The sequence below is a fragment of the Oncorhynchus mykiss genome, chromosome 5 (assembly GCF_013265735.2).
Source record: "Oncorhynchus mykiss isolate Arlee chromosome 5, USDA_OmykA_1.1, whole genome shotgun sequence".
In the NCBI taxonomy this organism is placed as follows: Eukaryota; Metazoa; Chordata; class Actinopteri; order Salmoniformes; family Salmonidae; genus Oncorhynchus; species Oncorhynchus mykiss.
Genome location: NC_048569.1, coordinates 11,697,841 through 11,831,681, shown reverse-complemented (window position 1 = coordinate 11,831,681; position 133,841 = coordinate 11,697,841). Strand labels below are relative to the sequence as shown.

The window sequence follows — 133,841 nt, the reverse complement described above, 5'->3', positions numbered from 1 at the left end:
TCTCATCTGTAAAAGACACATTGGTCTCAGTATGACTCCCTGATAAAATAAGGTTCAATTTTTAAAAATTAAGATTACAATTATGACATAACACTCGATAACAAACAAAAGCTTTGATTACAAAATAAAATTAAAAGATAAATGTATGAACAAATATATTTGATGATGATAGCATTTTATAAAGCAAATCCTGACAGGCCTCTAAAAGGTTTTGGTCAGAGAGGCCAAGATGGACTTTGCAGACACCCTCTTTTGACTGAAACCAGTTGGAGGTGTGAGCACATTATTTGACACGATGTAATGCAACTTACTTTCCTTTTACAGGCTGACCTTCACCTCTCCTTGTGATGCCTATCTCTCCTAAACAGATTCAAGGCATCAATCAATCAAATGCTATTTTGTCACATGCTTTTTAAACAACAGGTTTAGACTAACAGTGAAATGCTTACTTATGGGTCCTTTTCCAACAATACAGAGTAAAATATATATATTTTTTAAATAGAAATAGTGAAACAAGGAATAAATACACAGTGAATGAGTAAAAAATAACATGGCTATATACAGGGTTTTCCAGTACCGAGTCGATGTGCAGGGGTAAAAGGTCATTGAGGTAGCTATAGACATATAGGTACGGGTAAAGTGACTAGGCAACAAGATATATAATAGCAGTAACAGCAGTGCATGTAGGGAGTGTAAAAGTTGTTGTGAGTGTGTGTGAGGGGTCCGTATGCATGTGTGCGCATGTTATATGTGTGTGGACATATGTCTTTTGTGTGTGTGTGTGTTGGGGTGTCAGTGTAAGTATGTGTGAGTTTGTGGGTAGAGTCTAGTGTGTGTGCATAGAGTCCATGCAAGAGAGTTAGTACAAAAAAGGGTCAATGCAGGTAAGCAATTTGATTAGCTATTTAGCAGTCTTACGGCTTGGGGGTAGAAGCTGTTCAGGGCCCTGTTGGTTCCAGACTTGGTATACTCACACGCTTCCCGTGTGGTACCAGAGAGAACAGTCTATGACTTGGGTGGCTGGAGTCTTAGAATTATTTTAAGGCCTTCCTCTGACACCGCCTGGTATAGAGTTCCTGGATGTCAGTGAGCTCAACTCCAGGGATGTACTGCGCCGTACTCACCACCCTCTGTAGCGCATTGAGGTCAGGTGCCTTGCAGTTGCCATACCAAGCGGTGATGCAGCCAGTCAAGATGCTATCAATGGTGCAGCTGTAGACCTTTTTGAGAATTTGAGGGACCATGACAAATTTTATCAGCCTCCTCAGGGGAAGAGGCGCTGTCATGCCCTCTTCACAACTGTGTGGGTGTGTGTGGACCATGTTAATTCCTTAGTGATGTGGACACAGGAACTCAAAGCTTTCGACCTGCTCCACTACCGCTCAATCGATGTGGATGGGGGTGTGCTCGCCCCTCCGTTTTCTGTAGGCTGCCTCATCATCATTGGCGATTAGTCCTACCACCATTGTGTTGTCAGCAAACTTGATGATGGTGTTGGAGTCATGCGCGGCCACACAGTCTAGGATGAACAGGGATTACATTAGAGGATTAACTACACACCCCTGAGGGTCCTGAGCTTGGTGATGAGCTTGGAGGGGTGTTGAATTCTGAGCTGTAGTCAATGAACAGCATTCTTAAATAGGTATTCCTTTCGTCCAGGTGTGTGAGGGCAGTGTGGAGTGCAATAGAGATTGCGTCATCTGTGGATCTGTTGGGGCAGTATGCAAATTGGAGTGGGTCCAAAGTGTCTGGGATGATGGTGTTGATGTGAGCCATGACCAGCCTTTCAAAGCATTTTATGGCTATGTATGTGAGTGCTATGGGGCGATAGTCATTTAGGGCAGGTTACCTCAGCGTTCTTGGGTAGGGGAGACTGGTGGTCTGCTTGAAACAAGTTGATATTACAGACCGGGTCGGGGATAGGTTGAAAATGTCAGTAAAGGCACTTGTCAGCTGGTCAGCGCATGCTCCGAGTACGAGTCTTGGTATTCCATCTTGCCTTGCGGCCTTGCGAATGTTAACCTGTTTAAAGATATTATTCGCATTAGCTCCGGAACAGCTCGTGCTCTTATGCATGGTTCAGTGTTATTTGCCTCTAAGCGAGCATAGAAGGCATTTATCTCGTCTGGCAGGCTTGCACGGATGGGCAGCTCGTGGCTGGGTGTCCCTTTGTAATCCGTGATAGTTTGCAAGCTTTGCCACGGGCGTCAGAGCCAGTGTAGTAGGATTCCATATTTGTCCTGTATTGGCATTCTGCCTGTTTGATGCCTGTTTATGTTTAGGCATGAACAAATCCACATATTTTCAGAAATGTATCATATCTGTAGTTACCTGATCATTTATGTATAAAACATTTTTTTATGTAAAATGTCAATAAATATCCTAACATGGTATGTAATATTCATCCTCATATGTATGAAAGAAAATAGGCAAAATCTGACTCATGAAATGCCCAACGCCCAAATAATTTTACCTTTTCAGGCACCGAAAATCATAGTGCTTCTTCACATGAAGGTGATATATCTGAGCATACATTTGCACCACATTCAGTAGTAGGCTATACAAGGCACAGAAAGGCAAACATCGTCATATTTAATCCAAGTTGCTATTTCCAAAGCACATCTCTGCTATTTCTGTTTAAAAGATGCAGCATAGGAAATCCAGAACTCCAATCACAACACATGTTTTCTGTAAAGATGCAAACGTAGGCCAATCTTTGCTAAAAAAAACGTGTTTTATTCACACCCTAAATCTCTCTGCTTGCCCTATTTGTGATGGACGATGGATGCAGATTGGGTCATCAGCGGCGGTCCCTCACAGTCCAGACCCAATGTGGTGGTAGTGTTGGTCTGTGATCCACTCCAAACTGTAAATGCATAAATAATTAATACAAATTGTGTCAATATTGCACAAAAATAATGTAATTTCACATATTACCACAAGGTAGCTACTCTACCTGCTTCATTCATAATGAGAAAACTAACTGGAACAAGCTAACATTAGCGAGCTAAGTTGCTAGTTACCTAGCTAGCTAAGTTAGTTAACCTGCTATCTAATATTAACTAGTAATACAAAATATGCCTAAACGCATTAAAACGTTAGCTGTCACCTTGAGCCTTGATAGGGTGTTAAACAAAATTGTTTATGGGAAGGCAATTTTGTTATTAGTTAGCTAGCTATCCCTACTGGTTGCTGGCCAAATTAGCTACAATTTTTGATTCTAGTTACTAAGATAAATAAAACGTCTCAAATTAGCTATTCACTTTAGCGTGAACGTCTTTGTGGTATTTTCTGAACAGCTTCTCACTTCTTTGTTTCCCCAGTCGTCAGTTCGAGCACACACCGTTTACACACTCATTTGTGGCGCCAAAATGTAAAAATTACAGTTTGAACTCCACAGTAGATGTGATTCTTGTTGCTAGGCTACAAGTTACTGTGGTTTTAACTTATGGTTTGAGCGTGTTTATCCAGAGGAAATACAAAAATTATAGCTAGTGTCAGAAAGAATGATACTCAATAAATATTTGTCAAATTATTGAGCCATATCCTCAAAATTCAAATTAGCATAAAAAAAATGTGTCCTTAATAAGCATATCAAAATGCATATAATAATCCTGATATGGTCCTCAGTCAAGAGCATGTGCATTGTATATGCTGAGAAAACATACTATGTAGGCCTACTGTCTGTATTTGTCAACATGAAAATAGCATGTCACATACTTCAAGATATTGAATGAGCCCATATCCGGCCATAGGAAATGTCAATGTGTGATATTCGGAGTCATCCCTATATCAAATGTTGAAAAGACACATACAGATTCAGAATTTGTCAGGATATGGTGCATATCCACAAAACTCAAATATTCATTGGAAATGGTCTATATTCTGTAGAATATCAAAAATGTGTCATGTAAAGATATCCCCTGAAATGGAAACTTTTTAACCAGTGAATGTTATCGGATGATGCAGTCTGTGCTAGCGAAACAGTCCTGTAGCTTATCATCCACTTCATTGGACCACTTCAGAATTTAGCGTGTCACTGGTACTTCCTGTTTGAGTTTTTGCTTGTAAGGAGGAAGCAGAAGGATAGAGTTATGGTTTGATTTGCTAAAAGGAGGATGAGCGAGGGCTTTGTGTGCATTTCTGTGTGTGGAGTGAAGGCAGGGTTGGGTAGGTTACTTTCTAAATGTAATCAGTTACAGTTACAAGTTACCTCTCCAAAACTGTAATCTGTAATGTAATTTTTGGATTACCCAAACTCAGTAACGCAATCTGATTACATTCCGTTACTTTTAGATTACTTTCCCCTTAATTAAGGGGCATTAGAAGAAGACAAAAATGTATGTTACCAATTGAATGACATCTATTGCAGGAAAATCAACGTCAAAGTTTATATAGCTGGCCATATATGGATGTTACATTTAACTTTATGGGTTGGTTATGTAGACTTCTTCTAACCCATCAGCTTTCTACTACATATGATTCAATTATATCTTTACATTAAAATCCAAAGTCTATCTGAATTCCAGTCATTCCAATAAATGTTATACCCCTTGATCTTCAAGAATAGGACTTGGAAATATGAAAGTATAGATAAGCCAAATTGTTTTACCTGTGTCACACCCTGATCTGTTTCACCTGTTCCTGTGATTGTCTCCACCCCCTCCAGGTGTCGCTTATTTTCCCCAGTGTATTTATCCCTGTGTTTCCTGTCTCTCTGAGCCAGTTCGTCTTGTATGTTAGTCAAGTCAACCAGCGTGGTTTTCCCTGGTCTCCTTTCGATATTCTCTTTATGATAGTCTTCCTGGTTTTGACCCGTGCCTGACGCTGGACAACTTTCCCGCCTGTCTGATCATCCTGCCTTCCCTGACCTTGATTCTGCCTGCCCTTCGGTATCTTTTGGACTCTGAACTGGTTTTAACCCGTTTTCCTGTCCACGACCATTCTCTTGCCTTACCCTATTGGATTAATAAATATTGTAAGACTCCAACCATCAGCCTCCTGGGTCTCGTCTTGTGTCATGATAACCTGAGCATAACACCAAAACTAAGGACTTACTAGCCAACCCTACTCTGTTGTTTATGATTTTGTTGTCATGGAGGACTGATTGGGTTCATTGATTCAAGTTGAAAAATAAATGCTGCACTCATGGAACGGCATACTTTGAGCACTGCTGAAAAGTGCTATTTACATGTGAAAAATGAATACCTTATGCTGCATTTGCTATAGGCCTATTGTTTACCGTTTTGTTGGTAACACTATGATATATTGATAATATGCAGATGTTTAAATTGAAAATCCACAGATGAAACTATAACAAAACAGTCACCCCGCCTCTGTTTTGGTACAAAGCTGAGGCATGGGCCGGTAAAAATTTAACCACTCTCAGATAAATAGACAGAGTTATGGATGCAAGGACTGACCATCCATGATATCAAATGTATGTTTTAACTGTGTTTTGAGGCTATACAGTGTCAGTTCACATTTACAAACACTGGAGAAAGACAAGTTCATATTTTGGGTTCTCATGGAGTGTGACAGTTGAACTAAGCACATGAGGCATTTATAAACTACATTCTCCAACAATAAATGGATATATATATATATATATATATATATATATATATATAATTTATAGGTCCAAAAATTGATGTAGTAACTACAGAAGCCCCTTTATGTCTATCAAAAGTGTACGTTTGAGCATGTGTCCATTACGCCTATGGATTAAAAATAATTATCACCAGGAATTTGATTGAGCAATAAAAGCCCCACTTTTATTCCATAGGCTGGGATCCGCACTATGCAGCAGTTGAAGAGTGCATTTTTCACTGGCTTTCCGCTAGTTTAAAAAACAATGATTGACAGGCAGTTTAAACTTCTTGAATTCAACCATTATTGTGTTCAAATAATATTTAGATTTGTTAACAGCCATCCACAGCAACCAAAATCCGTAAGGCGCACATAGCTAAATGAGAGAGCAGCAGTGTGATTCACATCAATGCGCTATGCAGATATAAATAATAATGATATCCGCATCGCCATCGTTTACACCACTGCTGTCATCCTTACCTCCAAGCGTTTATTCAAGTTGGATAATCTTTGGATGCCAATAGCAGCCACACCATTGGAAGACATAGCTTGGACTGTAGCCTACAAAAGCCTATTCCTGCTCTTTGCCCACGATCTAACAAACACGTGGTGCGTCATCATAGTGGTCTTTGACTTGTGGTTAGACTCGTTCAGGTGGAACAAACTTAAACGTGCACCTTTTTTCAATGCTGATTTGAATGTCGTTGAGAAAACAGAGAAGTGTCAAAGATTTTTTTCGCAAACATCCATCATGACGTTGTTCTGGGGGTAGGTTTATGACAGTCATAAATACCTCTTCCCCTCTTTTTCCTCTCTCTACCCTACTGATGTTACATTTGCAAACCCCTTTGGTTAATATAGAGATTCTAGGAACATCAGAAGGTGGGGGGAAATGAACTATATTCTGGTAATCTGACCAATTGAACATATGCGGTGGTACTTAATGAATATGATGTCAGTTCGGTTGTCATCTGAGACATTCTCATCAATGATAAGATGACAAACTCTAAAGTGGAAAGTCTACACATCAGAGTTATCGGATTCACATGGAATTGTTGTTCAATTTAAATGTTTGAATATGAAATTATTCATGATGGGATGAAATGTGATTTTAACTTCTAAAATGTGAGATTTGGGTTATCATAAGGTAGGGCTCTGCTCAATCAGTGGCCCGCCCCTGTGAATGGACATGGGCTATATAACGTTTCAAACACACCCTCCTCCCCCTTCCTATATAAAGCCTTGATGACAATATAACCTCCTGTTCCGAGGACGTGAGGACGACGGTCCGATGTCAGAATGGTTCAGATAATAACTACAGTACAAAGCCAACATCAGCGTGAGCTTTGGTTGCGAATGGTATGAACATTGAACTCTTATTCACTACAGAAGTGATACCTCCTAGCCGTTGAGTTAGCAACAGCAGCTGCAAACGAGGGTTAGGAAAGAACAGACAGAGTATCCCGTCTACCACACAATGACGTTACTACAACGTATTCAATTTACCAACAGAGACATTCTTCAAAGGACAAAGGACTCGGTTGGGCAACACGGCCTTCCATCTACCACCAACCTACCAAAGCGCAGCTCAGAGTAAATATTTATTGCATTTTCTTTTTCCAAATGGGCGGTAATTTAGAATGCATAAGATACTGTATTTACGATAGCACAGCTTCGCCCTTTGTTCCTCAGTCTTCCCGCTCTTTCACTCAAACCCAGCCCCTTTTCTTTTGTGTAACCAGCTGTCATATCTGTTCCGCCCGCTAGGGACATTTTCCTTTATGACGTAATTTGTAATCAAGTTATGATTTAAATATGTGTATGTGTAATTCTGTGTGATTAGTTAGGTATTTAGTAAAGAAATAATTCAACCCAATTTTGTATTGCTGATTCAACTTGTTAGCCAGGGTTTGTGCAGATAACCAAGAATTTATGACATTCAGATGAGACTGAATTAAGATGACGATTAATATTGACTGCTATTGATGTAAAATATTACTAGGTCTTTAAGAGCTTATTCGGAAGATAACAGCTCTAGAATATTATTTCGTGGTGCCCGGCTCTCTAGTTAATTACATTTACATGATTAGCTCAATCAGGTAATATTAATTACGGAGAAATTATTTTATAGAATAGCATGTCATATCACTTAATCCGGCATAGCCAAAGACACGACACACTCCTTCTCCCCAGCATTACACACTCCTGCCACCATCAGTACGCACACCTGCCTTTCCCCGTCACGTGCATCAGAGTATTATTGGACTCACCTGGACTCAATCTCCTGTTTATTATCTCCCCTATATTTGTCTGTTCCCCGCGGCTGCATTGATTGTCGAATGTCGTTGTGTTGCCCGTGTGCTGACGCTGTGCGCGTCTTGTTTCCTGTCTGTTCCTTATTAAATGTTGACTCCCCGTACCTGCTTCTCATCTCCGGAGTCGGTCCTTACAGAATGCAGCAGCTAACAAATGAAGCATCCGGGAGTGCTGGCTTTCCGGTTGGTGGTGACGTCAGGTTCGGGGGCCGCCACCGATGGAACAGGGGGTGCCTAAACCAGCTCGTCAGGCAGTCAAGCTCTAGCTGGCTTGAGAGGTTTTTTGCCCCGGTTGGCTCGGAGGAGCCCATCCCATGTCAGGCTTCAGCTGGATCATCAGGTTTTTACACCCGGCCGGCTCATCAGGCTGCTACACCTCCTCCGGATCATCGGACTCCCACGCCTCAGCAAGATTGACAGGCCTTCATGCCTCAGCTGGATCGTCGGGCACCTATGCCTCAGCCGGCTTGCCAGGCTCTCACGCCTCTGCCGGTTCTTTGGGATTTCACACCCAGCTGGCTTGTCCAGTAACCGTGCCTCGGTTGGCCCGTCAGGCTCACCCAGGGGGATGCCGGGTGGCGCCCCTAGAGGGAGGGTACTGTCACTCCCGCTCCCGCTCGCTCTCCCTGGCACTCGAAAGCGCCAAGGCTCCCCAGCATTACACACTCTTGCCACCATCAGTACGCACACCTGCCTTTCCCCGTCATGCCCATCAGCGTATTATTGGACTCACTTGGACTCAATCCCCTGTTTATTACCTCTCCTATATTTGTCAGTTCCCCATCTCTGTTCCCCGCGGCTGAATTGCTTGTCGAATATCGTTGTGTTGCACGTGTGCCGACGCTGTGCCTGTCTTATTTTATGCCTGTTCCTTATTAAATGTTGACTCCCCGTACCTGCTTCTCGTCTCCGGCGTCGGTCCTTACACATCCTTTCTGAATTTAAAAATAATCCTCAAAGTAATCATCAAGTTTTTCAAAAGTATCTGCAATCAGATTGCAATATTTTTGCTGGTAACATAATCCCTTTAATATAAAAAAAATATGCCTCCTAGACTGTTCTCTCTGCTACCGCATGGCAGGCAGTACTGGAGCACCAAGTCTACATTGATGATGGCGCCGACAGAGATGGTCACCTCGCTTTGAGTTCTTAGGAAATTACACAGTATTTAGTTTATTAATGTATTATTTCTGACTTTGTTACCCCAGGAAATCTTAAGTCTTATTACATACTGCCGGGAAGAACTATTGGATGTAAGAGCAACGTCAATTTACCAACATTATGACCAGGAATATGACTTTCCCGAAGAGGATCCTCTGTTCAGACCACCACCCAGGACAATGGATCTAATTCCAGTAGTTGACCCAAAACAACGGCGCCGCAGAAGGGGCAGACGAAGAGGCCACCAGGTCAGGCTCCGTGGACGTGCACATCGCCCACCACTCCCGAGTACACTACTATCCAATGTCCAGTCTCTTGACAAGGTCAATTAAATTCGAGCAAGGGTCTGTTTCACGGAAACATGGCTCTCTCGGGATATGTTGTCGGAATCGGTTCAGCCACTGGGCTTCTCCATGCATCGCGGGTGTATGCTTCATGATTAACAACTCATGGTGTAATCATAATAATAACACACAGGAACTCAAGTCCTTCTGCTCACCTGACCTAGAATTCCTTTCAATCAAATGCCAGCCACTTTACCTACAGTACCAAGAGAATTCTCGTCAGTTATAGTCACAGCTGTGTACATTCCCCCTCAAGCAGACACCAAGACAGCCATCAAAGAACTTCACTGGACTATATGCAAACTGGAAACCATATATCATGAGGCTGCATTTATTGTAGCTGGGAATTTTAACAAAGCAAATCTGTGAACAAGGCTACCTAAATTCTACCAGCATATTGATTGCGCTACGCACATGGGCAATACCCTCGACCACTGCTACGCTAACTTCCGCAATGCATACAAAGCCCTCCCCTAGGCAAATCTGACCACGACACCATCTTGCTTCTACCATCTTATCAGCAGAAACTCAAACAGGATGTACCAGTGACGAGAACCATTCAATGCTGGTCCGACCAATCAGAATTCAATCGCTCCCTATCCTAGTCTGTTGTCCCCACATGCTTCAAGATGGTTACCATTGTTCCTGTACCCAAGAAGGCAAAGATAACTGGACTAAATTACTAAAACTCCGTAGCACTCACTTCGGTCATCATGAAGTGCTTTGAGAGGCTAGACAAAGATCATATCACCTCCACCTTACTGACCACCCTAGACCCACTTCAGTTTGCATACCGCCCCAACAGGTCCACAGACGACACAATCGCCATCACACTGCACACTGCCCTATCCCACCTGGACAAAAGGATTACCTATGAAAGAACGCTGTTCATTGACTACAGCTCAGCATTCAACACCATAGTACCCTCCAAGCTCATCATCAAGCTGGAGGCCCTGGGTCTCAACCCGGCCCTGTGCAGTTGGGTCCTGGACTTTCTGACGGACCGCCCCCAGGTGGTGACGGTAGAAAACAACATCTCCACTTCACTGGCCCTCAACACTGGGGCCCCACAAGGGTGCGTGCTCAGCCCCCTCCTGTACTTCCTGTTCACTCTCCATGACACCTACAGCACCCAATGTCAGAGGACGGCCAAAAAGATCATCATGGACATCAACCACCCGAGCCACTGCCTATTCACATCGCTACCATCCAGAAGGCGAGGTCAGTACAGATGCATCAAAGCTGGGATGAGAGACTGAAAAACAGCTTCCATCTCAAGGCCATCAGACTGCTAAACAGCAATCACTAACTCAGAGAGGCTGCTGCCTACATTGAGAACCAGTCATTGGCCACTATAATAAATGGATCACTAGTCACTTTATACAATGCCACTCAATAATGCCACTTTAACAATGTTTACATATCTTACATTACTCATATCACATGTATATGTTGTATTTTATTCTCACATTCGTTATAAAGATGAGACCAAGGCACAGCGTGGTATGGGTACATTCTTATTTACTTAAAGAATGAACACCTAACAAAATAACAAAACGAAACATGACTCTTTACAAACGAGTGCTGTCAGGCAACTACACATAGACAAGATCCCACAAACACCAAAGGGAAATGGCTACCTAAATATGATCCCCAATCAGAGACAACGATAAACAGCTGTCTCTGATTGGGAACCATATCAGGCCAACATAAAATTACAAAAAACCCTAGACCTACAAAACTCTAGACATACAAAAACCCTAGACAATACAAAACTAGCGTACCCACCCTAGTCACACCCTGACCTAACCAAAATATAAAGAAAACAGAGATATCTCAGGTCAGGGCATGACATTTATACCATCTATTGCACCTTGCCTATGCCGCTCAGCCATCGCTCATCCATATACTTACATGTATATGTATATGAATTGGTCCACTCACACAGACAGCATCGTGAAGAAGGCGCAGCAGCGCCTCTTCAACCTCAGGAGGCTGAAGAAATTCGGCTTGTCACCAAAAGCACTCACAAACTTCTACAGATGCACAATCGAGAGCATCCTGGCGGGCTGTATCACCGCCTGGTATGGCAACTGCACCGCCCTCAACCGTAAGGCTCTCCAGAGGGTAGTGAGGTCTGCACAACGCATCACCGGGGGCAAACTACCTGCCCTCCAGGACACCTACACCACCCGATGTCACAGGAAGGCCATAAAGATCATCAAGGACATCAACCACCCGAGCCACTGCCTGTTCACCCCGCTATCATCCAGAAGGCGAGGTCAGTACAGGTGCATCAAAGCTGGGACCGAGAGACTGAAAAACAGCTTCTATCTCAAGGCCATCAGACTGTTAAACAGCCACCACTAACACTGAGTGGCTGCTGCCAACACACTGACACTGACTCAACTCCAGCCACTTTAATAATGGGAATTGATGGGAAATTATGTAAATATATCACTAGCCACTTTAAACAATGCTACCTTATATAAATGTTACTTACCCTACATTATTCATCTCATATGCATACGTATATACTGTACTCTATATCATCGACGGTATCCTTATGTAATACATGTATCACTAGCCACTTTATACTATACTATGCCACTTTGTTTACATACTCATCTCATTTGTACATACTGTACCCGATACCATCTACTGTATCTTGCCTATGCTGCTCGGTACCATCACTTATTCATATATCCTTATGTACATATTCTTTATCCCCTTACACTGTGTACAAGACAGTAGTTTTGGAATTGTTAGTTAGATTACTTGTTATTACTGCATTGTCGGAACTAGAAGCACAAGCATTTCGCTACACTCGCATTAACATCTGCTAACCATGTGTATGTGACAAATAAAATTTGATTTGATTTGATTTGATTTGATTTGATGTACATATTCTCATTCACCCCTTTAGATCTGTGTGTATTAGGTAGTTGTTGGGGAATTGTTAGATTCCTTGTTAGATATGACCGCACTGTCGGAACTAGAAGCATAAGCATTTCGCTACACTTGCATTAACATCTGCTAACCATGTGTATGTGACAAATCTAATTTGATCTGATTTGACTGTAGGTCCAAGAGGCTCCTTAACAGCTTCTACCCCCAAGCCATAAGACTGCTGAACAGTTCATCAAATGGCTCCACTGATTATTTGCATTAACCCCCCCTCCCTTTTTTTAAGCTGCTGCTGCTCATTGTTTATTATCTATCCATAGTCACCTTACTCCTACCTACATGTACATATTACCTCAATTACCTCGACTGACCTGTACCCCTGCACATTAACTTGGTACTGATACCGCCTGTATATAGCCTAGTTATTGTTATTTTATTGTGTACTTTATTGTGTACTTTATTGTACTTTTATTTAGTAAATATTTTCTTAACTCTTATTTTTCTTAAAGCTGCATTATTGGGCTTGTAAGTAAGCATTTTTACACCTGTTGTATTCGGGACATTTGACCACAAAAAATATAGATTAAAACTATTTTGGTAAATAGTTTGGTCTGCAGCTTATCATGAGTTATTCTAACTCAGACGAGCAAAAACTAAAGATCGCACACCAGCTGTTGTTAACAAAGAGACACACCCCTCCTCCCTTTATATTACCTGAGTGTGCTGTACGGTTTTGACAGTGCATTAAAAAAACAGCGAGTTATATATCCATGTCCTCGTTTAGTCCCGACTCTGATAAATATAGGATATTACAGTTTTTCAGGTCCTTTTGATAGGATAGTTTGAGCTCATCCAATTTGTTCTCCAGTGACTGTACCTTGGCCAATAGAACTGAGGGCAATGACGGTCTATTTGCTCGAGGACGTAGTCTTGTCAGGTTCCTGCCTCACCTGTCTCTCTTTCACCCCCACTTCCTCTTTCAAGTCTCTGGATTCGGGCCTAGTCCGGAGTAAGCAGAACGTCCTGAGCTGCCTACTCGTTGAAGTAGACATTTTCTTCTAAATCGAGGTTAGTGATCGCTGTTCTGATGTCCAGAAACCATTTTAGATCAATGGCAGAGACATTATGTATATATTTATTTTAGATAACTGTAAAAAAAAAAAAAAAAACACAAATTGGTCAGGAGCTCATAAAATAGCTTCTATCCACTGTAGTCGCCATCTTACATTTGACTGACAATTAGGCCTACCTCTATAATGACAATTAGGCCTACCTCTATAATGACAATTAGGCCTATCTCTCTAATGACAATTAGGCCTACCTCTGTAATGACAATTAGGCCTACCTCTATAATGACAATTAGGCCTATCTCTATAATGACAATTAGGCCTACCTCTATAATGACAATTAGCCCTACCTCTATAATGACAATTAGGCCTACCTCTATAATGACAATTAGGCCTACCTCTATAATGACTATTAGGCCTACCTCTATAATGACAATTTGGCCTACCTCTATTTGTTCGCAGATCCAAGAGGACCAAACAGTAGATTAGTAATGATTCTACTTTTGATTAATAACATCAATTTAAGTAGTGATCCTGATTAATACATTATGTAATTGCACAGTGGGCCTTCTTGGATGAGACAAAATACTGTAACTGTATAGAATAAGAATAACTGTAACGATGTGCGCTGAGAGTCTGGAAGCAAGTTCAGGGAGTGAGTGTTTTAATAAATAACCACAACATAATACAACATAAGAACCACAAACAACACACAGACATGACACAGGAACAGAAACAATAACGCCTTGGGAAGGAACCAAAGGGAGTGAAATATAGGGAAGGTAATCAGGGAAGTGATGGAGTCCAGATGAGTCTGATGACACGCAGGTGTGCATAACGATGGTGACAGGTGTGCGCCACAACAAGCAGGCTGGTGACCTAGATGCCAGAGAGGGAGCACACGTGACAATAACATAGAATGTGCGGTGTTTGCTTTTAGGCATTACTTGCATCCTAAAGCTTTGCGATTATGAAATTACAGAATAAGATATAGGAATTCCTGATAAATGTCCTCTGCCTTATCACCAACTTTGTGAACAGAGTGGGATAAAACAGAGGCTAGTCCGCGAGACCAGTTCCCTTCAAAGAAGGGAATATCTCATTGAGCATTCCCTGAAAGCTCCCTGATAATGCCAAATATCTAATCTCAAGCTGAAGTATCATGTCGTTTGTTCTCCTATTCCAAGACAAGCCCCCCTTGGCCCTGGCCAAGGAGAAGGGAGTGTGTTGGCTACATACCAGTCAATCCTCACAAATGAATCACATTTATTTGTCACATGAGCAGAATACAACAGGTTACAGGTCACCAGGTCACCTTACAGTGAAATGCTTACGAATTGGGAATTCTATAGTGTTTTGCACATTGCAATTGTTTTGCCTAAATTGTTTGACCATCTCCCATGAACTGCCAGCTCCCTGAACTACTTTATAGGTGAAAGAAGACATTAACCATTTCAGACAACAAAATGAGCTGCTAACGCAGGAGAGGTTAGAAGGTGTGACATGTTGTAGGTTTACATTGACCTTAGGCTAAAGTTGTCCTGAACACTTCACCCCTCAATTCCTCAAGTATCACCTTTAAAGTTATACATTAACTTCCTCAATTATCTTGTCAGCAGAACAACGGTTTTGGAATTTCTAGTGTGTTTAGATATTCAAAGCGAAACATACCTTACTATGAGGTGCTATGCCAAAATTACATTATGTAAACCGAATCCCATCCACTGAACACAACAGGTTAAATTGTGTTATTTTACAAATTTCTCAAAGCTATAGTTTGCAACTATACTGAACAAAATTATAAATGCAACATGTAAAGTGTTGGTCCTATGTTTCATGAGCAGAAATAAAAGATCCCAGAAATGTTCCATATGCACAAAAAGCTTATTTCTCTAAAATTGTACGCAGAAGTTAGTTTATATCCCTCTTAGTGAGAATTTCTTCTTTACCAAGATAAACCATTCAGCTGACAGGTGTGGCATAACAAGAAGCCGATTAAACAGCATGATCATTACACAGGTGCACCTTGTGCTGGGGACAATAAAAGGCCACTCTAAAATGTGCAGTTTTGTCACACAACACAATGCCACAGATGTCTCAAGTTTTGAGGGAGCGTGCAATTGGCCAACTGACTGCAGGAATGTCCAACGGAGCTGTTGCCAGAGACTTGAATGTTAATTTCTCTAAACTGCCTACAATGTCGTTTTAGAGAATTTGGCGTCCAACTGGCCTCACAACCGCATACCACGTGTAACTACGCTAGCCCAGGGCCTACACATCAAGCTTCTTCACCTGTGGGATGGTCTGAGACCAGCCACCCGGACAGCTGATGAAACTGTAGGTATGCACAACCAAAGAATTTCTGCACAAACTGTCAGAAGCCGTCTCAGGGAACGTCATCTGCGTGCTCGTCATCCTCACCAGCGTCATAACCTGACTGCAGTTCAGCATCATAACTGACTTTAGTGGGCAAATGCTCACCTTCACTGGCCACTGTCATGCTGGAGAAGTGTGCTCTTCACGGTTGAATCGCAGTTTCAACTGTACCGGGCAGATGGCAGACAGTGTGTATGGCGTCATGTGGGCAAGTGGTTCACTGATATCAGCGTTGTGAACAGAGTGCCCCATGGTGTCGGTGGGGTTATGGTATGGGCAGGTATAAGCTATGGACAATGAACACAATTAGATTTTTATCGATGGCAATTTAAGTGCACGGAGAAACCGTGACGAGATCCTGAGGCCCATTGTCGTGACATTCATTAGCCACCATCACCTCATGTTTCCACATGATCCATGTCGCAAGGATCTGTACATAATTCCTGGAAGCTGAAAATGTCCAGTTCTTCCATGGCCTGTATACTCACCAGACATGTCACCTATTGAGCATGTTTGAGATGCTCTGGATCGACGTGTACGACAGTGTGTTCCAGGTCCAGACAATATCCAGCAACTTCGCACAGCCATTGATGACAGGCTTTCGACTCTGTCAATCACCGTATTGACTGTCAATCACCGTATTCTTATCGGCAGACTCAGTAGCCTCGGTTTTTCGGATGACTGCCTTGCCTGGTTCACCAATTACTTTGCAGACAGAGTTCAGTGTGTCAAATCGGAGGGCATGCTGTCCGGTCCTCTGGCAGTCTCTATGGGGGTGCCACAGGGTTCAATTCTCGGGCCGACTCTTTTCTCTGTATATATCAATGATGTTTCTCATGCTGCGGGCGATTCCCTGATCCACCTCTACGCAGACGACACCATTCTATATACTTCCGGCCCGTCCTTGGACACTGTGCTATCTAACCTCCAAACGAGCTTCAATGCCATACAGCACTCCTTCCGTGGCCTCCAACTGCTGTTAAACGCTAGTAAAACCAAATGCATGCTTTTCAACCGTTCGCTGCCTGCACCCGCACGCCTGACCAGCATCACCACCCTGGATGGTTCCGACCTTGAATATGTGGACATCTATAAGTACCTAGGTGTCTGGCTAGACTCTAAACTCTCCTTCCAGACCCATATCAAACATCTCCAATCGAAAATCAAATCAAGAGTCGGCTTTCTATTCCGCAACAAAGCCTCCTTCACTCACGCCGCCAAACTTACCCTAGTAAAACTGACTATCCTACCGATCCTCGACTTCGGCGATGTCATCTACAAAATTGCTTCCAACACTCTACTCAGCAAACTGGATGCAGTTTATCACAGTGCCATCCGTTTTGTCACTAAAGCACCTTATACCACCCACCACTGCGACTTGTATGCTCTAGTCGGCTGGCCCTCGCTACATATTCGTCGCCAGACCCACTGGCTCCAGGTCATCTACAAGTCCATGCTAGGTAAAGCTCCGCCTTATCTCAGTTCACTGGTTACGATGGCAACACCCCTCCGTAGCACGCGCTCCAGCAGGTGTATCTCACTGATCATCCCTAAAGCCAACACCTCATTTGGCCGCCTTTCGTTCCAGTTCTCTGCTGCCTGTGATTGGAACGAATTGCAAAAATCGCTGAAGTTGGAGACTTTTATCTCCCTCACCAACTTCAAACATCTGCTATCTGAGCAGCTAACCGATCGCTGCAGCTGTACATAGTCTATTGGTAAATAGCCCACCCATTTTCACCTACCTCATCCCCATACTGTTTTTATTTATTTATTTTTCTGCTCTTTTGCACACCAATATCTCTATCTCTACCTTTACATAACCATCTGATCATTTATCACTCCAGTGTTAATCTGCATAATTGTAATTATTTGCCTACCTTCTCATGCCTTTTGCACACAATGTATATATAGACTCCCCTTTTTTCTACTGTGTTATTGACTTGTTAATTGTTTACTCCATGTGTAACTCTGTGTTGTCTGTTCACACTGCTATGCCTTATCTTGGCCAGGTCGCAGTTGCAAATGAGAACTTGTTCTCAACTAGCCTACCTGGTTAAATAAAGGTGAAATAAAAAAATTAAAAAAAATGAGGAGTGGGACAACATTCCACAGACCACAATCAACAGCCTGATCAAGTCTATGTGAAGGAGATGTGTCGCACTGCATGAAGCTAATGTTGGTCCCACCAGATACTGACTGGTTTTCTGATCCACACCTCTACCTTTTTTTAAAGGTATCTGTGACCAACAGATGTATATCTGTATTCCCAGTCATCAATCCATAGATTAGGGCCTAATTTATTTCAATTGACTGATTTCCTTATATGAACTGTAACTCAGTAAAATCTTCGAATTTTTTGCATGTTGCTTTTATATTTTTGTTCAGTGTTTATAACAACTATATAACTTTTATACTTGCAAAGTTTGCGTCTGTAAACATCTGAAAGCTTAATGCCTCTTAAGTTTATGAAGTAACTTAATTAAGTGCATGTACTGTCTGTAACTACTGAGAAACAACAATTAATTTTGAACTTCCTAAAAAATCTGACCATAGCTTCGACGGTATCAAAGCTCCAACTTGCCAACTAAGCATGTCTGACAAAGTCCTTGCTGGCTGCAGGACAGAGACCTCTGTTCTGTCGGCTTGCAGTTTAGAGTTGGTGATTTGTAGATAAGCCAGTGTGTTCTACTAAACCCACCATTATAGCACGCTTGTGCCGCCTGTGCTGTAATTTACTGTGAACAAACTGTTAGGAGGAGACCCCAGAGCCTGTAATTCTACTGTTTGTCCTCTTCAGAGGGGCTGGAGGACAGATTACTTCTGAATTTCAGTCGGTTTTGGTGGGTTGGAGTTTTGGCCTGCCTGGTGACATCAACAGGTGGTAAATTAGTTAATAGACCAATAAAGAGACTTCCAAAGCTCTATGCAAATAACAGCTCATTGTCAGTGTTCCCTTCCCCACTCAGACCACTCCCAGACAGTCCTAGCAACATTCTTACTTGAGAAATTGCTCTTTGTTATGAAGCTATTTTCGTTTATTTTTGAAAATTTTAATTGAACTGTTTGCAATGATGTTAGGCTGATGTATTTTTGTGGCGTCATGTTTGTTTAAAAAAATTATAGGGCTCCTGAGTGGCGCAGCGGTCTAAGGCACTGCATCTCAGTGCTAGAGGCGTCACTGGTTTGATCTTGGGCTGTATCACATCCGGCCGTGATTGGGAGTCCCATCGGGCAGAGCACAATTGGCCCAGCGTCGTTAGGGTTTGGCCAGGGAAGGCCGTCATTGTAAATAAGAGTTTGTTCTTAACTGACTTGCCTAGTTAAATAAAGGTTAAATAAAATGTAAAAATAACCAGGTTGTATACTGTTAATAAACATATGTGTTTCATTTTGCTACACATGGATGGAGAGAGAGATATGAAGGACAGAGGTTTGAGTCCCCCTGCTGGACATCAGATGCTGTCATGTTTTCCAGCTGCTTGTCAACAGTAAAAGAAGGACAAGTGCATAATGAAGAGTTGAATTAACTCAAGGTTGAGTTAACAGGTTTAGTTAACAGGCTAACTCAAGACAATGAATAAGTGAAAAGTGATTATGAAATAATCATAACAATGATAGCAAAAAACACAAGGATACTAGAAATGATTTGGGTGTTATTCTTGTTCCAATAGTGCTGTATGGTATTTTATATTAATAAAGCTTTATATAATAAGTATCAGCACATGATATAGTTATTTATATATGGTCTGTGCTATCTGGGATCCTTGGGACATCCCTATCCCATTGAAGTTGACATTTTATATGGTAAAGTTTAGGGTTAAGGTTAGGTTCAGGTAAGGGCTGTGGTTAAGGTTAAGGTAGGGATTACAGTTAGGGTAAGAGTTTAGGGTATGGACGTCCCAAGGACCCCAGATAGCACTGACTATTTATATATGGTGTGGGATAATGTCTGTATGGAAAGGATAATAAAATGCCTACTTGTACAATAACAATGTTGCTTATGGCATTGTCATTCAGTTTTCTTTACTCTCTTTTGCTTTTATGTAAAAAACATATATTTACAGTACTGTATAATACCATAGGTCTAATTATATGTGTATATCAAGGTGATGACAGAAAGCAACAAAAAAACATAAATACCGGTTGCCAAATTGAAGCAATCTAAATGATCTCAAAATCTGAAGAGAGTGGCGACCAACCCTCAAATACATTTTGGTACATATGGAGCTGCTGAAAATGATAACATACCGTTACATTTCATGGGTGTTATTATACCCATCTATGGCCGTTCCTGAGATCATTTGTCTGGTATAACTTTTCTCTTGTTTCTTTTATTTCAAGAACATCCGTTTCTTTATGACCAAGTTGTGCCTCCTTGGGAAAGGTTTGAATTGTTGCAATAACGTCAGACGGAAGCAATATCCTTTTTTGGTGATATCCTGTTAAGAGTTATTTTGAATGGCTCGTCAGACAATTGAAAAGTGTAGCCTATTTTGAGACCACACAAACTCGAGAGCTGCTTCGTGATGACAGCCCCCGCAGTCTCCACTTGACCGGTGCGGCTCGAGACTATAAATTGGCTCGCAATGGTCATGGGGAGGACATGAACACCTGTATCTGCAAGTAGATTGTAGTTGAGGAAATTTGACTTATCTCGTCAGAGAAGCTTTTCGAAAGCAAGAAGAAAAGTCTAATGTTCAGGAGGACCAGGGACGGAGAGCAGAAATGGAGAGCCCCATAATTGAAGACAGGCAAGTCATATTATCTATGAATTTATGTTGTTTTAATTTGTCTACAAGTTAACAAATTAAAAGGTATGTCTGGTCATTGAATGGCTTAAATTGAATGCACAATCTGGGATATCAATGAATGACATTGACTCTTGAAGAATATAGGCCTATGCCTTATGATCCTATTCGTTGTATAACTGTCATGCCCAGAATAACCAATACTCCATGGTGTTATGGTTATTTGAGTCTTGGTAAACAGATTCCAGAATGTGGTTTTAATTTAACAAAATATAGGAAATTATGCATTTAAATACTGTTATCATACAGTATGGTAATTGTGGTCTGAAAGATGTTTTTTTTTTTACATGATTTCTCTTAGATTTATCTGCCAACCTTTTTACAAGGAAAATTATAAAGACATGGAGTTGGATGATTGGTCACCTCCAGATGCTGATCTTACACAGAAGATGGTGACCCAAATTGAACACTATCTTTCCGATGAAAATCTAGCAAAAGATGCATTCCTTTTAAAACATGTGAAAAGAAACAAAATGGGTTATGTGAACATAAAGCTGCTGACATCTTTTAAAAAGGTGAGATACTTTTATTTTCCCTAATATTCCAACTAATGCAATTGAAAAAAAATATCCTGTTTTAAATATGTTGACTTCAATTTTGTTATAACACGTTTTTATATCAAGGCATTGAGATATTAACTTGACATTTACATCCATGTTCTATTAGATGAAGCCTCTGACCAAAGATTGGCGAGTCACAGCCTACGCCCTAAATTACTCCTCCAAACTAGAAGTCAACAAGGAGGGCAACAAGGTCCGTCGCAAAGACCCAGTACCAGAGTCCCTCTTGGTTCAGGTGCCCAGCAGACTTCTGTTTATGTGGAACATCTCTGCTGAGCTGACGTCGAGTGGCGATGGTGGTGATGAAGACGTCCCTGCACCCCAGAGGAGCACTATGGAAACGGCCATCACTCTCCTGGAGCCCTTTGGAAGCATCTGCACAGTGAGGGTGTTCCGACCGGGGAAGGAGCTCCCACAGGAAGTCCAGAGGTTCGCCAACAGGTACCCTGAGCTGTGCTCCCAGGAAAGTGTTCTGGTAGAGTATGAGGACTTGGAAGGCGCCGGCAGAGCCTACCACCAGCTATCCCAGTCCGAGGACTTTGTGAGAGTCGTCCTGATCGGGATGACATCGAAAAAGAAAGCAGGGAATAAGTTGGGAGGCTGCGTTGAGAACAGAGGTGCCGGTAAAGGTGTATCAATCGCCAACCGCTGCTTGGAGCAGCTCCAGGTCCGAGGGGAAGACTCTTCTGCGTGGAGTTCGTCCGGCGAATCCGAGATGGCCTCTCCGATGCACATGCCTAGGTTCTCCTCAGGCCAGGTATGCAGGAGCCCCTGGGACAGCCCTCGCTCTAGCCCCTACCACAGCCCCAGGGTCCTCCGGGCACCTCTGCCCACCCTTCCGCGGGTCTCCCCGCTCCTGGCCTCCGAGATGTGGAGGAGCCCCGACACCAGCCCGGATCTCAGTCGACGCAACTACGAGAACCCGGCCGATAGCAGCAGTCTCTGGTTCCAGAGGCGTAAACTGACTGCGGTGCAAACCTCCTCCCTGGAAGACAGCAGCAGCAGTAAGCAGGGTCGTCTGGGTATTAAGAGGGTCCTAATGGGGGATTCCCTGCCCCCCGGGGTCATCCGGTTCCCCTACGGGCCAGATGGGACAAGAGGATTTCCCAGCTCCTTCGTAGGAAGAACACTTCAGTACACCCTCAAGACATGACCTCAGACCAATGCTGTTCATGTTGTTTGTTATGTTTTAGGAAGTAATCTACTGAATTGTATAGATTTTATTTTATAGTCTCGTATAGACCTGTGTGCAGGAAAAATTGTAACAAGCATCTTGAAGGTGAATTCTAGAAATAACATTTAGGGACGGTATCCCGAAAATGCGTAGTTCTGGACTAAGATGTACTTACAATGGAGTATCTCCATTGAACTTGCTATAAGGACTAGGACTTCTGTTATGCTGTTAAATCCTGTGGCTAACATCTCAACATCTACCCACACAGTGACTATATCTTAACTTCCTATCTTTCCTCATTCTATGAGTCAGCTACAGTTATTAATATTCTTAAAAGGCCCAGTGCAGTCAAAAACGCTCGTGTTCTTGTGTTTTATATTTCGACACTGAGGTTGGAATAATAATGTGGTAATGGCCTGTTAGTCTAAGAGCTGTTTGAAAAAGCCACCTGAAAGTTCTGCCTGTTTAGGTGGGAAGTTTGGTGACATCACCAGGCAGTATATTAGTTAATAGACCAATAAGAGTTCCAAACCGCTCTGCCAATAACAGCTAGTTTTCCCCTCTCCACTCAGACCACTCCCAGACATGCCTAGCAAAATTCTTGCTTGAAAAATTGCTCTTTGCTTAGAAGCTTTGTTTCTTTTTGACAATGTTTAATTGAAAGCAATCATAGTAAGGTAATTGTTACCCAGAAATGATTTGAAACAGCTGCTGTTTTGACTGAGTGCAGGTCAACATTGCACTGTGCTCTAGTGAAGAAAAGCTATTTGTATAGCCCAGTTAGAATATAGCCTGAAAATAAACTTTAGTATGTCGATTTGAATGAGAAACTGCCCATATGAATGTTGCCATGACAACATGAGAAACTGTCTGAGCCCTCTAGTACTGTGTCAAGTCCCTGCACCACAGCAAAGGGCTTCTATTCTGATTCAAAAAGCCGACAAAGGGGTTTGACAATGACGAAAATGATGCCTCATAAGAGCTCTTGTGTTGCCAAATTCGGCGTGTCAATTAAAACGTACGACGGGAAGTCTCTTGAATGGCTGAGGAGTGTTTACATGATTACTGTGAACTCCCCCCCCAATCATAAACTCACATTAGTATGAAAAGTAGGGGACCAAAAAAAAAAAAGCATAATTTCCCATCCCATATCTGTTACTGGCCAATCAATGACCACCACAGGGCAAGATAACACAGCAGCCTGAATCGTGTACACTACCCATTCAGATGTGAAGAAATAAGACAAATCAAAATACAATTGATTACATCATACTGTATTAAAGCAAAGGGTGGACAATGAATGAGTTTAATAATATTTTATGTAAGGAATGTGTTAAAACACAGAAAATGTATTTTTCCGAGATGTCTTGTCCAGAGACAGGGGGGAGGGGCAGCAATGGGTTAGGAAACTGGAACAATTTAGTGCTTTATCTCACAACGCAACATAATCCGAACCCATCTCTACATAAACAAATTAAAAACAGACCATGGGTCCTCTGAAGATGCATGCATTTTTCACAACACTCAAAATCACTGGCGTGTGATCAAATTCTCTCTTAAAAGGGGTCGAACAAACAAACTTTATTTAAAGAAAAATCTCAAACCGGATTTGATCTTACTTCTAAGGATTGGTCTTTGTGCAGTTCCCCTGTACATGACAAACACTCAGATCCCGTTCAATCCAACTAGCTCACAAACAAATACTCCCTATAAACATATACAGTAGATAGTAAGTACTGTAGCTGGCATACTGATTTTGCCATTCCTTTGGAGTGGTGACACATTTCTTGCCTTATATTTTTACTTTACATTTGAAATTGTGGACAAACAGAGCATTAGTAAAAAAGCCATACTAAATCTTATGCTTTCCAGGATGCAAATAGATGAGGGGTTGGTATCCATTTATGGAGAAAAATATTTTCTGTTGTTGAAATTATCAGTCAGGTGGTATCTGTGGTTAGTAACTAGCTGCTCTGTAAGCACGTTACTAATGCAAGCTTTGGTCTTCAACTGATTGATAAAGAAGACAACTTAATTTGTTAGACAAACATGAGGATGAAGGTCTAGTATTACATAGCGCTGTCGTGGACAGTAACTTACAGTGCATTCACCATTTTGTATCTGAGCAGCGTCCACCTGTCACAGTGGATGCCACAGCCTCATGGGACGTCCTCATTGGGACGTGCATAAGTTCAGACACTGGGCAGCCATTTTGGATCAAAAGACCTCCAGGTCGGCAGCATTGTAGACTACGGGTGTGTCCTCAGTGCCCATGGCAGGTTCTGGTTCCGGTTCCTGTTGGCCCTCCTCTTCGGCAACCACCTCGAGAGACTCCAAGGCCTCGTTGGTGTCGCTTGCGAACGTTTCTCTGGAGACGTCGTCGTGTTCCTGCAGGTTCAGTGTGTTGATGGCCTGCTTCATCTTCTTGGCAACCACGTGTCGCCTTCGCTTCTGCGCTGACTTCTTGCCCTTGTACTCCTTCTGGGTTTCGTCGTAAAATATTTCCTATTTAAAAATGAAATGTTTACAGAAATGTGATTAGTAAATGTAGTGTGTGCATATAGGGAGTACAGAAAAAAAAGATAAGCCAACATTGATTCAGTGGACAGGATTAGAGAAGTGCATGAAAAGCCACTTAATTTTACAGTCTCAAAAGTGTCATACCTTAAGGTGCTCACTAGAGATACTGGGAGTGTTCTTCAGCAAGTTGAGATACACCCCTCCAGGAGTCCGTCGCCTGCTGCCATCCTACAGTGAGGTGAACATATCAAATCATTTCACACAGACTTAACAAATGGTTACAGAACAATCTAGCATAAGGGTACCAATTCAAATATGTTTTAGAAAGGCATGCAGTTACACAAGTGATGATTCATTGCGATGAGAATTGGGACATTATGGATATCATATAACAGGAGTTGTCAATTAACTCAGCTGTATCTCTCACATAAACTGAAACAAGAACAGATGCATACCATAATGTACACACCACCAGTTTCCTCAAGTGTGGCGGTCTCTCCAAGCAGTTCTATTGCTTTCTTCTTCCCAATGACTCTCACAATTCGCTCAATCAATTCCTTTTTGGGCTCTTGTAGCCTTGAGGGGAGAAAATGGATCCGCAAGTTAGTATGAGGTTATTGTACGACTGTGTGATATTGTTGACACTGTGGAAAGAAGAAAATAATGACATTTTATTTAGCCCGCATGGCAAGCCAAACATTTCACATGGCCAAATATGAAATAGCCGAGACATTCCAACCAACCAGCTCACCTGTGGGCTATCTCTTCAATCACCCTGTCGTCTGGGTCTTCCTCTGTGATCTCATACCGACCCTCGATGTCCATCTCAGCCCTGGGGCCCAGCCTCTCTTTGGCCGATCGCTTCCTCTTAAAATGGCCGCCTCCATTCTCTTCGGCGGCCGGCCCGCCACGCTTCATGTACTCATCCAGCTGAGTGTCCAACATGGCTACCTCACCCGGCTCCTGTTCCTCCCTCTCCTTCTCCATGAGCTTGCGGGCCAGGACGTAGTTGTAGGTCTCCACCTGCCTGCTGGCCATGCTAATGGCACCATCCACACCAAGGAAATCCAGCTCAGCTTCCACTGCCTGCTGGGTCTGCTCCTGAACCACAGAGCCCCAGATGTTGTTGACTTTGCGGCCGCCTGGGTTAGCCTGGGGGGCTCCGAAGTGGGGAGTGGGGACCGGGGCAGGTTGGGGAGCGTTGGAGCACTTCTGCCGCTTCCGCCTCCACACTGCTGCGTCCTCATCCGAGTCTGGTTCGCTATCGCTGGAGTCCGCGGTTCTCATTGTGCTACGGTAGCTTGTGGCTGACGTGGCTGTCTGTGGAAGGGCCCTACTCTGGAAAGACTGGCCACTGAAAACAGGAGCTGCTGCAGGCATCTAGTTGGTAAGAGAAGAGAAGACTGTCAGATCATTTTCAGATTTAATTATACAAGGCCATTTAAAAGTCTGGTACGCCTGACTGAGCGGTTCTGGACTGATTCCCACCTACGTGTGTGTGTGTGTGTGTGTGTATATATATACAGGGCGCTCTGTGAATGGGCAAAATAAATAGTTGTGCACTCCGTGGATGGTCTCTTGGTCCCACTTCACATGCCATTCTCCTCTCTCATCTGACATGCAGTATGTAAAATCTGACACTTCACTTGCGTAAGGAGTGACATGTTACATTTTCTGGCCTATCCAGACAAAGGATCGATTTCCTTCGCCTGTGATACTCGCAGCTCCGCTTACAATACTGGATATGAAACAGGAGACCCTAGAGATGGCAGCAAAATCAGTTTAATCTCACTGTGATATTCTCAGATGGATTTAGAGCTCTCAACATGAAAAATACCGAATAATTTTGTAGAATTGACACAAGACCACTTTCCCTTCGTCACAAAGGGATGAATCGGTGCTTAAAGCCGATGGTGTAATGAGTCAGCAGGCATTTGAATGGCGTCTCTGCTTCGCTCAGAGGACGCTGGGCAGAAAATGCTCTGTTGTAAGTTATATGAAATGGTGCTATATTTGTATTTTACAGTTATAAGGTGAAATATTATAGTAAGTCCTATTTAGAAAGCATTTCAAGCCCTATTCCCCCCACTTTATAATAGGAAAACAATGTGCGATTTTTCATTTTTGTATATTCATATTTGTACTGTGTACTGGAGTCCTGAAAAGTGATTACCTCAGCAATTTATAGCTATTCATACCAGAAAGGTGTGATTTTAATATTTTTGGCAGTATAACTAGGTATTGTTTATGGCCCTCATGATAAATAATTACTTTTGGGTATTTACATTTTTACATAAAATTGTACAGGTTAATACCAAAGTAGTAGGCTCCGCTCATTACCGGTAGTTGACATGTAACAGTTAATTTACCGTGGACAGATTCGTGTGAAGTGACACTTTTGCAATAATTGTACTTCTAGATAACCGAGATTAGTCATTAGTTTAGTCATTGCCTAGTTAAAATGCAGCAGCATAAATTAGCTTGAGTGGCCACACCATAGCAACGCAAGCTAGCTAGCTAAATGTAGCACACACTTTCGATGCACTGGGACCAATGAGACCTGCAAAAAATATAGCAATCTTTGTGGACAACGTGCTCCTCTAGCAAACTGTAACTAAAGACTGTTCTTCAATTTGTGCTGTAGCTACGTTGCAAAGCTAGCGTCGCGAACGTAGCTAGCTTTAGCTAACGTTTGCTTCCATTCCCACGTTTGCAGAATCAAACAATCCATATTGCTAATGTTTAAGAAGGTCTGATTTAATTATTTTCTTACCTGGGGTTTAACGTCAACTGTGGTTCCCATTTCTGAATCAGAGTTTGATCCAGAAATCTCTCCATCCTCCAAATCATCCATTGTATCTCTGTTAACACCCGCCATTTCTACAGTCTTACTCGGAAGTAAATAAAAGTACCCACATCTACGTCACAACTTTTTTCCTCTTGATAAATTATATTTAAATTGTTATAGTTTGTGATTCAAAAGCAAGACATGAACAATACCCGTGTAATTATAGATTGTAGGTATTTATATTTATTTAACTACAGTTTGCTGGTATGTTACTATACAAATGAAAATTGAAAAATAGTAACCTCTAGGTTATGGGCCCAGCACGCTTCAGGTCAAATGTTATTTGTCACATGCTCAGAATACAACAGGTGTAGTAGACCTTACAGTGAAATACTTACTTACAAGCCCGTAACCAACAATGCAGTTTTAAGAAAATACAAAAAGTAAGATAAGAATAACAAATGATTAAAGAGCAGCAGTAAATAACAATAGCGGGGCTATATACCAGGGGTACCGGTACAGTGTGCGGGGACACCATGTCGAGGTAATTGAGGTAATATGTACATGTAGGTAGAGTTATTAAAGTGACTATGCATAGATAATAACTGAGAGTAGCAGCAGCGTTCCATTGAGGGGGCAATGCAAATAGTCTGGGTAGCCATTTGATTAGCTGTTCAGGAGTCTTACGGCTTGGGGGTAGAAGCTATTTAGGAGCCTCTTGGACCTAGACTTGGCGCTCCGGTACCGCTTGCCATGCGGGAGCAGAGAGAACAGTCTATGACTAGGGTTGCTGGAGTCTTTGACAATTTTTACAGCCAACCTTTGACACCGCCCCTGGTATAGAGGTCCTGGATGGCAGGAAGCTTGGCCCCAGTGATGTACTGGGCCATACGCACTACCCCCTGTAGTGCCTTGCGGTTGGAGGCCGAGCAGTTGCGACACCAGGCAGTGATGCAACCCGTCAGGATGTTTTCGATGGTGCAGCTGTTAAACTTTTGAGGATCTGAGGACCTATGCCAAATATTTTCAGTCTCCTGTGGGGGAATAGGTTTTGTCGTGCCCTCTTCACGACTGTCTTGGTGTGCTTGGACAATGTTAGTTTGTTGGTGATGTGGACGCCAAGGAACTTTAAGCTCTCAACCTGCTCCACTACAGCCCTGTCGATGAGAATGGGAGTGTGCTTGGTCCTCCTTCTCCTGTAGTCCACAATCATCTCCTTTGTCTTGATCACGTTGAGGGAGAGGTTGTTGTCCTTGCACCACACGGTCAGGTCTCTGACCTCCTCCCTATAGGCTGCCTCATCGTTGTCGGTGATCAGGCCTACCACTGTTCTGTCATCAGCAAACTTTATGATGGTGTTGGAGTCGTGCCTGGCCGTGCAGTCATGAGTTAACAAGGAGTACAGGAAGGGACTGAGCACACACCCCTGAGGGGCCCCCGTGTTGAGGATCAGAGTGGCGGATGTGTTGTTACCTACCCTTACCACCTGGGGGCGGTCCATCCGAAAGTCCAGAATCCAGTTGCAGAGGGAGGTGCTTAGTCCCAGGGTCTTTAGCTTAGTGATGAGCTTTGAGGGCACTATGGTGTTGAACGCTGAGCTGTAGTCAATTAATAGCATTCTCACATAGGTGTTCCTTTTGTCCAGGTGTGAAAGGTCAGTGTGGAGTGCAATAGAGATTGCATCATCTGTGGATCTGTTGGTGCGATATGCAAATTGGAGTGGGTCTAGGGTATCTGGGATAATGGTGTTGATGTGGGCCATGACCAGCCTTTCAAAGCATTTCATGGCTACAGACGTGAGTGCTACAGGTCGGTAGTCATTTAGGCAGGTTACCTTAGTGTTCTTGGGCACAGGGACTATGGTGGTCTGCTTGAAACATGTTGGTATTACAGACTCAGACAGGGAGAGGTTGAAAATGTCAGTGAAGACACTTGCCCGTTGGTCAGCACACGTTCGGAGTACACGTCCTGGTAATCCGTCTGGCCCTGCTGCCTTGTGAATGTTGACCTGTTTAAAGGTTTTTCTCAGATCGGCTGCGGAGATCGTGATCACACAGTCGTCCAGAACAGCTGATGCTCTCATGCATGTTTCAGTGTTACTTGCCTCGAAGCGAGTTTGGAAGTTATTTAGCTCGTCTGGTAGGCTCGTGTCACTGGGCAGCTCTTGGCTGTGCTTCCCTTTGTAGTCTGTAATAGTTTGCAGGCCCTGCCACATCCGACGAGCGTTGGAGCCGGTGTAGTACTATTCGATCTTAGTCCTGTATCGATGCTTTGCCTGTTTGATGGTTCGTCGGAGGGCATAGCGGGATTTCTTATAAAGTCTAACATTGTATCAATTTACAGTCCGTCCCACTGTAACAAAGTGCTTATATCCTTCAATAAACGTTTTTGAAGGTATCCCCTTTCTCTAATCACAGTATGTTTTATTTTTTTTACTGTTATTGTTGATGTCATTATCGGACTTCGATAGTGTCTTTGTCATTCATGCTAATAAAGCTTAAATTAATCTGAATCTCCCATCACAGAGCATCAATACAGTTATGATGTTTACAATAAATCAAACTGAACTGTTTAGTTGACATTTTATTTCTACTGTCATCATTAGTTACATTGTCACTAACTTCAGAGAAACAGATTTGAATGTATTCAGATGAGATTGTTTCAGTAAATTAAATTCCAATTCAAGAATTCATGGTGCACGCATTTTCACAGTACTAGCTAAATATTTACCATCTATATGCCAAAAGCCTGGGCCTCTGATAGAGACTGTAGAAGTGTCATCAACGCATGCTTCAGTATTCCCCCTTCTCTCTAAGGGCATTTGTGTGCCCAGGCCCCATAGGCGTGTCAAAAGGATCCCACCCTGGTCAGCAATGTAGCTGACCGATGTAGAGAGAGACAAGTGCCTTAGCAAAATGCAATCTAAAGCATGTGTGGTCCAAAGATGAGAACTACCATCTTTGGCAAAAGCCTGGGCTCCAGATATGGACAATAGAATTCTCCCCACTGCATGTTACAACAGTAAAATAATATGTTTTTCACCTCGTCAAACTGATTCTATATTTAATGTAGTCTTTGAGATGCTCAAACAAGCATGTGTGTATCTGTAGTTGGTGTTCTTCAAATGTAAAATGCACTAGACTGTGCTAGACAGAATCCACAAAGAAAAGAGAACAGGCAAATGCATATGTGGTCCCACTGTCTAAATAGGGATGGCAGGGCTAGTTCAAATTGCAGTAGGATAATTCTCCTCACAGTTTAGTGAATCAGCCCATGCCTGGTGAATAGCACTTGGTTGATCTCAGGGAGTGGGACACAGGAGAGCTGAATAGATCATGTGAGACAAAAGTGAGAGACATGAAGGAATAAAATAAATAATCACAGAAAAGGAATGTAGTTTGTGAGCTAGAAAATAAACATCCTGAGTCTGAGGCAGGGTGCCCTGCAATCCTACTCCAACTATTGACAGGGATAATATGGCATTTCTAGTTTGTCAGTATGAATGAAATGAGTGGGTCCTGCATTGATGACTGTCTTAGATTTACACTACTTGTCCTATCAATTGTTGCAGTGTTAAATTATTACTTGGAATAAACTGATAGCTAAAATGCTCCTTGTCCTGGTATGGTGAGATAACTTGATCCCGCGTTGGAATATGGTGATACGAGCGATTATTTCAAAGACCGCTACCGTAAACCACGCCCCCGTGGGCAGATCTAGGCATGTTGCACTGGGACGTGAAGAAAATTCTCTTACTTTACAATTGGTCCGCAGTGGTTCTATGTAGCCTAGTTATGCTAATATATTTGAGACGAGTGTATTTCAGTTAAATTCATCTTTGATTTAATAAGTCAAATATCTTTGAGTAGTAAACAGGGAAACAACAACGAGTCCCAGACAGTTCGCAACAGAACATACCAGAGGGGAGCATTGTTTTCTAGGCTACCTAAATTATTGGGATCAGTGTTTGCAGTGGTGTAAAGTACTTAAGTAAAAATACTTTAAAGTACTATTTAAGTCGTTTTGGGGGGGTATCTGTACTTTACTATTTATATTTTTGACTACTTTTACATTTACTTCACTACATTCATAAATAAAATGTACTTCTTACTCCATACATTTTCCCTGACACCCAAAAGTAGTCATTACATTTTGAATGCTTAGCAGGACAGGAAAATGGTCAAATTCATGCACTTATCTTGAGAATATCCCTGGTCATCCCTACTGCCTGGCGGACTCACTAAACACACGTGCTTAGTTTGTAAATCAAATCAAATTCAAATAAAATGTATTTATATAGCCCTTCGTACATCAGCTAATATCTCAAAGTGCTGTACAGAAACCCAACCTAAAACTCCAAACAGCAAGCAATGCAGGTGTTGAAGCACGTTGGCTAGGAAAAACTCCCTAGAAAGGCCAAAACCTAAGAAGATACCTAGAGAGGAACCAGGCTATTTTTTATTTTATTTTTTAACCTTTATTTAACTAGGCAAGTCAGTTAAGAAAAAAATCTTATTTTCAATGACGGCCTAGGAACCGTGGTTTAACTGCCTGTTCAGGGGCAGAACAACAGATTTGTACCTTGTCAGCTCAGTGAATTGAACTTGCAACCTATCGGTTACTAGTGCAACCTATCAGTTACTAGTCCAATGCTCTAACCACTAGGCTACCCTGCTGCCTTATGAGTGGTGGCCAGTCCTCTTCTGGCTGTGCCGGGTGGAGATTATAACAGCACAAGACAATAGGTCTGGGACAGGTAGCACGTCTGGTGAACAGGTCAGGATTCCATAGCCGCAGGCAGAACAGTTGAAACTGGAGCAGCAGCACGGCCAGGTGGACTGGAGACAGCAAGGAGTCATCATGCCAGGTAGTCCTGAGGCATGGTCCTACGGCTCAGGTCCTCCGAGAGAGAGAGAGAAAGAGAGAATTAGAGAGAGCATACTTAAATTCACACAGGACACCGGATAAGACAGGAGAAGTACTCCAGATATAACAAACTGACCCTAGCCCCCCGACACAAACTACTGCAGCATAAATACTGGAGGCTGAGAGAGGAGGGGTCAGGAGACACTGTGGCCCCATCCGATGATACCCATGGACAGGGCCAAACAGGAAGGATATAACCCCACCCACTTTGCCAAAGCACAGCCCCCACACCACTAGAGGGATGTCTGAATGATGTCTGAATGTTGGAGTGTGCCCCTGGCAATACATAAATGACAAAAACAGGAAAATTGTGCTTTTGCTTGTTTGCTTAATATAAGGAATTTGACATTATTTGTACTTTTACATTTACTTTTGATACTTAAGTATACACTAAGTATACACTACTAAGCACTATTATGACTTTTACTCTAGTAGTATTTTACTGGGTGACTTTCAATTTTACTTGAGTCATTTTCTATTAAAGTATCTTTACTTTTACTCAAGTATGACAGTACTTTTTCTCCCACTGAGTGTTTGGAATACATTGAGCTCATTGACCAAACAGACCATGGGACTCCTTTTCACATGGAGATGTATTTGTCAAAGGTGGGTGTGCTGCAGCCTTTTGGGGGCCCTTAGCGAGATTTGGTTGATGAGTGACTGTAGATGACTGACTGGGGCTCTAAGCGACTGCTTATGTCTCTTATGTCCTGATTATAGTATTTATAAGTAGCAGCCATATCAGCCAGGGAAACAAATTGTTCTCACTTTTGGATAGAACGATTTTTCTGCCTGACTGTTAGGCTCGTTACCTGAATTGTTTGGATTTTCTTGTGATCACAACAAAACTACTTATTTTGCTCAAATAAAGATTTAATTAAATTGTGTTTTCTTTGAAAAGATGGGCCTGACTGAGAATATAACATTTCGTTTTCTGCCTGAGTGTGGCGCTGTTGGGCGCAATTGCTGCATTACCTTGTGACCAGAACAAAACTACTGATTTTACTCAACTAGAGATTGAAATAAATGGTGTTTCTTTAAAAAAAAATGGGCCTGGCTGACCTGGACTGTTTCATCACCTCATTATTATTATTATTACTTGGGGTGTCAGGGTAGCCTAGTGGTTAGTGCATTGGACTAGTAACCGAAAGGTTGCAAGTTCAAATCCCTGAGCTGACAAGGTACCTCTGAACAGGCAGTTAACCTGCTGTCATTGTTGTGAGTATTATTATCACACAGTTAAAAATCACTTTCTGTTTGAGTGTAATGTAATGCCATATAAAGGTGTTGAATCAATGGCTCATACATTTGGGTAATGAAAAAAAAACAGCTGTTTTTATAGAATTTGTCTCCTCGGGTGTTCTGACCAGGTGTGGAGAGTCTTTGACCTTTGACCTGAGAGTCTTTGACCTGGTTGCACTTATAATGAAGATCTCCATCTGTTGAAAGTAGATATTTGATAGGTTTCCTGAACATCCGTGGGTAATATCCACACAAAGTATGTTTATGGATATTACTGGGCATGGCTAGCAAATGATCTTACCCTTCATCTCGAAGGTTTAAAATCCACAATTAACCTCTGGAACCACTGTCTTACGTACTACTGCAACACGTGATTAGGAGTCCCATAGGCCGGCGCACAATTAGCCCAGCATCATCAGGGTTTGGCCGAGGTAGGCCGTCATTGTAAATAAGAATTTGTTCTTAACTGACTTGCCTAGTTAAATAAAGGTTCAATAAAGAAGGGGAGAGACTAATTGATGTAGTAGATCACGTTTCCTGTCAATGACTTTATTTCAATAAATTTGTTTTTTGTACGTGTGTCCCTTTTTGAATATTTAATAAAACCTTGATTCAACCAAGAAATCCTTATTTACATTGATGGAATTTTCAACAGACTGAACAGTCATGTACCAATGAGTAGAGGTAGGAAAAGTACTTAAAAAATCATACTTGAGTAAAAGTAAAGATACTTTAACATAAAACGACTCAAGTAAAAGTGACAGACAGGGCCATACTCCAACACTCCAACATAATTTACAAAGGAAGCATTTATGTTTAGTGGGTCCACCAGATGTGAGGCAGTAGGAATGACCAGGGACGTTCTCATTAAGTGTGTGAATTTGACCTTTTCCTGTACTGCTAAGCATTCAAATTGTAAGTAATACTTTTGGGTGTCCGGCAAAATGTGTGGAGTAAAAAGTACATAATTTTCATTTGGAATGTAGTGAAGTAAAAGTAGTGAAAAATATAAATAGTAAAGGTACCCCAAAAAAACGACTTAAGTAATACTTTAAAGTATTTTTACTTAAATACTTTACACTACTGCCAATGAGATGAATTAGTTGCATTGCAGTTGTGTGTGGTGTTGTTGCCATTCAGCCTCATCTAGCCTTGGTATGGAATAACTGATAACTGACAAAATAGCTCAGCCGTAGGAAATCATTCGGGAAAGAAGTCACAATTGCAGTTTGCATGACATCTAACAATGTCTTCATTATGTCTTAATTTAAAAATGAAAGCATAGTCTTCCTTTTTTCACCATTTCATTAAGGAAAGAGCAATACCAGTATTAATGGCCAGCAGGCTGTGACAATATCCATAATGACTATAGAGAGAGTACTAACACTTCAAGACCCTATGGTCTGACGGCTTTTCATAAAGCAACAGGTAGAGGGGGGCCAGCTGGGATTGTGCCAGGCACGTCCAGGTGTCAGGGCAGAGTGTCCTCAGACACAGTCCAAGAGCCTCAGAGAAAGAGAAGACAGAGAAAGAGAAAAGACAAGGGTTAGTGACACCATGGCTAAAACCATAGTACACCACATTCACTGGGGGTAGAGAATAATCAATAGTATTGCTGTGGACACTGGATAACCTGACTAACACACACCTGTTTGACCTCGCTGTGATACTGTAGGCCTACTTCTGTTACTTTTCTGAGTCAATTAAGTTAGCACTCAATGTCCTGTGTTAGTGTTAACCATGGTAGCCAGCATTGTAAATAAAGACATGTGCAGAAAGGTAATCAGCCTCTGTGTCTGTGGATCCTTGTTTTCATGTCAGCCAGGCCAATCTTTTTAAAGAAACACCATTTATTTCAATCTCTAGTTGAGTAAATAAAACAAGTTGTTTTGTTATGGCCACAAGATAATGTAGAAAATGCACCCAACAGGGCCACACTCAGGTAGAAAATTGAATGTTATATTCTCAGCCAGGCCCATCTTTGAAAGAAAACACTATTTAATTCAATCTTTATTTGAGCAAAATAAGTAGTTTTGTAGTGATCACAAGTAAATCCTAACAATTCCGGTAACAAAAATATGAATGTTCTATCATAAAGTGTAAACAATTAGTTTCCCTGGCTGATATTTTTATTTCACCTTTATTTAACCAGGTAGGCCAGTTGAGAACAAGTTCTCATTTACAACTGCGACCTGGCCAAGATAAAGCAAAACAGTGAGACAAAAACAACACAGAGTTACACATAAACAAACGTACAGTCAATAACACAATAGAAAAATCTATGTACAGTGTGTGCAAATGTAGAAGAGTAGGGAGGTAAGGCAATAAATAGGCCATAGAGGTGAAATAATTACAATTTAGCATTAACACTGGAGTGATAGATGTGCCGATGATGTGCAAGTAGAGATACTGGGGTGCAAAAGAGCAAGAGGATAAATAACAATATGGGGATGAGGTAGTAGGGTGGGCTATTTACAGATTGGCTGTGTGCAGGTACAGTGGTTGGTAAGCTGCTCTGACAGCTGATGCTTAAAGTTAGTGAGAGAGATATGAGTCACGGCCATTAGACATGGGAACATGTTGAGAATTGCAAGACAATTTGCTTCAAAAGGTCAACATTTTCTTTGCAACCCATGACAAAATATGTAGAATTGCAGCATATAAGCTAAATTCTCTCCACCAAGAAGAGGGGTGTTTGTGTCATGAATAGGGAGGGAGGGAGGGAGGGAGGGGGTATGGGGGGGTCCTTGCAGTCTAGAGTCCTAGGGACATCCTTCCCCCCATTGAAGTTGAAATGTAAAATGGTTAAGGTAAGGGGGGTGGTGGAAAAAGTACCCAATTGTCATACTTTTGTCAAATTAAAGTATAGATACCTTAATAGAAAACTTACTCAACTGAAAGTGAAAGTCACCCAGTAAAATAATACTTGAGTAAAAGTCTAAAAGTATTTGGATTTAAATATACTTAAGTATCAAAAGTAAATGTAATTGCTAAAAGTATTAAAAGTAAAAGTATGAATAATTTAAAATGTCTTATACTAAGAAAACCAGATGCAAATATTTTCTTGTTTGTTATTTATTCACGGATAGCTAGGGGCATTCTCCAACACTCAAACATAATTTACAAATGAAGCATTTGTGTTTAGTGAGTCAGTCAAATCAGAGGCAGTAGGGATGACCTCTTGATAAGTGCGTGAATTGGACCATTTTCCTGTCCTGCTAAGAATTCAAAATGTCATGACTACTTTTGGGTGTCAGGGAAAATGTATAGTGTGAACATTTCATTATTTTCTTTAGGAATGTAGTGAAGTAAAACTAAACGTTGTCAAAATTATAAATAGTAAAGTGAAGTACAGATACCCTCAAAAACGTAGTACTTTGAAGTATTTTTTACTTAAGTACTTTACACTACTGGGTTAGGGTAAGATAAGAGGTTTAGAGTTGGAACGCCCCAAGGATCCCGGATAGTACTAACAAATTATGTCTGAAGGAGGTGCCGCGCGTGGACCAATCACTGGCGAATGTCACGAGGCCCAAGTGGAACTGGTGGAGCACGCCGTTTATTGCACCGGATATCCAACCATGCAGCGCTGCTTCACATTAACCATTGTACGGCACTGGGCCCTTCGAAAGAAACTTTTCACTATCAGCTACCAACAATCAGCAGCCATGTCTACACTTCTGATAAACCAGCCCAAATATGCCTGGTTGAAAGAATTAGGCCTGAGTGAGGATAATGACGGTGTTTACAACGGGAACTGGGGAGGCAAAGGAGAGGTAAAACATGCAAGGGGATTAGCTAGCTACACGTTATGTGGGTCCTGAATTCTAAATATAAACCCAGACATTATCGGCAAGCTAACTAGGCCACATAGTAGACTTTGCTTAGTACGTTAAGCTAAAAGCCCAAGTTTGACAATTGAGACAGATCAAAATGTTACGCAAACTTGTCCGAATAGTTTGTTGCTTTGACTTTTAAGTTTCTTAATTCATTGACACATTTGATAGGTTATATACAATGTAGCGTTAGTAATCAAATTCAACCAATTTCAGTAGCTATGTGAATATGTCTCCACTGTACTTGGTTAGCATAGCAAACTAAGTTAGCTAGGTAGCTGGTTTACTTTGCTACCGAGACACGTCGTCGAGTTTCTTGAGACTACAGGAACCTACTTTACGCGGTCTAGCTGGCTAGCATAACGTTACCTAGCTAGCACATGGTCTCTACAGGTAACAAAAAGCCGTGCGACAGATTTACAGCTGTCAAACTATTACATGACACTTACAGACATACAGTACTTAACGAGGCAGTTATGAAGTCACTGTAAATGTAAAAAGAACTTCCTACAGTTTTCTTTTATCGTTTATATATTTTTTTGCGCACTGCACATGTCTTACCCTACAGTGACACCTATCGGCCAGATATGATAGAAGGTTGAATTTGATTAAATTGTACTGAAAACGTAGTAATTTTAATTTACTCACTAACCCCCAATGCAATTGTCAGGCAGTATCATGGTATAACCCATCGACACCATTCCCTTTTACTGTATTCTTTATAGACTAACGTATGAAGAGTAAGCTACATAATGTCAAGTATAAGTAGTGGACAGTGTGTGTTGAAAAGTGCACTGCTATCTCAGTGGCTTCAGATAGCAATGAAGTATCCAATTCAAAGGCTGTGAACTGTATACAGTAATCATTTCCCTGCTCCTGTGGTGGGGTGTTCTAATCAGTGTTCTTTCTTCAAGGTCATCACCTCATATTGCCCTGCCAACAATGAGCCCATCGCCAGAGTACGCCAGGTAATGACAATAAGGTCTCACAGTTCTAAGAGTATACCACGGTCACCATTTTTAAAAATATAAACCACTGCTACCATTTTGCAATTTAACATAGAAATTGTGCATGGCCCCAATTGTGGTTTTCTGTTCAATTCTGCTCACCCAAATGTCAACATTGTTTGTTTAAATTGGCTGACTATCTCATTCTCCAAAAGCTTCTGAATGGCCTTGTCTTCAAGGCGTCAGTTGCTAATTGTTCGAGCCAAACCAGGTTTATATTCATAATGATCCCTAAAGATCAAGAGTCCAATATTAATAATCTGACCTGGATTCAAAGTTACTTTATACACTTTTTTTTTAAAGTCTCTCTTAAAGGAGCCTTACTGACCCCAATGCAAAACGTTAATGTAGTGAAGTTACTGGATACTGTTTCCTTTGTTCAGGCAACCATGGCAGAATATGAAGAAACTGTGCAGAAATTGAGGGATGCCTGGAAGGTGTGGGCAGATGTAAGTATGGTGGCTTAACCAAGAATGTGTCTTCATTGCTCATTTCATTTCACCTTTTGAACACGCCAACACTAAAAATCACATTTTCTCGTCAAATCTAGATTCCGGCCCCGAAAAGAGGAGAGATTGTGCGTCAGATTGGTGACGCACTGAGGAAAAAGATCAAAGTCCTGGGCAGTTTGGTAAGACCTATCACAAATGTGACCGCTGTAGTCTTGGCTGCAAACACACAGTAAAAGGGCAACATAACTACGATGATGAGATTCATAGCAGCTCCGTAGACTTTGACACTACCATGCTAGAGCTTGTCTCTTTTGGTGTTTCAGGGGAGAGGACAGAGCCATGCTAATAAGGGATGCGGTACTCAAAATGGACCAGTGCTCAAAAGGGAAACTGTTTTCTGTTTGTAGGTGTCCCTGGAGATGGGAAAGATCTATGTTGAGGGAGTCGGCGAGGTGCAGGAATACGTTGACGTCTGTGACTACGCTGTTGGCTTGTCTCGCATGATCGGCGGTCCAGTTCTCCCCTCTGAAAGTAAGTCTGCAGTTAACAATCCATTAAATGTTGTCTTATTTACCGAAGGGTGGTTGTTGGTTTAAGAAAAGTGTGCAGGCTTTTTGTGCCATTTCTGCTCGAACACACACGATCCTGTTCATCAGTTGCTCACCACGAACTTGTGAACAGGGCCACATATCTAGCATCTGTCCCTGTAGTCTTATTCATTATAATCTAAAAAGGCTAAACTGACCCTAGATCTGCACTCTGAGATGCTTTGTGGATACGGGCCCACGGGTGGCAGGGTAGCCTAGTGGTTAGAGCATTGGACTAGTAACCAGAAGGTTGCAAGTTCAAACCCCCGAGCTGACAAGGTACAAATCTGTCGTTCTGCCCCTGAACAGGCAGTTAACCCACTGTTCCTAGGCCGTCATTGAAAATAAGAATTTGTTCTTAACTGACTTGCCTAGTTAAATAAAGGTACTTTTTTTTTTTTTAAGACTGGAAGACAAGCCTGCACACCCAATACTTTTCCAGGACCGTAGTTGGATGTTAGAGAATCTTGGGATAGGAAATGGTGGTGTTAAATACAATTTGGTCAATTTGAAGTAATGTGATGTCTCTTTAGGACCGGGCCACGCGCTGATTGAGATGTGGAACCCTGTCGGTCTGGTGGGCATCATCACAGCCTTCAACTTCCCTGTGGCCGTCTACGGCTGGAACAACGCCATCGCCCTCATCTGTGGCAACGTCTGCCTCTGGTGAGTGCCTAAAGGTTCACACTGTTAACTGTTCTACATCATTGAGATGATATTGTGTATCAGTCTTTCTCTGCCAGTTTCATTTTAGTGATGTCTTTTAATGTTTACACCATGTCGCAAATAATTTCTGCAAGGGGACAAAGTCTAAGCTATAAGGACTCAAACCTGTTTAAAGGGAATCAGGTTCACATTATGGCAATGTACACAGCTCCTATTCCAGTTCTGAAATGTTTGTTGATTTTCCTCTAGGAAAGGAGCTCCCACCACCCCTCTAACCAGTGTAGCTGTAACCAAGTAGGTGTTTTGGGGTATTTTATCAGAGATTGAAGAGTTAATGCAAATTCTCTTATTTTAGTTACTGTCACGTTGAAGAGCGAATGTAGACTACATTTACTCATACTCCAAAATAGACGAGGCTCAATTAGACCACCAAACCATTTTTCAGCAACACACAGATGTGTAGGATTTAGTTGGATTGTGCTCAGTTGTGTCCGTGCGTGTTCCAACAGAATCGTGGCTGAGGTGTTGGAGCAAAACAACCTGCCAGGTGCCATCTGCTCCATGACATGCGGTGGCGCTGACATCGGGTGAGTCCTCTCCCCTAGTGACGGTCTTCTGTCCTTTCTCCTGGTACACTACTCCCTAGAAATACAAAAGGATTTTATTGGATGTAGGCAAGAGGGAGTGTCCAACATATTTCTTACACTAGTCTTTCCCTTTCGACCCCACAGCACAGCAATGTCGAAGGACGAGCGCGTCGACCTGGTCTCATTCACTGGCAGCACCCACGTGGGCAAGATGGTGGCCATGTTGGTGCAGGAGAGGTTTGGTGAGTCGGCACCTTTTTCACCTCTCAACCAAACTTGACCACATTTGGGACGCATTGCTTTATTTATTTTTTTAAAGATGACTTAATAGTGTTGATTTTGTACAGGTCGTAATTTGCTGGAGCTTGGCGGGAACAACGCCATCATAGGTAAGGGCGTGAAGACACTAGCCTTGTTGATTATTGTCATGATACTGCGACGTTATACATGCATGAGCAGACATATTATGAATTGCCTCAGAGTAGCTAGCACGAAATGGTATGATAATTACGACTGAGAATAATAGCCTGTCCATTTAATTTCTCAGGAAGTGTGTATATACGGTTATGTTTCTCAGTTGGCAATATGTGTGTCTTCAGTGTTTGAGGATGCTGATCTGAACCTTGTGGTGCCTTCTGCCGTCTTTGCTTCTGTGGGAACTGCTGGACAGCGCTGCACCACCACCAGGAGGCTGGTAAGTTGACGGCAACATATAGACTACTATGCTCATATCTGAGCAATGAAACGCACACATGCAGCAGTCACACTCTGAACTACAATCCAAGGCCCTGTTTAAATTATTTTATACGGATTACTTTGTTTTAGATGCTGCACGGAAGCATCCATGACGTAGTGGTGGAGAGGGTAGCCAAAGCCTACAAACAAGTCCGCATTGGAGACCCCTGGGACCGTAAGTGCTTCTGTAAAATGGATCAGCAAATTCTGTTCAACTTCCATACTAAGGTGGTTGAACATGTGACCACAATACAAGTGTGAATAACATGGTGCATGTTTTTAATATAGACGCCCCCCTTTTCCCCTACAGCGAGCACTATGTACGGCCCGCTCCACACCAAGCAGGCTGTGGACCAGTACCTGGCAGCCATCGAACAGGCCAAGCAACAGGGTGGCACTGTAGTGTGTGGAGGAAAGGTACTGTGCTCCTGCTGTGTACATAGAGCACCTCTGTGTGATGTGGGCTGTTATGTAGTCTAAAGGTCTCTCTTTAAAAATCTATTTTATCTCAATGAGAAAAACCTGTTTAAATAAAAGTAATGTTTATATGCCATTATAAGAGGACACACCTTAAGTTGAAAAATGACACTTGCACTACACAATCCTTTACTCTTTTAGCTCTAGCACAAATGATCAATGGATCAATTTGGAACCCAGTAGAAACCGTAAATAAGACCACAAACCGTTATCTGCTAATGTACGCAATAGCTGTCAAATAAAAGCTGAAAAGTGGGAATATCAGAGTTTGTTTTGGTTGCCAGGTGATGGATCGTCCTGGAAACTACGTGGAGCCCACCATCATCACAGGGCTGGCTCACGATGCGCCCATCGTTCACACAGAGACATTCGTCCCCATCCTCTATGTCCTCAAGTTCCAGGTAGGGCATCCATTACCTTCTGTCTCAGGAGCCTGGTTAAAGGAGACGTAACACTGCACTTAGTCTGGTTCAACCAGGTAAACTGTACCCTGTGCAATGTTGAAAACCAGAGAAGGTGGCTACTGGCTCATTTTGATTCTTGGTTATTCGGGGAGGGGGGGGGGGGGTTTAAATCCCTGCTAACTCTTATCTGTTGTCCACTCAGACTGAGGAGGAGGCGTTTGCCTGGAACAATGAGGTCAAGCAGGGCCTCTCCAGCAGCATCTTCACCAAGGACATGGGCCGAGTCTTCCGCTGGCTAGGGTAAGAGCTGGGTGTTGTGTATGAAGAAGTCCTTCTGAGGCGACGTGGTTCCTGAATGTTAGTGGGATTTGGGTTGTGGCTGAGGACTGGGTCTTAGCTTGAAAACAGGTTTGATCCACTTGATGGACAACAAGAATACGGTCTCAGGTGGACCACAGTACACAACGCTGTGTGTACGGTGCAATATAGCATCTAGTCTAAGTGATATAGTAGACATTGGAAAGTGGAGGTAGGCCTATTCATTGGAAAGATGCTTTCTTCCTCTAGACCTAAAGGATCGGACTGCGGCATCGTGAACGTCAACATTCCTACCAGCGGAGCTGAGATTGGAGGAGCCTTTGGTGCGTTGGCTATCTGTCTTTCTGTCTGTAGGCTTCCCTGTTTGCATTAGGCTAACTGCTGACGTGTGTGTGTTTGTTTCCAGGTGGGGAGAAACACACAGGAGGTGGACGGGAGTCAGGCAGCGACTCTTGGAAGCAGTACATGAGAAGGTCCACATGGTGAGTGAATAAAATAAATGCTCTCTGCCAGATCACACCCCACAGGAATATTTCAGTTTGTTCCACATCTCATCTTTATGGCAGACCCTCTATCACAGTTGGAACACTGCCATGTAAATTCTTTAACGCATAAGCCCCAAATTCACCGCACTATAAACCATGGTTTTACCTGGGTCTCCCGTCTGTATATTTGGGTTATCATGCTCCTTTTATAGAGGGTTGTAACGACTACAGACTATGTAATTGAGCATTTGGGGGGTGGAATGGATACTTGATAGACACAGTTTTCCTATTCTAACTGTTCTTCTCCCCCTTCAGTACTATCAACTACAGCAAGGATCTTCCTCTAGCTCAAGGAATCAAATTTGAGTGAAGCGGGCACACAAGGAACCCGGACCCAGTCAACCTTGATGAATCTACAAGGGAAACTAAAACACTAACTAACCATTTGGACTTTGCATAGTTTATTCTCCAAAATGCTAAACTTCTGTCCTAGCAACTTTTACAATCAGAAGAATAATTGGACTTGGCCAAGTGGGGCAACCGGGTGCGTTTTGGGTTGGTCATGGTGGTGGAATGCGGTTCAAGTATATATATTTGTTGTGACTTTAGGGGGTTGGTTGGAAATGGAATATTAATACTCCCATTGTTCTATTGTAAAGATGTTTATATTTGGCTGAAGCAGTCATAGAACTAACCACCCTAGTTGTGTGCAATTTGTTTGTGGCACTTAACTGTAGTACTTGACTCTGCTTTCTAATACTGTACCAGGTGCTTTGTACAAATAAATCATGCCTTTGTTTTGGGAAGATGTTTATTTATTTTATCAGATTTTTATTGGGGACAGCAAAACAATTTGACAAGCACTATATTGGTGTGTGGCACATGTGTGCAAATGTTGAATCACATCACTTCCCATTTCACATGATTCATTAAGGGGTGTAAAAGTGCATGTAGCCTAATATGGTCAATTTGTTACATAATGCAAAACAAACGACATGCCTGCCAACAAGTGTTAGTACTGTACAGTGTGTACTCGCCATATATTGGCTCCACTAGGGGCACCATTGAGCCTGAAATAAAGGTTTATCCAACTCCTCTTCTTGATGTTCTGCAGTTGTCGTCGGGATGATGAAGGATAGCAGCCAGCTAGGGAAATGGCTCTTATTGCTTTCAAATGAATGATTCCCAGATTTCTTGCATAAACCATTGGGCTGGGATGGTTTGTTCGGTGGCTGACTGTCAGGTAATTTAACGAATTCATGATAAAACACAGGTCGAGAAGACGAGGATGTGACATAGCTATGTTGTGACGGATAGCTAGGCTAGTTAGCTATGTTAGCCTCGGCAGAATTGAATACCAATGAACGTGGGCAGTCTTGACACGTAGCAGTTAACACGGGCAGAAGACAGTGGATAAAATCCAGGATATGCACGAATGTAAATCGGGCTGTCGTAGTACGCACTCGGCAGGTTGTTTGTGGAATGTTTTATTGCATATTTAGGTAACTAGTTAACTAGCTTACAACGTTATACAGCTGGCTAGATGTCAGCTCAGGCTCTGATGTGACACGTGTGAGAAAGGGTGCACAGAATGATAAGCGCTGTATAGCCCATGGATGAAACGTGTCAGCGAATGCAATAATTAATAGAAACCTCGTTATTCCTCTAAAATTATTAGTTAATTCTGCTCTACTGAATTCATAACACTTCTAGCTACCTGACAACTTCAGATGGGCTAGGACGTGTATAAGAGCTCCACAGTGGAGTTCTCATAATACCCATAACATCTGTCAAACGGGGAAAGTGTCCCAATTGTTTTTCCACCATAAATATGTCCCACAGGGCATTTTAGAAACACTTAAAAATAAGGGCTGTGTTTCATGTAGGCTTACACTGGCGTGATATTTTGATAACCATGCGAATCTCTCTCGGACAAGGTGACTTATTAATATATTCTGCCCCATTCACTCTCAGATTCGAAAATGTTAATTAGCATCAAAGTAGACCTCATGCAAAACTACAAATCCCAGCAAGTCATTTCTAGCTGACATCTTTGCTAACAGGTATTGTTTCAATTTAAAACTTGCACAAGACAGTTAACAGAATTGTCCATTTTAAATACAGTTAGCCAATTTATTAATTACTACATTTAGCTAACATTAGATAGTTAATCCAGAGATTCTTACCTTTGCCTCAATTCATCAGTCTCTTTCAGATCATCGCATTTGTAATTCTTTAAGATAGCCACATTTAGCATTTCGTTTTTGGGGGGTAAATACAGGTGTACATATTGATAAATCTCCTTGTCCTAGAGACATTGACACAGTTATCAAAATGTCACACCAAAGTGAGTAGCCTACACAAAACACAGCCCTTATTTCAAGTGTTTCTATAATTCCTTATGGGAAAAATGAATGGTGGAAAAACAATTGGAACCATTTCCCTGTTTGACCTCCAGGTTCTATGGGTATTATGACTCATACTGTGGTACTCTGTAAACAACATGGGATTTGATTCATTAAACCATCTGATATGGCATACTTACCAGGTACTGCTTTATTTCTCCCTGTATGAACATGTGGGTGAAGTTTTAAAAAATCCATGAATGTTCTTACATTTTCTGTCTCTCTTTTGCAGATATCTACTTGATGGATTCCATTGAACATTATTATTAGAATGCAACCAACTGCCTCAATCACTGAAGACTGTTTGACAAAGTATCACCTTGCTTGACAGAACAGGTGCTTCTTGTGAAGGAGACCTCCAAACTGTCCTCGATTTACTGAACTGGAAAGCAAAATGAAGACATCCCAGACCATAAATCATGACTCTGGTTTACCTGTCGATTTTTGACAGACGTATAAAATAATCACTTGATGTTTCGGTGTGTGTCTGCAGGATACTGACTCTTTCTTTCTCTCTCTCTCTCTCTCTCACACACACACACACACACACACACACACACACACTAAAGGACAACTTCTTGTATCAATCCAGAGTTCCCAAAGAGGACCGTCAAAATGTTTTCGGCTCTTAAGAAGCTGGTGGGCACCGAGCCTGGCCAGCTAGGAAACAAAAGCATTCCAGCTGGTTTGCAGTCAATGAACCAGAGCCTACAGAGAAGGTTTGCCAAGGGAGTACAGTATAACAGTAAGTAATTCAGCTCTTGAAAGTGATATCAAGAAGACCTGAAGCCCGGGATGTTGTCTTAAAGCAATTGTCCAGTGGAAATCTCACTTTCATATTCTGTTCATATTCTGTTAACTCACAACCAAATAATGTTGTTGACTCGTTCTACACTCGTCTTTATGGCCAATGCATAAATAGGAGAAAAAGAAAACACTTGAAAAACCCTTAAAAAAAGCTTGCTATGTCCTCATATGACTTCATGTTACCTAATTTTATAAACAGTTAGACTTTTTCATACTCTGTGCTCACACAGAGCTCTGTTAGTACAGTGTTGTAGGACTACATTAGAGAAGATAATTAAAAATGAATCATGGCTATCTGATCACCTTACCCAATGGTCTATTTTTCTATGGGGTCGAAACAAGTATTGTTTGTTTAGGCCTTGTCTTTTGAATGTCAATAACATTGACATGTTCCATACCTGCAGCAGGATGCCTGCAGCCATTCATTTGGAAGGAATATTATGTTTTATGTAAGCTATGTGCCTGACTGTTTCTGCACTCAACAACGTTGTCTTATCTGACTACTAAAGCAGAAACATACTGGCACACAGGCTGTTTCACATTAAAGGGTTAGTTCACCCAAAATACAAATCAACAACATTTTATGAAGAGGCCTACCTAGAATGTAGTGTATGGACCTGGAGAGTTAGCCACCCAAGATTTGGGTTTGTTTATTTAGCTACAGAATTAGCATTGTCTGCTCAAATCAATAGGAGTGATAGGGTCCCAGTTAGCATACTCCAGTTAGCATACTCCAGTCTGCATACCTAAGCCTAATTTCCTCAGGAAGAGTTCAAGCACTTCCTTGATTTCTGTTATTGTTGCATTCTCTCCATGAGGGTCTTAAATAATATCACAAAAATGTCTCCCTGCTTTCCCCCTCTCTCTCTGTCTCGTTTAGTGAAGATCATCATCCGTGGAGACCGGAACACCGGAAAGAGTGCCCTATGGCACCGACTACAGGGGAAGAAGTTTCTGGAAGAGTACATCCCCACACAAGAAATCCAGGTCTCCAGCATCCACTGGAACTATAAAAGTAAGATGCCGTGTGTTTGTCTGACACACTAGTGGTCCTCTGTATCTCAGTTGGTGGAGCATGGCACTTGCCACGTCAGGACAGTGAGTTCGACTCCTGGCATCACCCATACGTCAAATGTATGCACACATGACTGTAAGTTGCTTTGAATAAAAGCGCCAGCTAAATGGCATATACTATAATGTTATTTATACATGCCGTCAAGTCTATTAGCTATCATGTGTATTGTATGGAGAAAACAACTGCCCAAGCCTTTCAAAAGCACTTCCACAGAGGGAATTTCATCGTAGTATAGACCTATGTACTGAGATGTGACTTTTAAACAACATCGAAAGATTAAACAAACCTTCAGTTTTTAACCATAGGAATGTTGAAAGCTGTAGTCAAATGTTCCCAAACTGTTGATTCAGAATTGTCTGACTTGTTACAGTTTTCTTATTATCAAAGGCATTTTAGTGATTGCAGATTGTGTTTTTTCCCTCTTAGCGACAGACGACGTTGTCAAGGTGGAAGTTTGGGACGTGGTGGACAAAGGTGAGCCTACAGTGTTGCTCAATGTGATTTGCTGTAAAGCAAAAGTGACCAATGTCATCTGCGGTAGATAGGAATGGGTGCAGGCTTTTGTTCCAGCCAAATAGTATTTTCATTTAAGATTAATTTAATCTGGTGTTACTGCATTGTTTGGTTAAAACAAAAGCCTCTACCAGCATTGCGTCTCTGCAGAAGTGTGTTTACGTTTGGCCAACCGCTTCTTTAAAGAAAGCTTACTGAAGTGTTCCTGTTGAATGTAAAACACACGTTCAACAAAATGAGGTATTCATTAAAAAAACTGTGTACAATCTGTAGTTTTGTTCGCATTGAATTCCATGGAATGTTAGTTGACAGTCAATCTGTTACAAATACACTGACCTAATTTAAGCTATAACACTGCCACATTGTTCTACCTCTGTCTGTCTGTCTGACTGTCTGTCTTGATTAATCAGTAATTTCAACTAACTAAAAAACATTTCCTGATTTTATTTTTGCCATTCGTGTTGGTGTTTTCTCATGCATTTTTTACCTCCTGTCACCTCTGTAGGCCAAAAGCCTCCTCCTGAGGGCTTAGGTGAGAGGTAGCCTAGCCTGTGGTATTGTGAACTAGTCTAGACTGCCTGTGCAGCTAGGACTGAGTCCTAACCTGAGATCTACAACAAAACTTCCACGTCTGTGGAAATCTCCCATTTATGTCAATCTGTTATTGATATCAATGTGTGATTCATTTAGTTGCACTTGTGTATCTCAAGTAGGAATCAGCCCTTGGACTGACTTTGACATCTTATCCTGTGTGCTGTGCTTTCTGGAAACATATTCTGGGCTTTACATGGAGTGCTGTGTGGCCATGGTCAATGGTTTTGTTCTATTGTAAAATAATAATAATAATAAACTTGAGTGGTTTGGTGATAAGTAGCCTAAATGAAGATGACTGCACCATGAAGGGACTCTGAAGGGTTGGGATTATAAGGCCTATGTGGCAGAATAGTGGTGATAACATTAAAGTTAGACCAAGAGATATGACAATATCACTGTACATAGCAGGGCAACTTCCTGCTTACAGAAATGAACAACAACCAAATCTATTGTCTCAACGGAGGGCATCAATTGAATAGATAAGACTTGGCAGATTTAAATGACGTGGTTGTTGATAAATTCATCAGGAAGACACCCCGCGGTGAATGATGTCATGTTGCTGAGTTTACCTTTAATGTAGACTGTTGATGGAATAGCGTGCATAATAATTCTATTGAAATAGCGCTGCAGGTAGATGAATGCCTTGGTTTTGACATTTCTCCTCCTTAAATGACAGGTAGTGAACACCGTGGAGAGCTGAATATGTTAGGTGCCATTTTGAAACCGTGACTTGCTTTTCTGTCATCTTGATTATAAATACGATACAATACGATATACTTTATTGCCCAGTTACATGGACATTCATTTCGTGAAGTCAGCGTACAAACACAGAAACACAACACACTATAAATAGACTTTATGATTCGGGTGGGACAGCCTCTTTCTGCCAAACAGAATGTCAGCTGAATGAAAAACATAAGAAACTATTTTAAGTTTCTCTGGATCACAATAAACCTGGAGAAAAATATAACTTGCTTGCCTATATGTGTTGTGGTTGAGCAAATACCCATATTGATAAATTATCAATATGTTAGACACATGGAATTGATTTGCACCTAAGCCTACATATGTTAGCATAGTTACCCACTGCTACTTCAAGTGTGTGTTGTCTTTCCTCTTATGCATTTTGGTATGCTATACGTCCTCTGTGTGAAACCACGGTAAGTGCCTTTCCTTAATTGCTTTTCTGCCTCGCTAATTGTAATCTCCTGTTTTCCCAACCACTGCAGGGAAAGGCAAGAAGCGAGGAGAAATGCTGAAAACGGAGAATGAACCCCTGGAGGTAAGTGCCATATGATTGTTAATCATCAATAACAAATTACTTTCATTTCTTACCATGTCTTTTAAAATACAACCAAAAGAGAATCCCACTGCTTTGAACAGCGCTCATAACAGAGCTTGAAGTCTCCTTAGCCATGTCATGTGTAATATGTCCAATTATAGCACGGCTAAGGGCTGTTCTTACGCACGACGCAATGCGGAGTGCCTGGATACAGCCCTTAGCTTTGGTATATTGGCCATATATCACAAACCCCCAAGGTGTCTTATTGCTATTATAAACTTGTTACCAACGTAAGTAGAGCAGTAGAAATGAATGAATACTTGTGATATACGGTCTGATATACCACGGCTGTCAGCCAATCAGCATTCAAGGCTCGAACCACACAGTTTATAATTAGCTATATGACATATTTTAGTAATTGCAATGACAAGAAAGGACTTCAAGATTCTGTTGGTTGAAGGATGGTTTTTATATAACCATTTTAGTATCAACCTTCCATGTAAATGAGTTGGATATAAATTATATTTCATAAATCATACACTGCTCAAAAAAATAAAGGGAACACTAAAATAACACATCCTAGATCTGAATGAATGAAATATTCTTATTAAATACTTTTTTCTTTACATAGTTGAATGTGCTGACAAAAAAATCACACAAAAATTATCAATGGAAATCAAATTTATCAACCCATGGAGGTCTGGATTTGGAGTCACACTCAAAATTAAAGTGGAAAACCACACTACAGGCTGATCCAATGATGTAATGTCCTTAAAACAAGTCAAAATGAGGCTCAGTAGTGTGTGTGGCCTGTGTGACCCCCCTACAACGCCTGGGCATGCTACTGATGAGGTGGCGGATGGTCTCCTGAGGGATCTCCTCCCAGACCTGGACTAAAGCATCCGCCAACTCCTGGACAGTCTGTGGTGCCACGTGGCGTTGGTGGATGTAGCGAGACATGATGTCCCAGATGTGCTCAATTGGATTCAGATCTGGGGAACGGGCGGGCTAGTCCATATCATCAATGCCTTCCTCTTGCAGGAACTGCTGACACACTCCAGCCACATGGGGTCTAGCATTGTCTTGCATTAGGAGGAACCGCACCAGCATATGGTCTCACAAGGGGTCTGAGGATCTCATCTCGGTACCTAATGGCAGTCAGGCTACCTCTGGCGAGCACATGGAGGGCTGTGCGGCCCCCCAAAGAAATGCCACCACACACCATGACTGACCCACCGCCAAACCGGTCATGCCGGAGGATGTTGCAGGCAGCAGAACGTTCTCCACGGCGTCTCCAGACTCTGTCACGTCTGTCACGTGCTCAGTGTGAACCTGCTTTCATCTGTGAAGAGCACAGGGCGCCAGTGGCAAATTTGCCAATCCTGGTGTTCTCTGGGTAAATGCCAAACATCCTGCATGGTGTTGGGCTGTAAGCACAACCCCCACCTGTGGACGTCAGGCCCTCATACCACCCTCATGGAGTCTGTTTCTGACCGTTTGAGCAGACACATGCACATTTGTGGCCTGCTGGAGGTCATTTTGCAGGGCTCTGGCAGTGCTCCTCCTGCTCCTTCTTGCACAAAGGCGGAGGTAGCGGTCCTGCTGCTGGGTTGTTGCCCTCCTACGGCCTCCTCCACGTCTCCTGATGTACTGGCCTGTCTCCTGGTACCTCCTCCATGCTCTGGACACTACGCTGACAGACACAGCAAACCTTCTTGCCACAGCTCGCATTGATGTGCCACCCTGGATGAGCTGCACTACCTGAGCCACTTGTGTGGGTTGTAGACTCTCATGCTACCACTAGAGTGAAAGCACCGCCAGCATTCAAAAGTGACCAAAACATCAGCCAGGAAGCATAGGAACTGGAAGTGGTCTGTGGTTATCACCTGCAGAACCACTCCTTTATTGGGGGTGTCTTGCTAATTGCCTATAATTTCCACCTGTTGTCTATTCCATTTGCACAACAACATGTGAAATTTATTGTCAATCAGTGTTGCTTCCTAAGTGGACAGTTTGATTTCACAGAAGTGTGATTGACTTGGAGTTACATTGTGTTGTTTAAGTGTTCCCTTTATTTTTTTGAGCAGTGTTTATAGGCCTTTATTTATTGAGATATATATATATATATATATATATATATACACACACACACACACACACACACACACACAGTAGGTTTTTAGAAGTACCTTATTTTTAGAAATACCTTATTTACAGAAGTATTCAGACCCTTTCCTATGAGACTCGAAATTGAGGTCTGGTGCATCCTGTTTCCAGGATACACCTACAGTGCCTTGCGAAAGTATTCGGCCCCCTTGAACTTTGCGACCTTTTGCCACATTTCAGGCTTCAAACATAAAGATATAAAACTGTATTATTTTGTGAAGAATCAACAACAAGTGGGACACAATCATGAAGTGGAACGACATTTATTGGATATTTCAAACTTTTTTAACAAATCAAAAACTGAAAAATTGGGCGTGCAAAATTATTCAGCCCCCTTAAGTTAATACTTTGTAGCTCCACCTTTTGCTGCGATTACAGCTGTAAGTCGCTTGGGGTATGTCTCTATCAGTTTTGCACATCGAGAGACTGAAATGTTTTCCCATTCCTCCTTGCAAAACAGCTCGAGCTCAGTGAGGTTGGATGGAGAGCATTTGTGAACAGCAGTTTTCAGTTCTTTCCACAGATTCTCGATTGGATTCAGGTCTGGACTTTGACTTGGCCATTCTAACGTTGTTTATTTTTGAACCATTCCATTGTAGATTTTGCTTTATGTTTTGGATCATTGTCTTGTTGGAAGACAAATCTCCGTCCCAGTCTCAGGTCTTTTGCAGACTCCATCAGGTTTTCTTCCAGAATGGTCCTGTATTTGGCTCCATCCATCTTCCCATCAATTTGAACCATCTTCCCTGTCCCTGCTGAAGAAAAGCAGGCCCAAACCATGATGCTGCCACCAACATGTTTGACAGTGGGGATGGTGTGTTCAGCTGTGTTGCTTTTACGCCAAACATAACGTTTGCATTGTTGCCAGAAAGTTCAATTTTGGTTTCATCTGACCAGAGCACCTTCTTCCACATGTTTGGTGTGTCTCCCAGGTGGCTTGTGGCAAACTTTAAACGACACTTTTAAATTTCTTTAAGAAATGGCTTTCTTCTTGCCACTCTTCCGTAAAGGCCAGATTTGTGCAATATACGACTGATTGTTGTCCTATGGACAGAGTCTCCCACCTCAGCTGTAGATCTCTGCAGTTCATCCAGAGTGATCATGGGCCTCTTGGCTGCATCTCTGATCAGTCTTCTCCTTGTATGAGCTGAAAGTTTAGAGGGACGGCCAGGTCTTGGTAGATTTGCAGTGGTCTGATACTCCTTCCATTTCAATATTATCGCTTGCACAGTGCTCCTTGGGATGTTTAAAGCTTGGGAAATATTTTTGTATCCAAATCCGGCTTTAAACATCTTCACAACAGTATCTCGGACCTGCCTGATGTGTTCCTTGTTCTTCATGATGCTCTCTGCGCTTTTGACGGACCTCTGAGACAATCACAGTGCAGGTGCATTTATACGGAGACTTGATTACACACAGGTGGATTGTATTTATCATCATTAGTAATTTAGGTCAACATTGGATCATTCAGAGATCCTCACTGAACTTTTGGAGAGAGTTTGCTGCACTGAAAGTAAAGGGGCTGAATAATTTTGCACGCCCAATTTTTCAGTTTTTGATTTGTTAAATATTTTGAAATATCCAATAAATGTCGTTCCACTTCATGATTGTGTCCCACTTGTTGTTGATTCTTCACAAAAAAATACAGTTTTATATCTTTATGTTTGAAGCCTGAAATGTGGCAAAAGGTCGCAAAGTTCAAGGAGGCCGAATACTTTCGCAAGGCACTGTATTTCCAGATATTTCTACAATTTGATTGGAGTCCACCTGTGATAAATTCAATTGATTGGACATGATTTGGAAAGGCACACACCATGATCATAAGTTCACACAGTTGACAGTGCATGTCAGAGCAAAACCCAAGTCATGATGTTGAAGGAATTGTCCGTAGAGCTCTGAGACAGGATTGTGTCAGGGCACGTGTATGGGGAAGGGTACCAATTCTGCAGCATTGAAGGTCCCAAAGAACACAGTGGCCTCCATCATTCTTAAATGGAACCACCAAGACTCTTCCTAGAGCTGGCCGCCCAGCCAAACTGCGCAAAAGGGGGAGAAGGGCCTTGGATCAGGGAGGTGAGCAAGAACCTGATGGTCACTCTGACAGACCTCTAGAGTTCGTCTGTGGAGGTGGGAGAACCATCCAGAAGGACAACCATCGCTGCAGCACTCCACCAATCAGGCCTTTATGGTAGAGTGGCCAGATGGAAGCCACTCCTCAGTAAAAGGCACATGACAGCCCGCTTGGAGTTTGCGAAAAAGGCACCTAAAGGACTCTGACCATGAGAAACAAGAGCCTCTGGTCTGATGAAACCAAGATTGAACTCTTTGGCCTGAATACCAAGTGTCATGTCTGGAGGAAACCTGGCACCATCCCTACGGTGAAGCATGGTGGTGGCAGCATTATGCTGTAGGGATGTTTTGAGTAGCAGGAACTGAGAGACTTGTCAGGATCGAGGGAAAGATGAACAGAGCAAAGTACAGAGAGATCCTTGATGAAAAACTGCTCCAGAGCGCTCAGGACCTCAGACTGGGGCGAAGGTTCACCTTCCAATAGGACAACAACCCTAAGCACATAGCCAAGACAACGCAGGAGTGGCTTCGGGACAAGTCTGTGAATGTCCTTCAGTGTCCCAGCCAGAGCCCGAACTTGAACCCGATCGAACATCTCTGGAGAGACCTGAAAATAACTGTGCAGCGACGCTCCCCGTCCAACCTGACTGAGTTTGAGAGGATCTTCAGAGAAGAATGGGAGAAACTCCCCAAGTACAGGTGTGCCAAGCTTGTAGCGTCATACCCAAGAAGACTTGAGGCTGGTGTCGCTGGCAAAGGTGCTTCAAAAAAGTACTGAGTAAAGGGTCTGAATACTTAGGTAAACGTGATATTTCATTATTTCATTATTTTTTATAAATGTTCAACATTTTGGAAAACCTGTTTTTGCTTTTCATTATGAGGTATTGTGTGTAGATATAATTTTGGAATATGGCTGTAACTTAACAAAATGTGGAAAAAGTCAAGGGGTCTGAATACTTTCCGAATGCGCTGTATGTTGCTCTGAATATCAATGAATGAAGGCCTAATGGAGAATGGTTTTCTCGTCTGTTGCGTTACTAGAATGAGACTGAGATGGCTCTGGATGCAGAGTTTCTGGACGTGTACAAGAACTGCAATGGAGTCATCATGATGTTCGACATCACCAAACAATGGTGAGCCTCTCTGTCTTTCTCTTTATCCCTCTTTCTTTTTTATAGATCACTCTCTTTCTCCCTGTCTGGCTTTCTTTCTGTTTCTCCTTCCCTGCCCCCAACACACATCATGTAAAGTGACTTGGGCTACAGGGCAACTAGACAGTCAAGAATCCAATTATATCTTGGTCGATGTGTGACTGCCAGTGATACGACTATCTGACCCAGGTCAGTGTGTGACTGCCAGTGATACGACTATCTGACCCAGGTCCGTGTGTGACAGCCAGTGATACGACTATCTGACCCAGGTCGGTGTGTGACAGCCAGTGATACGACTATCTGACCCAGGTCGGTGTGTGACAGCCAGTGATACGACTATCTGACCCAGGTCGATGTGTGACAGCCAGTGATACGACTATCTGACCCAGGTCAGTGTGTGACAGCCAGTGATACGACTATCTGACCCAGGTCGGTGTGTGACAGCCAGTGATACAACTATCTGACCCAGGTCACTGTGTGACAGCCAGTGATACGACTATCTGACCCAGGTCACAAAGATGTGCACAGAACTGGAAAAAAAAGTATCTCTGATTATTAGTGTCTGTTTGAAGAGCCATAACTTGATAACCCACCTCTAGTTGACTCTCTTTGTGAATGACTTAAACCAAGGCTTATTTTAGAAATTGTTGTTCAGCTAGCTTTCAAATCAAATCACATTTTATTGGCCACATACACGTGTTTAGCAGATGTTATTGCGGGTGTAGCGAAATGCTTGTGTTTCTAGCTCCAACAGTGCAGTTAGTGGTTTGACAAGATATTGTATTTCAGTTCACTAATTTACTTTCTGTTGCTCTTGATAAGATAAATACAAGGTTCCCAGCTTTGCATCTCTAGATATCCCAGCTTTACTAGTATAATTTGCATATTGAAGAACCACACAAGATTGACAGTACATTATTACAGTATTATTGAGACACAACCACCCTCTTCCTATGCATTTTTATTCATCTCAAGTCGGGAGTGTTTTTGAGTCCCTCCTTAATTTGTATATTTCATTCTTCCCACTAGCTTATATTTTGCGCTCAAGTCATGGGTCTATTTCACAGGACATTTGACTACATCGTGCGGGAGCTGCCCAAAGTGCCTACCCACGTGCCTGTCTGTGTGTTGGGCAACCAGAGGGACATGGGCGAACACCGGGTCATCCTACCCGACGACACCCGAGAGTTCCTCTGTCACCTCAACAGGTAGGGGGTGCCACAACTGCCGCGGGGTACATTCAGTTGACTCATTCTGTTACTCTCAAGGAGTTATGATGGTCAATGCTTTGCAGGAGTGTATCACTTCAGTGTTTTCTTCTCCAATGGTAAAAGTGTGCAAAACTCTCTACCCTCCACTATCTATTACAGAGTGCTACACCACTCACCTAGTCCTTCACATGCAGAAATATCTGTCTCGAAGGGACACTTTTAAGGGAGTGTTGCGCTGTAACCCCTGAACTAATCATATTGAAATCTCTAGCTTTGTTAGTCTTTGTCAATAGATTTCATGAAACACATTCCTGATCAGTGATGTAGTGGTGAAAAAATATGTGGCTATACTGACTCCCTATACTTACAATGCATTTTTCTGCAAAAGGTGGGTGAACTGCGTTACTTTCGTTTACCCTCCGCTACACCACTGGTCCTGATATGTCCTCTACTTGCTTTGCGTTTGCAGGCCTCCAGGTTCTTCTTACATCCACTACGCTGAATCTTCAATGAAGAATGGCTTTGGCCTCAAGTACCTGCACCGCTTCTTCAATATCCCCTTCTTACAGCTGCAGGTCAGTCCAAATAAAATGGCTGCTTCTTCAACATTCCTATGAAATATGTGGAAAAGGCCCCCTTTTTCTCCTAGATTGGTCCTTTGAGCTGCGTATATACGAGTTGCCCCTAATTACTGATACAGGGTCAGATTGTCCCGTTTGGCTCAGTTGTTAGGGCATGACGCTTGCAATGCCAGGATTGTGTGTTCGATTCCCATCGGGGACCAGTATGGGGGGGGAAGTATGAAAATGTAGGCACTCACTATTGTAAGTCGCTCTGTATAAGAGAATCTGCTAAATGACAAAGATGTAAAAAAAATAATAATAATTATCCCCTTAAAATCTCTTAAGTATTCACCCCTTTTTTTCCCAATTTTCGCCTAAAATGACATACCCAAATCTAACTGCCTGTAGCTCAGGACCTAAAATGACATACCCAAATCTAACTGCCTGTAGCTCAGGACCTAAAATGACATACCCAAATCTAACTGCCTGTAGCTCAGGACCTGAAACAAGGATATGCATATTCTTGACACCATTTGAAAGGAAACACTTTGAAGTTTGTTGAAATGTGAAATGAATGTAGGAGAATATAACACATTAGATCTGGTAAAAGATAATACAAAGAAAAAAAACGTGTTTTTTGTACCATCATCTTTTAAATGGAAGAGAAAGGCCATAATGTATTATTCCAGCCTAGGTGCAATTTTGATTTTGGCCGCAGTGTATGTGCAAAGTCTTAGACTGATCCAATGAACCATTGCATTTCTGTTAAAAAATTTGTGTCAAGACTGCCCAAATGTGCCTAATTGGTTTATTAATAACTTCAAGTTCATAACTGTGCACTCTCCTCAAACAATAGCATGGTATTCGTTCACTGTAATAGCTACTGTAAATTGAACAGTGCAGTTAGCTTAAATTCTTGTTAATCTTTCTGCCAATATCAGATATGTCTATGTCCTGGGTTACTTACAACCTCATGCTAATTGCATTAGCCTACATTAGCTCAACCGTCCCGAGGGGGACCCACCAATCCTGTATAGGTTTTAATGGTTTACGGATAGGTGAAGGGAAGGGTTGTCTAATCTTAGACCTACAACTTCTACCTCGAGCTTCCTTCAGATGCAGTTTAGTCAAAACAAAATGTCCACCATCAAGGCCCAATTGGTCATATATGGCATCCCCTCTAACCATGAGCCCTCTTTCTATTCATGATTACTTCATCAATGAGTAACACAAGGAAAGAGAAGCCAATACTCTTTTTAAGTGAATGATGAACTACCACCCCAGTACAATGTCAGAGATGATCAGACTATTTTAGACATGGCTTCGGTGTTGTGCATCGATGTCTTGAGAGTAGGGTATAAATATGCAGCACACACTGGCTCGCTATAAGGTTCAACACTGTAACTTTACTCTTACGAACACTGCCCTGTCCACGGTTGGTGTTAAAAATTTACAGAGTCATTGTTCATTCAGTGGTGTTACATTATTCAAGGCGAAAATGACACGGGGCACGGAGTCCTGTATCCTCTTCTCTTCTGTCGTTTGAATTTTGGTGCAAGATACATGCGTATGTGCAAGATACATACGTTATACACTGTCCAATGAAATGCTCACTTGCAGGTTCCTTCTCGACAATGCAACAACAATAAGAAATAATATAGGAATACGATCATGAAGTTAACAGCTCAGTAGAATAGAATAAAATGTTTAGCATAAGTATAGTACAGGAAGGTACAATTTAGTATAGATATGGACCAACTTTTCCTGATTACCTGACGTCTTTAGCTTTCCCCCCCCTTTCTTGTTCTTTCTGAAATGTATGGTTGAACACCTGGGCTGAATCTCATGAATGTTTCAGTGTAGGGTAGTATGGCTTCTCACCTCCCTTCTTCACAGATCTATTTCTCCGTAAGTTCAGAGGGAGGTGAAACAAATTAGAGACTGGAGTGGAGGATGAGGGGAGGAGGGGATCAGAGAGAAAAGGGAGGAGTGGAGGATGAGGGGAGGAGGGGATCAGAGAGAAAAGGGAGGAGTGGAGGATTAGGGGAGGAGGGGATCAGAGAGAAAAGGGAGGAGTGGAGGATGAGGGGAGGAGGGGATCAGAGAGAAAAGGGAGGAGTGGAGGATGAGGGAGGAGGGGATCAGAGATAAAAGGGAGGAGTGGAGAATGAGGGGAGGAGGGGATCAGAGAGAAAAGGGAGGAGTGGAGGATGAGGGGAGGAGGGGATCAGAGAGAAAAGGGAGGAGTGGAGGATGAGGGAAGAGGGGATCAGAGAGAAAAGGGAGGAGTGGAGGATGAAAGGATAAGAGGGTGGAAGGGAAAAGTTGCCTCTTGACTTTTGAAAAACTCAGATAATTGCCTATACTAGCGTAGAACAACGCTACATCTTACCGTTACCGGAAGAACCAGATTTTGCATGGAAATAAAAGGTTGTTCCAATATTTATGATGATGTATGACAAATGAGGACCCTAGAATGTGACATTGGCATACTACAGATCTCAAATCAAATCAAATTTTATTTGTCACATACACATGGTTAGCAGATGTTAATGCGAGTGTAGCGAAATGCTTGTGCTTCTAGTTCCGACAATGCAGTAATAACAAGTAATCTAACTAGCAATTCCAAAACTACTGTCTTGTACACAGTGTAAGGGGATAAAGAATATGTACATAAGGATATATGAATGAGTGATGGTACAGAGCAGCATAGGCAAGATACAGTAGATGGTATCGAGTACAGTATGTACAAATGAGATGAGTATGTAAACAAAGTGGCATAGTTTAAAGTGGCTAGTGATACATGTATTACATAAGGATACAGTCGATGATATAGAGTACAGTATATACGTATGCATATGAGATGAATAATGTAGGGTAAGTAACATTATATAAGGTAGCATTGTTTAAAGTGGCTAGTGATATATTTACATCATTTCCCATCAATTCCCATTATTAAAGTGGCTCATGTGGCTTAAAGATCTCATGTATACATCAGAAGAGGAGATTTCACAGTTGTTTCAGGACTTTCTATCTTTCTCTCAAGGGATTGAATTTCTCGACTGCTAACTACAGATATAGGCCTAGCTCAGGCGTCGGCATGTGAAACCCTTGACTGCTAACTACAGATATAGGCCTAGCTCAGGCGTCGGCATGTGAAACCCTTGACTGCTAACTACAGATATAGGCCTAGCTCAGGCGTCGGGCATGTGAAACCCTTGACTGCTAACTACAGATATAGGCCTAGCTCAGGCGTCGGCATGTGAAACCCTTGACTGCTAACTACAGATATAGGCCTAGCTCAGGCGTCGGCATGTGAAACCCTTGACTGCTAACTACAGATATAGGCCTAGCTCAGGCGTCGGCATGTGAAACCCTTGACTGCTAACTACAGATATAGGCCTAGCTCAGGCGTCGGAATGTGAAACCCTTGACTGCTAACTACAGATATAGGCCTAGCTCAGGCGTCGGCATGTGAAACCCTTGACTGCGAACTACAGATATAGGCCTAGCTCAGGCGTCGGCATGTGAAACCCTTGACTGCGAACTACAGATATAGGCCTAGCTCAGGCGTCGGCATGTGAAACCCTTGACTGCTAACTACAGATATAGGCCTAGCTCAGGCGTCGGCATGTGAAACCCTTGACTGCTAACTACAGATATAGGCCTAGCTCAGGCGTCGGCATGTGAAACCCTTGACTGCTAACTACAGATATAGGCCTAGCTCAGGCGTCGGCATGTGAAACCCTTGACTGCTAACTACAGATATAGGCCTAGCTCAGGCGTCGGAATGTGAAACCCTTGACTGCGAACTACAGATATAGGCCTAGCTCAGGCGTCGGCATGTGAAACCCTTGACTGCTAACTACAGATATAGGCCTAGCTCAGGCGTCGGAATGTGAAACCCTTCTGGATGGAAACTCTTAAGAGCTTGAGTGCCTCTGCTTCATTTCCCACATAACAACACATCCCCGATACGTGCCATGTCCCACGACAGTGGTTTGAGGTTTTGCTCACATGAAAGCCTTTCAGTGTTTTCCACAAGTAACCTGGAGTAGCCAGCCTTAATAGAAAATGTAGCCAGCCAAGCCTCCCTGGGCTTGTCCTCTTGGGTTCGGAAACTTTTACTGAACAACCTACATTTTGGTTGTTTCTTGTACATTCTAATGCCTTGATTCCATCAGAAATACACAGCTAAATGAATATACCTTCCAAATTGGAAAAAGTAGTTGTGGTATTATGTAGAAGGACATGACTTTACAATTAATATGGATGAAAATGGATGAATTCAGTGTATTGTTAGTGGTTTTGCATATTGTCTAGGCTTATATGATCAGGATTATTTTCTAAGTAAAATAATATTAAACATTTTTGAACATTTAACCTGTCTTCTCTTGAGATTAAGGTCTTATTTACATGTTTACTGCAAGATTGAATTGCCACAATGGTGTTGGTTCTTGCCACAATGGTGTTGGTTCTTGCCACAATGGTGTTGGTTCTTGCCACAATGGTGTTGGTTCTTGCCACAATGGTGTTGGTTCTTGCCACAATGGTGTTGGTTCTTGCCACAGTGGTGTTGGTTCTTGCCACAATGGTGTTGGTTCTTGCCACAATGGTGTTGGTTCTTGCCACAATGGTGTTGGTTCTTGCCACAATGGTGTTGGTTCTTGCCACAATGGTGTTGGTTCTTGCCACAATGGTGTTGGTTCTTGCCACAGTGGTGTTGGTTCTTGCCACAGTGGTGTTGGTTCTTGCCACAGTGGTGTTGGTTCTTGCCACAGTGGTGTTGGTTCTTGCCACAGTGGTGTTGGTTCTTGCCACAGTGGTGTTGGTTCTTGCCACAATGGTGTTGGTTCTTGCCACAGTGAAATGTGGCTGCTATATGAAACACACAAAAGAAAATAGATGAAAGTGCCGGAAAACAGAAATATGACCAAGTGGATTTTAGAAGGAGCACAAAGAAATGTAGTTGCACAATGAAAGTATTTGAGGAAGAGTGTTTTTGTGATAAGAAATGACTAAAAGTTAATGAATTAAAGGTTTTTGGGGAGTGTTCAATGCTCAATAAAATACAATGTATTCTAAAATATTTCAATCACTTGGGTGAGACAACATGTTTAAGGGGCGGGTGGGCCTTTGCCGTGGTAGAGGTAGGATTCCCATGTTTGTCTGAGAGATGAGGTTCTCTGACATCCCTTTACTAGTAGCAGGCACTGTTGCTGCGCGTGAGGTGGGATATATATTATTATATATATATATTATATATTATTATAATTTTTTATTTTTTATTCACCTTTATCCAGTTAAGCTAGTTGAGAACAAGTTCTCATTTACAACTGCGACCTGGCCAAGATAAAGCAAAGTAGTGAGACACAAACAACAACACAGAGTTACACATGGAATAAACAAAACGTACAGTCAATAACACAATAGGGAAAAAAAGAAAGTCTATATACAGTGTGTGCAAATGGCTTGAGGAGGTAAGGCAATAATTAGGCCATAGTAGCGAAGTAATTACAATTTAGCGAATTAACACTGGAGTGATGGATGAGCAGATGGTTATGTGCAAGTAGAAATGCTGGTGTGCAAAAGAGCAGAAAATTAAATAAAAACAATATGGGAATGAGGTAGATTGGTTGGGCTATTTACAGATGTGCTATGTACAGCTGCAGCGATCGGTTAGCAGCTCAGATAGATGATGTTTAAAATTAGTGAGGGAAATATAAGTCTCCAGCTTCAGCGATTTTTGCAATTCGTTCCAGTCATTGGCAGCAGAGAACTGGAAGGAAAGGTGGCCGAAGTAGGTGTTGGCTTTGAGGATGACCAGTGAGATATACCTACTGGAGCGCGTGCTACAGGTGGGTGTTGTTATCGTGACCAGTGAGCCTCAGCTCAGGCGGAGCTTTACCTAGCATAGACTTATAGATGACCTGGAGCCAATGGGTCGAGCGACGAATATGTAGAGAGGGCCAGCCGACTAGAACATACAGGTCGCAGTTGTGGGTGGTATAAGGGGCTTTGGTGACAAAACGGATGGCACTGTGATAGACTGCATCCAGTTTGCTGAGTAGAGTATTGGAAGCTATTTTCTAAATGACATCGCCGAAGTCGAGGATCGGTAGAATGGTTAGTTTTACGAGGGTATGTTTGGCGGCGCGAGTGAAGGAGGCTTTGTTGCGAAATAGGAAGACGATTCTAGATTTAATTTTGGATTGGAGATGTTTAAGATGAGTCTGGAAGGAGAGTTTACAGTCTAGCCAGACACCTAGGTATTTGTAAGAATATGTGGAATATAACATGTCAGGACCATACAGAGTAGTGATGCTAGTCGGGCGGGTGCGGGCAGCGAACGGTTGAAGAGCATGCATTTGGTTTTACTTGTATTTAAGAGCAGTTGGAGGCTATGGAAGGAGTGTTGTATGGCATTGAAGCTCGTTTGGAGGTTAGTTAACACAGTGTCCAAAGAAGGGTCAGATGTATACAGAATGGTGTCGTCTACGTAGAGGTGGATCAGGGAATCACCCGCCGCAGAGCGACATAGAAACTTCCAGAGGTCCGGACAACAGCCCCTCGATTTGACACACTGAACTCTGTCTGAGAAGTAATTGGTGAACCAGGCGAGGCAGTCATTTGAGAAAGCAAGGCTATTGAGTCTGCCGATAAGAATGCGGTGATTGACAGAGTTGAAAGCCTTGGCCAGGTCGATGAACACGGCTGCACAGTAATGTCTCTTATCGATGGCGGTTATGATGTTGTTTAGAACCTTGAGCGTGGCTGAGGTGCACCCATGACCAGCTCGGAAACCGGATATGGGACTATACGTAGTTCTTTACATAGAAATAAGAAATAATTCTTATTTCTACAGTTATGTGTGTGATTTAACTACAACCTATGAAACAAAATGACAGAATTGTGTGTGGTCATTCTTACATTTTTCAGGTCGCACACATCTATTTTTAGGCGCATATTCAAGTAAAGTAAACCACAACGCGATTGACTGCAACCAACCACAGCGCACACAAATCACGCAGGCCACAGGTACCGGGAGGCAGGACAGACAGCAGACTGTCAAACCAGCAGTGTTTCCCTGTCATCACTCGCTTTGTGACTGACAGGCACCTGTTCTATCAATAGATCGCTAGAAGAGGACTTGTCTGAATTTTTTTGACTAGCGAATTGATAAGTAGCCTAGTTAAAGCTGCAATATGTACATAGAAATATGAGTTATAGATCTGTCATTCTTATTGAAAGTCTAAGAAGCGGTAGATCTGTTATTCTATGTCCGCCTTTTCTATGCTTCCCGGTCTTACTTTCGGTTTTGTATACTAGCTTCAAACGGTTGAAAATACAATATTTTTTGTTATGTAAAATATATTTCACAGCGGTTTAGATGGTACAATGATTCTCTACACTATACTTGCTTATTTTGGCACTAACACAGAAATTAGGTGAACTAGTAGAATTTTAGCAACCGGGAAATAGCGGAGCGATATCTGCATAGTGCACCTTTTAATTTAAGTGGATAAAGTAGGCGCTAGTGGAAAACACAGGATATCTAGTTGATGCGTCCAGAATGCTTGCTGCATTTTATCAAATTGCCTGGGCCAAATGAATGACTATAATTATATGACATTTGCATCATTATTTTGTGCTTTGTAGGATAATAAAGTCAACAGTACATGCACATAAACCTTCTTCAGGCCTCATGCAATTAAAACCAATATTTATTTAGTTTCTTCAGGTGTGCTCTAGCAGGGCTGGATCAAAAACCTGCAGACCAGGTAGGAGGGTTGGCCACCTCTCTGCTAAACCGTTGGTTTTGTGGTGTCCACTGTCCACAGCTAGCCTTGACTGATAGACTTGCCTCTATCTCGTTCTCTTTCTCTGCAGAGGGAGACCCTGCTGAGACAACTGGAGACCAACCAGCTGGACATAGACGCTACTCTGGAGGAGCTCAATGTTCAGCAGGAGACTGAGGACCAGAACTATGGCATGTGCGTATTTGCTAACATGCAGGCAGGCTTACACACACACACACACACACACGCACACAGAGAGAGGAAGAGAGAAAAACGTTGAACACACAGACAAACACAGATGCCAATAACCCATCTGTTTCTCGCGATCAGCTACTGCAAATGTATAAGAGCATTATAAAGGTTAATATGATCATTAAAATCACTGTATATTTCCTTGTAAATACTTTGTAAACAAAATGTTGATTTAAATTATATGTTATTATTCATGATCAAATCTGCTGTTTTGACCTCTCCAGTTTCCTGGAGATGATGGAAGCCAGAAACAAAGCTGGCTTCAGCTCCCCGGGGGGCCCTTCCAACGGCCAGAGCCCCTCCTCAGGCTCCCAGTCCCCCATCGTCCCGCAGAGCGGGCCCTCTACTCCTGGGGCCTGTCCCAGCCCCTGCACCCCCCAGCAACCCCCTCTCCCACCCCAGCCCCTAACTATATCCAACCCTATCCCCAGGTCAGTTCAGGGTCCCCCCTCCTACACCAACCCTAACCTTAACCCCTGTCCCCCTCTCCAGAACACTGCACTCCCTAGGGGTCCAGGTTACCCACAGCAGCCCCCGGCCCCCCAGCCGCTGCCCCCAACCCCTCAGGGGCTCCACCATGGGGGAACCACACCTGTCCTGACCCCCCAGTCACCAAGTGTCACCCAGGCCCCCCCTGCCCAGAAGAGAGGCTTCATGTCGCGCCTCTTTGGATCAGCCACCTCTGAGGCTCCTGCTGGTGAGTGTTGGAACCACACTGAACAATGATATAAACGCAACATGCAACAATTTCAAAGATTTTCCAGAGTTACAGTTCATATCAGGAAATCAGCCAATTAAAATAAATAAATTAGGCTCTAATCTATGGATTTCACATGACTTGGCCAAGGTTTCCATCATCAAGCTAGGTTTCCATCCATCATCAAGCTAGGTTTCCATCCATTATCAAGCTAGGTTTCCATCCATCATCAAGCTAGGTTTCCATCATCAAGCTAGGTTTCCATCATCAAGCTAGGTTTCCATCATCAAGCTAGGTTTCCATCATCAAGCTAGGTTTCCATCACCAAGCTAGGTATCCATCATCAAGCTAGGTTTCCATCATCAAGCAAGGTATCCATCATCAAGCTAGGTTTCCATCATCAAGCTAGGTTTCCATCATCAAGCTAGGTTTCCATCACCAAGCTAGGTATCCATCATCAAGCTAGGTTTCCATCATCAAGCTAGGTATCCATCATCAAGCTAGGTTTCCATCATCAAGCTAGGTTTCCATCATCAAGCTAGGTTTCCATCACCAAGCTAGGTATCCATCACCAAGCTAGGTATCCATCATCAAGCTAGGTTTCCATCATCAAGCTAGGTTTCCATCCATCACCAAGCTAGGTTTCCATCCATCATCAAGCTAGGTATCCATCATCAAGCTAGGTATCCATCATCAAGCTAGGTTTCCAACCATCATCAAGCTAGGTTTCCATCCATCATCAAGCTAGGTTTCCATCCATCATCAAGCTAGGTTTCCATCCATCATCAAGCTAGGTTTCCATCATCAAGCTAGGTATCCATCATCAAGCTAGGTTTCCAACATCAAGCTAGGTATCCATCATCAAGCTAGGTTTCCATCATCAAGCTAGGTTTCCATCCATCATCAAGCTAGGTTTCCATCATCAAGCTAGGTATCCATCATCAAGCTAGGTATCCATCATCAAGCTAGGTATCCATCATCAAGCTAGGTATCCATCATCAAGCTAGGTATCCATCATCAAGCTAGGTATCCATCATCAAGCTAGGTTTCCATCATCAAGCTAGGTATCCATCATCAAGCTAGGTTTCCATCATCAAGCTAGGTTTCCATCATCAAGCTAGGTTTCCATCACCAAGCTAGGTATCCATCATCAAGCTAGGTATCAATCATCAAGCTAGGTTTCCATCATCAAGCTAGGTTTCCATCATCAAGCTAGGTTTCCATCATCAAGCTAGGTTTCCATCATCAAGCTAGGTATCCATCATCAAGCTAGGTTTCCAACATCAAGCTAGGTTTCCAACATCAAGCTAGGTTTCCATCATCAAGCTAGGTTTCCATCATCAAGCTAGGTATCCATCATCAAGCTAGGTATCCATCATCAAGCTAGGTTTCCATCATCAAGCTAGGTTTCCATCATCAAGCTAGGTATCCATCATCAAGCTAGGTATCCATCATCAAGCTAGGTTTCCAACATCAAGCTAGGTTTCCATCATCAAGCTAGGTTTCCATCATCAAGCTAGGTATCCATCATCAAGCTAGGTATCCATCATCAAGCTAGGTTTCCAACATCAAGCTAGGTTTCCATCATCAAGCTAGGTTTCCATCATCATGCTAGGTTTCCATCATCAAGCTAGGTATCCATCATTTAGCTAGGTTTCCATCACTACCTAGGTTTCCATCACTACCTAGGTTTCCATCACTACCTAGGTTTCCATCACTAGCTAGGTTTCCATCACTAGCTAGGTTTCCATCCAATTGGTTACAGATTTTAATGTGAATATTCTAAAATCCACTTAACTATTTGAGCATTTTCCTACCAGAGATATTTCTTATTGCGTATAAACGGCTGTGCGTGATGACGTAGTGCACATAAAAATAACTTTTAAATTCCCATGTAACGAATAACATTTTTAAATTAAGTTAAATGGGTTTCCATTGCATTTTCAACTCTAATGATGGTTTTGTCACAAATGTGTTGTGTTATATAGCGAATGTGCCCTCCATGGTATTGGCATGTGCTCTTTAGCCAACAGTTCACAGATACAGTGCGGGTATATGCTGGCCTCACGTGCGCATGGGAAATAGGAAACTGGGACCTAGGAAGTGGTAATTCCTGCATGATTTGTGTTCAAGTGATTTTGAAGTCGGAACAATCCTTCAACCAAAATGATTTTACCTAGCTTGATACGCTTGCAAACATTGCTTGTAATAAAGTTAGTTAGCTTGCTTAACATTGACAATATGGTTTGAATAGCTACATTATCCATATTGACAAGGTTGTAATTATAAAACATTTACTTGTTTAAAACTTTTAGTTGAGAAGGTCAGTGGTGAAACGTCACAACTCGGGCAACAACATTTTCTCTGAGTTTCCCACTTGTAATTACGACTTGGAGGGTCATTAAAGTGACATTTCCAACTGGGTACTAGGAGCTTCAGATAACTCCGATAGCATGTGAATGTGGCAGTAGCCGACCTACTTGATGAGATTATTATAGACAAAAGAGCAATATTAGTGGGATAGGAATTGAGCATTTCTGGCACAGTTCATATTACTGACACAAGAACATCCCACCATGTCTAGCGTAATTTCTTTTGTCGACATTTGAAAAGTTTACCGGGAAAAAACGTGCCTTTCCATCAGGCCTGTTGTGTACTTCACTCGCATAAAAAGGTTGGAGTGTAACCTGGTTAATGTCTATAAACTCAAAATAGCAACCAGTCTACTAATGAATAATGCCTACCAAAGGTAAGAGGAAGCCATTTCAGAAGTGATCACTTCGTCATAATGTGATTGAATCAACAGTCATACACATTAACTGGCGTGAAATGCTTTGGGATAGAGGAGGATCTTTTTGATTTCCATTTTGGTTTATTAATTTAAAATGACATGCTTGAAATAACGTGGCAGCTGCACGAGGCAGCAGCACGAGGCAGCAGCACGAGGCAGCAGCACGAGGCAGCAGCACGAGACAGGCAGCTAGAGACAGGCAGCTAGAGACAGGCAGCTAGAGACAGGCAGCTAGAGACAGGCAGCTAGAGACAGGCAGCTAGAGACAGGCAGCTAGAGACAGGCAGCTTGAGACAGCAGAAAGATGGTTTTCCATTGAATTCTCATTCACATCACAAACTAGCACTATGCCAATCAAGCGCAGAAAACAAATACTGTTTGAAGCCAGGTCTGGTATCCGTACCACCCATTATCATCACCACCATGTTGAGGCGGTAGGTAGCCCAGTGGTTAGAGCATTGAACTAGTAACTGAAAGGTTGCAAGATTGAATCCCCAAGCTGACAAGGTAAAAGAAATCTGTCGTTCTGCCCCTGAACAAGGCAGTTAACCCACTGTTTCTAGGCCGTCATTGAAAATAAGAATGTGTTTTTAGCTGACTTGGTTAAAATAAATAAAATGTTCATCCTTCCTCTCCCACTCTTCTCTCCTCAGATGGCACAGACGAGAAGGTGCGGAATGTGGATGACTTTGTTCCCGATGTGGGCACGGCCCGTAGCTTCCCGGAGGCTGCTGCCAAAGCCAAGGAGAAAGCTGGAAGAGCAGGCAACATGGACAGTGACAGGTAGGTCCTCACTCCCTAATCATCTCCATGATCTTCTATGACCTATGTCCAGGCTTGTGGCTTTGGATAGGTATACAAGTAAGTGTGGAAATAAGGACTTTTTCAATATTTGGACTACTTTGATAGGCTGGCCAATCCTCCACCTGGAGAGCAACTGGAACAAGATTAAACTCTCCCTGTGTACTAGAACACGTTTCTAATGATCATTGTTTAGTGAAGAAGATCTACCGATGCTGTGCAGTTCAGACACCCACAGTCAATATGTTCTTCAATATAGTGGAGGTGAATGTATTTCAGCTCTATCTTAAAGGGGCATTTCAAACATGTTCATCCTCTCTAGCACATCTCTAGCACCAACCCAGCATCAACATATGTGAAAAAAGATAAAGGGAAGATAATGGTTGCGTCATGTGATTTTTAACCAATTATGAGTAGGCTTTGCCTATTAAGACATTTTCCTTTAATGTGCTTGGTGGGAGGAGGATGAGGGGAGGAGACGTCGCGGAGGAAAGGGGTGAGGGGAGGAGACGTCGCAGAGGAAAGGGGTGAGGGGAGGAGACGTCGCGGAGGAAAGGGGTGAGGGGAGGAGACGTCGCGGAGGAAAGGGGTGAGGGGTGAGGGGAGGAGACGTCGCGGAGGAAAGGGGTGAGGGGTGAGGGGAGGAGACGTCGCGGAGGAAAGGGGTGAGGGGAGGAGACGTCGCGGAGGAAAGGGGTGAGGGGTGAGGGGAGGAGACGTCGCGGAGGAAAGGGGTGAGGGGTGAGGGGAGGAGACGTCGTGGAGGAAAGGGGTGAGGGGAGGAGACGTCGCGGAGGAAAGGGGTGAGGGGTGAGGTTTTTGTTTCCGTCAGGTCTCCTCTGCTCAGAATCTAGGTCATTCATCACTCATTTCCTAGAGAGAGAGAGAGAAAGAGGGAGGGGTGAGAGAGAAGGCACTTTATTTTATTGGATAAGGCTTAAAGGGGCGATCTGCAGTTGCTACGTCCATTTTTTGGACATAAATTGTTATCTGTATCTATTCATTCTTGAAGAGTATTACCTTATGAATGCCTCATCACTTCCCATCAGAACCCAAAATGTAAGCTTGTTTTCCTCCAATGGTTGTAAACAAAGTAATTGTAAACAAACACTGTATAGCTTCAATACATGGTTAAAATGATCATTTTGATGGTCAGTTCTTGCATGCATAGCTCTTTCTATGAATTTGAGTGTGGTTACATTTCTCTAGCCCCATCCCTTAGCTTTTGTCGGGAAAAGTTCTTTGTTAATGTACATCTAAACTGCGGATTTCCCCTTAATACAGTCTTACGTTATAGAAATATGAAAAATCGGTCAGATTCCTGCGTTGTATAATGAAGGGAATCAACTTGAGCTTGAATTTGAAGGAGAGGATTGTCCTACAAGGGCCGTTTGCTATTTTGGAAAATGAGAAATGAGGCTTGAAGTGCTTTGATGTTAGAAGATTAACTTAAAATGATGAAGTTAAAAGGAGAAGTGGAGAGTGGATGTGAGACACACACACACACACACACACACGATAGCTTAGTGCTAATAATAAACAACTCTCTTTCACTGAATCAGTCTTCAGGGCTGACTTTTTGAACTGTCATTCTGGTTAAGATTTGAATGGAGCGTAGCATCAGATTATCAAGTAAGTGTGTAGATAATGGCAAAATAAGTTATTAATGTAATGACTTTTCGATAACATCCCAGTAGGCTATAACTGGATGATGTAATAATATATGAACAGATAATGCAAATAATGTTCAAATCAAATGTATTTGTCACATTCACATGGTTAGCAGATGTTATTTGTCACATACACATGGTTAGCAGATGTTATTTGTCACATTCACATGGTTAGCAGATGTTATTTGTCACATACACATGGTTAGCAGATGTTATTTGTCACATTCACATGGTTAGCAGATGTTATTTGTCACATACACATGGTTAGCAGATGTTATTTGTCACATTCACATGGTTAGCAGATGTTATTGGTCGCATACACATGGTTAGCAGATGTTATTTGTCACATACACATGGTTAGCAGATGTTATTGGTCACATTCACATGGTTAGCAGATGTTATTGGTCACATACACATGGTTAGCAGATGTTATTTGTCACATTCACATGGTTAGCAGATGTTATTTGTCACATTCACATGGTTAGCAGATGTTATTGGTCACATTCACATGGTTAGCAGATGTTATTGGTCACATTCACATGGTTAGCAGATGTTAATGCGAGTGTAGCGAAATGCTTGTGATTTAGTCACTGTTCATTTCATTAACTGTAAGTAAAACGATAGTAGTGGGGCTCCTGTAGTTGAACCTTTTGTCCTAGCGCAGCTGAAATACTGACATTAGCAACGTTACAGACGTTAACCATGTTATAAGCCTACATGTTATCCAGCTCATGTGCTACATTTCTTAACATAATTCTAACAGAAGGTTTAAAGAACAATTCTACAGGTGTCACAAACAACATTAATACAACTTTTTTGTTGTTTGTTAAATGGTTAGAACATCAGACTAAACAAGAGGAGCTTCAAAGTCCTGCATTTGGAAATACATTTAAAACGGTGTGACTTTTCCAGCAGGTGTTGCTTAATGGGGTATCATTACTCAGACGCATACTGATTTAAAAAAATTATAATCATTTAAAGTATTTTTTGTGTTGCTTGGCCCATCATATTGCTCAAATGTGTTGGTTATTCTTACATCAGGACATCAGAACTTACCACGTCTCTCTCTGTCCATGTTTTACAGTGACGGTGAGGGCCGAGGGGGGAACCCCATGGTGTCAGGGTTCCAGGACGATTTTGCCCCAGATGAGCTGTGCCAGTCTGTGCCCAAATCTGTGCCCAAGGCAGCCACCGTCCCCAGCATGGGCATCACCCTGACCAGCGATGAAGAAGATGAGGGGACGAAGGCACTTAACGTCGTCCAGGACGGTGGATCGGACAGAAGGAGGTATGGGTGGGAAGAGAACTTGAATTGCATAACCTCAGGTTTTTCCTTAAGATGCTAGTATTATACAGTATGTAGATAGAGATTGATGTAGTTATTGGTCAATAGAGATTGATGTAGTCATTGGTCAATAGAGATTGGGTGGTAGAGATTGATGTAGTCATTGGTCAATAGAGATTGGGTGGTAGAGATTGATGTAGTCATTGATCGGTAGAGATTGATGTAGTCATTGGGCGATAGAGATTGGTGTAGTTATTGGTCAATAGAGATTGATGTAGTCATTGGTCAATAGAGATTGGGTGGTAGAGATTGATGTAGTCATTGGTCGGTAGAGATTGATGTAGTCATTGGGCGATAGAGATTGGGTGGTAGAGATTGATGTAGTCATTGGTCGGTAGAGATTGATGTAGTCATTGGGCGACAGAGATTGGTGTAGTCATTGGTCAATAGAGATTGATGTAGTCATTGGGCGGTAGAGATTGATGTAGTCATTGGGCGATAGAGATTGATGTAGTCATTGGTCAATAGAGATTGGGTGGTAGAGATTGATGTAGTCATTGGGCGGTAGAGATTGATGTAGTCATTGGGCGGTAGAGATTGATGTAGTCATTGGTCAATAGAGATTGGGTGGTAGAGATTGATGTAGTCATTGGGCGGTAGAGATTGATGTAGTCATTGGGCGGTAGAGATTGATGTAGTCATTGGTCAATAGAGATTGGGTGGTAGAGATTGATGTAGTCATTGGGCGGTAGAGATTGATGTAGTCATTGGGCGGTAGAGATTGATGTAGTCATTGGGCGGTAGAGATTGATGTAGTCATTGGGCGATAGAGATTGATGTAGTCATTGGACGGTAGAGATTGATGTAGTCATTGGGCGGTAGAGATTGATGTAGTCATTGGGCGATAGAGATTGATGTAGTCATTGGGCGATAGAGATTGATGTAGTCATTGGGCGGTAGAGATTGATGTAGTCATTGGGCGATAGAGATTGATGTAGTCATTGGGCGGTAGAGATTGATGTAGTCATTGGGCGATAGAGATTGATGTAGTCATTGGGCGATAGAGATTGATGTAGTCATTGGGCGGTAGAGATTGATGTAGTCATTGGTCAATAGAGATTGGGTGGTAGAGATTGATGTAGTCATTGGGCGGTAGAGATTGATGTAGTCATTGGGCTATAGAGATTGATGTAGTCATTGGGCGACAGAGATTGATGTAGTCATTGGGCGACAGAGATTGATGTAGTCATTGGTCAATAGAGATTGGGCGGTAGAGATTGATGTAGTCATTGGGCGGTAGAGATTGATGTAGTGATTGGGCTATAGAGATTGATGTAGTCATTGGGCGACAGAGATTGATGTAGTCATTGGTCAATAGAGATTGGGCGGTAGAGATTGATGTAGTCATTGGGCGGTAGAGATTGATGTAGTGATTGGGCTATAGAGATTGATGTAGTCATTGGGCGACAGAGATTGATGTAGTCATTGGGCGATAGAGATTGGTGTAGTCATTGGGCGATAGAGATTGGTGTAGTCATTGGGCGATAGAGATTGATGTAGTCATTGGGCTATAGAGATTGATGTAGTCATTGGGCGACAGAGATTGATGTAGTCATTGGGCGATAGAGATTGGTGTAGTCATTGGGCGATAGAGATTGATGTAGTCATTGGGCGGTAGAGATTGATGTAGTCATTGGGCGATAGAGATTGATGTAGTCATTGGGCGATAGAGATTGATGTAGTCATTGGGCGGTAGAGATTGATGTAGTCATTGGGCGATAGAGATTGATGTAGTCATTGGGCGATAGAGATTGATGTAGTCATTGGGCGGTAGAGATTGATGTAGTCATTGGGCGATAGAGATTGATGTAGTCATTGGGCGATAGAGATTGATGTAGTCATTGGGCGGTAGAGATTGATGTAGTCATTGGGCGATAGAGATTGATGTAGTCATTGGGCGATAGAGATTGATGTAGTCATTGGGCGGTAGAGATTGATGTAGTCATTGGGCGATAGAGATTGATGTAGTCATTGGGCCATTTTTACATCAGCAGTTGTCACAAAGTGCATATACAGAAACCCAGCCTAAAACACCTAAAAAACCCAAAGAGCAAGCAATGCAGATGTAGAAGCACAGTGGGTAGGAAAAACTCAGGAACCTATGAAGAAACCTAGAACCAGGCTCTGAGGGGTGGCCAGTCCTCTTCTGGCTGTGCCGGGTGGAGATTATAAAGGTACAAGGCCATTAAGGCCAGATTGTTCTTCAAGATATTCAAACGTTCATAGATGACCAGCAGAGTCAAATAAGAATCAGTGGTTATAGAGGTTGCAACAGGTCAGCACCTCAGGAGTACATTTCAGTTGGTTTTTCATAGCCGAGCATTCAGATGTTGAGACAGCAAGTACAGTAGAGCGAGGAGGAAATTGAGAGAGAGAGAAACCGCATGTCTGGGACAAGGTAGCATGTCTGGTGAACAGGTCAGGGTTTATTTATTGATGTTATCATGCATCTTTTCATATTTAGATCTGTATTGTGCTTTCTGATCAGATCCTCCAACGCTTTGAAGACTCTCAACAAGACCGGAGAAGCCAAGAAACCAGCGGGCTTAAAGATGTCGTCCGAGCCCGTCTCATTCCTGAACCCGACCCTAGCCCCGGTGCAGTCCATGCAGGCAGGCAAGAAGAAGGGAGGGGAGGAATCCTCCCACTCAGACCAAGAAGCTCCAGGGGACGATCAGATGCTCTCCTTCGTCATGGATGAACCAGATTATGAGGACGAGGAGTTTGAGAAGCCCAAGAAAAAGAAGGTGCCGTTACAGTAGACTGCTCTGTTACAGTAGACTGCTCTGTTACAGTAGACTGCTCTGTTACAGTAGACTGCTCCGTTACAGTAGACTGCTCTGTGCTCCGTTACAGTAGTCTGCTCTGTTACAGTAGACTGCTCTGTGCTCTGTTACAGTAGACTGCTCTGTTACAGTAGACTGCTCTGTTACAGTAGACTGCTCTGTGCTCTGTTACAGTAGTCTGCTCTGTTACAGTAGACTGCTCTGTTACAGTAGACTGCTCTGTTACAGTAGACTGCTCTGTGCTCTGTTACAGTAGACTGCTCTGTGCTCTGTTACAGTAGACTGCTCTGTTACAGTAGACTGCTCTGTGCTCTGTTACAGTAGACTGCTCTGTTACAGTAGACTGCTCTGTTACAGTAGACTGCTCTGTTACAGTAGACTGCTCTGTGCTCTGTTACAGTAGACTGCTCTGTGCTCTGTTACAGTAGACTGCTCTGTTACAGTAGACTGCTCTGTTACAGTGGACTGCTCTGTTACAGTGGACTGCTCTGTTACAGTAGACTGCTCTGTTACAGTAGACTGCTCTGTTACAGTAGACTGCTCTGTTACAGTGGACTGCTCTGTTACAGTAGACTGCTCTGTTACAGTAGACTGCTCTGTTACAGTAGACTGCTCTGTTACAGTAGACTGCTCTGTGCTCTGTTACAGTAGACTGCTCTGTTACAGTAGACTGCTCTATTACAGTAGACTGCTCTGTTACAGTAGACTGCTCTGTTCTCTGTTACAGTAGACTGCTCTGTGCTCTGTTACAGTAGACTGCTCTGTGCTCTGTTACAGTAGACTGCTCTGTTACAGTAGACTGCTCTGTTACAGTAGACTGCTCTGTTACAGTGGACTGCTCTGTTACAGTAGACTGCTCTGTTACAGTAGACTGCTCTGTTACAGTAGACTGCTCTGTGCTCTGTTACAGTAGACTGCTCTGTTACAGTAGACTGCTCTGTTACAGTAGACTGCTCTGTTACAGTAGACTGCTCCGTTACAGTAGACTGCTCTGTGCTCCGTTACAGTAGTCTGCTCTGTTACAGTAGACTGCTCTGTGCTCTGTTACAGTAGACTGCTCTGTTACAGTAGACTGCTCTGTTACAGTAGACTGCTCTGTGCTCTGTTACAGTAGTCTGCTCTGTTACAGTAGACTGCTCTGTTACAGTAGACTGCTCTGTTACAGTAGACTGCTCTGTGCTCTGTTACAGTAGACTGCTCTGTGCTCTGTTACAGTAGACTGCTCTGTTACAGTAGACTGCTCTGTGCTCTGTTACAGTAGACTGCTCTGTTACAGTAGACTGCTCTGTTACAGTAGACTGCTCTGTTACAGTAGACTGCTCTGTGCTCTGTTACAGTAGACTGCTCTGTGCTCTGTTACAGTAGACTGCTCTGTTACAGTAGACTGCTCTGTTACAGTGGACTGCTCTGTTACAGTAGACTGCTCTGTTACAGTAGACTGCTCTGTTACAGTAGACTGCTCTGTTACAGTAGACTGCTCTGTTACAGTGGACTGCTCTGTTACAGTAGACTGCTCTGTTACAGTAGACTGCTCTGTTACAGTAGACTGCTCTGTTACAGTAGACTGCTCTGTGCTCTGTTACAGTAGACTGCTCTGTTACAGTAGACTGCTCTATTACAGTAGACTGCTCTGTTACAGTAGACTGCTCTGTTCTCTGTTACAGTAGACTGCTCTGTGCTCTGTTACAGTAGACTGCTCTGTGCTCTGTTACAGTAGACTGCTCTGTTACAGTAGACTGCTCTGTTACAGTAGACTGCTCTGTTACAGTGGACTGCTCTGTTACAGTAGACTGCTCTGTTACAGTAGACTGCTCTGTTACAGTAGACTGCTCTGTGCTCTGTTACAGTAGACTGCTCTGTTACAGTAGACTGCTCTGTGCTCTGTTACAGTAGACTGCTCTGTGCTTTGTTACAGTAGACTGCTCTGTTACAGTAGACTGCTCTGTTACAGTAGACTGCTCTGTGCTCTGTTACAGTAGACTGCTCTGTGCTCTGTTACAGAAGACTGCTCAGTTACAGTAGACTGCTCTGTGCTCTGTTACAGTAGACTGCTCTGTTACAGTAGACTGCTCTGTTACAGTAGACTGCTCTGTGCTCTGTTACAGTAGACTGCTCTGTTACAGTAGACTGCTCTATTACAGTAGACTGCTCTGTGCTCTGTTACAGTAGACTGCTCTGTGCTCTGTTACAGTAGACTGCTCTGTGCTCTGTTACAGTAGACTGCTCTGTTACAGTAGACTGCTCTGTTACAGTAGACTGCTCTGTGCTCTGTTACAGTAGACTGCTCTGTGCTCTGTTACAGTAGACTGCTCTGTTACAGTAGACTGCTCTGTTACAGTAGACTGCTCAATCCTCTCATCCCCTTCTATTGGGTTGATTTGAAATGTAGAAGAAGGTGTCCATTACTTTCCAGACACAGGGCCTTCTGTTCTCGTTGACTGGTTTCTCATATATGTGATAGTGGTAGGTAGAGATGTGGTTTTTCTATAGTGGTCACGTTTACATGCACAGTAATAATTGGATATTAAACTGTTATAGTAGGCAGATTATGCAATAGTCAGTAAACACCTTACTCTCGTTATTTTAATGGGCGTAAGATCGATTTAAACTCCTGGTTTTCCAAGTCATCTTTTTTGAGTTATTAGGATATGTAAACACCTTAATAGGCGTCTCAACTGTGTGTTTGATCTGTGCTTTCATCTCCTCATTGAGGAACGAGCCTTTCTCTTTAGTGCGAGTGTATGTGTCTTAGAAGTGGTTTTCACATACAAACTATATGTCTGAACTCAGAATCAAATATGTTTCCCAACAATAACACAGTCACTGTGGTAGAACCTTTATTTCCATTGGTGATTTCCTGCATTTATCCGCGTGCCATCAACTAACCTGATTTCAGATGTGTCCATGTAAACAGGATTATTAGGAAAAAATTCTTCTTCTTGCATAGCATGTAAACATTTTAATCAAACTATTATATTAATCTGATTATCCACAATAATCACATGATTGTGTGCATGTAGCCATACTCAGTGATTGACAGAATGAGAACTTTGAATTTATTTTACAGTAGTTAGACCTATGGGTGGCAGCCTTTCTCAACCTAGTCCTCAGGGCCCATATATTTGGCTGGGTTTAGAAATGCTGATTTAGACTGAATGTGAAATAGAAAAGGTCCATCTATTGTAACAACCTCTTTCTCCTACTTTCTCTGTCACCTTCTTCCTGTCTTTGTCCCCTACTCATTCTCTATCGCGCTCCTCTTCTTCCTGTCTTTGTCCCCTACTCATTCTCTGTCGCGCTCCCCTCCCTTCCTGTCTTTCCATCTGTCTTTGTCCCCTACTCATTCTCTATCGCGCTCCCCTCCCTTCCTGTCTTTCCATCTGTCTTTGTCCCCTACTCATTCTCTATCGCGCTCCCCTCCCTTCCTGTCTTTCCATCTGTCTTTGTCCCCTACTCATTCTCTATCGCGCTCCCCTCCCTTCCTGTCTCCCCTTTACCAAGCAGCCTTCGGCTGTACTGGAGGACCTGAAGCTGGTCCAGCCCTCTGTCCTCCCGATCAAGAGCGACGACCTGGACCTGTTTGGACTGGGATTCCAGGATGTGGCGCCCAAGAGCAAGGAAAGCAGTGAGGACCAAGATGGTGAGCAAGGTTCCGAAGCAAAGTCATTGGAAATCATTGGAGTCATGATCACTCTTCTGGACTAGTGTGTCTGTGTGTTTTATACTTTCACAGTTTGGGTATATGTATTGGTAAAACAATTCAGAGTTGTCTTAATTTTGCTAACTTGTCTTGCAGACCGAGAAAGTAGATCCTCAACAAAGGACAAGAAGAAGAAGAAGAAGAAAAGCAAGGAGGTAAGAAAGGAGATGAGTCATCTTTACACCCTGTTTGTCATCCTCAGCCAATAGTAACCATGGGACACGTCTGCTCCTTGCAGGAGGACGACAAAAGCAGCAAGAAACGACACAAACAGAAGAAAAAGGAGGAGTCAGGCAGCGGGGACGAGAAAGAGAAGAAAAAGAAGAAGTCAAAGTCGACCAAGAAAGCCGGAGGCGTGGTTGACGACCTGGAGTCTTTTCTCGCCGGAGACGTAGACTACGAGGAGATGTAGAATATCCCCCCCCAGCATCCAATCAGGACTACGTTCTACTTCAGCATTCTAGGGTCAGGATGTAGCCATGAAGACGAGAGAATGCGTCGACTGACTGGCTGAGTGATCGAAGACTGCATATCTCATTGGGTGATTGTTATTCCCCACTTCCTGACGTTGTGGGGCCTCTACAGTGGTTAGATTTTGATCATTTGTGATTGACATTGACGTTGTTTGTTTTGCTTACCCTTTTACTGTACATGCAACACTACCGTCATACAACAACACTACTGCAAAACTGTAGCTGGTATATCCAGGTTTTGAGTTTACGCTCAAGAGGACAAAACCACCATTACTGTGATGTTTCCACGGTCGAATACACTTGGGTACACTCACTGCAATGTCTTTGCTATTCCATTTGTCTTTTTCCATTGGGACTGCTTTCTGGGAAAGTCTTTAGAACTGACCCTAGTACGGAGTTGTGACTATTTCTATTTGGGAGCGCTCTCCTTTACACTGACCAGTGTTCAGGAGTCGGGGGACGTGTGTGCATTCATTATGAATTATGTTGAACATTGCTTCAGCAGCGATATAAATGTTATTTATGTTTATCTGGTGTTGGCTTTTCGAACTACGACTATGTCTAGGTACAGTAGGAGTTTGTGAGTGTTTACTAAACAAGACATTTTGGGAGTTTCTCTGAACTAATTCAGCAAATTTCACTGTGCATGATCATTTTGTTTTGGTTTGATGTCAATGCCTTAAGGAAAGCTTTACTTTAACACTGGAAAGGGTTACTTTAACACTGGAAAGGGTTACTTTAACACTGGAAAGGGTTACTTTAACACTGGAAAGGGTTACTTTAACACTGGAAAGGGTTAATTTAACACTGGAAAGGGTTACTTTAACACTGGAAAGGGTTACTTTAACACTGGAAAGGGTTACTTTAACACTGGAAAGGGTTAATTTAACACTGGAAAGGGTTAATTTAACACTGGAAAGGGTTACTTTAACACTGGAAAGGGTTACTTTAACACTGGAAAGGGTTACTTTAACACTGGAAAGGGTTACTTTAACACTGGAAAGGGTTAATTTAACACTGGAAAGGGTTACTTTAACACTGGAAAGGGTTACTTTAACACTGGAAAGGGTTACTTTAACAGTGGAAAGTGGCGATATGAATGCCTTTTAGTAGTAGAGATCTGATTGTTCAATGATGAGGTCATTCTGGCAAAACACAATGCAAGGGAAGCCAAGATACAATGTTTTTTTCCCAACCTGCTGTTCTGTTAAGTCATGTTGTTGTTTTTACTATGGGGCAGTTGTACAATGTCATTTGACGTTTTTTTCTCATTTCTTCCGTTAACCAAATGATGTGTTTCTTGAAGACATGTTTTAATATTTTATTTTACACTAGTTTGCTTGGATCCTATTTCTTGATGTTGCTGAGCACCATGTGGGATGGTTTTGCTGTGTAGAGTGATATCTCATAGCCCTTACTGAACTTGTTTACTTTACTGTAGGGGAGTGTGGAAGTCTGCTCGTCAGTCATAACTACACACTACTATCTATCTACACTCCGATCCAGGGGATGTTTACAACAAAGTAAATGGCCTAAAGCTATTCATTCCACCTTAAGTCCCCTTAGAAAGAATTGACAAAATATCAGGAATGTATTTAGATATCATACAAGTATGCATTGTTACCATTCCATATTTATTTTGAAATATTAAGAAAATATTTTTGGACATTAAACAAATCCCATGTTAATATATCCATTATAGAAAAGTATATGCACAAATATTTATTCATTAATTTGTACTGCATATTTCTCTGTGTGTTTTTACCTTGCTCCTCTCTGTTGTCTCTAAAATAGGTATTTTGGACTGTCTTTAAAAGAGACACTACATATCCAATTCCACCCAGCCATCTAGGTGCCGTGACTGCAGTTTACTGCTAGTTAGGTATCCTTACCACTGCCTCACTGTATATCATCAGGGAGAACATGCAACATTTCCAGACTGTGTATCGGAACCTACTGTACATCAATAGAACTCTTACTTACATCAATAGAACTGTTTCACCAATAGAACTGTTTTACCAATAGAACTGTTTCACCAATAGAACTGTTTCATCAATAGAACTGTTTCATCAATAGAACTGTTCCATCAATAGAACTGTTCCATCAATAGAACTGTTTCATCAATAGAACTGTTCCATCAATAGAACTGTTTCACCAATAGAACTGTTTTACCAATAGAACTGTTTCATCAATAGAACTGTTTTACCAATAGAACTGTTTCATCAATAGAACTGTTCCATCAATAGAACTGTTCCATCAATAGAACTGTTTCATCAATAGAACTGTTCCATCAATAGAACTGTTTCACCAATAGAACTGTTTTACCAATAGAACTGTTTCACCAATAGAACTGTTTCATCAATAGAACTGTTTCATCAACAGAACTGTTCCATCAATAGAACTCTTACTTACATCAATAGAACTGTTTCATCAATAGAACTGTTCCATCAATAGAACTCTTACTTTCATCAATAGAACTGTTTCATCAATAGAACTGTTCCATCAATAGAACTCTTACTTCCATCAATAGAACTGTCCCAAGAGACGGCTCTGCGAGCGTTTGTTGAATCAGGTAGACCTCTAGCTCTGTCTTTCCCCGACCGCTCATATATCCTTGGTTCTCTCTGGTTGAAGGCGGTATACTCTGGGGACACCGGGGTCCCCTCAGACCTTATCCCCTCTTCTGGCTTAGTCCTCTTTCTCACCCAAGGGAGTGATGCCATTTTTTGCTGTAGCCTAACCCTCCCAGCTGGCTTGACGGGAGGGAACCCAATGTGGCGAGGTGGACTCCCAGTCTGACCATAGGGTCATCCTCAGTGTTTCCCCCTCATGCAGCTGTCTGCCTGTCAGGCTAGCTGCTAGGCCAGGGCACCCACCCCTACCGCTCACTATGGAGCAAATCCTAACTTCCTCTCCAGTCGAATAATGTCAGTTGGTGTCCTGTTGACATTAACGCATGACTAAGTGAACATTTTGCTTAAGTGGAAGTTAGGAGTCACCCCTATGAAAGTAAAATCCCAGGCGAGCCATGTCAACTCGTCAAATAGTCCCTGTGCATGAGCGTCACTGTGAGAAACAACAACACACCTGGCTGTACCACTGTAGAATTAGAATTTGTAGAACAGACATTGTTAGTGCATACATTATGGAGGAATAGTGTCTTTTCTAGGCATTCTAATTCTGTGTTTATGTAATATAACCCAGTCCTACTCAGACCTGTTTTGTTTTTTGGTGGTTGATTTTGTTTCATTGAATTATTCTGCTTTTTGTTCAATGATGTGTGAAGGAATTTGTTTTGATTCATGTAGATCAAACCAATGCAACTTTTTGTTTACTGCTTTTTCTGTGGTATGATGTCTTCTGGGTAAAGTTCAAACAGGAACCATCCAAATCATGCAAACTGCCAGTGAAATGTGGCAACAAGCGAACTTGAGATTGCTGTTACCTCTTGGTTACATCTTCCAAAAAATTCCACCTTGATTGTAAATGTAATATCCGTTGTGCATTGTCTTCATCTTGCTCCCTGCATATTGTCTTTGTTTAGGTAGTTGTGTGTATAGTTGATTGAACTGTTGGTTGAATTTGGTCTGTTTATGTGTATGCATCTGAATATATTGAGAGATGGTGGGCAACTGGGGGCGGGGAAGAGATTATTTTGACATTCCTCTTACGCATCTAAGTGATAAAATTGTCTAATAAATGCAAAAATACTTTCATTTTTTGCCACAAAATTTCATGAATTGGCATGTTTGTAATGACCAGAGTTATTTTCTAAACCTTTATTTTACAGTACGTAGTCTGTTCCATTATAGTCTGGTGATAAAACAATCCGCTGAAATACAGAAACAGATATAGCAGTTGTAAGACCTATGTAACAACAGTTGTAAATATAGTCCATTATTTTTGTGACACCTAAATGTAAAGTGGGATATCTGTTCTATTTGAAAAATCTTTTTTTTTCTGCTCTCCAGAAGCCGTACTTCTGGTTTCAGGTCTAAAATATCTACATTCATTCAGATGACCAAAACATTACACTTACACACATTGTCATACCGTTGAAGGGACAGTTCAGTAGAATGTTTCTAAACCGGCCCTTTTTTTGTATCCGTTGCTCCCAAAAGGTATGTTTTCTCTTTAGCCACTGGGGGGCAGTGTGATAAAATAGATGAATGTTTCTAAACCGGCCCTTTTTTTGTATCCATTGCTCCCAAAAGGTATGTTTTCTCTGTGGCCACTGGGGGGCAGTGTGATAAAATAGATGAATGTTTCTAAACTGGCCCATTTTTTGTATCCATTGCTCCTAAAAGGTATGTTTTCTCTGTAGCCACTGGGGGGCAGTGTGATAAAATAGATGAATGTTTCTAAACCGGCCCTTTTTTTGTATCCATTGCTCCCAAAAGGTATGTTTTCTCTGTAGCCACTGGGGGGCAGTGTGATAAAATAGATGAATGTTTCTAAACTGGCCCATTTTTTGTATCCATTGCTCCCAAAAGGTATGTTTTCTCTGTAGCCACTGGGGGGCAGTGTGATAAAATAGATGAATGTTTCTAAACCGGCCCTTTTTTTGTATCCATTGCTCCCAAAAGGTATGTTTTCTCTGTAGCCACTGGGGGGCAGTGTGATAAAATAGATGAATGTTTCTAAACCGGCCCTTTTTTTGTATCCATTGCTCCCAAAAGGTATGTTTTCTCTGTAGCCACTGGGGGGCAGTGTGATAAAATAGATGAATGTTTCTAAACTGGCCCATTTTTTGTATCCATTGCTCCCAAAAGGTATGTTTTCTCTGTAGCCACTGGGGGGCAGTGTGATAAAATAGATGAATGTTTCTAAACCGGCCCTTTTTTTGTATCCGTTGCTCCTAAAAGGTATGTTTTCTCTGTAGCCACTGGGGGGCAGTGTGATAAAATAGATGAATGTTTCGACAGGTCGTTCACCTCAAGGCCCAGTGTGTGAAATACACGGGTGCATTAGGTTCTATAGAGCACTGGATTTCATAAGCGCCAAAGTGCAGTGAGATGAATATACTAACTCTCAATGACAAATTACTCCCATTAAAGACAATGTAACTTTCCAACTTTTTTGCAGGTCAAGTGAAGAGACCAGTTGGTTTGATAATTGGTAGTTCTGATATCTATACATGTACTGTGTGTCCATGTATTGCTCATTGAGGAATTGCTTTGCCTATGAAGGTTTTCAGTTGTTTTTCTGTGAAGCTCATAGGACGTGTTACTTAGCAACAGGGTTGGGGTCAATTCCATTTCAATTCCAGTCAATTCAGAAAGTAAGCCAAATTCCAAATCCAAACTTTCCTTATTGAAATGCATTGAAAAGAATTGGAATTTCCATGTACTTCCTGAATTGACTGGAATTGACCTCAACCCTGCTTTGCACCACTTCACAGCAAAACTCCATTATTTTCTGTCAACATATTGTTGCAGTATTATCTCCAGCCAGTATGGTCAATCACACGGGACTAACATTGCATTGCAATTCATTCTTATAAGTGTACGGCTTTCATGCAAACCTCTGAAATCCATTCTCTGTTATTCTAAGATGATTTGTTGATATCATCTGCAGTGAAGTGAACTAGATGAACGGTATGCTTGTCCCAGGCGATATGCTGCGAAGAATATATGGTGCATAAAGCCATACAATATAAAATGTCATTGAGAATTATGAAGTTGATTTTCTTACGGTAATGGAAATTGTTTTCTATATGTCAAGTGCAAGACCTGGCTTAACATGTTTTGAAACACATGAACACCCTGTATACATGACTCCCAGGTTAATCTCATAATAGTACATTTCTCAGCGTGGAGATTTCATGGTTTTTATCACCATTGTCATGAAGTGTATGCTGTTTTCACAGTGAGATGGTTATACATGGTCAGACCTGACAGAGCCACACCTGCAGCAATTAAGAACCTGTCAGCTCATGATGTACTTCTCTGAGAACTCTCTGCAAAGCTTTGTCTGTCTTTCACGCTCGCTCGCTCTCGCTCTCTCTCTCCCTCCCTCTCTCTCGCTCTTTCCCTCATTCCTTCTCTCTCTCTCTTGCTCTCTCTCTCTTCCACTCTCTCTCCCTCCCCCTCTCTCTCACTCTCTCCCTTTCTCTATCTCCCTCACTCACTCTCCCTCCCTCTTGCTCTCTCTCCCTCACTCTCTCTGTCTCTCTTGCTCTTTCTCACTCTCTCTCCCTCCCTGTCTCTCTTGTATTGCCCTTTCGTTGGCCTGAGTTTTATTTTTAGCACAATTCATTTTTGCACAAGGGAACCAATTATTGGAATGACACTGGATACTTGACATTGTTTTTCATTCAACGCAGAGAAAACAGGTTTCAAAAGCGATCCAGTGGAGTGGTCACTTTTGTTTACACCACATCTTTGAACACTGTTATTTAAATAAGCTTCTATCATAATGTGGACTTTAGGACTTTTGTTTAATTAAAAGAAGGAACCGTCCACACAGACCTGGGTACTCTTCTTTAAGGCTTTTCCAGAGGAAGTGAATACCTTATTCTGAGTTCCCCGCTGCACTCCCAGGAGGACGAATACATACATACACTCCAAAAATAAATAAACAACTTGCAGTGTGATGGTGCATACCCCTCATAGCAGCATTCATTTATGACACTGCTATGGTCCCGTATTCTGAAATTGCATCCTGACTCCATCCTATTGGCTGTTGAGGTTGGTTGCCCAGGAGACAGACAATGCTCTGATAGGCAGTTGAGAGAGCCAGCGCTGTCTGAATGTGAGTGATGTTCTCTCTTGGTTAATTCCTTTTCACATCCAGGAAAATGCTGGCAATGTTCCCCACAGTTGTTCAATTCAATGTTGTTGAAATTCCCTGCATAGCCTACGTGGAAATGCTAGAATGGATTATGTATGTGATTGGATCACTCTTTAATTTCTAATTAAAGCATCTTTGGGAATTAATTTGATCAGTATTACTTAGTATACCAAGTATACACCCTTCAGAAGTACAACTTAGAATTATTTTCAGAAGTGCTTAACACTCCTATATTCTTCTTCCAATAACTACAGTTTGGAGGTCACAGCATACTTTGTGGTTGTTGTGGTTGTTGATCTAAATGTATAGAGCTGTGTAGCTCTTATGAATGGCCTGTTATGGTTCATACACTAACGTGGTACAGCATTAGCTCAACTGAGACATTTGACCATGCAAGGTCATAAAATAAACGTAGATGTTTGACCCTGCACTTGACTGCACCATATTTAATCCCACCCTGTTCTGTGCTTTAGGATCAACAGACAGGCCGAATAAATTGAACAGATTTATATGAGAGCATGAAAATATCACTTTCTTGTGGTTTAACAGAGCCGTAAATGAGTGTGAAAAGCTCATATCCAAACCAGCACAGTTTGGTTCGGGTCAGCGCAATGGTGTATAAAGGGTATTGGAAAGCACCATCCTGACAAACGGACAACTCTCAGACACAGATGTTACTGTACATGTGCATCCTTGACATAATGGAATCTAGTAAATTATCAACTGAGACTAATTGACCCTATTGTATCAACAGATATTAGTATTGAACCAAAGTTTCTGACCTAGAAGCAGGCTTTCTTTTTTCCTATGTGGAAATGGATGTTGCTATTAGATCACTTTTCCAATGACATTATCACCATTACGATCTCCAGAGGCTGTTTGACACATGTGACCTCCAGATTACAACCCTCCCCTGTCCAACAAGGTTTAAAGAGGGTGCTGTGAATGAATGTATATGTATAATGTATATAGTGCTGTGTTGGTCCTACTGTCAATGGTCTCCATAGGCTTGACTTCCTACCTATGTCCTATTCTAATTGACAGTTGTCCTTTCTGGACATAGATTTCTACTTCTACAGAATGCCAAGGTTAACCCACACAAACCAGGGCGTAAAGTTCTGCACCAATTAAAGACTCTCAACAAAAGTTACGGTGAAATGTAGTCAGGGAACGTCTGAAATGTGACGTAGGGTGTTACTCATGAACCGTCTGATGTAAAAGACGTGTTTCGGTGTTTTCTCTCTGTTGTTGGTGGTGGAGAGGCGTTGAATGATAAAGCCTCTACTGAGGAGGAAATATTAGCTCCTCAATTGCTCTACTTAGTTTTCCCCGCAGATTTTTCCTGGGATAGTGTATGTGTAGGCCTATTTGTGAATGCTGCTATGTAATCAGGAGTGTACTGTAGGTGACTTCTGTGTGTTTCTGAGCTTACGTCATACATATGCTAATATCCACACGTGTGTGAGTGGGTCAGGTCAATTCACATCCCTATTAAGACGTGGTCTATGAAGACTCTTCAACAGCATGGCAACAGATGGTCCTGTCACTACCTGGTCATGGTACAAACACAAACACAATAATAACTCATAACGGTCCGGTACGGGACAATTCCCTATGCAACCACCGCCAATTACTGACAATGCACTGAGACAAGCTCCCCCTTATTGCATAATCAGGGGATATAACAAGGTTGCAGTCTTATCTCACTGCAGTCTTATCCACCTATCACCCCCCCATCTCACTGCAGTCTTATCCCCCTATCATTCCCCATCTCGCTGAAGTCTTATCCCCCTATCACCCCCATCTCACTGCAGTCTTATCCCCCTATCACCCCCCATCTCACTGCAGTCTTATTCCCCTATCACCCGCCATCTCACTGCAGTCTTATCTCCCTATCACCCCCCCATCTCGCTGCAGTCTTATCCCCCTATCACCCCCATCTCACTGCAGTCTTATCCCCCTATCACCCCCCATCTCACTGCAGTCTTATTCCCCTATCACCCCCCATCTCACTGCAGTCTTATCTCCCTATCATTCCCCATCTCGCTGAAGTCTTATCCACCTATCACCCCCCATCTCACTGCAGTCTTATCCCCCTATCAACCCCCATCTCACTGCAGTCTTATCCCCCTATCACCCCCCATCTCACTGCAGCCGTATCCCCCTATCACCCCCCCATCTCGCTGCAGTCTTATCCCCCTATCACCCCCATCTCACTGCAGTCTTATCCCCCTATCACCCCCCATCTCACTGCAGTCTTATCCCCCTATCACCCCCCATCTCACTGCAGTCTTATCCCCCTATCACCCCCATCTCACTGCAGTCTTATCCCCCTATCACCCCCATCTCACTGCAGTCTTATCCCCCTATCACCCCCCATCTCACTGCAGTCTTATCCCCCTGTCACTCCCCCATCTCACTGCAGTCTTATCCCCCTATCAACCCCATCTCACTGCAGTCTTATCCCCCTATCACCCCCCATCTCACTGCAGTCTTATTCCCCTATCACCCCCCATCTCACTGCAGTCTTATCTCCCTATCATTCCCCATCTCGCTGAAGTCTTATCCACCTATCACCCCCCATCTCACTGCAGTCTTATCACCCTATCACCCCCCATCTCACTGCAGCCGTATCCCCCTATCACCCCCCCATCTCGCTGCAGTCTTATCCCCCTATCACCCCCATCTCACTGCAGTCTTATCCCCCTATCACCCCCCATCTCACTGCAGTCTTATCCCCCTATCACCCCCCATCTCACTGCAGTCTTATCCCCCTATCACCCCCATCTCACTGCAGTCTTATCCCCCTATCACCCCCATCTCACTGCAGTCTTATCCCCCTATCACCCCCCATCTCACTGCAGTCTTATCCCCCTATCACCCCCCATCTCACTGCAGCCGTATCCCCCTATCACCCCCCCATCTCGCTGCAGTCTTATCCCCCTATCACCCCCATCTCACTGCAGTCTTATCCCCCTATCACCCCCCATCTCACTGCAGTCTTATCCCCCTATCACCCCCCATCTCACTGCAGTCTTATCCCCCTGTCACTCCCCCATCTCACTGCAGTCTTATCTCCCTATCATTCCCCATCTCGCTGAAGTCTTATCCACCTATCACCCCCCATCTCACTGCAGTCTTATCCCCCTATCAACCCCCATCTCACTGCAGTCTTATCCCCCTATCACCCCCCATCTCACTGCAGCCGTATCCCCCTATCACCCCCCCATCTCGCTGCAGTCTTATCCCCCTATCACCCCCATCTCACTGCAGTCTTATCCCCCTATCACCCCCCATCTCACTGCAGTCTTATCCCCCTATCACCCCCATCTCACTGCAGTCTTATCCCCCTATCACCCCCATCTCACTGCAGTCTTATCCCCCTATCACCCCCCATCTCACTGCAGTCTTATCCCCCTATCACCCCCCATCTCACTGCAGTCTTATCCCCCTATCACCCCCATCTCACTGCAGTCTTATCCCCCTATCACCCCCATCTCACTGCAGTCTTATCCCCCTATCACCCCCCATCTCACTGCAGTCTTATCCCCCTATCACCCCCATCTCACTGCAGTCTTATCCCCCTATCACTCCCCCATCTCACTGCAGTCTTATCCCCCTATCAACCCCATCTCACTGCAGTCTTATCCCCCTATCACCCCCCATCTCACTGCAGTCTTATCCCCCTATCACCCCCCATCTCACTGCAGTCTTATCCCCCTATCACCCCCATCTCACTGCAGTCTTATCCCCCTATCACCCCCATCTCACTGCAGTCTTATCCCCCTATCACCCCCCATCTCACTGCAGTCTTATCCCCCTATCACCCCCCATCTCACTGCAGCCGTATCCCCCAATCACCCCCCCCATCTCGCTGCAGTCTTATCCCCCTATCACCCCCATCTCACTGCAGTCTTATCCCCTTATCACCCCCCATCCCATTGCAGTCTTATCCCCCTATCAGCCCCATCTCACTGCAGTCTTATCCCCCTATCACCCCCATCTCACTGCAGTCTTATCCCCCTATCACCCCCATCTCACTGCAGTCTTATCCCCCTATCAACCCCCATCTCACTGCAGTCTTATCCCCCTATCACCCCCCATCTCACTGCAGTCTTATCTCCCTATCATTCCCCATCTCGCTGAAGTCTTATCCACCTATCACCCCCCATCTCACTGCAGTCTTATCACCCTATCACCCCCCATCTCACTGCAGCCGTATCCCCCTATCACCCCCCATCTCACTGCAGTCTTATCACCCTATCACCCCCCATCTCACTGCAGCCGTATCCCCCTATCACCCCCCCATCTCGCTGCAGTCTTATCCCCCTATCACCCCCCATATCACTGCAGTCTTATCCCCCTATCACCCCCCATCTCACTGCAGTCTTATCCCCCTATCACCCCCATCTCACTGCAGTCTTATCACCCCCCCCCCCATCTCACTGCAGTCTTATCCCCCTGTCACTCCCTCATCTCGCTGCAGCCGTATCTCCCTATCACCCCCATCCAGCTGCAGTCTTATCCCCCTATAACCCCCCCATCTCACTGCAGTCTTATCCCCCTGTCACTCCCCCATCTCGCTGCAGTCTTATCCCCCTATCACCGCCCATCTCACTGCAGTCTTATCCCCCTATCACCCCCCATCTCACTGCAGTCTTATCCCCCTATCACCCCCCATCTCACTGCAGTCTTATTCCCCTATCACCCCCCATCTCACTGCAGTCTTATCCCCCTATCACCCCCCATCTCACGGCAGTCTTATCCCCCTATCGCCCCCCCCCCCCATCTCACTGCAGTCTTATCCCCCTGTCACTCCCTCATCTCGCTGCAGCCGTATCTCCCTATCACCCCCATCCAGCTGCAGTCTTATCCCCCTATAACCCCCCCATCTCACTGCAGTCTTATCCCCCTGTCACTCCCCCATCTCGCTGCAGTCTTATCCCCCTATCACCGCCCATCTCACTGCAGTCTTATCTCCCTATCATTCCCCATCTCGCTGAAGTCTTATCCACCTATCACCCCCCATCTCACTGCAGTCTTATCACCCTATCACCCCCCATCTCACTGCAGCCGTATCCCCCTATCACCCCCCCATCTCGCTGCAGTCTTATCCCCCTATCACCACCCATATCACTGCAGTCTTATCCCCCTATCACCCCCCATCTCACTGCAGTCTTATCCCCCTATCACCCCATCTCACTGCAGTCTTATCCCCTATCACCCCCATCTCACTGCAGTCTTATCCCCCTATCACCCCCCATCTCACTGCAGTCTTATCCCCCTATCACCCCCCATCTCACTGCAGTCTTATCCCCCTGTCACTCCCCCATCTCACTGCAGTCTTATCCCCCTATCAACCCCATCTCACTGCAGTCTTATCCCCCTATCAACCCCCATCTCACTGCAGTCTTATTCCCCTATCACCCCCATCTCACTGCAGTCTTATCCCCCTATCACCCCCATCTCACTGCAGTCTTATCCCCCTATCACCCCCCATCTCACTGCAGTCTTATCCCCCTATCACCCCCCATCTCACTGCAGTCTTATCCCCCTATCACCCCCCATCTCACGGCAGTCTTATCCCCCTATCACCCCCCCCCCATCTCACTGCAGTCTTATCCCCCTGTCACTCCCTCATCTCGCTGCAGCCGTATCTCCCTATCACCCCCATCCAGCTGCAGTCTTATCCCCCTATAACCCCCCCATCTCACTGCAGTCTTATCCCCCTGTCACTCCCCCATCTCGCTGCAGTCTTATCCCCCTATCACCGCCCATCTCACTGCAGTCTTATCCCCCTATCACCCCCCATCTCACTGCAGTCTTATCCCCCTATCAACCCCATCTCACTGCAGTCTTATCCCCCTATCACCCCCCATCTCACTGCAGTCTTATCCCCCTATCACCCCCCCCCCATCTCACTGCAGTCTTATCCCCCTGTCACTCCCTCATCTCGCTGCAGCCGTATCTCCCTATCACCCCCCCATCCAGCTGCAGTCTTATCCCCCTATAACCCCCCCATCTCACTGCAGTCTTATCCCCCTGTCACTCCCCCATCTCGCTGCAGTCTTATCCCCCTATCACCGCCCATCTCACTGCAGTCTTATCCCCCTATCACCCCCCATCTCACTGCAGTCTTATCCCCCTATCACCCCCCATCTCACTGCAGTCTTATTCCCCTATCACCCCCCATCTCACTGCAGTCTTATCCCCCTATCACCCCCCATCTCGCTGAAGTCTTATCCACCTATCACCCCCCATCTCACTGCAGTCTTATCCCCCTATCAACCCCCATCTCACTGCAGTCTTATCCCCCTATCACCCCCCATCTCACTGCAGCCGTATCCCCCTATCACCCCCCCATCTCGCTGCAGTCTTATCCCCCTATCACCCCCCATCTCACTGCAGTCTTATCCCCCTGTCACTCCCCCATCTCACTGCAGTCTTATCCCCCTATCAACCCCATCTCACTGCAGTCTTATCCCCCTATCACCCCCCATCTCACTGCAGTCTTATTCCCCTATCACCCCCCATCTCACTGCAGTCTTATCTCCCTATCATTCCCCATCTCGCTGAAGTCTTATCCACCTATCACCCCCCATCTCACTGCAGTCTTATCACCCTATCACCCCCCATCTCACTGCAGCCGTATCCCCCTATCACCCCCCCATCTCGCTGCAGTCTTATCCCCCTATCACCCCCCATCTCACTGCAGTCTTATCCCCCTATCACCCCCATCTCACTGCAGTCTTATCCCCCTATCACCCCCATCTCACTGCAGTCTTATCCCCCTATCACCCCCATCTCACTGCAGTCTTATCCCCCTATCACCCCCCATCTCACTGCAGTCTTATCCCCCTATCACCCCCCATCTCACTGCAGTCTTATCCCCCTGTCACTCCCCCATCTCACTGCAGTCTTATCCCCCTATCAACCCCATCTCACTGCAGTCTTATCCCCCTATCAACCCCCATCTCACTGCAGTCTTATTCCCCTATCACCCCCCATCTCACTGCAGTCTTATCCCCCTATCACCCCCATCTCACTGCAGTCTTATCCCCCTATCACCCCCATCTCACTGCAGTCTTATCCCCCTATCACCCCCCATCTCACTGCAGTCTTATCCCCCTATCACCCCCATCTCACGGCAGTCTTATCCCCCTATCACCCCCCCCCATCTCACTGCAGTCTTATCCCCCTGTCACTCCCTCATCTCGCTGCAGCCGTATCTCCCTATCACCCCCATCCAGCTGCAGTCTTATCCCCCTGTCACCCCCCCATCTCACTGCAGTCTTATCCCCCTGTCACTCCCCCATCTCGCTGCAGTCTTATCCCCCTATCACCGCCCATCTCACTGCAGTCTTATCCCCCTATCACCCCCCATCTCACTGCAGTCTTATCCCCCTATCACCCCCATCTCACTGCAGTCTTATTCCCCTATCACCCCCCATCTCACTGCAGTCTTATCTCCCTATCATTCCCCATCTCGCTGAAGTCTTATCCACCTATCACCCCCCATCTCACTGCAGTCTTATCCCCCTATCAACCCCCATCTCACTGCAGTCTTATCCCCCTATCACCCCCCATCTCACTGCAGCCGTATCCCCCTATCACCCCCCCATCTCGCTGCAGTCTTATCCCCCTGTCACCCCCCATCTCACTGCAGTCTTATCCCCCTATCACCCCCCATCTCACTGCAGTCTTATCCCCCTATCACCCCCATCTCACTGCAGTCTTATCCCCCTATCACCCCCCATCTCACTGCAGTCTTATCCCCCTATCACCCCCCATCTCACTGCAGTCTTATCCCCCTATCACCCCCATCTCACTGCAGTCTTATCCCCCTATCACCCCCATCTCACTGCAGTCTTATCCCCCTATCACCCCCCATCTCACTGCAGTCTTATCCCCCTATCACCCCCATCTCACTGCAGTCTTATCCCCCTGTCACTCCCCCATCTCACTGCAGTCTTATCCCCCTATCAACCCCATCTCACTGCAGTCTTATCCCCCTATCACCCCCCATCTCACTGCAGTCTTATTCCCCTATCACCCCCCATCTCACTGCAGTCTTATCTCCCTATCATTCCCCATCTCGCTGATGTCTTATCCACCTATCACCCCCCATCTCACTGCAGTCTTATCACCCTATCACCCCCCATCTCACTGCAGCCGTATCCCCCTATCACCCCCCCATCTCGCTGCAGTCTTATCCCCCTATCACCCCCCATCTCACTGCAGTCTTATCCCCCTATCACCCCCATCTCACTGCAGTCTTATCCCCCTATCACCCCCATCTCACTGCAGTCTTATCCCCCTATCACCCCCATCTCACTGCAGTCTTATCCCCCTATCACCCCCCATCTCACTGCAGTCTTATCCCCCTATCACCCCCCATCTCACTGCAGTCATATCCCCTGTCACTCCCCCATCTCACTGCAGTCTTATCCCCCTATCAACCCCATCTCACTGCAGTCTTATCCCCCTATCAACCCCCATCTCACTGCAGTCTTATTCCCCTATCACCCCCATCTCACTGCAGTCTTATCCCCCTATCACCCCCATCTCACTGCAGTCTTATCCCCCTATCACCCCCCATCTCACTGCAGTCTTATCCCCCTATCACCCCCATCTCACTGCAGTCTTATCCCCCTATCACCCCCCATCTCACGGCAGTCTTATCCCCTTATCACCCCCCCCCCCATCTCACTGCAGTCTTATCCCCCTGTCACTCCCTCATCTCGCTGCAGCCGTATCTCCCTATCACCCCCATCCAGCTGCAGTCTTATCCCCCTATCACCCCCCCATCTCACTGCAGTCTTATCCCCCTGTCACTCCCCCATCTCGCTGCAGTCTTATCCCCCTATCACCGCCCATCTCACTGCAGTCTTATCCCCCTATCAACCCCATCTCACTGCAGTCTTATCCCCCTATCACCCCCCATCTCACTGCAGTCTTATTCCCCTATCACCCCCCATCTCACTGCAGTCTTATCTCCCTATCATTCCCCATCTCGCTGAAGTCTTATCCACCTATCACCCCCCATCTCACTGCAGTCTTATCACCCTATCACCCCCCATCTCACTGCAGCCGTATCCCCCTATCACCCCCCCATCTCGCTGCAGTCTTATCCCCCTATCACCCCCATCTCACTGCAGTCTTATCCCCCTATCACCCCCCATCTCACTGCAGTCTTATCCCCCTATCACCCCCATCTCACTGCAGTCTTATCCCCCTATCACCCCCCATCTCACTGCAGTCTTATCCCCCTATCACCCCCCATCTCACTGCAGTCTTATCCCCCTGTCACTCCCCCATCTCACTGCAGTCTTATCCCCCTATCAACCCCATCTCACTGCAGTCTTATCCCCCTATCAACCCCCATCTCACTGCAGTCTTATTCCCCTATCACCCCCCATCTCACTGCAGTCTTATCCCCCTATCACCCCCATCTCACTGCAGTCTTATCCCCCTATCACCCCCATCTCACTGCAGTCTTATCCCCCTATCACCCCCATCTCACTGCAGTCTTATCCCCCTATCACCCCCATCTCACGGCAGTCTTATCCCCCTATCACCCCCCCCCATCTCACTGCAGTCTTATCCCCCTGTCACTCCCTCATCTCGCTGCAGCCGTATCTCCCTATCACCCCCATCCAGCTGCAGTCTTATCCCCCTGTCACCCCCCCATCTCACTGCAGTCTTATCCCCCTGTCACTCCCCCATCTCGCTGCAGTCTTATCCCCCTATCACCGCCCATCTCACTGCAGTCTTATCCCCCTATCACCCCCCATCTCACTGCAGTCTTATCCCCCTATCACCCCCATCTCACTGCAGTCTTATTCCCCTATCACCCCCCATCTCACTGCAGTCTTATCTCCCTATCATTCCCCATCTCGCTGAAGTCTTATCCACCTATCACCCCCCATCTCACTGCAGTCTTATCCCCCTATCAACCCCCATCTCACTGCAGTCTTATCCCCCTATCACCCCCCATCTCACTGCAGCCGTATCCCCCTATCACCCCCCCATCTCGCTGCAGTCTTATCCCCCTGTCACCCCCCATCTCACGGCAGTCTTATCCCCTTATCACCCCCCCCCCCATCTCACTGCAGTCTTATCCCCCTGTCACTCCCTCATCTCGCTGCAGCCGTATCTCCCTATCACCCCCATCCAGCTGCAGTCTTATCCCCCTATCACCCCCCCATCTCACTGCAGTCTTATCCCCCTGTCACTCCCCCATCTCGCTGCAGTCTTATCCCCCTATCACCGCCCATCTCACTGCAGTCTTATCCCCCTATCAACCCCATCTCACTGCAGTCTTATCCCCCTATCACCCCCCATCTCACTGCAGTCTTATTCCCCTATCACCCCCATCTCACTGCAGTCTTATCTCCCTATCATTCCCCATCTCGCTGAAGTCTTATCCACCTATCACCCCCCATCTCACTGCAGTCTTATCACCCTATCACCCCCCATCTCACTGCAGCCGTATCCCCCTATCACCCCCCCATCTCGCTGCAGTCTTATCCCCCTATCACCCCCATCTCACTGCAGTCTTATCCCCCTATCACCCCCCATCTCACTGCAGTCTTATCCCCCTATCACCCCCCATCTCACTGCAGTCTTATCCCCCTATCACCCCCATCTCACTGCAGTCTTATCCCCCTATCACCCCCATCTCACTGCAGTCTTATCCCCCTATCACCCCCCATCTCACTGCAGTCTTATCCCCCTATCACCCCCCATCTCACTGCAGCCGTATCCCCCTATCACCCCCCCATCTCGCTGCAGTCTTATCCCCCTATCACCCCCATCTCACTGCAGTCTTATCCCCCTATCACCCCCCATCTCACTGCAGTCTTATCCCCCTATCACCCCCCATCTCACTGCAGTCTTATCCCCCTGTCACTCCCCCATCTCACTGCAGTCTTATCTCCCTATCATTCCCCATCTCGCTGAAGTCTTATCCACCTATCACCCCCCATCTCACTGCAGTCTTATCCCCCTATCAACCCCCATCTCACTGCAGTCTTATCCCCCTATCACCCCCCATCTCACTGCAGCCGTATCCCCCTATCACCCCCCATCTCGCTGCAGTCTTATCCCCCTATCACCCCCATCTCACTGCAGTCTTATCCCCCTATCACCCCCCATCTCACTGCAGTCTTATCCCCCTATCACCCCCCATCTCACTGCAGTCTTATCCCCCTATCACCCCCATCTCACTGCAGTCTTATCCCCCTATCACCCCCCATCTCACTGCAGTCTTATCCCCCTATCACCCCCCATCTCACTGCAGTCTTATCCCCCTATCACCCCCATCTCACTGCAGTCTTATCCCCCTATCACCCCCCATCTCACTGCAGTCTTATCCCCCTATCACCCCCATCTCACTGCAGTCTTATCCCCCTGTCACTCCCCCATCTCACTGCAGTCTTATCCCCCTATCAACCCCATCTCACTGCAGTCTTATCCCCCTATCACCCCCCATCTCACTGCAGTCTTATCCCCCTATCACCCCCCATCTCACTGCAGTCTTATCCCCCTATCACCCCCATCTCACTGCAGTCTTATCCCCCTATCACCCCCATCTCACTGCAGTCTTATCCCCCTATCACCCCCCATCTCACTGCAGTCTTATCCCCCTATCACCCCCCATCTCACTGCAGCCGTATCCCCCTATCACCCCCCCCATCTCGCTGCAGTCTTATCCCCCTATCACCCCATCTCACTGCAGTCTTATCCCCCTATCACCCCCCATCCCATTGCAGTCTTATCCCCCTATCACCCCCCATCTCACTGCAGTCTTATCCCCCTATCACCCCCATCTCACTGCAGTCTTATCCCCCTATCACCCCCATCTCACTGCAGTCTTATCCCCCTATCACCCCCCATCTCACTGCAGTCTTATCCCCCTATCACCCCCCATCTCACTGCAGTCTTATCCCCCTGTCACTCCCCCATCTCACTGCAGTCTTATCCCCCTATCAACCCCATCTCACTGCAGTCTTATTCCCCTATCACCCCCCATCTCACTGCAGTCTTATCTCCCTATCATTCCCCATCTCGCTGAAGTCTTATCCACCTATCACCCCCCATCTCACTGCAGTCTTATCACCCTATCACCCCCCATCTCACTGCAGCCGTATCCCCCTATCACCCCCCCATCTCGCTGCAGTCTTATCCCCCTATCACCCCCCATATCACTGCAGTCTTATCCCCCTATCACCCCCCATCTCACTGCAGTCTTATCCCCCTATCACCCCCATCTCACTGCAGTCTTATCACCCCCCCCCCATCTCACTGCAGTCTTATCCCCCTGTCACTCCCTCATCTCGCTGCAGCCGTATCTCCCTATCACCCCCATCCAGCTGCAGTCTTATCCCCCTATAACCCCCCCATCTCACTGCAGTCTTATCCCCCTGTCACTCCCCCATCTCGCTGCAGTCTTATCCCCCTATCACCGCCCATCTCACTGCAGTCTTATCCCCCTATCACCCCCCATCTCACTGCAGTCTTATCCCCCTATCACCCCCCATCTCACTGCAGTCTTATCCCCCTATCACCCCCCATCTCACTGCAGTCTTATTCCCCTATCACCCCCCATCTCACTGCAGTCTTATCCCCCTATCACCCCCCATCTCACGGCAGTCTTATCCCCCTATCGCCCCCCCCCCATCTCACTGCAGTCTTATCCCCCTGTCACTCCCTCATCTCGCTGCAGCCGTATCTCCCTATCACCCCCATCCAGCTGCAGTCTTATCCCCCTATAACCCCCCCATCTCACTGCAGTCTTATCCCCCTGTCACTCCCCCATCTCGCTGCAGTCTTATCCCCCTATCACCGCCCATCTCACTGCAGTCTTATCTCCCTATCATTCCCCATCTCGCTGAAGTCTTATCCACCTATCACCCCCCATCTCACTGCAGTCTTATCACCCTATCACCCCCCATCTCACTGCAGCCGTATCCCCCTATCACCCCCCCATCTCGCTGCAGTCTTATCCCCCTATCACCACCCATATCACTGCAGTCTTATCCCCCTATCACCCCCCATCTCACTGCAGTCTTATCCCCCTATCACCCCCATCTCACTGCAGTCTTATCCCCTATCACCCCCATCTCACTGCAGTCTTATCCCCCTATCACCCCCCATCTCACTGCAGTCTTATCCCCCTATCACCCCCCATCTCACTGCAGTCTTATCCCCCTGTCACTCCCCCATCTCACTGCAGTCTTATCCCCCTATCAACCCCATCTCACTGCAGTCTTATCCCCCTATCAACCCCCATCTCACTGCAGTCTTATTCCCCTATCACCCCCCATCTCACTGCAGTCTTATCCCCCTATCACCCCCATCTCACTGCAGTCTTATCCCCCTATCACCCCCCATCTCACTGCAGTCTTATCCCCCTATCACCCCCCATCTCACTGCAGTCTTATCCCCCTATCACCCCCCATCTCACGGCAGTCTTATCCCCCTATCACCCCCCCCCCATCTCACTGCAGTCTTATCCCCCTGTCACTCCCTCATCTCGCTGCAGCCGTATCTCCCTATCACCCCCATCCAGCTGCAGTCTTATCCCCCTATAACCCCCCCATCTCACTGCAGTCTTATCCCCCTGTCACTCCCCCATCTCGCTGCAGTCTTATCCCCCTATCACCGCCCATCTCACTGCAGTCTTATCCCCCTATCACCCCCCATCTCACTGCAGTCTTATCCCCCTATCACCCCCCATCTCACTGCAGTCTTATTCCCCTATCACCCCCCATCTCACTGCAGTCTTATCCCCCTATCACCCCCCATCTCGCTGAAGTCTTATCCACCTATCACCCCCCATCTCACTGCAGTCTTATCCCCCTATCAACCCCCATCTCACTGCAGTCTTATCCCCCTATCACCCCCATCTCACTGCAGCCGTATCCCCCTATCACCCCCCCATCTCGCTGCAGTCTTATCCCCCTATCACCCCCCATCTCACTGCAGTCTTATCCCCCTGTCACTCCCCCATCTCACTGCAGTCTTATCCCCCTATCAACCCCATCTCACTGCAGTCTTATCCCCCTATCACCCCCCATCTCACTGCAGTCTTATTCCCCTATCACCCCCCATCTCACTGCAGTCTTATCTCCCTATCATTCCCCATCTCGCTGAAGTCTTATCCACCTATCACCCCCCATCTCACGGCAGTCTTATCCCCCTATCACCCCCCCCCATCTCACTGCAGTCTTATCCCCCTGTCACTCCCTCATCTCGCTGCAGCCGTATCTCCCTATCACCCCCATCCAGCTGCAGTCTTATCCCCCTATAACCCCCCCATCTCACTGCAGTCTTATCCCCCTGTCACTCCCCCATCTCGCTGCAGTCTTATCCCCCTATCACCGCCCATCTCACTGCAGTCTTATCCCCCTATCACCCCCCATCTCACTGCAGTCTTATCCCCCTATCACCCCCCATCTCACTGCAGTCTTATTCCCCTATCACCCCCCATCTCACTGCAGTCTTATCCCCCTATCACCCCCATCTCGCTGAAGTCTTATCCACCTATCACCCCCCATCACCCCCCATCTCACTGCAGTCTTATCCCCCTATCAACCCCCATCTCACTGCAGTCTTATCCCCCTATCACCCCCCATCTCACTGCAGCCGTATCCCCCTATCACCCCCCCATCTCGCTGCAGTCTTATCCCCCTATCACCCCCCATCTCACTGCAGTCTTATCCCCCTGTCACTCCCCCATCTCACTGCAGTCTTATCCCCCTATCAACCCCATCTCACTGCAGTCTTATCCCCCTATCACCCCCCATCTCACTGCAGTCTTATTCCCCTATCACCCCCCATCTCACTGCAGTCTTATCTCCCTATCATTCCCCATCTCGCTGAAGTCTTATCCACCTATCACCCCCCATCTCACTGCAGTCTTATCACCCTATCACCCCCCATCTCACTGCAGCCGTATCCCCCTATCACCCCCCCATCTCGCTGCAGTCTTATCCCCCTATCACCCCCCATCTCACTGCAGTCTTATCCCCCTATCACCCCCATCTCACTGCAGTCTTATCCCCCTATCACCCCATCTCACTGCAGTCTTATCCCCCTATCACCCCCATCTCACTGCAGTCTTATCCCCCTATCACCCCCCATCTCACTGCAGTCTTATCCCCCTATCACCCCCCATCTCACTGCAGTCTTATCCCCCTGTCACTCCCCCATCTCACTGCAGTCTTATCCCCCTATCAACCCCATCTCACTGCAGTCTTATCCCCCTATCAACCCCCATCTCACTGCAGTCTTATTCCCCTATCACCCCCCATCTCACTGCAGTCTTATCCCCCTATCACCCCCATCTCACTGCAGTCTTATCCCCTTATCACCCCCCATCTCACTGCAGTCTTATCCCCCTATCACCCCCCATCTCACTGCAGTCTTATCCCCCTGTCACTCCCCCATCTCACGGCAGTCTTATCCCCCTATCACCCCCCCCATCTCACTGCAGTCTTATCCCCCTGTCACTCCCTCATCTCGCTGCAGCCGTATCTCCCTATCACCCCCATCCAGCTGCAGTCTTATCCCCCTGTCACCCCCCCATCTCACTGCAGTCTTATCCCCCTGTCACTCCCCCATCTCGCTGCAGTCTTATCCCCCTATCACCGCCCATCTCACTGCAGTCTTATCCCCCTATCACCCCCCATCTCACTGCAGTCTTATCCCCCTATCACCCCCATCTCACTGCAGTCTTATTCCCCTATCACCCCCCATCTCACTGCAGTCTTATCTCCCTATCATTCCCCATCTCGCTGAAGTCTTATCCACCTATCACCCCCCATCTCACTGCAGTCTTATCCCCCTATCAACCCCCATCTCACTGCAGTCTTATCCCCCTATCACCCCCCATCTCACTGCAGCCGTATCCCCCTATCACCCCCCCCATCTCGCTGCAGTCTTATCCCCCTGTCACCCCCCATCTCACTGCAGTCTTATCCCCCTATCACCCCCCATCTCACTGCAGTCTTATCCCCCTATCACCCCCATCTCACTGCAGTCTTATCCCCCTATCACCCCCCCCATCTCACTGCAGTCTTATCCCCCTATCACCCCCCATCTCACTGCAGTCTTATCCCCCTATCACCCCCATCTCACTGCAGTCTTATCCCCCTATCACCCCCATCTCACTGCAGTCTTATCCCCCTATCACCCCCCATCTCACTGCAGTCTTATCCCCCTATCACCCCCCATCTCACTGCAGTCTTATCCCCCTGTCACTCCCCCATCTCACTGCAGTCATATCCCCCTATCAACCCCATCTCACTGCAGTCTTATCCCCCTATCACCCCCCATCTCACTGCAGTCTTATTCCCCTATCACCCCCCATCTCACTGCAGTCTTATCTCCCTATCATTCCCCATCTCGCTGAAGTCTTATCCACCTATCACCCCCCATCTCACTGCAGTCTTATCACCCTATCACCCCCCATCTCACTGCAGCCGTATCCCCCTATCACCCCCCCATCTCGCTGCAGTCTTATCCCCCTATCACCCCCCATCTCACTGCAGTCTTATCCCCCTATCACCCCCATCTCACTGCAGTCTTATCCCCCTATCACCCCCATCTCACTGCATTCTTATCCCCCTATCACCCCCATCTCACTGCGGTCTTATCCCCCTATCACCCCCCATCTCACTGCAGTCTTATCCCCCTATCACCCCCCATCTCACTGCAGTCATATCCCCTGTCACTCCCCCATCTCACTGCAGTCTTATCCCCCTATCAACCCCATCTCACTGCAGTCTTATCCCCCTATCAACCCCCATCTCACTGCAGTCTTATTCCCCTATCACCCCCCATCTCACTGCAGTCTTATCCCCCTATCACCCCCATCTCACTGCAGTCTTATCCCCCTATCACCCCCCATCTCACTGCAGTCTTATCCCCCTATCACCCCCATCTCACTGCAGTCTTATCCCCCTATCACCCCCCATCTCACGGCAGTCTTATCCCCTTATCACCCCCCCCCATCTCACTGCAGTCTTATCCCCCTGTCACTCCCTCATCTCGCTGCAGCCGTATCTCCCTATCACCCCCATCCAGCTGCAGTCTTATCCCCCTATCACCCCCCCATCTCACTGCAGTCTTATCCCCCTGTCACTCCCCCATCTTGCTGCAGTCTTATCCCCCTATCACCGCCCATCTCACTGCAGTCTTATCCCCCTATCAACCCCATCTCACTGCAGTCTTATCCCCTATCACCCCCCATCTCACTGCAGTCTTATCCCCCTATCACCCCCATCTCACTGCAGTCTTATCCCCCTATCACCCCCATATCACTGCAGTCTTATCCCCCTATCACCCCCCCATCTCACTGCAGTCTTATCCCCCTATCACCCCCCATCTCACTGCAGTCTTATCCCCCTATCACCCCCCCCATCTCACTGCAGTCTTATCCCCCTGTCACTCCCCCATCTCGCTGCAGCCGTATCCCCCTATCACCCCCATCTCACTGCAGTCTTATCCCCCTATCACCCCCCCATCTCACTGCAGTCTTATCCCCCTATCACCCCCATCTCGCTGCAGTCTTATCCCCCTATCACCCCCCCATCTCACTGCAGTCTTATCCCCCTGTCACTCCCCCATCTCGCTGCAGTCTTATCCCCCTATCACCGCCCATCTCACTGCAGTCTTATCCCCCTATCACCCCCCATCTCACTGCAGTCTTATCCCCCTATCACCCCCCATCTCGCTGCAGTCTTATCCCCCTATCACCCCCCCATCTCACTGCAGTCTTATCCCCCTATCACCCCCCCCCATCTCACTGCAGTCTTATCCCCCTATCACCCCCCATCTCACTGCAGTCTTATCCCCCTATCACCCCCCCTCCCCCATCTCTCATCTTCCATTCAGCCACCAACAGACAGTAATTATTTTCGTCAACAGAAAGTTTGGCATGCAGCCAAGTCTACTCATTACTCAGGAAAAAAATTTGCATTTCACAGCATGGGACTAAAGGAACCATCAAAGGCAGCTTGCCTGACAGCTTTCGCTTCCACAGGAGAGGAGAGAGAGAGATAAAAAGAGGGAGAGCGACCTCTGATGAGTAAGCGGTAGACATTTACATTATAGGGGGAGGGAGAGAAAGCTCACACTAAGGGAGTGAACGTTATTTATAATAAGGGTTACATGGAGGAAATTTGACCTCTCTGAAGTGAACGTGGATGGCCCTCCCTTCAGCAAAATATATTTGACCTAAACACTCCCTAAATGCTTAAAAAATCAAGCAAGAGTCATGTAATTCATCCTGTAAGAATTACATGGCAACACAAGAATTAGGGCTGCTTGCCAGAAGGTTGTGGCTTTGTAGACCACTGTGGACAAGAGTAAGACCTTTTCAAAGTAAAAGAATTGGAAGTCTGAGAAAAAAATGTACTTTTATAAAAATGTCATGCAAATATACCTCATTTTACATATTAGCTGAATCTTTTTTAATACCACACAAACAAAATGACAGGCTGAGAATGGATGGAAAGATAGGCCTGTGTGTTCATCTTATCATATTTCTCCAATGCAAAACAGTGTCTTGTTTGCAATGAAATTGTCCCTGTTTGCAAATAATTAAATCTGAGACATCATTGGGAATCTGACCATGGTACTTTAAAAAGTTGGGCCTACCTTTCCACCCTAGACAGAGTAGGTCTACCTTTCCACCCTAGACAGAGTAGGTCTACCTTTCCACCCTAGACAGAGTAGGTCTACCTTTCCACCCTAGACAGAGTAGGTCTACCTTTCCACCCTAGACAGAGTAGGTCAACCTTTCCACCCCAGACAGAGTAGGCCTACCTACCTAATGTCAACTTTAACTGCTGGCTACTCTTCTTCTTAACCCAACGAGAGAAGGTCACAAGTGTTTCCCTAAAAGCTGTCTGGGTTTTCACATCTACTGTTGTACAGAAAGTGAATAGCTTAATCAATTGATAGTGACAGAATTGTATGACAAGCAAAGTCATGTTTTATCTCCCCGGCTATAGAAGGTTGTAGCTCAGCCTCTTAATGTCAAAGAAACAAATCAATGATATCGCCATATGCATCGGAGTCACGTCTTTCCCGGGTATTTCACAGCTTGTTTCTAGCATAAAGCATACTGGAGGATCAGGATTGGTGTACTGTTGGGGTACTGGAGGAGCAGGGTTGGGGTACTGTTGGGGGTACTGGAGGACCAGGGTTGGTGTACTGTTGGGGGTGCTGGAGGACCAGGGTTGGTGTACTGTTGGGGTACTGGAGGAGCAGGGTTGGTGTACTGTTGGGGGTGCTGGAGGACCAGGGTTGGTGTACTGTTGGGGGTGCTGGAGGACCAGGGTTGAGGTACTTTTGGGGGTACTGGAGGACCAGGGTTGGTGTACTGTTGGGGGTACTGGAGGACCAGGGTTGAGGTACTTTTGGGGGTACTGGAGGACCAGGGTTGGTGTACTGTTGGGGGTACTGGAGGACCAGGGTTGAGGTACTGTTGGGGGTACTGGAGGACCAGGGTTGGTGTACTGTTGGGGGTATTGGAGGACCAGGGTTGAGGTACTGTTGGGGGGGCGGGGGGCATGGACTCCACAAGGTGTTGAAAGTGTTCCATGGGGATGCTGGCCCATGTTGACTCCAATGCTTCCTACAGTTGTGTCAAGTTGGCTGGATGTCCTTTGGGTGGTGTACTATTCTTGATACACATGAGAAACTGTTGATTGTGAAAAACACAGAAGCGTTGCAGTTCTTGTCACAAACCGGTGTGCCTGGCACCTACTACCATACCCCGCTCAAAGGCACTTAAATATTTTGTCTTGCCCATTCACCCCCTGAATGGCACACGTACACAATCCATGTCTCAGTTGTCTCAAGACTTAAACATGCTTCTTTAACCTGTCTCATCCCCTTCGTCTACACTGGTTGAAGTGGATTTAAGTGACTTCAATAAGGGATCATACATTTCTCCTGGATTCACCTGATCAGTCTATGTCATGGAAAGAGCAATATGTTCATAATGTTTTGTAGACTCAGTATATAGCCTAATAAGCAGCTAATTCTACAACTCTGAGAAATATATCCCCTGAACTAGATTTTAAAACATTCTAAACACTCCCCTTGACTGATATTGAAAAAGCATGACCCCCCTGGTACCCATTCTGTACATTTCAAACCATCCCTAACAAGTATTGCGATAAATGTGAAGCAGGAAGAGGGGGAGAAAAAGTGACAGACAGAGAAAGAGAGAGAGAGAGGGGAGAGACAGAATGAGACAGAGAATGAGAGATAGGGAGAGTGAGAGAGAGAGAAAGACAGACAGAGAGAGAGAGAGAGACAGAGACAGAGACAGAGACAGAGAGACAGAATGAGAGACAGAAAGGAGACACCCACTAACGAGTAAGCGATAAACATGTAGCGGTAAGAGAAAGGGATCGAGAGGGAGAGAGAAGGAGGGGGAGAGAAAGGGAGAGACACCACTAATGAGTCAGCGACAGACTTGTAGGAGAGGGAGGGAGAAAGAGAAGGAGGGAAAAGCAATGGATCTTAGTAAGATAAACAGTGCCATGACTAAGTGGGTAATGGCAGCTGCTTTCAGATCAACAGAGGAAGGCAAGAAACAGAAGGAGGGGAGAAGGGATTGTGATGAGTCATGGAGACGGCGGAGAGGGAGAATGGATGATCCCTCTATGACAACACAAAATCCTGTAATGTGGGAGGAGGAGTGACAAAAGTCTATACGGATGCCTACATTAGAAAAAAGGGTTCCAAAAGGGTTCCCCATCCAGGTAGAACCTTTTTTGGTTCCAGGTAGAACACTTTCGGGTTCCATATAGAACCTTCTATGGAAAGGGTTTGGTACCTAGTATAAAAAAGGGTTCTACAAAGGGTTCTCCTATGGGGACAGCCAAAGAACTATTTTAAGTTCTAGACAGCAACTTTTTTCCAAGAGTAAATGTCAACATGTGTCATTTAGAATGGTATTTTTATGCTCTTATGGAAAGCGAGGTGCCAATGGGAGTATTCCATTTGTCTACTGATCATGAGACAAGTGAAGTCCTTCTATGTCCAGTGTATGATTAAGTCAAAACTCTAAAATGTTTGGATAATATCCGCTGTGTAATTAAATGTCAGCAGCATACCGCCCTGCATACCACTGCTGGCTTGCTTCTGAAGCTAAGCAGGGTTGGTACTGGTCAGTTCCTGGATGAGAGACCAGATGCTACTGGAAGTGATGTTGGAGGGCCAGTAGGAGGCACTCTTTCCTCTGGTCTAAAAAATATCCCAATGCCCCAGGGCAGTGACTGCCCTGTGTAGGGTGCTGTCTTTCAGATGGGACGTTAAACGGGTGTCCTGACCTCTCTGAGGTCATTAAAGATTCCATGGCACTTATTGTAAGAGTAGGGGTGTTAACCCCGGTGTCCTGGCTAAATTCCCAATCTGGCCCTCAAACCATCATGGTCACCTAATAATCCCCAGTTTACAATTGGCTCATTCATCCCCCTCCTCTCCCCTGTAACTATTCCCCAGTTCGTTGCTGCAAATGAGAATGTGTTCTCAGTCAACTTACCTGGTAAAATAACAAATAAATAAAAAATGACATAGAAAAACAAATACAAATTTAATCTAGACACCGTTACCCTAGATCACACAAAAAAACAATATCTTGGCCTAAACATCAACACCAAAGGTAACTTCCACAAAGCTGTGAACGAGCTGAGAGACAAGGCAAGAAGGGCATTCTATGCCATCAAAAGGAACAGACTGACCCAAACTTAAAACCTTTTGTGACAAGGGGCAGTATTTTCATTTTTGGAAAAATAACGTTCCCATAGTTAACGGGATATTTTGTCAGGACAAGATGCTAGAAAATGCATATAATTGACAGCTTAGGATAGAAAACACTATAAAGTTTCCAAAACTGTAAAAATATTGTCTGTGAGTATAACAGAACTGATATTGCAGGTGAAAGCCTGAGAAAAATCCAATCCGGAAGTGACTCATCTTTTGAAAGCTCTGCTTCCAATGCGTCCCTATTGAGCAGTGAATGGGCTATCAATCAGATTACTTTTTCTCCGTGTTCCCCAAGGTGTCTACAGCATTGTGACGTAGTTTTACGCATTTATGTTGAAGAATACCCGTAAGCGGCTACATTGTGCAAGTGGTCACCTGATTTCTCTCAGAGTGATTCTAGCGTAAAATACAGAGGTAGCCATTATTCCAATCGGTCCTACTGAAAAACCAATTATCCTGGTGGATATATTATCGAATAGATATTTGAAAAACACCTTGAGGATTGATTATAAACAAAGTTTGCGGGCGATTTATCAATCAAACGTGAAGAACAAACGGAGCTATTTCGCCTACAAAAATAATATTTTTGGAAAAAAGGAACATTGGCTATCTAACTCGGAGTCTCGTGAGTGAAAACATCCGAAGCTCATCAAAGGTAAACTATTTAATTTGATTGCTTTTCTGATTTCCGTGACCAAGTTACCTGCTGCTAGCTGGACAAAATGCTATGCTAGGCTATCGATAAACTTACACAAATGCTTGTCTAGCTTTGGCTGTAAAGCATATTTTGAAAATCTGAGATTACAGGGTGATTAACAAAAGGCTAAGCTGTGTCTCAATATATTTCACTTGTGATTTTCATGAATAGGAATATTTTCTAGGAATATTTATGTCCGTTGCGTTATGCTAATTAGTGTCAGTCGATGATTACGCTCCCGGACCCGGGATGGGGAGTTACTAGATGTTTTTAAGGAAAGCTTTGACTAAGTACAGACTCAGTGAGCATAGCCTTGCTATTGAGAAAGGCCGCCGTAGGCAGACCTGGCTCTCAAGAGAAAACAGGCTATGTGCACACTGCCCACAAAATGAGGTGGAAACTGAGCTGTATTTCCTAACCTCCGGCCAAATGCATGACCATATTAGAGACACATATTTCCCTTAGATTACACAGATCCACAAAAAATTTGAAAACAAACCCAATTTTGATCAACTCCCATATCTATTGGGTGAAATATCACAGTAGCAAGATTTGTGACCTGTTGCCACAAGAAAAGGGCAACCAGTGAAGAACGAACACCATTGTAAATACAACCCATATTTATGTTATATTGATTTATTTCCCCTTTGAACTATTTGCACATCGTTACAACACTGTATATAGACACAATATGACATTTGAAATGTCTTTATTATTTTGGAACTTCTGTGGGTGTAATGTTGACTGTTAATTTGTATTGTTTATTTCACTTTTGTAAATTATCTATTTCACTTGCTTTGGCAATGTAAACATATGTTTCCCATGCCAATAAAGCCATTAAATTGAAATTGAATTGAGAGAGGGGGGGGGTGGGGGGGGGGGGGGGGGAGAGAGACAGAGAGAAAGAGAGAGAGACAGATACAGTGAAATAAAGGAGAAAGGCTGAGAGAAAATAGAGAGTAAGGAAGAAATTAAAGAGAGAGAAAGAGTCCAAGAGCGAGATGCAGTTCATCTTAATGTAGCCCCTGAGGCAGCTCAGCTCACTCCTATCTGGAGCATCCTGGTTCCTGGGAGCAGCTGTAGCCAAACACCCAGTCTGCCCGTGGGACAGAGCTCCAGCCTGCAGACTGCAGCTGCCTGGCTGGCTTTGATCCCAGAGGCCCTATCAGTGCCAACCAGAGAGCAGCCTGCTTTCTCTTGGCTCTCTTGGAACTTGTGTGTCCTGGCCATCATTGGATTACAGTCAAAATCAGAAGCCATTTGGTTCGGGTTGAGGGGACTGGAGGACTGAGAGGGTGTAGTTTCGTTCCCATCTTAAGGTTAGGATGTGGAGAGGGTAAACTGAGCGTAATAGAATGGATATGGTTGGCATAAGACTATGTAGCACAGTAAGTCTGTTTCTGTCAGGGACAGTGAAGGGCTGAATCTGTGAAACAGGGCCAGGGAAACCAGTGAAGGGCTGAATCTGTGAAACAGGACCAGGGAAACCAGTGAAGGGCTGAATCTGTGAAACAGGGCCAGGGAAACCAGTGAAGGGCTGAATCTGTGAAACAGGGCCAGGGAAACCAGTGAAGGGCTGAATCTGTGAAACAGGGCCAGGGAAACCAGTGAAGGGCTGAATCTGTGAAACAGGACCAGGGAAACCAGTGAAGGGCTGAATCTGTGAAACAGGACCAGGGAAACCAGTGAAGGGCTGAATCTGTGAAACAGGACCAGGGAAACCAGTGAAGGGCTGAATCTGTGAAACAGGGCCAGGGAAACCAGTGAAGGGCTGAATCTGTGAAACAGGACCAGGGAAACCAGTGAAGGGCTGAATCTGTGAAACAGGACCAGGGAAACCAGTGAAGGGCTGAATCTGTGAAACAGGGCCAGGGAAACCAGTGAAGGGCTGAATCTGTGAAACAGGGCCAGGGAAACCAGTGAAGGGCTGAATCTGTGAAACAGGACCAGGGAAACCAGTGAAGGGCTGAATCTGTGAAACAGGACCAGGGAAACCAGTGAAGGGCTGAATCTGTGAACCAGGGCCAGGGAAACCAGTGAAGGGCTGAATCTGTGAGACAGGGCCAGGGAAACCAGTGAAGGGCTGAATCTGTGAAACAGGGCCAGGGACATTGAAGGGCTGAATCTGTGAAACAGGGCCAGGGAAACCAGTGAAGGGCTGAATCTGTGAGACAGGGCCAGGGAAACCCTGTGTAGAGGACATACTGACTGTGGAGCTGGTTTTCCTTGTTCTGCTGCAGCCTATTTAAAACCACCAAGCCCCAGGCACCAGCACAGCATGCATGCACGGACACACACAAATACACACCAGCGGGCACACATGTACACAATCACACTTACACAATCACATTCACACATGCACACACACACATGCACACACTATTGTTTCAATATTTCTTCTTCTCTCTCTCTCTGTTTCTATCTCCTTCACATTCATACTCCACATCAGTCCTCCTCCGTCCACTTTTGTTGAGTGCTGGCTGACTGGCTGACTGGCTGGCTGACTGGCTGGCTGACTGGCTGGCTGAGAGAGAGAGAGAGAGAGAGAGAGAGAGAGAGAGAGAGAGACAGGAAACTGTGTGAAAAAAACCAGCAGCGTTGCAGTTCTTGACACAAACCGGTGCACCTGGCACCTACTGGATTCCCCTGGATTCTCCTGGATTCACCCTGTAAGACTATGTCATGGAAAGAGCAGGTGTTCATTATGCTTTGTACACTCATTGTATCTATATGTCAGATTCCATTTATCAAAATGACTTCAAGTTGCCAAACACAACTACACTGCATAATCCATAATATTATGTGTCGTTCCATGTGGTTGGTCCTAGGGGTTCAGTGACAATGGGCAAACCTTTACTTAGTCATGCTGCAACAAAGAAGGGGGCCTCTCTTCCACTGTGCATGTTAAAGGAGAATATAAAATAGTTTGCATCTGACAAGCAACTCTATATGCTGTTTAGACAGTCACACACACACTCAAAATCCCTTCAACATACCGAATTGGGAATGTATGCCATCTGCACCTTGCCCAGTCCTCCCTCTGTTTCCCACCTCTGTTTCCTCCCTCTGTTTCCCACCTCTGTTTCCTCCCTCTGTTTCCTCCCTCTGTTTCCCACCTCTGTTTCCTCCCTCTGTTTCCCACCTCTGTTTCCTCCCTCTGTTTCCTCCCTCTGTTTCCTCCCTCTGTTTCCCACCTCTGTTTCCTCCCTCTGTTTCCCACCTCTGTTTCCTCCCTCTGTTTCCCACCTCTGTTTCCTCCCTCTGTTTCCCACCTCTGTTTCCCACCTCTGTTTCCTCCCTCTGTTTCCTCCCTCTGTTACCCACCTCTGTTTCCTCCCTGGAATGTACATGTCACATATAGCATACTGCAGGAGGGATGTTTCCACAAACCGCTGAGACATGCTCTAAAGGCCTGCAAGCAGAAAAGCCTGGTCTCCTCTTGTCTGTCGCCTGCTTTTGTGCTGCTGCCAGAACCTTTTTTGGGGGACAAAGCAAGAGAGCTAACTCCCTCTCTAGACACGCTTGTGTGAGCAGCCATTTTCCTTCTAGCTCAGTGAGTTCAAGCAGCAATAACTCAACTCTCTGGTCTCCCCAATGCAAGGGTTATTTACAGTACTTCCACATTGCAATCTCTCAGTGTGTCGTGGTTGTATATGTGTGTCCCCCATCCCCCCTTCTAGTGGAGCTGTCAGAGCCTGAGCAGATGGCAGAGGTTCCCTCCTTGCTACTGTAATTACCTGATGCTGCAGCAGTGAGAGGAGCTGCAATGCAGCATTCCTGTTGGGACCGGAGATCAATGGGATCCCCTTATTCATAGTTCTATACACGTGCACACAGAAATGCAGGCAGGTACGCATGCATGCACAAACACACACAGACACATGTATCGGAGCGTGTACACAAACACGTTCACACACACGTTCACACACACGCTCAGACACACACACACACACACACACACACACACACACACACACACACACACACACCATATTGTGGGGGCCAGGTTAGACCCCTGCTGAATACCAACAGTGCATAGGGAGTGCCAATGCAGCACAATGAATCGTATGAACCAACTCTGTGGTCAGAAGGAATCATATGAACCAATTATGTAATCAGAGTGAATCATATGAACCAACCCTCGAGGTCAGAGTGAATCGTATGAACCAACTTTGTGGTTAGAGTGAATAGCCATCACCACATACTGCAGTCCTTCCCAACCCAGTCTAGGATGTCACTTGGTGGTAACAAATACCTGTGCTGCCTGTCTCTCTCATATACTCTCTCACCCATTCCACATATCCTCCCAGTCCTTTTGCACAAGCTGCTTGCTGCACTGTCACTAGGCAAACTGGGCTTTTTACTGCAGCAGTGTGGAGCTGTGTTGTCTTGTGCGCACTCACTGTACTACCGATGAAAGAGAGAACATAGGGTAATCCATTTGACTTTCCGTTTCACTGACTAATCTGCATGCCAGTGCTGCATGCCACTGCTGAAGATGAATTGTGAATACATTTGGCCTGGTACGATAGGCAATTCCATGTCTGTTTGTTTGTGGGCCTGGCCGGATCCCAGGTCCCCTGGGTGCCACAGGACTGTGTTAGGCGGCTGAGCTAAAGTCTAGGTATTAGTCAAGGCAAGTTCCTAGCCAAGGTTACTGATCACGTCAGCGGTTAACCGAACCAACTCTGTTGCATTGGAGATATGGTGATGAAATTAATTTTAAGATCCCAAATTCCTTTCTTGTGATGTTTCTGGACAAACTCTGTGACTAATCTCCCCTAATCCAGCCAAAGATCCCCTAATCCAGCCTATGCGCAATTCAATGGCAAAACACTTGATTTATGCTACATAGCATGCTAAATGTCAATAGCATGCTAAATGTGTCTGATCAGATATTAGCGAACTAATGTAGGAGCTGTCACCTCCACGTATTTGCCCAGGCAGAGATCAAATAGCCAAATATACAGATTCAGTGAAACAAAATCACATTGATTGATTATCAGTCAAGTCAAGGGCTTTTAGTCAGGTTATAGTCTAGGCTAGGCTACTACGTGAGTCAATCAATCAATCACATTTATTTATAGAGCCTGTTTTACAACAGCAGTTGTCACAAAGTGCTTATACAGAAACCCAGCCTAAAACCCCAGAGAGACAGCAATGCAGACGTAGAAGCACAGTGGCCAGGAAAAACTAGGAAAAAAACTAGAGAAGAACCAGGCTCTAACAGGTCAGGGTTCCATAGCTGCAGGCAGAACAGCAGAAACTGGGTCAGCAGCCCGTCCAGGTGGACTAGGGACGGGGACAGCCAGGAGTTGCCAGGCCAGGTAGTCATGAGGCATGATCCTAGGGCTCAGGTCCTCCGGGAGGGGGGAGAGAGAGAGAGAGATGGGAGAATTAGAGGGAGCGTATCTAAGATCACACAGGACACCAGATAACAGGAGAATTACACTAGATATGACAGACTGACCCTAGCCCCCCGGCACATAGACTATTGCAGCATAGATACAGGAGACTGTCGGGAGGGGGGGTCGGAGACACTGTGGCCCCGTCTAAAGTTACCCCCGGATAGGGAGAACCAGGCAGGATATAACCCCACCCACTTTGCCAAAGCACAGCCTCACACCACTAAATTGAAATAAACAGGCCACTAATTTGCTACCCTGAGACAAGGCCGAGTATAGCCCATGAAGAGCTCCTGACCGCACAAGCCCAAGGACAGGAAGGATGTAAGAGCGTGAGCAAACCAGTGACTCAGCCCCTGTAATAGGGTCAGAGAATCCCAGTGGAGAGTGGGGAACCGGCCAGGCAGAGACAGCGAGGGTAGTTTGTCACTCCAGTGCCTTGCCGTTCTCCTTAGCAACCCTGGGCCAGACTACACTCAGTCATAGGACCTACTGAAGAGATGAGTCTTCAGTAAAGACTTAAAGTTTGAGACCGAGTCTGCGTCTCTCACATGGAGAGGCAGACCATTCCACATAAAATGATCTATATGGGAGAAAGCCCTGCCTCCAGCTGTTTGCTTAGAAATTCTAGGGACAATAAGGAGGCCTGCGTCTTGAATGCGTCTTGTACCTGAAGTTTATTTAGGGCCTTATCCGGGTAGCCGGAGAGTAAAGCATTGCAGAAGTTTAATGTTGAAATGACAAAAACATGGATTAGCTTTTCTGCAATACATTTTGACAAAAAGTTCCTGATTTTTGCAATGTTACGTAGATGGAAATAAGACTGCTCTTGAAATATTTTTGATGTGTTCGTCGGAGAGATCAGGGTCCAGAGTAACGCTGAGGTCCTTCACAGTTTTATTTGAGACAACTGTACAACCAGGTGTCAGATCAAACAGGAGATGTCTTTGTTTATTGGGAGTCAAAGGCAAATAATCCACCTGTTTTACTGGGCTAGCGTAAGATGCATAGCTAGATGGCTAACATGCTAGCAGAATGTCCCAAATTACTTTCTTGTGATGTTTCTGGACAAACTCTGTGACTAATCTCCCCTAATCCAGCCAAAGATCCCCTAATCCAGCCAAAGATCCCCTAATCCACTGATGGACCAAACTACACTAAAGATTATCATCAGGAACACGCACCTCAATTTGGCAAATATTTTCCCAGTCTAATTGTTACCAAATATCAAAACGTTGATTCTGTGAAAACAAAAAATCTGACATTGATTGATTTATCATGATGAGCAGTAATGTAGTGGAGGGTATAGGCAGGTATATGCTGTATACCCACTTTAATTTTTGTGGTTATTGCATATACTCACTTTTTAATCCCCACGATGCTTATCAAAGTTGTATAGTGGAGGAACAGATCAGAATGTTTATCTTAAAAGGTTAACAAACTATTATTTCTTCATGTGCAGCAATGTGCACACAGCGTTTGGCCTATGTGTGAATGTTCTAAAATGCAATTTGCGGGAAAACACCATTCTAAAATGCACACCCATGCAAGCTGAAAAGGACATCATTAACATCAACAGGACTGAAGTGGAGCGGGTCGAGAGTTTCAAGTTCCATGGTGTCCACATCACCAACAAACTAACATGGTCCAAACACACCAAGACAGTTCTGAAGAGGGCACTACAACAACTTTTCCCATTTAGGAGACTGAAATTATTTGGCATGGGTCCCCAGATCCTCAAAAAGTTCTGCAGCTGCACCATCGTGAGCATCTTGACCGGTTGCATCACCGCCTGGTATGGCAGCTGCTCAGCATCTGAACGTAAGGCACTGCACGTGCGGCCCAGTACATCACTGAGGCCAAGCTTCCTTACATCCAGGACATATATATACTAGGCGGTGTCAGAGGAAGGCCCTAAAAATTGTCAGACTCCAGTCACCCAAGTTAAAGACTGTTCTCTCTGCTACCGCACGGCAAGCGGTACCGGAGCGCCAAGTCTAGAACCAAAAGTCTCATGAACAGTTTTTATCCCCCAAGCCATAATATTTCTGAACAACTAATCAAATGGCCACCTGGACTATTTACATTGCCCCCCCTCCCCCTTTGTTTTCACACTGCTGCTACTTGCTGTTTATTATCTATGCATAGCCACTAATACAAATTACCTCAACTGACCTGTACCCCCTCACATTGATTTGTTACCAGTACCCTCTGTATAGAGCCTCGTTATTGTAATGTAAATGTATTGCGTTACTTTTTGATTGGTTCGGTTTTATTTGACATTATTTTAACACTATTTATTCAACTGCATTGCTGGTTAAGGGCTTCTAAAGTAAGCATTTCACAGTAACAAATTACATTTGATTTGATTTGATGGACAGAGATGGAAAGTTAAGGTCCAGGTTTCAAACAAGGAACAGGAAACATCTTGAAGTGACAAAAACATGCTAATGATTGGCCTAACCATCTGTTGGTAGATAAAAAGGCTTTCCTAAAAACCTTCTCAATTAAATGTTAACTAGCTACAAAGTATGTCATGTGCTACAGAAATCAAATCAAATCAAATTGTATTTGTCACATTAAACGTGTTTAACAGATATTATTGCGGGTGTAGCGAAATTCTTGTGCTTCTAGTTCCAACAGTGCAGCAATATGGGCGGCAGGTAGCCTAGTGGTAAGAGCATTGGACTTGTAACCGAGAGATAGCAAGATTGAATCCCCAAACTGACAAGGTAAAAATCTGTTGTTCTGCCCCTGAACAAGGCAGTTAACCCACTGTTTGTAGGCCGTCATTGAAAATAAGAATTTGTTCTTAACTGACTTGCCTAGTTAAATAGAGGGAAAAAAAATGTCTAACAATTTCACAAGAAATAACTAATACACACAAATCTAAGTAAAGGAATGAATCACCTCTAACCTAACAACAGTTTGGTTTAAACTGTTGTTGTTAAAATATATATATATATATATATATATTAAAATGGACTTAGAACAGCCAATGTTGATGTTTATCTATTTTTAAAAAAGTGTGACTTTGAGAGCACATATTTTTTTTACAAAATCTGAAACCTGTGAATTTCTGACTCCTTTAACAGCCTTATTTATCTGTTTCAATAGTAGGACTACTATTAGCCTACTTGCACAGTACAACTGGGGTTGGCCTGACTGTCAAAGACCAATATGGGATTCATAATTTTAGGTCATGCAGAGTGTATGTCACTGTTTGTCATATCATTTTTCACACAGGTTGCCTTTCCTTCACCGGGTGGGTCGTTTGGGAAGTGTATACCCAGGCAACCTGGGTATATACTTTTTCTTAGTCAACCTTGTGTTCTGTTTCTTTGTGTTCTTGAACATAGCCCTGTCTGTCATTTTTGTTCATTGATTTCACCTGTGTTAGTTACTCACCTGGTCTCATCAGCTCCTTATTTAGTTCAGTTCATTCTGTTTGTGCCTTTGTGAGGTGTTGTTCATTTTGACTTTACTCAGCCTTTTCCTAGCTCGTTTGTGAGAACCAGTTATAGCCTTCAGTTTTGACTCACCTGCCTGTTTGCCTACCTGTGTATGACCATTGTCTGCCTGTGACCACGATTCCTGCTTTCCGTGAAGGCGAAATAAACACCTGCCGCGCTCTGCGCGTGAATCTAAGCTTTTTCTCCCCAAGTATTCATTACAGCAACGTAATAACGCTGTCCCAATCATAACGGTGCTGAAATTATGGTTGATCACACACGGCTATTGCTTAAAAGTATTTAAAACGGTTGGATGACTTTGGGAGTTTCAGTAAGGGATTTTTACAATTTACAGAACGATTACCTGGAGGGAAATGGGTGACGGATCATGCTTAGGGTTTAGTTTGTTTTTAAATGTAGTCCAGGGGAGGGTTATGTAATTTGTTATTGATGAAATGTCAATATTTCTCAGTGTTTTAGAATTTGTTGCTTATTAGGCTATGTATTGATGTGTTCCCAGTGCCCCTCTCATCTCTGATTCTCCACTGGGCACACAATATCAAATGTGCCTATGGGCTAATTATTGTGGTCTCAATCAAATGATCCATAGCCTATGTTTAGAACTGCCACAAGGATGGTAACAGCCTAGTAATGGGCGCTGCCTAGCAACCATCATTATGAAGCCTCAAATCTCATGAAAGGGAAAACGGGTACCTATGAACGCATATTGCTTACATCGGACTTTCTTGTGTCGAAGGAGAGGCGGACCAAAATGCAGCGCAGTAGTTGTCCATGTTTTTTTTATTAGAAAACTGAACACATAACCAAAACAACAAAGTGAAACCAGTCCCGTGTGGCACTAACACAGGAACAATCACCCACAAACCCCAACACCAAACAGGCTACCTAAATATGGTTCCCAATCAGAGACAATGACTAACACCTGCCTCTGATTGAGAACCATATCTGGCCAAACACAGAAACAGACAAACTAGACACACAACATAGAATGCCCACTCAGACACTAGTCTTATTTTTGGTTGGTGCAACAGGTGTAAATTCTGATCCTAAAATCGGACATAGCTACGCCTGACCTAGCGATTAAGACTAACTGTTTTCCGCCCAACTGGTGCAAACGGTCATTGATTGTTAAAGTAAGGATGGGAGTAGGGTATGCTGATCCTAGATCTCTGCCTATAGGATCACTTTCTACCCAGAGCCCATACTAAAGGGCTGCTTTCTCAACTGGTTATTGAAGCGCACTTCCCATTTGCCATTCAAGTGCATAAGCATCTAGGCAGGCTTTAGCGAGTCACACACCATTTTGCAATGAGCTGTTTTTCATATTTTTTTATTTAACCAGGCAAGTCAGTTAAGAACAAATTCTTATTTACAATGACGTCCTACCCTGGCCAAACCCTAAGCCAGACGATGCTGGGCCAATTGTGTGCCGCCCTACGGGACTCCCAATCACGGCCGGTTGTGATACAGCCTGGAATCAAACCAGGGTCTGTAGTGACACCTCTAGCACTGAGATGCAGTGCCTTAGACCGCTGCGCCACTCGGGAGCTGGTGATCTGGAGGCAGTATGCATTTTTTAAATATATACTTAATATCTTTGAAACCTGAAGGTTTTACTACATATTATGAGGCATGTCTTACCTTGCTTCAAAGTAGCTTAGCCAAAATCAGACCAAACGTGCAGGCCATTATTTTATAAAGACATGTTCTATCGGTATTCAAATCAACTTTCTTTCATTGTCCAGTAGCCAAAGGCACAATCCTAGTCATATTAGCAACCCATGTTGTTGCATCTTTAGATCTCCAGGCTTTCTACATTTTTATCTCTGTTTCATGAAATGGCTCGCATGTGCGGTGCGCTTTTGACAACAGTGTTTTCTGGCTAATTGCATTATGGAATGAAGCCTACTGCCTTGTGCACATTGCTGCACATTTTAAGCTAAACATTCTGCTCTGTTGCATGAGCCTCCTTGTTTTTGAACGTTTATTTTTATGTGGCCGACTGGTTGTATGAATTTGGGATCTATCGTTCCACAAATGTCCCAAGAGTCTGTTTGGAATAGGCTAGCTTATTTCTTTCTCGAACAGAACGACAAGCTGACCAATAGAATAGGCAAACGTTTCTACTACGGGGGATAGTAGATTCACATAGGTTAGGGATTTTTCTGTATGTTACTCATCTTGTTGGTTGAGGAAAAGTTCATGTGGACAGTTATTCTATCATCTTGTGCATAGGAATTTGGTAAGGATGCATACGGGGCTGGTAAATTAAAATGCTGCTGGTCAAATGTCCAGAGCCACATTTTCCTAACAGAAACCCTGGTGTGTGTGTGTGTGTGTGTGTGCATTTCATCAGAGCAGAGATGCTATTAGCTGATCAAAGTGTCGTCTGATCCCAGGGATGTGCCCTTTGAGCAGACGCTGTGTTTGTCTACATAACTGACTATGACTAACCCACCAGCATGACCCAGTCTCCCAGCTCTGCTCAGACAAGATTGGCCTTGATGGACCCCATTGCAACAAATCATCTTCCAATTAACTGATCCATTTCATTACATTTTTGCAACTTCTCTCAAGTGGGCCCCAAAAATGAACGGATTTATGAAATGTGTTGCCGAGACATTCACCCACATGTTGCTTAACTTGGTTTTTATACGAATGTCCCTTCAGGTCAATTACTTTGACCTTGTCACCCAACAAGGTCAGATCCCAGCAGGTTTCATGAGCTGTACGAAGACAACTTGATTGACTGATTGATTGATTGGTTGGTTTAATTTCCTTTCAATGTAACACATGGGCATTGTCATGCCTGCTCCCGCTCTTCCCCCCTGGAGCTCGAGGGCGCCAGACTCCCCAGCATTGCTCACCCCTCCCACCATCATTACGCACACCTGCCTTCTGCCTCAGCGATTATTGGACTCACCTGGTCTCTATCACCTCTGTCATTACCATCCCTATATGTGTCTGGTTCCCCGCTCTGTTCCCGGCTTCAGTAATGATTGTCCTGTCCCTGTTTACCTGTGTGCCTGTCTTGTTAACGGTTTGTTCCTGATTAAATGTTGACTCCCTCTACCTGTTTCTCATCTCCGGCGTCGGTTCTAATAGAATGCTGAAGCCACCATACGAAGCATCGGGGAGTGCTGGCGTTCCGGTTGGTGGCGACGTCTGGTCCGGGGGCCGACACCGATGGAACCGAGGGTACCTAAGCCAGCTCGTCGGGATGTCACACCACCCTATATGGATCAAAAGGTTCTTGCCCCGGTTGGCTCCGAAGGCACCCTTCCCACGTCGGGCCTCAGCCGGATCGTCAGGTTTTTACGCCCAGCCGGCTTGTCAGACTGCTACGTCTCCGCCAGTTCATCGGGCTCCCACGCCGCAGCGGGATCGACAGCCATTCAAGCCTCATCCGGATTGTTGGGATCCTATCCCTCAGCTGGCTTGCTAGGCTCCCATGCCTCTGCCGGTTCGTTGGGAGTTAACGCCCAGCCGGCTTGCCCAGCGGGATCAACAGCCATTCACGCCTCAGCTGGATTGTCGGGATCCTATGCCTTAGCCGGCTTGCCAGGCTCCCATGCCCCTGCCGGTTCGTCGGGAGTTTACGCCCAGCCAGCTTGACCCCTGGAGCTCGAGGGCGCCAGGCTCCCAAGCATTGCGGAACTGACTCAAACTTGGCAAGAGAGAAAGAAGTTCATAGAGAGTTCACAACAACTAATAATGGCAGGCTACATCAAGGGTTTACAGAAATGCTATTGACTACAGGAGGTTGGTGGCACCTTAACTGGGGAGGGCAGGCTCGTGGTAATGGCTGGAGTGAAATAATTGGAATGGTATCAAACATGGTTTCTATTCCATTTGCACCATTCCAGGCATTATTATAAGCCGTTCTCCCTTCAGTAGCCTCCACCGCTATTGCCGTAGACTGTAACTAAACAAATAATCAAAACCACAACATTTTACAGATTTGTGAGGCGGCTGGAAGTGCTCCCCCTTTAAACAAACCATCAGAGTGTGGAAATGACAATAATCCATCGCCAAACTCTATGGGGGGGTTAATCTATTAATAATGGGCCTGGTTTGGGCTGTCTACCACATGATGTCCTGAATGCCAAAAACAATAATCAGTCCTTGTAGGGGTGTAAGGGGCTTTAGATAGACTTAAATATTCTAAACACCACAACATTGAGACCCCATGGTGAGTAAGGTCATTTCCACCATTGAAATAGTGTAGTTTACAATTGAGGTGTTCCATCGGTGCTGTCTGGGGTAACACTGGTACATGTAAAGCATTGAATGGAGAATGCAGGACCTTAGTTGGGTACGGAATTCTCTGACATGATCATCATTGGCTAGCAACATGTACAGTATGTTACACAGCAGGAGATGCTGTATTCACCATGAGCAGTATGTTACCCAGCAGGAGATGCTGCATTCACCATGAGCAGTATGTTACCCAGCAGGAGATGCTGCATTCACCATGAGCAGTATGTTACCCAGTAGGAGATGCTGTATTCACCATATAAAGTATGTTACCCAGCAGGAGATGCTGTATTCACCATGAGCAGTATGTTACCCAGCAGGAGATGCTGTATTCACTATGTACAGTATGTTACCCAGCAGGAGATGCTGTATTCACCATGAGCAGTATGTTACCCAGCAGGAGATGCTGTATTCACCATATAAAGTATGTTACCCAGCAGGAGATGCTGTATTCACCATATAAAGTATGTTACCAAGCAGGAGATGCTGTATTCACCATGAGCAGTATGTTACCCAGCAGGAGATGCTGTATTCACTATGTACAGTATGTTACCCAGCAGGAGATGCTGTATTCACTATGTACAGTATGTTACCCAGCAGGAGATGCTGTATTCACTATATACAGTATGTTACCCAGCAGGAGATGCTGTATTCACTATGTACAGTATGTTACCCAGCAGGAGATGCTGTATTCACTATGTACAGTATGTTACCCAGCAGGAGATGCTGTATTCACCATGAGCAGTATGTTACCCAGCAGGAGATGCTGTATTCACCATATAAAGTATGTTACCCAGCAGGAGATGCTGTATTCACCATATAAAGTATGTTACCAAGCAGGAGATGCTGTATTCACCATGAGCAGTATGTTACCCAGCAGGAGATGCTGTATTCACTATGTACAGTATGTTACCCAGCAGGAGATGCTGTATTCACTATGTACAGTATGTTACCCAGCAGGAGATGCTGTATTCACTATATACAGTATGTTACCCAGCAGGAGATGCTGTATTCACTATGTACAGTATGTTACCAAGCAGGAGATGCTGTATTCACTATGTAAAGTATGTTACCCAGCAGGAGATGCTGTATTCACTATATACAGTATGTTACCCAGCAGGAGATGCTGTATTCACTATGTACAGTATGTTACCCAGCAGGAGATGCTGTATTCACTATGTACAGTATGTTACCCAGCAGGAAATGCTGTATTCACTATGTACAGTATGTTACCCAGCAGGAGATGCTGTATTCACCATATAAAGTATGTTACCCAGCAGGAGATGCTGTATTCACTGTGTACAGTATTTTACCCAGCAGGAGATGCTGTATTCACTATGTACAGTATGTTACCCAGCAGGAGATGCTGTATTCACTATGTACAGTATGTTACCAAGCAGGAGATGCTGTATTCACCATATAAAGTATGTTACCCAGCAGGATATGCTGCATTCACCATATAAAGTATGTTACCCAGTAGGAGATGCTGTATTCACCATGAGCAGTATGTTACCCAGCAGGAGATGCTGTATTAACCATATAAAGTATGTTACCCAGTAGGAGATGCTGTATTCACCATGAGCAGTATGTTACCCAGTAGGAGATGCTGTATTCACTATGTACAGTATGTTACCCAGCAGGAGATGCTGTATTCACTATGTACAGTATGTTACCCAGCAGGAGATGCTGTATTCACTATGTACAGTATGTTACCCAGCAGGAGATGCTGTATTCACTATGTACAGTATGTTACCAAGCAGGAGATGCTGTATTCACTATGTACAGTATGTTACCCAGCAGGAGATGCTGTATTCACCATATAAAGTATGTTACCCAGCAGGAGATGCTGTATTCACTATGTACAGTATGTTACCCAGCAGGAGATGCTGTATTCACTATGTACAGTATGTTACCCAGCAGGAGATGCTGTATTCACCATATAAAGTATGTTACCCAGCAGGAGATGCTGTATTCACTATGTACAGTATGGTACCCAGCAGGAGATGCTGTATTCACTATGTACAGTATGTTACCCAGCAGGAGATGCTGTATTCACTATGTACAGTATGTTACCCAGCAGGAGATGCTGTATTCACCATATAAAGTATGTTACCCAGCAGGAGATGCTGTATTCACTATGTACAGTATGTTACCCAGCAGGAGATGCTGTATTCACTATGTACAGTATGTTACCCAGCAGGAGATGCTGTATTCACCATATAAAGTATGTTACCCAGCAGGAGATGCTGTATTCACTATGTACAGTATGTTACCCAGCAGGAGATGCTGTATTCACTATGTACAGTATGTTACCCAGCAGGAGATGCTGTATTCACCATATAAAGTATGTTACCCAGCAGGAGATGCTGTATTCACTATGTACAGTATGTTACCCAGCAGGAGATGCTGTATTCACTATGTACAGTATGTTACCAAGCAGGAGATGCTGTATTCACCATATAAAGTATGTTACCAAGCAGGAGATGCTGTATTCACTATGTACATTATGTTACCCAGCAGGAGATGGCTGTATTCCAGGTCAATACCAAAGACCTGACTGTGATAGATCTTGAGCCAGTGGAAGAACCTGCCGAGATGAATGACCTATTGAGTGAGTGTGTGTGTGTGTGTGTGTGTGTGTGTGTGTGTGTGTGTGTGTGTGTGTGTGTGTGTGTGAGTCGTACCGATGGATTCCATTCAGAAGTTGATCTGCTTAGCAGGCTCTTTTTCGCCTGTATTTCTGTCTCCTTCTCTTCGTCGACCCAGGGGTGTATAGGAGGCTGATGGGTACAGCAGTCATAGACAAGGAGCAGGGCGCATTAATAATTCATGGACAGGGCTGAGCGTTAGCTGAGCATCAGGACTGCAGAGCGCTCATGATTGGGGGAAACCCTCTCCCACAGAGCAGGATGGGATGAATGCTAATAGGCTAATGTGCTAAGTTATTAGCAACGCGCTAGGCTATGCCACGCTAGCTAGGCTAACATTGGTTTTTCCCTCCATTTTGGTTGTATTTCTCAAACCTGCCAAATATACTAGCTGCCCGTCTTGTGATATAAAGGCATGTGGGTGTTGTCAAGTTGCACATTTCCCCTGCAGAGTCCAATCAATACTTTGTTTCACCAGATCCTGCTGTAGCTTCCTACATTATGCGTGTTGCCGTGGGTCTGGGGGAATCGTATATCCATATGAGCGCTTGTGGGAATTAACGTGGCCAATGTGTGCATTCATTCCAAGGTCATTGCAAGCATTGGCGATTTTGATGCCAGATAGTATGTCTAGACTATGTTGTAGCTCTTTCTGTCCGGAAATGATTTAATCGAAGGGGGTATATCAGACCTTTACAGAATTGCTTCAGTAGTGTTAAATGATACACAGTAGATATCAATTAACTTTGAGGAGCACAAGCAGAAATGTGACCTGTTACTTTCCACGTGTACATGGTCGGAGGAAGTAGTTTGGGGGTGGGGGTGCTGCAATTTTCTGCCATTTCTGGGGGGCGGCTGTATCAGACCACTAATACAGGTCTAGTAAAGCCCCAGGGCACAATTTCCGTGAGATTTTTTGTTGTTGTCCCTCTCAAAGAATATTGTTTAATTAAAAAAATATATATATTACGATTTTTCAGGCTCAGCACCCTTACATCCCGTGGCACGTATAGCTTATCTTAGTCTTGCTACAATGGTCCAAAAGCTCTGGTCTTTAGTCAATATCTACTAAAGTGTTCTCCTCCTATTGCAAAAAGCAAGTTTTGTTTAGTAATGGTAGACCAGTGGCCTAGCATGAGTAATACACTGAATAGAATATCATTGCTGTCAATTGTTGCGTGAAAAAAAACGGGCTGGATATCCAGCATACATCCCATACTGTACTGTACATGCAGGTATATGATCCGAGCACATTACTCTTCATATTGATCGAAACTAGTTGATGTAAATCAATATTATTGGGATTTTCACCACCCATATACCAACAACCCCTCCCCCCAAATAATACTTTCTGTCTGGGAGGCATGCATGTTTGTCCCCTATGATAGTCATTGATTAAACTATACTCTGCAAATCCCTGCATAATCCTATTTGAGGCAGATTATGCTCTTTGGTCCTGCCAGCGCTAGATTGACTGATAGTTCCTAAGAGGCCTCTTCACCAAGGCAGGCCGAATGGAAGAGGGGCATTGATCCTGTCCTGCAGCCGCCTCCATTCTACACACTGATAGCTCGGTGAATGCACAGCTGGCTTGCGCTAATGTTACTGGTGTATAGCCCATTAAGAATCCATCTGCATGTAGTTAGCAGGCGCTATGGCTAAGCTAGTGGAGTGCAAACATGTTAAGCATCTATCTACAGGGATGCTATCTATCACTAATGCTAGCATGAAGCGTATTTTATTTATTTAACCTTTATTTAACTAGGCAAGTCAGTTAAGAACTCATTCTTATTTACAACGACGGCCTACCAAAAGGCAAAAGGCCTCCAGTGGGGACAGGGGCCTGGGATTTAAAAAATACAAAACAATATAACTATAGGACAAAACACACATCACGACAAGAGAGACAACACAACACTACATAAAGAGAGACCTAAGACAACAACATAGCAAGGCAGCAACACATGACAGCACAGCATGGTAGCAACACAACATAACAGCAGAATGGTAGCAACACAACATAACAACAGAATGGTAGCAACACAACATAACAACAGAATGGTAGCAACACAACATAACAACAGAATGGTAGCAACACAACATGGTAGCAGCACAAAACATGGTGCAAACATTATTGAGCACAGACAACAGCACAAAGGGCAAGAAGGTAGAGAAAACAATACATCACACAAAGCAGCCACAACTGTCAGTAAGAGTGCCCATGATTGAGTCTTTGAATGAAGAGATTGAGATAAAACTGTTCAGTTTGAGTGTTTGTTGCAGCTCAATCCAGTTGCTAGCTGCAGCAAACTGAAAAGAGGAGCTACCCAGGGATGTGTGTGCTTTGGGAACCTTTAACATAATGTGACTGGCAGAACAGGTGTTGTATGTGGAGGATGAGGGCTGCAGTAGATATCTCAGATAGGGGGGAGTGAGGCCTAAGAGGGTTTAAAAAATAAACATCAACAAGTGGGTCTTGCGACGGGTATACAGGTATGACCAGTTTACAGAGGAGTATAGAGTGCAGTGATGTGTCTTATAAGGAGCATTGGTGGCAAATCTGATGACCGAATGGTAAAGGACATCTAGCCGCTCGAAAGCACCCTTAAGTACCGATCTATAAATTATGTCTCCGTAATCTAGCATGGGTAGGATGGTCATCTGAATCAGGGTTAGTTTGGCAGCTGGGGTGAAAGAGGAGTGATTACGAGAGAGGAAACCAAGTCTAGATTTAACTTTAGCTTGCAGCTTTGATATGTGCTGAGAGAAGGACAGTGCACTGTCTAGCCATACTCCCGAGTATTTGTATGAGGTGACTACCTCAAGCTCTAAACCCTAAGAGGTTGTAATAACACCTGTGGGAAGAGGGGCATTCTTCTTACCAAACCACATTACCTTTGTTTTGGAGGTGTTCAGAACAAGGTTTAGGGTAGAGAAAGCTTGTTGGACACTAAGAAAGCGTTGTTGTAGAGTGTTTAACACAACATCCGGGGAGGGGCCAGCTGAGTATAAAACTGTCTCATCTGCATATAAATGGATGAGAGAGCTTCCTACTGCCTGAGTTATTTTGTCGAGGAGAGTTGCCTTTTCTGGGTGTTTGGAGTCATACCATGTTGGATTGGTAATAACCTTAAAAAGGTTATAACCAGAAAGGTTAACATCAGTATTAAAACAACTCTTCCTTAACCACATCTCAGTAATGACCAACACATCTGGATTGGAGCTGTGAACCCACACTTTCAATTGATCAATTTTAGGTAATAAGCTTCTAATGTTAACGAATAAGCTTCTACTGTTAATGTGCAGAAAACCCAGGCTTTTATGAGAGCAGAAATCAGTGAAGCAGATATCAGAGCACAAGTCAGAATTGGGGCTAGCAACAGTAGATGGGCCAGGGTGTACATGCACATTTACAGATATCATCAACAGTAATACAATCAAGGCACGACATAGGACATGGAGAGCTCTGCAGTGCTGATTTATGACATCTGAATGTACATCAGATGGCAAAAAGATCATATTGTACAGAAATGTCATTAGGTAACATGAATACAAAGCCGGCGAGAGGTGGTTAGAATAGGATGGGATGCCAAAAGTCTATGTAACAAATAGAGAGTCAGAGTCCCCGAGTGTGGGAACAAACAATGTCTGTTCCATGGTTGGGTAAAGAAAGTTTGTAGTCAACAAAGTATGCAGGAGTCATGAGGCAAATAGCAAAATGCACAAGAACAAATGTAAATATATAATGCCTTGGGGCGAGCCATTGTAAGCTCAGTAACTCGCACCAACAGTGCAGATTTCTTGTAGAAAATGCCAGTGAATGGTCTTTGAACATCAGGTGGGGGCTTCAGAGGACGCTTCAAAGACTCCTGCCACTTGTTGGTCCAAAAGGCCTCAACACCTTTTACTTCACACCTTAGTGCTAAGTGAAGTTGTATCTTGTCTGTCCTTGCAAGCCTGGCAGCCTTAACTCAGCATTCAGTCCCCATAAAGTCAAATATATCATTGTAATATCCTTTTTAAAAATATATATATAAATTCTTGGCTTTCAAAATAGCATCAGACCAAACACTACTCACTCAATTCCAGGTTGGATGGTGTCCACAGGTCTCTGCTGTTTGTTTTGTCTAGAGCACCCTCCGTATAGCTTGGAAAAAGGAAACCTTGGAAGCAGTAATCTCTCCGGGTTAATTTTGGTCAAAATTAGGTTGTAGGTTTGGAGTATGATACCCCGATAGGATTATATCTGCATGGCGACATGCAGGGGACTGCAATATTAGGTCAAATATGGTTTTAAGAAAACATTGGGATAAGTTTGATATGATGCATTTATCGCATATTGTGGAACAACGATAAGGTAGGAAACCAACAGCCTACATGTACTTAACTACAGTGCCTTGCGAAGGTATTCGGCCCCCTTGAACTTTGCGACCTTTTGCCACATTTCAGGCTTCATTTCAGGCTTCAAACATAAAGATATAAAACTATTTTTTTGTGAAGAATCAACGACAAGTGGGACACAATCATGAAGTGGAACGACATTTATTGGATATTTCAAACTTTTTTAACAAATCAAAAACTGAAAAATTGGGCGTGCAAAATTATTCAGCCCCTTTACTTTCAGTGCAGCAAACTCTCTCCAGAAGTTCAGTGAGGATCTCTGAATGATCCAATGTTGACCTAAATTACTAATGATGATAAATACAATCCACCTGTGTGTAATCAAGTCTCCGTATAAATGCACCTGCACTGTGATAGTCTCAGAGGTCCGTTAAAAGCGCAGAGAGCATCATGAAGAACAAGGAACACACCAGGCAGGTCCGAGATACTGTTGTGAAGAAGTTTAAAGCCGGATTTGGATACAAAAAGATTTCCCAAGCTTTAAACATCCCAAGGAGCACTGTGCAAGCGATAATATTGAAATGGAAGGAGTATCAGACCACTGCAAATCTACCAAGACCTGGCCGTCCCTCTAAACTTTCAGCTCATACAAGGAGAAGACTGATCAGAGATGCAGCCAAGAGGCCCATGATCACTCTGGATGAACTGTAGAGATCTACAGCTGAGGTGGGAGACTCTGTCCATAGGACAACAATCAGTCGTATATTGCACAAATCTGGCCTTTATGGAAGAGTGGCAAGAAGAAAGCCATTTCTTAAAGATATCCATAAAAAGTGTTGTTTAAAGTTTGCCACAAGCCACCTGGGAGACACACCAAACATGTGGAAGAAGGTGCTCTGGTCAGATGAAACCAAAATTGAACTTTTTGGCAACAATGTAAAACGTTATGTTTGGCGTAAAAGCAACACAGCTCATCACCCTGAACACACCATACCCACTGTCAAACATGGTGGTGGCAGCATCATGGTTTGGGCCTGCTTTTCTTCAGCAGGGACAGGGAAGATGGTTAAAATTGATGGGAAGATGGATGGAGCCAAATACAGGACCATTCTGGAAGAAAACCTGATGGAGTCTGCAAAAGACCTGAGACTGGGACGGAGATTTGTCTTCCAACAAGACAATGATCCAAAACATAAAGCAAAATCTACAATGGAATGGTTCAAAAATAAACATATCCAGGTGTTAGAATGGCCAAATCAAAGTCCAGACCTGAATCCAATCGAGAATCTGTGGAAAGAACTGAAAACTGCTGTTCACAAATGCTCTCCATCCAACCTCACTGAGCTCGAGCTGTTTTGCAAGGAGGAATGGGAAAAAATTTCAGTCTCTCGATGTGCAAAACTGATAGAGACATACCCCAAGCGACTTACAGCTGTAATCGCAGCAAAAGTTGGTGCTACAAAGTATTAACTTAAGGGGGCTGAATAATTTTGCACGCCCAATTTTTCAGTTTTTGATTTGTTAAAAAGTTTGAAATGTCCAATAAATGTCGTTCCACTTGTTGTTGATTCTTCACAAAAAAAATACAGTTTGATATCTTTATGTTTGAAGCCTGAAATGTGGCAAAAGGTCGCAAAGTTTAAGGGGGCCGAATACTTTCGCAAGGCACTGTATGTATTGTCGAGTACATTCATTATCAATTCCATATTTGTATTTTCCATGCAAAATAAAGAATCTATTGCATCATGACTGTAGAAATGAGAGCCTAGAAAATAATCACATTACTGTACAATGAGAGCCCTGAAGGCCTTGGCAAATCCATGTAATCTCCACAAAACACAGCAAACATGGGAGAAATTCTCCCTAGGAATTTGAGAAGTCAATACTAGCAATAGGTAGACATGAACTCACTGGCATAGCAACTGATAAACCAGCATAGCAACTGATAAACCAGCATAGCAACTGATAAGCCAGCTCTTGAATTGAAGTATCTACCACCCACTTAGAACCCTGAAATTCTTGTGATTTGAATTGAAGAGAGATTCAACGCAGCATGAAGTCATCCACATTTCATAAATTACGTTGTCACAAATAATTCCATTTGAACCGAACAAAATGCATTTTAGAGTGTTACATTTAAAAGCACAATTTTTTTCCTCCTTTTTTGAATGAAAGAGAGGGCATGAAAATTGGAAACCCTAAGGTCATTCTATTCAAACAGTAATGAGTCGAGATACAGTAGTACACACACACACACACACACACACACACACACACACACACACACACACACACACACACACACACACACACACACACACACACACACACACGTTACCCACCCCAAGGACGGGAGGCAATCTTGTTCCATTGTAGACATGCACACACACTCTCTCTCTCTCTCTCTCTCTCTCTCTCTCTCTCTCTCTCTCTCTCTCTCTCTCTCTCTCTCTCTCTCTCTCTCTCTCTCTCTCTCTCTCTCTCTCTCTCTCTCTCTCTCTCTCTCTCTCTCTCTCTCTCTCTCTCTCTCTCTCTCTCTCTCTCTCTCTCACACACACACACACACACACACACACGCGTGCACACACAACCCCCCACACATTACCCATCTCACTGTGGTAGACCCTCAGTCAAACAGGCACAAATCACTTGTTTAATGGCCTGTTAAAGGAGGTGCTCTCCTGTTTGTGTTTCTCCTAGGTGTTGTAAACCTGGAGCGTCCAAACATCTAAAGATCTACTATCACTTTGAGATAATTCACACTTGAATCAAATAAGGAGACGCTAAAGGAAATACCTCGATCCTGACTAGTCTCCGAGTCCCTGCCGCTGAAAAACATCCCAACAGCATGATGCTGCCACCATGCTTCATCGTAGGGATGGTGCCAGGTTTCCTTGAGATGTGACGCTTGGCATTCAGGCCAAAGAGTTCAATCTTGGTTTCATCAGACCAGAGAATCTTGTTTCTCATGGTCAGAGTCCTTTATGTGCCTTTTGGTAAACTCCAAGCGGGCTGTCATGTGCCTTTTACTGAGGAGTGGCTTCTTTAATGGCCACTCTACCATAAAGGCCTGATTGGTGGAGTGCTGCAGAGATGGTTGTCCTTCTGGATGGTTCTCCCATCTCCAAAGAGGAACTCTGGAGCTCTGTCAGAGTGACCATCGGGTTCTTGGTCACCTCCCTGACCAAGGCCCTTCTCCCACGATTGCTCAGTTTGGCCGGGCGGCCATCTCTAGGAAGAGTCTTGGTGGTTCCAATCTTCTTCCGTTTAATAATGATAGAGGCCACTGTGTTCTTTGGGACCGTCAATGCTGCAGAAATGTTTTGGTACCCTTCCCCAGATCTGTGCCTCGACGCAATCCTGTCTCGGAGCTCTACGGACAATTTATTCGACCTCATGGCTTGGTTTTTGCTCTGACATGCACTGTCAACTGTGGGACCATATATAGACAGGTGTGTGCCTTTCCAAATCATGTCCAATCAATTGAATTTACCACAGGTAGACTCCAATCAAGTTGTAGAAACATCACAAGGATGATCAATGGATGCATCTGAGCTCATTCTCATAGTAAAGGGTCTGAATACCTATGTAAATAAGGTATTTCTGTTTTTTTTATTTTTATAAATCTGCAAACATTTCTAAAAACCTGTTTTCACTTTGTCATTATGGGATATTGTGTGTAGATTGATGAGGGGAAAATGTATTGTATCCATTTAAGAATGAGGATGTATGTAAAAAAATGTGGAAAAAGTCAAGGGGTCTGAATACTTTCTGAATGGACTGTATATAGAGGTTAAACAGCTACTGTAAAATATATTGATGGACAGCATCTTCAACATTATTTATGGTGAAACCTCAAAGTATGGACATTACTATGTTTCAGCATCCTACTACTGCACTTCTGAGGAACAATCGGAAGCCTGGTTTATAGTTCCCGGAAGCATGCAGGACAATATGAAAGGACAATAACAGGCCAGCGCGGTACAGTTTGGGTTGGCGCTAGTCTGAGTCAGGTATGCGAGTCAGCATGTTAACTATTGTCCCAACAGCTACACAAACCCCAGAGAGGGATTACTCATCCCAATTACTTTTCTTACTAATAGAGTAACCAGCTGGCACAGTGGTGTGTGTCCTTGACTAGATGGACAGGCAGAGGCTAAGTAATATATAACTAGAGTTATCCAAGTCCTTGCTGTTGATAAGATGGGAACGTTTCTTGATCCACCTGACCTAACTACAAGTCTGGGCTTGTTCATGATAAGGTCCCTACTTTCAAAAATATCCCCCCAGGGTTCGTACTGAGAGTTAATCTCAAAGCATATCCAGCCACTTGAGACAGCAAGGCCCGCCTCCACAATTCCAGATACACATTACTTATGAATATTAATGATGTAGTAATGAGTTTCCATTTCTAAAAACCCATGTCTAAACAGAATCAGAAGGCAGACACTATTTATTTTAAGCTGTGAGACAGTGAGCTAAGATTCCATCGTTGATTCCCTTTATGTGAATGTTTGTAACATTGTTGACATTGTTGAAATTAGGCATAATGTTGTTTTGGAGTCTAGACATAAAAATGTGACGTTTAATTTGCTTTGTTTTATCAGGAAATGTCACTTATTTCAACAAATACTCTTGAACAGGGAATGTTCAGTTCAATTGTTTTGCAATCAGAACATACCATGTGTCTCTTTAAGGTCAAGGCTACAAACCACTGTACTAGCCGACCGACACTTTACATTGCTATGGGTAACCATGCTGCAGAAATAACATAGTCCATTGGGATATACTCCAAGTTGACACTCCATGCATGACCAGCAGTAAGCTCCTCAATCACAATAACCCTTTACATCTTGCTCTCCTGGGTAAGATGTAAAATCATGGTCATGGAAACTATCTTAAACTCCACTATGGATATTGTTGAACAAACACCAAGAATAAAACACACTTA

The 133,841-nt window shown here is 44.3% G+C and overlaps 4 protein-coding genes across 9 annotated transcripts; 3 read left to right on the top strand and 1 right to left on the bottom strand.

The window, feature by feature from the left end:
• Window positions 1-20,664: 20,664 nt before the first annotated feature.
• On the top strand, window positions 20,665-23,349 carry LOC110523198 (la-related protein 6). Its single transcript, XM_021601679.2, has 2 exons — window positions 20,665-21,085; window positions 21,237-23,349. Exons 1-2 carry the CDS (start codon window positions 20,858-20,860, stop codon window positions 22,281-22,283), a joined length of 1,275 nt encoding a protein of 424 aa, XP_021457354.2. The 5' UTR covers window positions 20,665-20,857; the 3' UTR covers window positions 22,284-23,349.
• Window positions 23,350-23,605: 256 nt separating this feature from the next.
• On the bottom strand, window positions 23,606-27,762 carry phax (phosphorylated adaptor for RNA export). The gene is made up of 5 exons (XM_021601680.2): window positions 27,598-27,762; window positions 25,576-26,204; window positions 25,280-25,400; window positions 24,969-25,052; window positions 23,606-24,809 (listed from the first exon to the last, which is right to left on the bottom strand). Exons 1-5 carry the CDS (start codon window positions 27,700-27,702, stop codon window positions 24,522-24,524), a joined length of 1,227 nt encoding a protein of 408 aa, XP_021457355.1. The 5' UTR covers window positions 27,703-27,762; the 3' UTR covers window positions 23,606-24,521.
• Window positions 27,763-37,281: 9,519 nt separating this feature from the next.
• On the top strand, window positions 37,282-44,429 carry aldh7a1 (aldehyde dehydrogenase 7 family, member A1). Its single transcript, XM_021601678.2, has 18 exons — window positions 37,282-37,556; window positions 38,531-38,584; window positions 39,007-39,072; window positions 39,174-39,254; window positions 39,483-39,606; window positions 40,196-40,328; window positions 40,578-40,622; window positions 40,838-40,915; window positions 41,060-41,157; window positions 41,263-41,304; window positions 41,515-41,609; window positions 41,741-41,825; window positions 41,961-42,067; window positions 42,412-42,528; window positions 42,734-42,831; window positions 43,099-43,172; window positions 43,256-43,331; window positions 43,650-44,429. The coding sequence occupies exons 1-18, from the start codon at window positions 37,362-37,364 to the stop codon at window positions 43,702-43,704; spliced, it is 1,623 nt and encodes a 540-aa protein (XP_021457353.2). The 5' UTR covers window positions 37,282-37,361; the 3' UTR covers window positions 43,705-44,429.
• Window positions 44,430-44,439: 10 nt separating this feature from the next.
• LOC110523196 (rab-like protein 6) lies at window positions 44,440-83,225 on the top strand. Of its 6 annotated transcripts, none has more exons than XM_036976784.1 (17): window positions 44,440-44,577; window positions 45,972-46,218; window positions 46,332-46,484; window positions 47,427-47,561; window positions 48,048-48,095; window positions 49,955-50,010; window positions 55,288-55,379; window positions 56,465-56,605; window positions 57,078-57,183; window positions 65,062-65,165; window positions 65,447-65,919; window positions 69,364-69,493; window positions 72,266-72,469; window positions 75,015-75,273; window positions 78,817-78,952; window positions 79,109-79,167; window positions 79,251-83,225. In XM_036976784.1, exons 3-17 carry the CDS (start codon window positions 46,355-46,357, stop codon window positions 79,422-79,424), a joined length of 2,247 nt encoding a protein of 748 aa, XP_036832679.1. In that variant the 5' UTR covers window positions 44,440-44,577; window positions 45,972-46,218; window positions 46,332-46,354; the 3' UTR covers window positions 79,425-83,225. The 6 variants fall into 6 exon arrangements, with proteins under 6 accessions (XP_036832679.1, XP_021457352.2, XP_036832681.1 ...); XM_036976786.1 differs by having other exon boundaries at window positions 44,442-44,577; window positions 45,972-46,075; XM_036976783.1 differs by having other exon boundaries at window positions 44,442-44,577; window positions 45,972-46,075; window positions 46,309-46,484.
• The last annotated feature ends 50,616 nt before the right edge of the window (window positions 83,226-133,841 follow it).

Excerpts from the sequence above, each read along its gene's own strand:
- LOC110523196 (XM_036976784.1), top strand. The coding sequence starts at position 46,355 with ATGTTTTCGGCTCTTAAGAAGCTGGTGGGCACCGAGCCTGGCCAGCTA. Across the intron at positions 65,920-69,363 it reads CACCTCTGAGGCTCCTGCTG|ATGGCACAGACGAGAAGGTG; the intron begins GTGAGTGTTGGA and ends TTCTCTCCTCAG. Across the intron at positions 79,168-79,250 it reads AGAAGAAGAAAAGCAAGGAG|GAGGACGACAAAAGCAGCAA; the intron begins GTAAGAAAGGAG and ends TGCTCCTTGCAG.
- phax (XM_021601680.2), bottom strand. The coding sequence starts at position 27,702 with ATGGCGGGTGTTAACAGAGATACAATGGATGATTTGGAGGATGGAGAG. Across the intron at positions 26,205-27,597 it reads CAGTTGACGTTAAACCCCAG|ATGCCTGCAGCAGCTCCTGT; the intron begins GTAAGAAAATAA and ends CTTACCAACTAG. Across the intron at positions 24,810-24,968 it reads TCTCTAGTGAGCACCTTAAG|GAAATATTTTACGACGAAAC; the intron begins GTATGACACTTT and ends ATTTTTAAATAG.
- LOC110523198 (XM_021601679.2), top strand. The coding sequence starts at position 20,858 with ATGATTTCTCTTAGATTTATCTGCCAACCTTTTTACAAGGAAAATTAT. Across the intron at positions 21,086-21,236 it reads TGCTGACATCTTTTAAAAAG|ATGAAGCCTCTGACCAAAGA; the intron begins GTGAGATACTTT and ends ATGTTCTATTAG.
- aldh7a1 (XM_021601678.2), top strand. The coding sequence starts at position 37,362 with ATGCAGCGCTGCTTCACATTAACCATTGTACGGCACTGGGCCCTTCGA. Across the intron at positions 41,158-41,262 it reads GTTGGTGCAGGAGAGGTTTG|GTCGTAATTTGCTGGAGCTT; the intron begins GTGAGTCGGCAC and ends GATTTTGTACAG. Across the intron at positions 42,068-42,411 it reads CTGTAGTGTGTGGAGGAAAG|GTGATGGATCGTCCTGGAAA; the intron begins GTACTGTGCTCC and ends TTTGGTTGCCAG.